The 108,609-nt window shown below is 45.2% G+C and overlaps 1 protein-coding gene across 1 annotated transcript; it reads left to right on the top strand.

The window, feature by feature from the left end:
• Positions 1-16,494: 16,494 nt before the first annotated feature.
• Positions 16,495-100,245, top strand: LOC141092867 (uncharacterized). The gene is made up of 5 exons (XM_073579179.1): positions 16,495-16,571; positions 74,491-74,656; positions 89,306-89,452; positions 95,963-96,697; positions 100,201-100,245. Exons 1-5 carry the CDS (start codon positions 16,495-16,497, stop codon positions 100,243-100,245), a joined length of 1,170 nt encoding a protein of 389 aa, XP_073435280.1.
• The last annotated feature ends 8,364 nt before the right edge of the window (positions 100,246-108,609 follow it).

The following is a 108,609-nucleotide window of genomic DNA, read 5'->3' as shown; positions in this document are numbered from 1 at the left end:
GGGGCTTGTGAAATTATATATCTACGGTACAAGATATCTATCTATTCTATCTAATATATTTCTATTATTTATCTAGCTATATATATTTTTTTGTATATGTATGTGGGTTTAAGTGTTGAACCTGCTTTTGGTAACTTCCTTTTAGCTCTGTTGCCTGTATTTCAACACATGAAAAAATGCAAGTAAACTAAGGTGCAGAAATTCTGCAGCGTCAAAAACTCAACACTGATCGTGGGAACGTACCCTAAGGTACGCCCAAAGCCCCGCCCCCTTCTGTCCGCACGGTAATTCCAGATGTGCTCATTGAACACATTCGGAATCGCTGCAGGGTACCCATAGAGTAGGCAGTCTCCGCAAAATAAACCGATATGCTGCGGTCTAAAAAGACGCGCCGCATGTCCGGTTTAGCCGGTATGTCACCCGCGTAATCGGACACATAGTGGAGACGGGATTTGTCGTTTTAAGCCTATGGCTGGTGTACATGTAGCTTTTTTTGCGTTTTCGCGGCGATTTTAAACGTGCGATTTTGCCGCGAAAACGCAAAAAAAGCATCCCATGCAATCCTATGGGATTCCGCAATGCTGTGCTAATGCTGAGGATTTTCCCATGGCGGAATCGCTTTGCGGTAAAATACGCAGCATGCTCATTAATTTTGCGGAATTGCGGCGATTCCCCCCACATAGGAATGCATTGTTCTGCTTCCTGCATGTGGCTGTGCCCACCATACGATAAGTAAGCAGAACATTTGCGGATGGTCCGGAGGAGAGGAGACTGTCCTCCGGGCTCTGGGTACCGTATCCCTGTAAAAAATAGAATTAAAATGAAAAATATTGTTATTCTCACCTTCCGACGGCCGACGATCTTCTTCCCGCCTCTCTCCACGCTCCCGGCATCTTCCGGTCCCAGTAATCCTTTGCAAGAATGACCGCGATGACGTTGCGGTCTCGCGGGAGTGCGACATCTCGCGGTCATTCGCGTAAAGGATTACTGGGACCGGAAGATGCCGGGAGCGTGGAGAGAGGCGGGACGCCGGAAGGTGAGAATAACAATATTTTTTATTTTTTTTGTTATTTTTTACATCCTATCTTTTACAACTGATGATGCATAGGCAGCCTCAATAGTAAAAAGTTGGTCACACTCGTCAAACACTATGTTTGACGAGTGTGACCAACCTGTCAATCAGTTCTCCAAGCGATGCTCCAGATCGCTTGGAAAACGCTAGCATTCTGCAAGCTAATTACGCTTCCAAATTGCTAGTTTTTCCGCTGGAAAATCGCGGGAATTTAAAATGCGATTTTCCCGCGGAATGGAATTCCGAAATTCTTGCAGTAACTTCTGCCGGAATTCCGCTACATGTGAACTTAGCCTAAGAGTGACTGACTTTTAAATAGTCAATAGCAGTACACAAATTGGCATGGTGGAAGCCATTATGGCAAGGTGTACAGTGTACTGACTTCTTCCGATACTTGTCCTGTGGATGTTTGAGAGCAGAGCAAAGAAAATACCATTTTGATTTTTCTAATGTTATGCTGCACTTTACTATTTTACATATATTGTTTGCACTTTGTACCGTTCTTTTTTCAGTGTTCTTCAGTAACTTCTGAGTTACAGTTTGTATTTGGTACTTGCTGATAATAATTTTCTAGTTATAATGTTAAATTATTTATTTTTTATTAAAGTTATTTTTAAAATGTGTTTCCATTTTTGTTATTAAGAACCTTTTGAATTGATTTTAACTAGATGTTTGCAGGAGGGAGGGCATGGCGTTGTCTGTGGGTGGAGGGCTGCCAAAATCCTCAACTGCCTAGGGCACCAAAATACCTTGCCCCAGCCCTGCTGTTTAGGTGCCAAGTACATTGAATGCTAATATCTCCATAACAGAGAGGAGAAACTTACAAAGAAAAATGTTTTATCTGCTCTGCATCACCTAATACATCGTGTGTCCAGTTCAACATGAAAAATTTAGTGAAAGGTCCTGTTTAAGAACTACATATGTGGACAGCTTGATCATCAATGAAGAATTGTGGATTCCCACCAGTTTGAGATTGTTGCTTTGCAATCTAATATATATATATATTTATTTTTTTTCCTGGCATCTCACCCAAACCTACATAGACATGACATTTTGGAGCAAGTTTATATACAGTATATGGTACGTCCCCTTCATAGACTAGTGCACAAATAATAAAAATGTGAGTGGCCTTTTAAAGGGTTATGTCTCATGTAAAATGTCTTGCTAAGCTAAAGCAGGTGTAGTACTTAATAATATAGCAATAGTATTAAATATGGTGAGTTAAATTTCAAATAGAGTCATAGAAATAAAACAGTAAAAGTTGAACATATCTCCTACTAAGTCATTGAATTTATTGCACTCATTGGCCACCAAAACAGAGATGTTTCTACAGTGAGCCCCCAATAGAGTATTTTGTCCCCAGATTGCCCCCCCACATGTTATGATGTCGTCATCGTGACCACAACACAGTTTAATGTCCCTGCAGTCCCTGAACAGTATGGTACCCATAAAGCTGATGTCCCAATAGTTCCTTCATGGCCCCCACAGCCTCCCCACATAGTATTACGGTGCACACAGTCCCTCACACAGAAGTTGATGCCCTCCACAGTTAAGCCCCTCCAGTCCCTCACATAGTATGATGTCCCTCACAACCTGCACAAACAGTATTATGGCCCTGTAAAGGAGAGAGGTTCGATGGATGCAGTGAAGAGCTGGAGGCAGAGAAGGGGTTAACAGGATTTACTGAACAAGTAATTAAACAAGGAACATTCCTTGCAGGTAGATAAGACTAACAAAGGCAAAAACAGAAATTGCACACAAACACAATGCCCGATTGAAAGAAATACAAAAACCAAGGTAACTTATCGCTTGCAGTTTTTGCAGGGGAAAGGCTGGAAAATCTCCCGACGGCATCGCAAATCATGGACAAAGTCTCTGGCTTTGTTACGGAGGTACGAGAAGCACTGTCTCTGATGCTGATGTGTCCGGTATTGCTTGGCTTGAGTGCACTGGAACAAAGAAACAGCCCTTTGTGTAGATTCCTCAGGGTTGGCACTGAACAAGAACCGTGGGCACGTTCACAGACAGTGGCAGCAGGCGGTCCTCTGGAGTAGTCTCTAGGAACTGAGCAAGTCAGTGTTAGGTGTCGAGTTTCCCCCACTGCACAGGGAGAATCTCGAGCCATGTCCTCTGCGGTCTCCCATTCCTCTGCAGCAGCAGAGATTCCTGCTCAGCAAAGACGTTGGTCCAGGCGTCTTGCCCAGGCTGATGCTAGGCGTCTGGTCGCTTCTTCTGGCTCTGCTATAACTCCATCCTTCAGTCAGCAGCAAGTAGACGCTTCTGGGACTAAGTCCTGTCTTTTGGGTACTGAGCATGCCCGTGGGACGACCTCTCATTGGAAGCCGGAGGTCACATGCACAGGTCCCGTTTCTGCTTGGATTGGTCCACTACTGGGAAGGTCCTGGAAGGACGCCGCTATAAAAGAGCCACATGGCCGCTCAGCCATGCGCTAGTATAGACAGATATGGCTAGTGTTGTGTGTGATGATTGATGCTTGTGAACCGCTGAATGACTCATTAAGAAACCCCTTCCCTTTGATACGTATGGTTTAGGGACTTGAGTCAGCGCCAAGCGGTGACACTGCATAGCGCCGCAGTGCTCCCAGCACCTATTACACGCTCAGCCAGAGAGTGTCCTCTGCACGAGACACCTCTGTACCTCATATGCCGCAGTGACCGTCTCAGCGTTGTCGTGCGCAGTTATTGTGCTTTCCAGTGCTAAGCTTGAGCTGGCTAGTGGCATCCGCCAGGACGGCGCTGTACACACGCAGTGCGGTAACACCACTGTCGGCTGCGCCCTGTGTTTGCTAACAGGGCACAGCGTTTCTCTAGGGTTAATCCCTGGCGCTGCAGTAGCGGTTCCTTTAGCCATAGCCTGTGATGTAACAGGCTTTGGCGTCTCTTTCTGCGGCTCTGTGCTGTAACAGAGTTCGCTCCTGTGCACACCGGGTCTGTGGTCACTCCACCGGTGTTCAGTTGGTGTCCGTCATTACCGAGCAGCAGTTTGTCATCTCTGCACGGTGGGCTCCGGGTTGCGATCGTACTTTATTATATTTTATATTTAGTGTGATCCGCAACCTTAACAGTCAGTTTACCTGCAACTGCAGGCAGGGAAGCGCTGTCCAAAAAGGTAGGGTAAGGAGATAGCTCAGTCGTGACACAGTCAATTTTAGAGCAAATATGCTGGGGATGAATGGCGTGGAGTTAGCAGTCGGAGCAGCGGAGAGGGAGTCAACTTTCTCCTGTCGCTTTCCCGCCAAGTCTGACCCGTTCCCACACTCAGTCCTTTTTATATTCCCCGCACCCCCTGCTGTCCAGCGTGAAGGTCCATCCCTCCCAGAAGAACCGTCCCCTGGCAACAGTGGTGACAGTCCCGATAGTTCGGGCCTCAAAGGGCACTGGAAACCGCTGACTCTGTCTCGGCTCATCTTCTTACAGCCCCCCACATGCAAAATCATGTTTTCCATACACTGTATCATGGCCACCACAATCCCGTACACATAGTATCATGTCTACTTCACAGAGTATCATGGCGCGCCGCACAGTAACACATAACATTATGGCCCCCACTCAGGGTATCATGACACCCACAGTCCCCTACACACACAGTAGCATGTCTCTCACACAGTATCATGGCTGCCACACACAGTATTATTGCATGCACAGTGCCCTTTTATGAATGGGTCACCGAGGAGGAAATAACCTAAACATGCTAAGCCCAGAAAAACCAGAGAGGTTGGTAACTATGCAGATTGCAGATCCCTGATCCTACCACACAACTAGCAGCAGCCGTGGAGCGTGCCTACGATGAACCTAGACGCCTCGTCACGGCCGGAGGACTAAATAAGCCTAAAGCAAGAAAAGGGAAAACTAACTGCCCCAGAGCAGACCCCAAAGGAATAGACAGCCCCCACACATGTATTGACGGTGAAGCAAGATGAAAACACAAACACAGGTAGGAAAATAGGCTGAGCAAACGATGGGGCCCAAACTAACTAGAGAGGATAGGAAAGGAAAGACACTGTCTGCAATCTGCCCAAAACCCTACAAAATAATGTCCAACACTTCTGATAGCAAAATTAACCCTGAAGTCAATAGACTTCTCCCACTATATCAGCACTCTGAAATATTCTGAGACAGAGCAAAAAGAGGCCAATCTAATAAGGGACAAAAAGCAAATTGGCAAATACAGATAAATAAGAGTGGAAATTCAGCACATGGCTGACCACACAAAAAACTGAATAGAACAACAAAATCAAGTGTGAACATTAGCAGAAAAACTTAGCTTTAGATGACTGGAACAGAGCTGAAAACCAAGAGCTGACAAGCCAGAAGGAATCACCAGCAACTGAATAGGGCGTCAGCTGTCTTAAATCCAACCTGAGACTCCTGAGGTCCAATCGTCATCCTTATTCTCAGGTGGCAGATCTCCACCGATCAAATCAGCCTCACTACCTCCTGTTACCACCAGAGGGAGTCTGGAAGGAGAACTCACAACTGGTGAACCAGAGAATGAACTCACAACAGTGCCCCTGCACTCTGCCCTGTTGTGCCTCTCTGCACACGCTCTGTGCTTGTACTGTCTCTTGTCCCGTGTCATGTCTCGTGTTGTCCTTCGTGCCATGTTTGTCCTTGTTATCCTTAGACTTGTAGTACTTCCTCTGTTCTCTGCCTTAGCCTGTTTCGCCATGTCTTGCCTAAGCTCTTCTTTGCCTTGTTGTTCGTCAAATGTTGCATGTCTTGTCTCAAGGCTCTGCATTGACCCGGCTCTGGGCTTCGGCCTATGCTCCACTGCTACACTCTGTCCTATGGTGCTCTCTAGCACACTCCCTGACTAGTCTCAAGGCTCTGCCTTCACCCGGCTCTGGGTTTCGGCTAAGGTTCCGCTGCTAGCTCTGTACTCTGTTTTATGTCTCTGCTATGGTGCTCTCTAGCCCACTTCCTGACTAGTCTCAAGGCTCTGCCTTGACCCGGCTCTGGGCTTTGGCCTACGCTCTGCATCTCTTCTCTTGTACCCGGCTCTGTGCTACTGCCTACGTTCGGCTCTCTGTCCTGAACTCTGCCCCTGGCATGCCCTCTGCATGCGCAGGACCTTGCCTTGAACTCTGTGTCTAGTCTCCGTTTTTCATGCGCTCTTGCGCCTCTCGTACTAGGCCTTGCCGTGCCGTCTCGCACGCGTCTCTGTCCTGTACCTTTGCCTAGCCCTGCCTTGTGGCTGCGTGCCCTCTTGCACGCGCCTGGTCGTCTCGTGCCCGCCTGTTTGTGCCTCAGCTGTGCCACTCTAGTCGTGCCCGCCTGTCTGTGCCTCAGCCGTGTTCGCCGTCCAGTGCTATTGTGGTTTCCGCCTGTCTGTGCCTCAGCCGTGCCGCCTCTAGTCATGCGCGCCTGCCTGTGCCTCCAGCCGGTATCGCCTGCCGGTGCCCCAGTCGTGTTTTCTGTGTTCCCTCGCACTGTGCGTTTTCGTGCTACTCTTGCACAAGTCTTTCACTTTCCTTGCTCTGTCCTGAACATTGTCTCTCTGTCGTGTTCTGAGTTCCATGACCTGTCTTCAATCTTTGTCTTGCTTGTACTTTGCTCTGTGCTCTGCTCTTTGTCTTGAACCCTGATCCTGGCATGCCCCTCTGCACGCGCAGGACATCTTACCTGAACTTCAAAGCCCGACGTGTTCTCTAGCACGTGTGGGACCTGCCGCTAACCATGTACCCTGGCGTGCCTCCTAGCACGGCCTGGACCATTCTTTGTACCGTGCCCCTGGCGTGCCTCTAGCACGCGCAGGACCTTGAATCTTGAATCCTGGCGGCTTCCTTAGCGCACCCAGGACCTTGGACCTTGAACCCTATCGTGTCCCCTATACACGCACCCTGCCTAGTGTGTTGAACCCTGCCTTGCACCTTGCCTTGGATCCTGGCGTGTCCCTAACACGCACCTTGTCTTGAACACTGTCGTGCCTCCTTGCCTGAACCCTGGTTTTCTTGCCGGATGCCCGGGTCCTGCCGATCGCCATCAGAGCTCCGGAACCTGATGACCCTGTTGATCGTTGCCTGCTGTCCAGAGTCCGATGTCATCGTGCCTTAGCCTGTACCCAGGCATGCCGTCTAGCACATACCATGCCATGGACCTTGGCATGCCCTCGCTCGCACCTTGCCATATTTTCCCTGTGTTATCACGTCTTCCACCTGATGTTATCCTGTTATCCTTAATGAAGATACCTTGAACTCACGTCTTGTCTTGTCCTGTTTCCTGCACGTCCCTTGTTGTCAGACACTCACATTGTGTCTTCCTTGAGCCGACTGTCTGGTTCCAGCAGTCGTGGTGTCTCACCCTCTTGGTCTTGCCCCTGACACTCCCTGTATAGGGGGTGGTTCCTCACAAGGTCAGCTTGCCCTCGGTGGGTGGGTGCCACGACCCAGAGGGTCCACTCTAAAGAAAAAGTCGACTCAGCCGAAGCTGACTCGTCACACTCATTACATTATATCATGGCCCACACAGCTCCCACACACGGTATCATAGCACATGCCGCCTCCAAATATAGTATGATGCCCATACAACCCACCAAAAGCAGTGTCATGACTGCCTCACACAGTATTGTGGCTCCCACAGCTCCCCACACACAGTATTATGCTTTCACAGTCCCCACCACTCTGTATGATATCCTACATCACCTGTGTAGATAGGTGTCCGACTGGGGGGTGACCCCTTTCCTCGCCGCGAACAGACTGAGATGGAGACTGAAGTGCATCCAACAGGTCCACTTTATTGGCCTTCCTCTTGACGACCGCAGCAACATACATCAGCAGTTAGACACTCTCCACACACAGGCCCGGGTACCTTCGCTTCCTTGTTACTTCTGTATGACGGCCCTCGTGGCTCTTTCACTGCAGCTGCTCTAGGCCTACCACTACAGCGCTTCGCCTGCCCGAGTCTGTCCGTCTTGTGGTACCCCCAGGCTCTCTCAGTCTGTGGCTTCTCTTGTCTCTCCGTCTGCGGCTTCTCTTGTCAGGGCCACCTCCCCTGAATGTCTCAGATGTCAGTTCCTTCTGGAGCTTCTCCACTGTACTTCTTTTCCTCAGGTCTAATCTTCTCCTCAGCTCCTCTCCCTGGACTGACCGCTTCTCGAACTCTCTACCTGCTTTTTATTCCCCTCCTTGAGGATTCCTCCCAGAGTTCTAGTAACCCCGCCCCCCATGACTGAGCAGTTTCGTAGCCATAAGCTGATGTTCAGATCTTTGCACACTACTCTCTACTCCCATCTTGTGGCCAAACGAGAGTACTACACCCATCTTTCCTTCTCCAGCTGTCTCCCATCTATAAATGTTACAGTCCACCTAAAGCACACTGCACCTTTACCTTCCCACTGCAGACAGGTCCGTACGTCAGTCCACCTCCCCTACACCTGCGTGGACTGAGGCTCTGTGCAGTCATAGTGATCAAGTGATACTATCGAGCCTCTTAGACTGGGGTCACACGTGTGTGTGTATTGCGAGAAACTCACTCGAGTCTCTCGAATCAATACCCAGCACTGCCGCCAGCACTCGGGACCGGAGTGTGCGGCTTATGCAGCCGCACACTTCGGTGGCAGTGCCGGGTATTGATACGAGAGACTTGCGCAAGTTTACAACCCCAACCTTACTATGAAACTCAAACGCCCAAGCTAAAAGATATAAGTGGGAGCCAAAGGCTCCAAAGGATGCCCGTCTTGAAGTTGCAAATAACATTGAAATTGAGAGGTCAGGCAGGGGGAGGACTGGGTGGTATACACCCCTCTTACCCGACTTCTGGACCCCAAAGCAGCCTCATAGTCTACTGCTGTTAGCAGTACACCACTGGTGTGATGACTTGTCTGGTTTATTATGAACTATTTGTCATACAGTGAATTCCTCTGGATCTCCATTGTACATGTATGGTGGAAGTTATAAGGCGTTACAGTGTGGAAGAAAGCATTTAGTCAGCCATAAATTGTGCAAGTTCTCCCACTTAAAAAGATGAGAGAGGCCTGTAATTGACATCATAGGTAGACCACAACTATGAGAGTCAAAATGAGAAAACAAATAAAATCACCTTACCTTGTCTTATTTGGCAAGATTTATTTTGCAAATTATGGTGGAAAATAAGTATTTGGTCACCTAAAAACATACAAGATTTCTGGCTCTCACAGACCTGTAACTTCTTCTTTAAGAGGCTCCTCTGTCCTCCACTCATTACCTGTAGTAATGGCACCTGTTTGAACTTGTTATCAGTATAAAAGACGCCTGTCCACAACCTCAAACAGTCACACTCCAAACTCCACTATTGTGAAGACTGTAAGGTTTACTTTAACACTAGGACTACTGGACTCGTGACCCCGCCTAGAACTACTGAAAGGAGTCATTTTGACTCCTTGCTTGTTTTCGTTTATTTTTAGAGTTTCATTTGTGGTTATTTATTAATAATTATATTTTTTGTAATGTATTATTATTGTGAGATCCAACAGTAATGCTTTTGATTGTTTTTTTTCTGCTTTTCTTATTTTTCTACAGAAAATAACAATAATTATAATAGACGTTTTTCAAACATTTTTTTTTATTCAAGTGCACACATATAAACAACAACTGAAGAACAAAAAGCAGAGAAAATGTAGGTGGAGGAGCATAAAAATGAAAATATGGCACAGAATTCACCTTCTAAACATTTGGTGTTTCGCATTTTAGGCATTGCCTTTGATTTATGGCAGTACATTGCCCACACAAAGACTTACCACAAGTCTTACAATTGCCGACAGATCTATTTTTCTTGCACTTTTCTTTGATCTGGCAAAATTTTGTTTGAACCATCACTTCTGAGCATGTAGAAACTTGGGACGTGGAACCCTTTTCCCTATCTGTGACATAAGGACCACTCAACTCTCTCACAAGCGTTTGCAAAAATGCCTTGCGTGACATTTTTGGGTGGGTAATCTCCTTGAATATTATCCATGCATTTATACCCGCAAAGTCTAAGGCATTTTCAAATGCATGAACAGGCCATCTCCTTGTGCATGTTCGTGTGGTATATTTTCGTGCCATCTGATCCACTACATCTACTCCATATTTTGTTTCATTGTAAAACTTTACCGTTTCTGGAGTTTTTTTAGCGGAATCAGACGCAACAACAACATCTGGATGGACGGAACTCAAAATGACAACATTTTTGTTGGGCTTTCCTTGATATACTGTAAGTGTAAAATTGTCTTCATTTCTAAACACTTTAGTGTTGTACAATTCCTCTTTCATGGATTTTATTTCTTTAGGCACTTCTCGCCTTATCTTGTTCAGTGTTCCCACGATGGTTGTTCCTTTGCTTTTTAGCTGTTTAGCTAATTTTACTGAAGTAAAATAATTATCGGTTGTAACATTGCGACCTTTTTTCAAAAACGGGTCCAATAACTTCATTACCACATGGTCAGCTAAACGGTCCTCAGCACGGCGTGTGTCATCTTTGCCTAGATAAGGGAAGCCATTTGCCAGATATTTGCTCTCCTTATCAACAGCTAGCCAATATTTGTGGCCATATTTATCTGGTTTGGAAGGCATGTACTGCGTGAATGGACACCTAGATTTGCTTGGGAAAAGTTGCTCATCCACCGTTATGTATGGGCCAGGTTTGTAACACGCAATACAATTTTCAATAATACAAGCAGGTAAAACACAAGGAAAATGTGAAAAGTTGACATGTAAATTGAACTACATCTATATGAACATCAGGGTAAATAAGACAGAGTGAAAAAATTATGCACAAAACTTTATAGCAACATTTAGTGACAAAAGGACCTCAAAATATAGTAGGGAGTCAAAATGACTCCCTTCAGTAGTTCTTGGTAAATTTTGAAAAAAACGCGCAAATTTTTCACCAAAATTATTTATTTTCACAAAATCTTTTTTCACATCATATTTGAGGAAAAGTCACCGAGTTTCAAGCCGGAATTCTGAAAAATGTAGTCACAGAAGAGAAATAAAAAACGAAAGGAGTCAAAATGACTCCATCAGTAGTTCTAGTGTTAAATTACTTCCTCATTTCCTCATTCATCAGGAACCGAGGAGCCGTTGCTCCTGATTAATCCCGGGGATCACAGTTTCTCTCCTTCAAAGAGACCCCAAAGCCTATGCATTTTCTCTCCCGGCAGACAATCAGTTGCTTTTGGTCGGTTGAAGAATTTTTTCAGGCACTGGGTCATATATATGAAGACCCGGATCGAGTCTACACTATGTCAGCTTCGGCCAGGAGACTGGCCAGTGAAGGTGTATTGCTCCAAGTTTCAGAGGTGATCCACAGATACTAAGTGGAATGACCCCTCGCTCCGTAGCCAGCTCATGCAAGGGCTATCTGTAAGGTTAATGGAAACCTTAGCTCTGTATGAGACTCCGGTTTCCTTAGAGGCTGCCATGTCTCTGGCTATCTTGGTGGATCGCCGTCTTCACCAGAGACATAAAGAGACACTCCAATTTGCCGGGGACCTGGGGTCAAGGGAACCTAGGTCTGAGTCAGCTGAAGAACCCATGCAGTTGGGTGCGGCGACTTGTTCTTTTGCTCCAACTGTAGTTTGGCGCAATTATGTTTTTTTCTGTGGTGGAAATGGTCACTTTGTGCGTGCTTGTCCTTCCTTATCACACCGTAAACAGCTTCCAGAAAACAAAGGAGCCCGAGATCACTCTGGATGAACTGCAGAGATCTACAGCTGAGGTGGGACAGTCTGTCCATAGGACAACAATCAGTCGTACACTGCACAAATCTGGCCTTTACGGAAGAGTGGCAAGAAGAAAGCCATTTCTCAAAGATATCCATAAAAAGTGTCGTTGGAGGTTGTACAACCCAGGTGTACAGTACATATTTTCTCTGTGGGTAGGTCACAAGTGTTTAAACAAGAAGAGATCCATCTGGTCAAAAATAAGGTGGTTCTTTTAGCCTTTCTGGACAGTGGGGCGCTAGCTTCATCTAAATCCAGGGAGTCCAACCACACAGACTGTCTAGATCAATACCCATAATCGCCATTGACACCCTAAAGCCAGGGTTATTTTACTCAGGTCGCTCAAGTGTTACATCTACAGGTAGGGGCCATGCACTCAGGATTTATTGATTGTCATGTGCTAGAGGGTTTGCCCTCTCCTGTGGTTCGTGGACTATCTTGGATTATGCTACACAATCTGTTGGTAGGCTGGCAGAGTCGGGTGGTGGTTAAATGGAGGGAGTACTGTCAAGGACACTGTTTGGCCACCAGGCTATTGTGGTGCCCCTGAGGGTTTAGTTGCCACAGAGGTACTGCACTTCACCCAGAGGTGTGGTATCCCACTCTCAGGTAAGGGCGGAGCACCACCCAGGACTCTAACACCTGCACCCAACACAAACTATAGCAGCAGGGCACCTTGGACTTACACTAGGAGTAGATGGCCTCATCCCAGGCTGGGTAGTAAAGGGTGTTGGGGGAGTAGGCGGAGAAGGTAGGAAGAGAGGAGGAGCTAACAGAGCAGGAAAGAACAGTGCAGAGAGCGTGAGCCAGATGTGAGAAGAAAGTGAAAGTAAGCAGACCTGCTGTGAGGCAGCTCCCCGTCAGGAGGAGCTGCAGAGAGAAAGTTGAAAGGGAGAGACAGAAGGAAGCTCCCAGAAAAGAGAAGGGGTCCTTGGGACACGGGTAGGCCTGTATCCACGCTGACTGCCATCAGGTGGAGAGACTAGGTCGCAGTGGGGTACCGGCCCCCGGGCCTAGTGGAGAAATCACCGGACTCAACTAGAAAGCCGGAAGCAGAGGCACCTGTAGGTACTTCAGCCACAAGCCACAGTTATCTTCGCCGGAAAGGCAGCCATAAGGGAGCAAGGGACGCAGAGAGGAAGTCACCCGACAAGGTTCGCGACTGCTGGCCTGGGACACTGACTGTGAGTTGTTGGGCAGGAGAGGCGAAAAGCCAGCACAGTGAGACGGCCAGGAGAGGCATATACAGATAGAAGTCCTGGATGGGTGTATCCTGATCTACCTGGGAGTTTGCTGGACCCCTCACCTGGAGGACATGGCACCAAGCGGGCATCTGTGCACAGCAGAACTGTGAGTAAAGCTTTGGAAACTGCACCCAGCCGTGTCCTCTGATCATTCCTGCGTCACCTGCCCTGCACCACATTCACTAACCTCACCTTTAACATCTACATCCAAACTGCCCTGGGATACAGCTCTACCTGTGGAGAGCTAAACCATCCCTGCTGCCCTGTCACCATTCCAGAGGATCTGCATAGCAGTGTCGGTCCCCTCACCGGATACCACAGGTGGCGTCACAAACACTTTATCACAAACTTTATTATAAACATTATTATCCCTTTTTCACTATCCCTTTTATTGGATGCCCAGGGCCATGGACCGCGTCACCGCTGCCGTGACACATCCCCTTTAAATACTGTCCCGGTACCGAGTAACCCCACTGCTCTGGCAGGCGATCCAATAGCTAGGGTGGGTACCCTATTTCTGCCAGAATACCTGTCTGACTTCGGGGATGTGTTTTCAGAACAGGGGTGTCAAGAACTTCCTCCCCATCGAGTATAAGATTGTCCCGTTAATTTTATACCAGTGACCAAGTGTTAGGGACGGCAGAATGCACCTAATATTAAATAATGGAAGGTGCGTTCGCCGCCCGGGGTCCACCGTGCAGTAAGTGTTAAAACCACTGCTAGACAATGGCAGACACGCTATATGGCGGTATAGCACACACGGGTTATAACGTCACCTGATGTGCGCTGGGAGTACTCTGCTGATTCACAGAGTCGCTAAAGGCATGAACATAAATGCCGAGCCTGTTGATCTCAAAGGACTCAGTGGAGAACATGCACGGTATGTGGTCACAGGACTAAGCCCAAGACTCGGGGCGATGTCTGTGCAGACCTACCATGCGTGCGGCGTCACTATCGTGGACGCCGAGTAGTGCTGCTACAGCAGCGCGGCGACTGACCATTGGGAATCCAGAGTCTGCCAATGATGAGTGCATTATACTATATAGAGTCTGCCTATAGGGAGAGCATTATACTATATAGAGTCTGCCTATGGGGAGTGGATTATATTATATAAAGTCTGCCTATTGAGAATGCATTATACTATATCGAGGCCTATGGGACGTGCAGTATACTATAGATGCCTATGAGGGTATTTTATACTTCAGTATATTTAGGCATATGGGAAGTGCATTAGACTATATAGAGGCCTATGAGAGTGCAATATGCTACAAAGAGGCCTATGGGAAGTGCATTATACTAATTTGAGGACTATCAGGGGCATTATACTATATGGAAGTTATTTTAGGGGGCCATTATACAATGTTGGGATTACAGTGTTCGGGCCTTCATAGTGTGTTTGAGACATTAAACAGTTTGCAGGCTACTAAAGAGTCAGTATAATGTGTGGGGCTTACTATGCAGTGGAGGAGAATTATACTATGTATAAGAGAGAGTCATACTATATACAGGGAGCTTTGCAGGGATGAGACTCAGGACATTATTAAATGTTAAGTGAGTACTTATTGTTATAGGGCCACTCAGGTTATTGTGACCCTATGTCAATTTTTTTCTGGGTTCCCTCGGTAAACTAGCCAGTAAAGTCAAATCAAACCGCTGAGAGCTGATATTAATAGTCTGTGAACCTTTATGGCTATTAGTTCCTTCCCAGAATATTAACATCAGCCCTCAGCCGTTGGCTTTCCCTCTGCTGGTTATTAAAATTATGCGGGAGCACACGCCATTTTTTTTTTTCATTTTTTTTCTTTAAAATTAGCAGCTGCTGTCTGCTGCAGCCTATGTACCTTTGTTCTGTTAATGCTCCTACATAGGCTGGTGACAATGTGTGTGTTTTTGTGTGTGTTTGTGTTTATTTATCGGCTTAGTAATGAGGGTGTAGGGCTGATAGCTTTTCATTACTAAAGCTGGAGTCACACATAGCGACTTACCAGCGATACCGACACCGATATCAAGGTGTCAGGATTGCTGGTAAGTCGCTATGTGATCGCTGGTGAGCTGTCACACAGACAGCTTCACCAGCGATCAGCACAGCGATGCCGAGCGCCCGGCATCGCTTGCCATCGCTGTAAAAAATAGAATTTAAATAAAAAATATAGTTATTCTCACCTTCCGACGTCCCGTTCAGCTATCCGGCCTCTCTCCACGCTCCGGTCCCAGTGATCCTTTGCACGAATGACCGCGAGATGTCACGGTCTCGCGGGAGCGCAAAGTCTCGCGGTCATTCGTGCAAAGGATCACTGGGACCGGAGCGTGGAGAGAGGCAGGATGGCTGAACGTGACGTCGAAAGGTGAGAATAACTATATTTTTTATTTTAATTCTATTTTTTACAGCTGATAGCTGGTCTCCCGCCTGTCACACGCAGTGATGCGTGCTGGCCAGCGGAAGACCAGCAACCAAAAATATGTCCAGAGGTTTCTTGCAGCGATCAGCGATACCGGCAGGGGGGCCGCTCGCTGATCGCTGTCACACACAGCGATCTCGCTGGTGTGATCGCTGTTACGTCACAAAAGTTGTGACTCAGCAGCGATGTCGCTAGCGAGATTGCTGTGTGTGACTCCCGCTTAAGCCTAGAGTTAAGGCCCCGTTACACATAACGATGTCCCAGCGATCCCACCAACGATCCGACATGGATGGGATCGCTGGGACATCGTTAGGTTGATCGCTGGTGAGCTGTCACAAAGACTGCCCCTCCAGCGATCAGGACCAGCGAGCAAGCTGGTTTCCAATGTAAACAGCGGCGAGGCGCAATGCAGAGGAACGCTTCAGGAGCCTGTTGTACCTACACTCCACTTGGGCATAGGAATGCCAGAAGCTTGCGTCAGATCCTCCTCGGCTGGGCCCAGCGGCTGAGACGCCGAAGAGACACCGACCACCACTCTGCTGGACGTCAGAGGAGGATAAGTGACATGTTGTAGTTGATAACCTGTAGTTTCCCATAGGACCCGTAGTCGGCCTTACCGCAGCCCCATAGTTACCAGTTTCGACCGGGTAGTCGTTATCGTGTTACCTGTGTATTATTGTTCTGATCCCTGCGAGGATAATTGTTAGCTTGCCGGTTACTCAAGATAGCCCTTATAGATATAAATATATATATAAAAGTTACATTCTAAGTTCACTCCAACTCCCGTCTCATCACTGCATCCTGCGTACCTGCGATTACTACAGAAGTTAAAATCCTGAAGTGCTAGGAACCACCTGGTCACTCGGGTATTGTTCCCTTTTTACTCCCTCATCCACTTCAGTGGTACATGGTCTGACACCAGTCTAAACTTCCGGCCCAAGATCCGGCCCAATATCGTCCAGGTAGGGCTCTGCTAGATGCCGATACAGCTGACCGCATTGATGGGAGAAGGAGCGTTATGCTCCCTCTCCCATCATCCCACTCTCAGCGTCTGACGTCACCAACGCTGACAGGGGTCGCGATGACGTCAGTACTCAGCGCCCGCTGTCAGGAGATGAGCGGACACTCAGAGCTCCGTGGGAACAAGGAGGAAGAGAGGTGAGTATTGGATTTATTTTTTTTTATCGGGGGGTGGGGTGCATTATACTGTACTGGCCGCCTAAGGGGATGCATTATACGTACTATACAGAATGCTTATGGGGGTGCATTATACTATACTGGCTGCCTATGGGAGTGCATTATACTGTACAGGCTGCCTTGTGGGGTGCATTATATTAAACTGGCTACCTGTGGGGGTGCATTATACTGTACTGGCTGCCTATGGGGGGTGCATCATACTGTACTGGCTGCCTATGGGGGTGCATTATACTACACTGGCTGCCTATGGGGATACATTATACTGTACTGAATGCCTATGAGGGTGCATTATACTATACAGGCTGCCTATGGGGGTGCATTATACTATACAGGCTGGCAATGGGCCTTCTTTATACTATACACGCTGCCTAATGGGCTTCATTATACATTACAGGCTGCCTATGTGGCTGCATTATACTATACAGGCTGCCTATGGGGCTGCATCATACTAGACAGGCTGCCTATGGGGCTGCATTATACTATACAGGCTGCCTATGGGGGTTCATTATGCTATACAGGCTGCCTATTGGGGTTCATTATACTATACAGGCTGCCTAAGGGGCTGCATCATACTATACAGGCTGCCTATGGGGGTGCATTATACCATACAGGCTGCCTATGTGGAATGCATTATACTGTGCTGGCTGCCTATGGGGGTGCATTATACTATAGAGGCTGGCTATGGGGAATGGATTATACTATACAGGCTACCTACGGGAGTGCATTATACTATACAGGCTACCTACGGGTGTCCATTATACCAAACTGGCTGCCTATGGGGAATGCATTATACTATATAGACCTAAGGGGAGTGCATTATACTATACAGCCCTATGGGGAATGTATTATACTATACAGGCCTATGGGGAGTGCATTATACTATATTGATGACTATCTGGTGCGCTATACGATATGGAGGCTATCTAGGGGGCCATCATACAGAGTGGGGATTACAGTGAAAGGGCCTTCACACAGTGTTGGGGCCATCAAGCAGTTTGGGGGCTACAAAGGGGTCAGTATACTGTGTGTGGGTATATTACAGTGAGTATGCATCATGTTATCTATAAGAGAGCATCATACTATGTATATGGGAGCTGTACAGGGGTGAGATTTGGGACATTATTCAATGTTAAGTGAGCACTTATTGTTATAGGGGAACTCAGGTTACTGTGACTATCAAAGGGGCACATAGGGCACTATTACTTTCTAGGGGGCAAAATGTGGGCACTGTTTTCTAGGGCATTTGCACCCAGCTTTACTATATTCTAGAGAGTTGCTTTAGAATTTAGAGGTCACAGAGAACCATACAGCAAGTGCAGTAATAGGGACACATACGGCAGCAGCATTGGGGTACCAGTAGGATGAGGAATTTGTGCAGGTTGGGAATAGATTGTGACATGCTGAAAAAATGAGAAGTGAAATGTGTCTTTGTTGTAATCTCTGCAGTCCTGGCTGGAAGAAGTTGTCACGTCGGTCTGGGCCAGATGGAAAATACCAGAAAAGTGAACAACTCCATCAGAGAGAACGTCAGCTGTAAGTCACCAATTGTAACTGTACTTTGCTCTGTTATATGTTCTGCAGGACTGGTATCTACCACTGACCATATGGCGGTAATATCAATATTGATATTTATATATAGATTATTTTCAGCAACAGTGCGGTCATATGCTGAGCTTCTCCTCCACTTTAAGGGTGCGTCACCCAGTTGTAATCGAGGTTACCTGGTTAGGTGCCCACTTAGAAGCTTCGCCCCCCCCCCGAACCAAAGCCCTAGCTACGCCTCTTGATATGGAAAACTATACTAGCAAAGATCCTGTCTTCACAAGTGATTTGAATAAAAAAAATTAAATTAAAATAAGAGTGACAATTAAAAGGTGAATGGAAGATGATAATAGATAGAGGGTATGTATATGGATAGATACAGTATGCTTTGCACATAGACTTGCCTCTGCACCTAGCATTCACATGGTATGCCTTTCAGCTAACCCCAGCTTACCCCAGTGTTATTTATGACCTTGTTTACTCTGGCTTGATAATATGCATCTGGTCCACTCTTAATTGTCTGACCAAGAAGAGCAGAGACCACTCCTCTCTGCTTCACACCTGACTGCACTTAGTTGTACATATATTGCAGAGCACAAGTCTGCATAAAGACTTCAGTCTGCAGTGTGATTCCTATAAGTGTGTTCTAGAAGTGTGAAGATTAATTTAAGAATTAAAACCAGAATTGAACCAGAAGGGAACTGAAGGTAACTGTACACAGTCACTGTAAACAATGTTTCTGTTTATTTTCACTTTCACCCCTATAAATTCTCTTTCTGCTAATTCCCCTAATCCCTACTCCTAGTAAGGAACTGTTCATCTCTTCTTCAATCCTCCCCATCCACCTCCCCTCCGCCTCAAAACTGTTCCTTACCATACAATACTCTGTCTCCAAACACAGACAGCCCCCTCATTCCCTCTCCTGCTCCCACCTGCTAACACTTTCTCTGCTCCTCCTCACTGCTGGTGATATCTCTCCAAATCCTGGTCCTCCTCACCACATTCCCACAGTCATTTCTACCTCCCATCCACGCTCTATCACAACCTTCCGTAACCTCTCCAACCTTATACCCATTCACCCAGCCCCCGCTTCCCCAGTCCCACTAACAGGAGCTCTGTGGAACGCTCGCTCTGTCTGCAACAAGCTTTCCTACATCCATGATCTTTTTGTTACTACCAAACTTTCCTTCCTCGCCATCACCGAAACCTGGCTCACCCCTTCTGACACAGCCTCTCCTGCTGCACTTTCGTATGGCGGCTTCCACCTTTCTCACACCCCCGCCCCAGCAGCAAACATGGCGGAGGAGTTGGTTTTCTCCTGTCAGATACCTGCTCCTTCACCCCAATCCCACTGCCACCCTCTGTTACCCTCCCTTCCTTTGAGGTGCACTCTGTGCGCATCTACTCCCCCTCCAACCTCCAACTGGCTGTCATCTACCGCCGCCCAGGGCCAGCCACCACCTTCTTTGACCACTTCACCATCTGGTTACTTCATTTCCTTTCCGCGGACATCCCTACTATCATCATGGGCGACTTCAACATCCCCATTGACACTTCCCTCTCAGCTGCCACTAAACTCCTATCTCTCACTTCCTCCTTCGGCCTCACTCAATGGTCTTCTACAGCCACCCACAAAGATGGCCACACACTGGACCTCATCTTCACCCGCCTCTGCTCCCTATCTAACCTCTCTAACTCACCTCTTCCTCTCTCTGACCACAACTTTCTCACATTCTCTTCCCTCTTCACTCCATGTCTACAATCCCCACCCCACAAACTTTCACACCCTCGCAGGAATCTTAAACACCTTGACCTACACTCATTCTCTGAATCCCTCCTCCCTCTTACAGATATAAGTTCCTTACACAATGCGGATGATGCTGCCGCTCTATATAACACCACAATAGCTGTAGCTTTGGAATCCACAACGCCACTTACAAATTCCAAAACTCGCAAAATCAACAGACAGCCCTGGCACACCAGCCTGACCAAAGAGCTGAGGCGAGCTTCCAGGGCTGCTGAGCGCAGATGGAAAAGATCCCACTCCAACGAGCACTTCATTGCATTCAAACAGTCCCTCACTACTTTCAAGACCACACTCACCACAGCTAAACAAAACTACTTCTCATCTCTCATATCCTCCCTGTCTCACAACCCTAAACAGTTATTCAACACCTTCAATTCTCTCCTCCGCCCCCCAGCACCTCCTCCCTCCCCACTCATCTCAGCTGAAGACTTTGCCTCATTTTTCAAGCAGAAGATTGACATCATCAGAGACAGTTTTGGTCAACAACCCCCAGAGCCCTTCCTCCCGACTTCCCAGCCCTCCACCTTCAAAACCAACTTCTCGACCACTACAGAAGATCGACTCTCCACTCTACTCTCAAGATCACATCTCACCACCTGTGCACTTGACCCGATCCCATCCCACTTCATACCAAACCTCACCACAGTCTTCATCGCCCCCTATCTGTCGGAGTCCCACAAGGTTCAGTCCTTGGGCCCCTGCTGTTCTCTATTTACACCTTTGGCCTGGGACAGCTCATAGAATCTCATGGCTTTCAGTATCATCTCTACGCTGATGACACACAGATCTACATCTCTGGACCAGATATCACCTCCCTACTAACCAGAATCCCTCAATGTCTGTCCACTATTTCATCCTTCTTCTCCGCTAGATTTCTGAAACTCAACATGGACAAAACAGAATTCATCATCTTTCCCCCATCTCACGTGACCCCCCTACGAACCTATCAATTACAGTAAATGACTGCCTACTCTCCCCAGTCCCACAGGCTCGCTGTCTCGGAGTAATCCTTGACGCTGATCTCTCCTTCAAACCACATATCCAAGCCCTTTCCACTTCCTGCCGACTTCAACTCAAAAATATTTCACGAATCCGTTCATTCCTCACCCAAGAATCTGCAAAAACCCTAGTCCATGCCCTCATCATCTCTCGCCTTGACTACTGCAACCTCCTGCTCTGTGGCCTCCCCTCAAACACTCTCGCACCCCTCCAATCTATTCTAAACTCTACTGCCTGACTAATCCACCTGTCCCCCCGCTATTCCCCAGCTTCTCCCCTCTGTCAAACCCTTCACTGGCTCCCAATTGCCCAAAGACTCCATTACAAAACCCTAACCATGACATACAAAGCCATCCACAACCTGTCTCCTCCATACATCTGTGACCTCGTCTCCCGGTACTTTCCCGCACGCAACCTCCGATCCTCACAAGATCTCCTTCTCTACTCCCCTCTTATCTCCTCTTCTCACAATCGCATACAAGATTTCTCTCGCGCATCACCCCTACTCTGGAACTCTCTACCACAACATATCAGACTCTCACCTACCATTGAAACCTTCAAAAAGAGCCTGAAGACCCACCTCTTCCGACAAGCCTACAACCTGCAGTAACCACCGATCGACCAAACCGCTGCACGACCAGCTCTACCCTCGCCTACTGTATTATCACCCATCCCTTGTAGATTGTGAGCCCTCGCGGGCAGGGTCCTCTCTCCTCCTGTACCAGTTATGACTTATATTTTTTAAGATTATTGTACTTGTTTTTATGTATACCCCTCCTTACATGTAAAGCGCCATGGAATAAATGGCGCTATAACAATAAATAATAATAATAATAATAATAATAATAATAATAATAATAATAACCCTAACCCATCTCTTCAATCTATCACTAACAACTGGTGTTTTCCCCTCAAGCTTTAAACATGCCTCCATCACACCTATCCTCAAAAAGCCCTCTCTTGACCCATCCTCTGTATCTAGCTATCGCCCTATATCACTTCTCCCCTACGCCTCCAAGCTCCTGGAACAACACGTCTACCTTGAACTGTCCTCCTATCTCTCTTCTTGCTCCCTCTTCGACCGCTTACAATCTGGCTTCCGGTCACACCACTCCACTGAAACTGCCCTTACTAAGGTCACCAATGACCTCTTAACCGCCAAGAGCAAGCGACACTACTCTGTCCTCCTCCTCCTGGATCTGTCGGCTGCCTTTGACACAGTGGACCATTCCCTATTATTACAGACTCTCTCATCCCTCGGCATCACAGACTTGGCCCTATCCTGGATCTCATCATACCTAGCAGACCGGACATTCAGCGTCTCCCACTCACACACCACCTCCTCACCTCGCCCCCTATCTGTCGGAGTCCCACAAGGTTCAGTCCTTGGGCCCCTGCTGTTCTCTATTTACACCTTTGGCCTGGGACAGCTCATAGAATCTCATGGCTTTCAGTATCATCTCTACGCTGATGACACACAGATCTACATCTCTGGACCAGATATCACCTCCCTACTAACCAGAATCCCTCAATGTCTGTCCACTATTTCATCCTTCTTCTCCGCTAGATTTCTGAAACTCAACATGGACAAAACAGAATTCATCATCTTTCCCCCATCTCACGTGACCCACCCTATGAACCTATCAATTGCAGTAAATGACTGCCCACTCTCCCCAGTCCCACAAGCTCGCTGCCTCTTAGTAATCCTTGACGGTGATCTCTCCTTCAAACCACATATCCAAGCCCTTTCCATTTCCTGCCGACTTCAACTCAAAAATATTTCACGAATCCGTTCATTCCTCACCCAAGAATCTGCAAAAACCCTAGTCTATGCCCTCATCATCTCTCGCCTTGACTACTGCAACCTCCTGCTCTGTGGCCTCCCCTCAAACACTCTCGCACCCCTCCAATCTATTCTAAACTCTGCTGCCCGACTAATCCACCTGTCCTCCAGCTATTCCCCAGCTTCTCCCCTCTGTCAATCCCGTCATTGGCTCCCAATTGCCCAGAGACTCCATTACAAAACCCTAACCATGACATACAAAGCCATCCACAACCTGTCTCCTCCATACATCTGTGACCTCGTCTCCCGGTACTTTCCCGCACGCAACCTCCGATCCTCACAAGATCTCCTTCTCTTCTCCCCTCTTATCTCCTTTTCCCACAATCGCATACAAGATTTTTCTCGCGCATCACCCCTACTCTGGAACTCTCTACCACAACATATCAGACTCTCACCTACCATCGAAACCTTCAAAAAGAGCCTGAAGACCCACCTCTTCCGACAAGCCTATAACCTGCAGTAACCACCGATCGACCAAACCGCTGCACGACCAGCTCTACCCTCGCCTACTGTATTATCACCCATCCCTTGTAGATTGTGAGCCCTCGCGGGCAGGGTCCTCTCTCCTCCTGTACCAGTTATGACTTGCATTGTTTAAGATTATTGTACTTGTTTTTATTATGTATACCCCTCCTTACATGTAAAGCGCCATGGAATAAATGGCGCTATAACAATAAATAATAATAATAATACAGTATATGTATATAAAAGAGCTAGTCTTTTTTTTCATAGGGTTCAGTATCAATATTCAGGCTCACAGCCATGACGTTTCTGTGTATGCCCAAGTCAGAGAATCTTGTACATTGACCCCTTTAACGCTGAAGCCTAGTTTCCCCTTTCTGACTATACATATTTTTTCAAATCTGACCAGTTTCACTTTATGTGGTAATAACTCTGTAATGCTTCATGATGGCCCAGACTCAGTGATTCTAAAGAAAGTTTTTTTCCATGGCACATTGTTCTTCATATTAATAGTAAAATTTAGGTCAATATAATTTGTGCTCATGTGGCAAAAAATTGGAAATTTGATAAAAAAATTGCAATTTACCACGTCGACTTTAAAGTATCTTTCATTTTCACAAGGGTCACAGGAGAAAGTGGACACCTCAATTTCTTGTACAATTTGTATTGAGTACGCTGATACCCCATATGTGGTCAGAAACTACTGTTTGCATACATGGCAGGGCTCGGAAGGGAAGGGGTACTATTTGAATTCTAGAGCAATTTGGGCTGGACTAGATTACCGATGCCATTTGCAGAGCCCCCAAGGAGTCAAAACAGCAGCATTCCTCCACAAATCACCCCCACTTTGCAAACTACACTGATCAAGGAATTACTCAAGGGATGTGGGGAGCATCTTGAACTCACAGATGCTTCACACTATTTTATAACTTTGGGATGTCAAAATTAAAAATTATTGTTATGCACGCAGGTGGCGCACGTGGTTCGTGAACCCACTGTGCCACAGACCAGACCTTCGCTGGAGTGGTGTAACTAAGTAGCTACATCGGTGTTCACTGGTAAGGTCAGGCTTATGTGACAGGTAGCTGCCAGGTAGCACTCCAGGGCAGCGTCCTGCAGTAGTAGCTAACCCCAAAGATTCCTCGACAGGGCAGGATGTCCACTGGGCAGGTTCAGACTGTGCAGACATAACAGCCACATGGAACAAGTTCAGACTGCAGACAGTGTGGCCACTGGGATAGGTTTAGACTGTGCAGGTAGGATGGCCACTTTGGACAGGTACAGACACACAGTTCTTAGGTAATAGTTCTGGTACAGTCAATGTGGCCACTGGGCACAGATACCGCGGATGTAGTTTCAGGTTACGGACTCTGCCGAAGCGGTCACAGGAAACAAGGGCTAACGGGACACAGAATACAGGAATAGCTTTTACGGACTAGGGACGAGGATCTGGGAACAAACATTTGCACACACCAACACACCTTTCACTAAACTATTGTTATGAGGGGCTTAGGTCAAAGGAGGCTGAAATACCCGGGGCCCCTGCGGAGTCCCTCAAACTAGGGAAAACCCTGTCTGACCCTCAACCCAGGGTTTTTGCTAATGGTGCAAATGCCTGAGCCTCCAACCTTTCCTTATCTCCTGCTCAGCCCTAAGCTGAACCCTCCACCCTCCACCCAGTGAGTTGTCAAACCACCAAAGCCCACACAGTAATGACAGACAGGGAGAACTTAAACCGCACCGCGCCGCATACACACAGGACAATACTGTAATGTGAACAGGGCAAAACAAAGCACAAATATAGGAAGGCGAAAAGGTAACAACGGATCATACGACACCAAATATGAATTTCTCTCTCCAACACCACCTCTCCAGACCGGAACCACTTGGCATAAAACACAAGCTATAATCGGCGACGCCCACAGGCCAGCACGACTATTTAAAGACCGTGGGCGTGACCAAACATCCCACCTGATCTCCAGCTAGATTAACCCCCGATAACCTGAGTAAAATCAAGTCGGGGCCACTGAGGCTATAGTGGACGGAGATGGAACTACCGCTGCCTGCCGGACGCTGTGGTGTGAATAGCGTCCGACATGACAACTATAGGGGTTGCTCAGACACTTCAGATGACTCTCAATAGTTGGAATAGCTGACAGCACTTACAGGATCAAAGGATGCACGCTCTAAGTCCAGGGACCCAGTTGGACAGAAGAAGTCACAAAATGAAGAAGAGCAGCATCCGGTCCGGGTGAAGAAGCTTATAAAATTTATTATGCTATAAAAACATACAATGTTTCGACCATCACATGGTGTTTTTCAAGCATGCTTGAAAAAGACCATGAGATGGTCGAAACGTTGTATGTTTTCATACGATAATAAATTTTATCTAGCAAGTGATTTCCTTAACAAAATGTCTCCCAGTTGTCAGCTGATGGCATTTTGCCATATGCGGTGCTGCGCCTTTAAGGGCAGGGGAGCGTACGCATGTGCGTACTAGGTGTGCCTCCGAGAACTGCGGCACACACAGACCAGGAAATAGAGGCACCCTGGGGAACACGCTGAGGCCTCGGCGGTGAGTAAGCTGGCGTCTCTGCATGGAGGGAGAAGGGGACATCATGCATTTGGAGCTATATTGTAAATGTACAACACAAATTTCTCCTGATTATACCAATGTCCCATATGTGGTCGTAAATTACTGTTCAATCACGCTACTGAGCTACGAAAGGAAAGAGTCATGTTTTGAAGTGCATACTTTGCTTGAATGGTTTGTGGGCATCACGTCACATTTGCAGACCCCATGAGAAGCTAAAAGAGCAAAAACCTCCCACAATTGATGTAGGGATGAATTTGGAATTGATCTAGGGGTTAATTTTACTGGTACAATCCTGTTGATCGTTATTGACCCCATAAAGTTTAAGTACATAATGTGGAATATCTTCTGAAAAAATGAATGAAGGGAAATAGTTTTTTTTGTGCTCTATGAGCACTCATGTTAAATACAAAGAGCAAATGATAAACAATAATTTAAAACAAAAAACAATGGTCGGGAAAAATAGAAAACTCTAAAGCTTGCGGTGGTATTGGCACCTTTTACATTAAATTAGAATGGAAACACATTTTCACTTGTCTGTGGTAAATCACAAGTGAGAATCACCTGTGACTAATTGTTGGTGCCCATGTGGAATGAATTGGCCAATGAATGATGACTTCAGTATTTTAAAAAGCCACATGGTAGGCCCTGTTCCTTTGTCACAATGGTGAAGACAAAGGATAGGTCTGAAGACATCAGAACTGCTATTATTAGCAAACACAAGACTTCCAAAGGGTATAAGGTCATCTTCAAAGACCTTGGTAGCACGGTTTCAACAGTGCGCAATGTTATTAAGAAGTTTCACAAAATAGTAGAAAATGCCGAGCACCACCGAAAGTACATAACAGCCAATGCTGTCTGTGAAGCAGGAATACCGCAGGCATAAAACCTTTGTTCCTTCAGGTGCACACCAAAGCCAGATGAATGATCCAAAAAAAGAGAAAAAAGTGGCACTCACCGGAATGAAGTGCAAATTTTATTAAAAAGATGTTAAAACATCCTAGGCAGGCGGGGGGCTGAGAAGTGTGGAGATGACAGACGTTTCCCGCTGTATTGCGCTTCTAAGGGTCACTTTTTTTCTCTTTATTTTTATTATTAAGAAGTTTGCCCAGCATTGAACCATCAAGAACTTCCCTGGACGTCGGGGAGAGAGTAAAATTGACGAGATATGTCTTTGAAGGTTGGTGCAAATGATGTAAAAAAACATCATGTTAAACATCCAAAAGCCAACCTGGAACAGTTTGAGGTTTGGGGTCATGGTTTCAACAAGTACCATAAGCCGGACACTAAACCAAGCAAAGCTTTGTAGGTGAGGGCCAAGTACGAAACCATTGCTGAAGAAAATACATAAAAGGAATGAATGATCTCTGCCAAAAAGTACCTTGACAAACCACAAACCTGGGAAAATATTCTGTAGACAGATGAAACAAAAATAAAGCTTTTTGGCAATGAACAACAACAGTTTGTTTACAGATGGCGCAATGAAGCTTAAAAGGAAAAGAACACCCTACCAACAGTTAAGCATGGTGGATGATCCATAAAGCTGTTGGGTTGCTTTGCTGCATCTGGTACTGGAGGCCTTGACTGTATCACAGGAATCATGAAATCAGAGAATTATCGAGAGATTTTAGAGCAAAATGTCTCACCCAGTGTAAGAAAACTTGGTTTGAGTCAAAGATCATGGGTCCTCCAGCAAGACAATGACCCAAAGCACACATCCAAAAGTACACAGGAATGAATGAGAAAGAAAAAGTGGACTGTTTTCAAATGGCCATCAATGAATCAATCCCATTAAAAATGGCCATCAATGAATCAATCCCATTGAAAATCTTTGGGGGTGAGATGAAATCTGCCATTGGGAAAAAAGAGCCATACTGTGATGTCACGGGTGACTGGATACTCCGCCTCCAGCAGGGCGAATTTCTATGACACCCGTGACCCTGGATACACCGCCTCCAGAAGGGCGAATTTAAACAATGAAACGTGCAGCCGGATACACTGCCTCCAACAGGCGAATTTCAATAGTTACAAGTGTATCTGGATACACCGCCTCCAGCAGGGCGAATTTACAGAGATAAGGGAAACACCAGGGAAACCGATACAATGGAGGGCCCTGCAATAGGGAACGGGGACGTGGAGACCTTCTGCATTCCCCTGAGTCAGTGTCTCTACACTCCTGACGGTCCCTAGGCAGGTTCCGCACCTGGCAACGAGCAGGATACCTAAAAACCTTAGATCGCCCTGCACCTATCCCTTTCTAATGAATTGGACGGTGCAGAAACTAATCCCACCACTGCACTAAAACATATAAGGAAAGTTACAAACAGGGAAAAAACACTTAGCTTTGATCTGTTGCTATTGCTCCCAGCAACAGAGTCCAGCACCTGAGTGCAGCTTTCCTCCTGAATAGCTGCTGCTTCACCAAAGCTTTGTCAGAGCTGCAAGGAACTCCTCACTGTTGCTCCTTCCACACCAGGACTCTGACTGAGCTGCAAGGAACTCTTCTCTAGCTCCTTCCTCCACCAAGGAAGGTTGGAAATGACCAATATCACCAACAGTGAGTGAGACCACCTGACTCTCCTTTATAGACAAGAGCCAGAGCCATCACACCTGCTAGTGATTCCCGTGTAATAATACTAGCCACCACCGGGGCAAAACTAGAACTAAAGACACCACTGTGTAATGACCTTAATGGCTACCGGGGGCAAAACTAACTTTAAGCAAACAGCTTAAAGGAAAAAAGTTACATGTGCTTTTATCTGTAACAATCCATCATGGATTGTGACACATACAAAACATTAAAGAGCTTGAACAAACATCAAAGGAAGAGTGGGAGAAAATGAGAAGTGCAAGAAGCTTATACATGGCTACAAGAAACGTTTGAAGGCTGTCATCAATGCCAAAGGGTATGCAACCAAGTATTAATTAGGGGTGCCTTTATTGTTGCACATGCTGTTTATTCTGTTTCTTCATCTGAAATTGTAACATGTAAGTTGAAAAACAATGTTTTATTGTTGTATTACTTGGGACCACTAATTAAAAAATCCTGAGGATATAACTTTGGTAAATTTCCATTTATTTCTGAAGATATTGTACAGTTTATGAAAAAAAGAAATGGGTGCCAATAGTGATGAGATGCACTGTATTCGAATTTATAATATGGTGGCATACGTAAAATGTGCAGAGAACGTCAAATGCTCCAATAACAAGATTATACAGAAATAAATTTAGTAATCCATGGATGTGTGGTAAACTTTGAAACAGTTTTTTATGCACAGGCCAATTTTTGAGATTAAGTGGGTTAAGTTGCGTCTTTTCTTATTCTTCTTTTGTAACACACTCTGCACCAATTTTGTTCTTATAGTTTGAGGAACCTCATGTCCCTCAAACTTGTTCATGCTGGAGTCCGACGCTCCTGATTTATGAAGAGGTGGATGACTCTTCATGAATTTGGAGTGTCTAAAGATTGGCGTGTGCCTCTGTGCACTATACCAGACATCTTACTCCAGTCAATGACCTGGCATATGGAATGCTACAGCTGATCATGAATTAGTGGCGTCATGCCCCTGCTGCACTCCTGTCCTGCCCCAGCTCCAAGAAAATGGGCATATTGCTTGAGAAATGTAGGCGTAACTGTTTACAACTTTTCAAAGCTTTTACTCCAGAATTGTGGCATGAAGGTTTTGATCAACCGCCCCAAGAAATGTCATTGGGACAGTAAACGGTAGAAATAGGAAAATTTTATCTTTGGGGAAAAAATGCTCTCTTTTCTTTCATTTCCAGTGAGTGTATTTTTTGGCTGGGGGATAAGATGGGCTGTAATCTGGTGGGTAGAAGATGGTGGCTAATTATTATGAAGTTGTTATAAAACATTGTTGTATTATTGTGTGTGAAATTTTTTTAATTTTTTTTATTTTCAGGCATGTATTGTTAAAAAAAAATTCTCTAATATATATAACAAAAAAATAGCACGAGTGTTGCGAGTCTTCCTTCGCTGCCCTCTTAAATAATAATGTTTTGATTTCTGATTATCAAATAATATTGTCTTAAGTGCCACCATAAAGAGTAATAATGCCACCTGAATCCCCCCTTCCCTGAACAGACAGCCAAGAGCCACACATCACGGGCGCACCAGCCACGTGACTCGTTAGCCACTGGCTGGGGACCCATCTTAGGATATAGCTGATACTTTCACAGAATACTATAATCAGGGAAGCAACAGACAGCAGATTCTTCAATTCCTCAACCTTCAGAATCTGATACAAGTGTTATAACATTTTTCTTCTTTCCTTGTTATAATAATGTTACAATTGCTAAATCAGCCAATTGAACACACAATGATGTCACTTATCACTTCCTTGAAGCAAATCTTCAGGGTCAAATGCATCTGTTAACACATTTCATCCATTCTTTACTAAAAAAAATACAATACATTCTATTCAGCTATTCTTGTAGCAGCAAGGAACACCACAAATCGGTCCTTTGGGGGAATTAAAGAAGCCCTTACATGAAGTTTTTTTTCCCCACTAAATCTCTGCATATGTGAATGTAGTGTAGGGTTGGGGACAAGCAGATTCATTTGAAGGACGCCTGGCTAGTGTACTGGTCAGGGGCACCTGGCGGCTAGATGAAAGGTTTACAAATCTCCTACCTTCTGGCCTGGCGATATGTCAGGGCTTGCAAAACGCCATCTGTGTGTCATGCCACATAGGTGATGTTGTGCTAGGCCTGACTAATCAAAGGCCACGCCAAGGATGCTGGAAGGTAAGAGTTTTGCAGGTCTCCCGTCTAGGTGCCAGGTACCACTGACCTGGATGCTGGACTGGAGTCCTGTGGATTGGTCCTCTCATATCTTGTATGTGTGTTAATATACTCATCTACCGCCATCTACTTCAGCACTGGTTGCACTCGTCACCTGTTCTTCTTAGTGATGTCAACAATCTGCAGACTTTTCAGCTAACTCACTGAGTGAGCCGAAAGTCTCCTTTACAATGTAGATCCGGTACAGAAGGAATATTCGCGCTGCTGTATTGTTGAAAAGACGTCACTCCGAAATGAAGTTTAATAATAAACAGTGGTTTTTCTTCTATGCATGAACTTCTTCAGGAAAAATGAAGGACCACATGGAGAGATACAGAAATGGATTCTTAAGAATTGGATTCTTACATATGCAACTTTTTTTTAAATTTGGGTGCCAAGTGTATCACCTGACAATGCAGGTATTGTCAAAGTTCATTATGATCGAACCTGATACATTTCATCATGACTGTGCTATAAGATACACAACAAAAAATTCACATCAGAATGTAGTCTGCAAGTCCTTTTTAGGATAATTTAAAATATAGTATTACCAATTTAAAATACATTAAAAGATAGAAAATAAAATATGCCAATATTATTGGTCTAGAACCTATGATTTTCTAATAAAGAAAAATGCTGATGTGTAGCATTTGTATGTGTTCAGCTATACTGTCTGTTGCTATACTGTATATGTGACGTCAGTGAAAAGTGTAGAATCATTGCGATCTGATGGTTCCTATTTTCTTGGTTTCTTTTTATTAGTTGATTGTTTCCACAAGATTTCATATTAGTCACATGTTTTATATAAAATTCTAGGGGGGAACAGGGGGAGCACATCCGCAGGTCCTTCAGCACCCGACAGCGCTCCTCAAGGCATCTCCTGCTACTTTACAGGAGCGGGAAGAAGGAAGGTCACGGGCGCCATGACAGACGCGGCGAGCAGAGCACAGCAGGCCCCACCGCTAACCGGAAGTAAGGTGCAGGAGGTGGGAGAACGGTCCAGGGAGACAGAGGACTGCGGGGGGCCCCCTCGGAGAACTGGTGGTGCGACCGCAGGAGCCTCGCGGGTGATGAAGCGCTCTTCCCAGGATAAAACCACCGGGCCCCGGGAGACCCATCTCTCACAGGGGAGCCCCGCAGACGGGCCAGCACAACTACACACCGGTGGGCCGGGTGGGGACCCGGGGGAGATATATATGGAACCCCCCACACCACACTCACAGGGAGGCGGCAGTGTCCCCCCGGGTGCCGATATGGAAACCGCAGGTGATTCTACAGCAATGGGGGGAGCAGTCTCCATGCTGAGAGGACAGGCAGATTACACTGTCTCATCTGCTCCTTAGGCTGGCCTGCCATCTAACACAGCTCCTCCACCTGTTCACCGACCAGATGCATCCCTAACATCACAGTGCGGGACGTCGACCTCTCTTTTGACGGAACACTCCGTGGCACCCTTAGGAGCTGATTTCAATTTACTATATAATAAAATAAAAGATATCCCGACGAAGCAGGACATGGAGCAGTACATTGCCCGTTTGGAATCTTCCTATAAGGCTGAACTTTCCGTACTAAAAGATGATATCCAACAATGTGGTGAGAAAGTAGAATCTCATGACCAGCTTCTGGCTTCTGAACGAAAGAATAGAGGCTCGGGAATCTGTCACAGCCGCTCAAGCTAGACAGTTACAGACCCTGGCAGAAATGCTGGATGATTCTGAGAACAGGGGACGCAGGAATAATATAAGAGTACGAGGATTGCCCGAATCTATACCCCCCCAAGAATTGAATACCACCCTGAGGGGCATTTTTAACTCGGTATTAGATAGGCCCCAGGATACCCCATTGGAACTGGATCGCGCCCATAGGTCCTTGGGCCCACGTCCCGGCGAGCAGGACCCACCAAGAGATGTGATATGCCGGGTACACAAGTACCAACTTAAAGATGCAGTCATGGGAGCAGCCAGGAGAGTAAAGCCCATAAACCACCTGGGATCTCGTATACAGCTCTTTACAGATTTGTCCAGATGGACCTTACAGAGACACAGAGCTCTTCGCCCTCTCTTGGACGAGTTGCGGCAGCATGACCTTCCCTACACCTGGGGATTTCCGTTTTGCCTTTGAGTTCAGAAGAGAGGCAGAGTGCATCGTTTGAGTCACTCTAGTGGTGTTCCGGCATTCTCGGCCGCCTTGGATATACCTGAGGTGGATATTCCTGATTGGCCATCCTTACCATCATTTTACAGAATGGAAGATCCCCGCAGAAGCCAGAACCCTCAACAACAGCGTCGTCGCTGGAGACGGCCCAACGGACCGGGGCGCATACATCTAGCAGAAGGAGAGGCTGACTGATTAACATGTCTTGTCCTGAATTGGAGATTGTTCCGGGGTGTCCTGTTTTGAGGGATAATTCGGTGTCTAAAAGTTTATACTGGTTCAGAACTACAGACTGGGGTATCTATAAATACTGTCAGTGTTGATGATACTGAAACTAGTTACGAAATGGGATATGTTTCATTTGTTTATAGTTAAGATAGGACATACATGGTCTTTATCTGTTAAGCTTTAGATTTAAAGGGTATAAGACTGATAGATCATTACGGGGTTGGGAACCAGGGGAGATGGTGTCTCTGACTCCTTTTTTGCTGTACACTTGACCCCTGGAGGCGCTGTTTTGCCGCTGAGGCACGCAGCTATTAACGTTTACCTCCATTAGGTTAAATTGTCTATTGGAGTGTGTCTATCCACACTCGTATTGTTAAAATTTCCTTTGCCTTTTGTCCTCTTTTAACTTTTTATCTAATTTCTTTGTCTATACCTACCTCCCCCTTTAGCTTTCCCTCCCCTTTCAACAGCGGGCGTTGGACTCCGAAGCTGGTCCATTCCTGTAGCCGAAATTTGCTTCCTCGACCCCGAACTACAAACATAATGCCAGGTAAGACCGCTGCACAAAAGATAATACTAGGCTCCTTGAACACTAGAGGTTTTAACACCCTGCAGAAGCGGTCACATATTTTATATGGCATGCATAAGAAAAGAGTAAATGTGATGATTTTACAAGAGACACATTTTAAAACTGGACATGTTCCTAATATTCATGATCGTTATTACACAACCTGGTTCCATAGTGCCAACCCGAATACAAGATCCCGAGGGGTGTCTATAGCGCTCCACAAATCCCTTCAGCATACCATATTGGACACACTGGTCGATACGGAGGGCAGATACGTGATCTTGAAAATTCAGATTTTTTCAACCACATATACTATAGCGGGTTGGTACGCCCCCAGCTGAGACCAAATACGAGCTACTAGATCTTTCTTGAAGACCGTGGCTGATTTTGCTGTAGGGGTGGTTATATTGGGGGGTGACTTTAATATGACTCTTAACCCGACATTGGACTCCACAGCAGCAAAGTCTTACTTATCTCTTCGTCAGCTGTCCTCTTTGAAAAGGGACCTTCAAGATTTACGGCTCACTGATGTCTGGAGACTCTGTAATCCCAATGAGAAAAATTATACACGTTCTTTTCCACACCACATAACTCATATGGCAGGATAGATTTCTTTCTCCTTAGTCATTGCGCACTGGCCTGGGACCCGAAACCTTCCATTGGGAGTTTTCTGTGGTCAGATCATGCTCCATTTTTTTTGGACATTAGTCCTCCTGACTCAGTGACCCGACAGTGGACATGGAAATTGAACGATAACCTTTTAAAAGATAATACTTGTGTGGCCGACATTAAGACTACTATAGCAGAATTCCTACAAGATCATGCACATGACACTACCGCTATGTCTATTAAATGGGAAGCCCTTAAATGCATCCTTAGAGGGGTACTCATTAAGCATGGATCTCGTTTGAAACAAATGAAAAGTTGAGAAATTATAGACTTGACGGAAAAAATATTATCGTTGGAGACGAAGCATAAAACGAATAAGGAGACAGAAACGTTGACTGACTTGATTAAATGCAGAGACGATCTGAAGTCCCTACTAAATGAGAAGTACCGACATCACAGAAATCGCTTTATATTACAAGGTCAAGCTAATAAATGTGGACGTCTGTTAGCTAGATTTTTACACCCACGTAATCAGACCACATACATTTCATCTATCCAACGGAACGGGGGCCAATCGACATCAAACGCAACAGAAATCCTGGACATAATGCGGCGTTATTATTATACATTATATAACATCAACGGAGATTGCCCCCCACAATTACCCCTGGATCCTCAACCACACATAGAATCCTATATACGAGACACTGCCCTTCCTACATTGGCCACGGACTTGACGACTCCATTAGACTCGGACTTTACGACTTAAGAGATTGACGAAGTCATCCAAAATACCCCGGCTGGTAAAAGCCCGGGACCGGATGGATTTTCCCCTCATTTTTAAAAAGATGTTTCGAGAACAACTTAGCCCCATTATGACACTGGTGTTTAACGCCATCGCAGTTGAATCTCCGTTTGTTCCACAATCTCAAGAGGCTTTTATTACAGTAATACCGAAGCCAGGGAAGGACCCTAAAATAGTAACAAATTACCTCCCAATATCTCTCATTAATGTGGACGTAAAACTATACGCGAAAATCTTAGCGAACCGACTAGCTCCTCTTTTACCTTTAGTAATACATTCGGAACAGGTGGGGTTCGTGCGGGGAAGAGAAGCGAGAGACGGCATAGGTAAGACTCTCATCTTGACTGCATATGCTAAATCAAAATGTAAGCCGTTGGCTTTGATGTCAATAGACGCGGAGAAGGCCTTTGACCGTGTGCATTGGGGCTTCATGTTCTCGGCCCTACGACAGATAGGCCTGGGAAATCGCTTCCTGCATAGGGTTGCGGCCCTATAATCTGGCCCTTCGGCAAAGGTTAAGGTTAACGGAGCAATGTCAGACTCCATGGCCATTGGGAACAGGACCAAGCAGTGGTGCCCTCTGTCGCCCTTTTTATATGCGATAGTTATGGAACATTTGGCGGTGGTGATTAGGAAGAACCCCAGTGTGCACTGTCTATGGGTAGACAGTGTTCATTATAAGGTCTCTCTTTACGCGGAAGATCTACTACTGTATATATCCCAGCCACATATTACCCTCCCATCATTGATGGAAGAGTTTCAAAAATATGGAGCAGTCAGCAATTTTAAAATTAATTTTCAGAAAACTGAAGCCCTTAACATATCCCTAGGACAGACAGAACTCACAAGAATTATGGGAAATTTCCCCTTTCGGTGGAAAACCGGGGCCATTCAATATTTGGTCGTTCAAATTCCTACTGACACGACTGACCTATATAAACTAAATTATATACCCCTGTTAGAGTCGACTTTGAAACAGTTGAGGGAATATGGACGGAAGAATATCTCGTGGTTTGGCAGAATGAATTCATTTAAAATGGATATTCTTCCCAGGTTCTTATACCTGTTGTAGGCGGTTCCGATTGTACCACCGAAGACATTCTTCCAGACCATTATATCTGCGCTAATCCGCTTTATCTGGCAGTCATCTAAACCTCGTCTCAAATACTCTATCCTAACCGCCCTGAAGCCCAGAGGTGGCGCGGATCTTCCCGACCTGGAACTCTATAATAGAGCTTCCATACTTGCACGATTGTTTGACTGGCAATTCGGCCACCATTCTAAATAATGGGTTCAACTGGAACAGACATCTTTTAGTATTCCACTGCGCCATCTTCCATGGATCCGACGCGCCGATTCGGTTGCAAACGACTTTATGGGACCCACAGGTTTCTTGACTCGAGAAGTTTTACAGATTTGGAATCGTTTTAAACATAAAAAGAAATCGATCAGCACTCTGAATCCGTTGACACCAATATTTGGTAACCCGGATTTTCCTCCAGGGTGTCATAGGGACCAATTTTTGGGTTGGCATAGTAGTTCTGACTTACGACTGGGACAGGTACTGGTGGAAGGGAATATTCCGACATGGGATGCCTTACGGGAAAAGTTTCCCAACAGGACACTCTCCTTGATGGAATACAATCAGCTGAGATCGTTTATCCGGGGAAGTTTGGGTGACCGTACTTCTCGCCCCTCCATGACATGGTTTGAAACTTTATTACAACTGCAGGACCCTCCCTCTCACCTGATTTCTCTTTTATATAAGGAATTTCATTCAGGAGACTCGGACGCGGTTCGGAGCTACATCCGTGCATGGGAGGATGAGATGGGATATACATTTTCAGCTGAAAACCTTGACAAAGCATTTCTCTTTACACACAAAATGTCTCCGGCTGGGGTCGCACAGGAGAAAAATTTTAAGATACTGACCAGGTGGTATCTGTCCCCCGTCAGATTAAAGTCCATTTTTCCGACAGTAGACGATACCTGTTGGCGATGTGCAGTTGAGAGAGGCACGCTATTCCACATATGGTGGCAATGCTCTGCTATACGACCCTTCTGGGAAAAGGTGTTTCGGACCTACCAAAAGATTTCTGGAAAATACGTTCCTCCCTCCCCACAAATTGCCATCCTATCATTTCTCCCGGTTTCCATATCCAGAAGAGCCTTCTTCGGTTTTGTATTACCGCGGCACTATGGTGATCCCACGCCACTAGCGTACGACGATATTACCAACTATGGCAGAATGGTTATCAGAATTTGCAGACATTTTGCGTATGGAGGAGTTATTGGCTGAATTGGAGGGAGATAACTCCCGTTTGGTCCGAATATGGCAGTCTTGGATCTTATTCAAGGAAACCCCTGAACTACTTCATTTGGCCGAGGATGCTCCTTAGGGGCCGGCTCGGAGATCTGAGGCCCATTTTCCTTTTTCCTCTCCCCCCTTCCCCTCACCCTCCTCCCTTTCCTCTTTTCCTTCTCTACTCTTTGTGAATCTCCTTACTCTTTCTAATTTTTTTCTTTCTTTGTTAATTGAAATACACCTCCACAGGTTACGTGTAAAGACATTGCTGAATGTGCTCATAATTATTATTTTTAAATATTTAATCATTGATGATGTTAACGTGCGGGAGGGCATGCGGGGGGGAGTGCTGTCTCTTCAGATTGTTTCATTATACGCGAGCAAATATCGCATGAAAAAAGCTTATAAAGCTGAATTTGTCGGTCTGTGGTGGCGGACTCCTGTTTGTTCTCTCGTACGAAGTAGGTCTGATGAATATGCAGCGACTTTTGTACAACTGGGACATTACGAAACTTTGGCCGGAAGACATCTCGCCTTTATAGGATATTGATTATTCTGTATTCTAGTACGGCATGGTGTATAGCTCTTGTTGTCTTGTATGTTATATGTCTAATCGTTTTTCTTTTCAATAAAAATAGATTCAACATAAAATTCTAGGTGTACATTCAAGTATTTATTATTCTAGTCCTGTGTTTTATTGCTATCGGTGTTAAGTCACATTTGGGTATCATTCTAAATCACATTACCGATGTAACAGGCCAGATTAACCCGCCAATTTATACCCCGGGGTATAGTTTGGCCTAGGCCAGAATATACCCGGATATAATCTGGCCAAGCCACTTTAACACTGGGTATATTCTGGGTGGGGGGTAAATCTGGCCTATTTCACCGGGATCATCAGGAGAGATTAGATGCACAACTTCATGGCAAAAGTCCAATGTCCAAATGAATGAGGCCGCCACCCTGAGAAAGGACTGATTTTTGTTATTGAACATTTTGGCTGAAGATAAGCTGTTTTGTTTATTTTGGAAGTTTATGCAAGAGAATAAACTTTATCCTGTTTGACACTAAAAATACATGCCTATGTAGACTCTTGCTGCTATCAGAAAGCTTGAACCCCTGCAATTGTAAAAGCCATTTCCAGGTCACGCAGAGCATAGTGTGATCCAGAGAGTAACTGCCAAGATATACATATTCACATATTTTACATACCCACATACTTATTAATATATACATATGCACATACCTAAACATATATAAAACATATGCAGGTGCATCTCACAAAATTAGAATATCATCAAAAAGTTAGTTTATTTCAGTTCTTCAATACAAAAAGTGAAACTCATATATTATATAGAGTCATTACAAACAGAGTGATATATTTCAAGTGTTTATTTCTGTTAATGTTGATGATTAAGGCTTACAGCCAATGAAAACCCAAACGTCATTATCTCAGTAAATTAGAATACTTTATAACACAACCTTGAAAAAATGATTTTTAAATCCGAAATGTTGGCCTACTGAAATGAACGTTCAGTAAATGCACTCAATACTTGGTTGGAGCTCCTTTTGCATCAATTACTGCATCAATGCGGCGTGGCATGGATGCGATCAGACTGTGGCACTGCTGATGTCACGCTGCTGCAATGCAGGTAGATGCAAGCTCCACCAGATGACAAGAGAGTGGAGGGAGAACTGCACACAGAAATAGCAGACCTGCAGCGCAGCAGCAAGGTTACCAGCAGGTGGCAGCAGAAGAGTCAAACAAGCAGGGTCGATATTAGTCTGTAGCGTAGTACCAAATGAATAAACAAACACAGAGTCAGAAACAAGCCAAATGGGTCCGTACCGGTCAGGAGCAGATATGTGTGACGTCCGTCAGTTGTGAGTCTGAGCTGCACGTAAGACAGCACCCCGAGAGACCCTGAGACCCTTTACCCCTATACAGGGATCTGGAATTACAGCAGAGCCCAAGAGGCAGCTGCCTATGAGAGCAGCAGACCGGAGCAGGACGGTCACCAGGAAGGGACTAAAAACCGGGACCGAAAGCGTAGTCAGTAGTCCAAGTCAAAACCAGGTGGGCGGCAGAGGTACAAAATCAGTAGGCTGAAGCAGAGTCAAAATCCAGGCCAAGGTCAGAGTCACCGGGAGAGTAGCTGAGGTACAAAATCGTCAGGCTGAAGCAGAGTCAAAATCCAGGCCAAGGTCAGAGTCACCGGGAGAGTAGCTGAGGTACAAAATCAGCAGGTTGAAGCAGAGTCAAAATCCAGGCCAAGGTCAGAGTAACGGAATAGCAAATTAAACATTAGCACATTGGGGAAACCAAGACTATATCTGGCGGCCTGCAGGACAGGCCCCAAAGTATTTGAAGGATAGGGCTATCCCTCACAGGCTCACAGTCTGATGACCTCATCTGGACCGCCCCCAGAACCAGGCCAGATGGCAATGCACCAACCCCTTCACCTCTGACAGAGGAGCGAAGCCTGCGCCCACCAGAAGCCTGCACAGGGGCCCCTTCTCTATCACCACCATCACCCACGGGAGAACCACGGCGATGCCCAATGACAGAGGCATGCGTCAAAGGAGCGGACCCACATGAGGACATAGCCCTCCTGTCGTCGGCACCACCAGTCAAAGGAGACCGGCGCCTCCCAGTGGCCGAAGCAGGAACAGCAGCCCCCGAGTCTGATGGTGACGTGACAATATGCCTAAGAAAAGAGACAGATAGCAGGTCAGGGTCCAAGCCAAGTCAAATACCAGAGAGTTCAAAACATGAGGAGGGGGAACACAGAGTTGGGACGGGAAGAAGGGAACAAACAGACACGGGCTAAGTAAGCAATAGCAGAAAGACAAATCAGAGTATTCACAGAGTCAGCACTCACGCTGTAGACAGAAACTATAACTGACACCACCTGCAGGATGCAGTGAAGAGAAATAGCCAGCCTGAAGCCAGAACGAGGCAGAGAAAAGTTAACCCTTGACACGATCAGACCGGGAAAGAAAGAAAGGATGCAAGGTAGACAGCTGCGCTGACTTTGGTCTTGATAAAACACAGTGGACCTACACCATCTGTTAGGGCTGGTGGAACGCACCAAATAATAAAGATGGTAATAAGGTGCATTCGCAGCCCGGGGTCCACCGTGCAGGGGTGGTAACCTGCTGCTCAGTAATGGCGGATGCTATATAGCGGTATACTATAAAAACACACGCGGGTTATCGTCACCCGGTGTGTACGGGGGCGGACTCTGTTGCTTCACAGAGCCGCACTACCGCCGAACATAAACGCCGGAGCCTGTTTGTGCTCACAGAGCTCGGCTAAAAGAGCACACAGTGTACGGCCACAGAACGCTACCCCAAGGACACGGGGTTAGAGTCCCTCTAGGCCCACTGAGCGTGCGGCGTCGCTGCCACGAGCGCCGCTAAAGACGCTGGCAGTTGAGTGTGGAGCATGTGCACTGAGGCGTACTGGATCACTGGTGAGGACCAATGTCTGACTCAAACCCTGAGCTACCTACACCTAAGCCTGGGTGCTAGCAGGCTAGGCTGCACAACACATGCGTACCAAGGGTAGGTGTTTCATAATGAGTCAGTCACCAGATACATTCATACGTGTATACATCTCTCACACCTTATAGTCTGTAAATACAGTCTATCCTAGCGCATGGGCGAGCGGCCATGCAAACCTTTTATAGCCACGGGCATCCGGGACCTTCCTGGCTTCTCGGATGGGCCAATCCGAACACAAGCAGGACCTGAGCATGTGACCCTCGATCTCCAATGGGAGATCACTCCACGGGCATGCTCAGTGGCCCGACATGAGGACTTAGTCCCTGGAGAATCTCGCTGCTGAGCAGCCTGCATTGTCATAGCTGTGCCAGAGGTGGCAGCAGCAAGCAAACCCACGGAGTTGGCCTGGGCAGAGCGCCGGGACCGACAAATCTGCTGAGCAGGCTCCACTGTGGCCGAAGAAGAATGGGAGACTGCTGGGTGCAAGGCTCTGGATTCCAGCTGTGCAGTGGCAGGAACGCGACGCCTAACACCATCATTGATTGTGGATACTTCACACTAGACCTTGGAAATCAAGGTCCCAGAGTCTAGAGGAAGAGTGGAGAGGCACACAATCCAAGCTGCCTGAGGTCTAGTGTGAAATGTCCACAATCAGTGATGGTTTGGGGAGCCATGTCATCATCTGGTGTAGGTCCACTGTGTTTTATCAAGACCAATTTCAGCACAGCCGTCTACCACGAAATTTTAGAGCACTTCATGCTTCCCTCTGCCGACAAGCTTTTTGGAGGTGGAAATTTCATTCTCCTGCAGGACTTAGCACCTGCCAACACTGCCAAAAGTACCAATACCTGGTTTAAAAACAGCAGTATCACTGTGCTTGATTGGCCAGCAAACTCACCTGACATTAACCCCATAGAGAATCTATGGGGTATTGTCAAGAGGAAGATGAGAGACACCAGACCCAACAATGCAGACGAGCTGAAGGCTGCTATCAAAGCAACCTGGGCTTCCATAACACCTCAGCAGTGCTACAGGCTGATCGCTTCCTTTCCACGGTGCATTGATTCAGTAATTGATGCCAAAGGAGCCCAGACCAAGTATTAAGTGCATTTACTGAATATAAGTTTCAGTAGGCCAACATTTCGGATTTTAAAATCATTTTTTCAAGCTGGTGTTATAAAGTATTCTAATTTACAGAGATAATGACTTTTGGGTTTTCATTGGCTGTAAGCCATAATCATCAACAATAACAGAAATAAACACTTGAAATAGATCACTCTGTTTGTAATGACTCTATCTAATATATGAGTTTCACTTTTTGAATTGAAGAACTGATATAAATTAACTTTTTGATGATATTCTAATTTTGTGAGATGCACCTGTAAATATACAGACATGTAAACATAGTTTTACATACTGTATATACAGTATGTATTTAAAGAGCATGTATTTACCTATTGAAATTATGCAGCTAAATAACCTCATATACAGGCTACCAGAGGGAAAAATAGAACATTTGCACTGGATCCATATGACAAAGGATGATTGTGGATAACCTTCATGTTGTTGTGGGGTATACATATAGTGTCATAATTAGAAATTGTTACTGTTGGGAACTTTATAAAATATAGTCAATGACATTTCTTTTAATCCCACCAAGGACAACATCTGCAAGGAGTTTGCATGTTCTCCCCGTGTTTGCTTGGGTTTCCTCCGGGTACTCCGGTTTCCTTCCACACTCCAAAGACATACTGAAAGGGAATTTAGATTGTGAGCCCCATCGGGGACGGTGATGATATTGTCAGTAAAGTGCTGTGGAATTAATGGCGCTATATAAATGAGTAAAATAAATAAATAATAAATTTAATTACACCATAAGACTTGAATTATTGTATTGATAGATCTCTTCCACGATATACAGTATACGTGTGTAAAAATACACTTTCATGCAGTATAGGCTCTTTTTTTTTCATTTTAATCCATGACAGAAATAGGTGTTGCTTATTTGACATGCAAATCTAGATTTTTCCATTATGCTTGCAAATGATGTAACAAGCACCCAAGTACAGTGAAATAATTTACATAACTGACCTATAATCTCTGGCTGTTTACATCCCTCTTACAAAAACTGCTTTTAGTTGTCAGTACTGGGTTTCATACTTTCCATTTCAATAAGTAATATTAATATACAAGAATCTTTCTGGAGATGGATCCACAGCTTGAGATGGAGACCAGCATGGTGTCATACTTGCCAAGTTGTTTTTACCTGTACTGCTAATTGCTGGGGAGAGGCACCATTACTCTAGTAGCAAGACTCCCTCAGATTACTTACATTTTCAGCATAAGGAAGAATTAAAATGACTTGGTGAATGATTTACGAATTAAGGGTTTTAACCCCTTCCCAAATAGGCAATTTTCTATTATTTTTTTTGCTTTCATTTTTCCTCCCACCGTATGAGGGCTTGTCTGTTGTGGAACTATTTGTACTTTTCAATGACACCCATAGCAAAGCCAAGTAGGACTGGGTTAAATTCTAGCACTGCAGGTCTTCATGAGATGCACCTCACTAGCTTTGACTAAGGTGTGTCAGTCTGTTGAATGGAGCAGAGTCAAGTGTACTGAAGCTGGTGAGTGCCCAGCCAAAATGTGAGCTTTAACTGGGAGAGAGAGACAAGACAGAGTCTTTATTTCAATGGAGACTAGATAGGTGAATGAGGAAAGCTGAGCAGCCTATGTGTTCGAACTGCAAAGTTACATGTGGAAGCTGTAGTCCGTTCTGGGTGAATAACTGGCTGGCAATGATTAGAGCATTGCCAGTTGTAGCTTAGCTCAAGTGGTTTATGTCTAATATGTGCTCTGAGTTTTTGTAATCTGATCTTTGTTGCCTGACCTTGGATTTGCCTTTGACCATCCATTTTCCTAACCCCTTTTGTCTTGATCCCCTAATTCTGACCCCGGACTGTGACCTAACTACTCCTTTGTCTCACCCCACTGTTTATGATGTACCCTCCAGGCTTATGACCTCGGACTCTTAGAGTTCTCCGACTTATCACCATGATAAGTGATTCAGTGTCACAGCAGCCTGTTGTGTGATCTGCGCATGGAGTGGAATACTTCTATTTGGTGCTGGAAGCTGTTGGAGCTCAGGCAGAAAGGGATACTGAGACTGTTAGGATTGTACCTTTTATTTGAGTGAAGTTTGCACCAGGAGAAAGGACTGTAATCTGTTTTAGTGAGACGGCACTGACATATACACTCACTGGCCACTTTATTAGGTACACCATGCTAGTAACGGGTTGGACCCCCTTTTGCCTTCAGAACTGCCTCAATTCTTCGTGGCAGAGATTCAACAAGGTGCTGGAAGCATTCCTCAGAGATTTTGGACCATATTGACATGATGGCATCACACAGTTGGCGCAGATTTGTCGGCTGCACATCCCTGATGCGAATCTCCCGTTCCACCACATCCCAAAGATGCTCTATTGGATTGAGATCTGGTGACTGAGGAGGCCATTTGAGTACAGTGAACTCATTGTCATGTTCAAGAAACCAATCTGAGATGATTCGAGCTTTATGACATGGCGCATTATCCTGCTGAAAGTAGCCATCAGATGTTGGGTACATTGTGGTCATAAAGGGATGGACATGGTCAGCAACAATACTCAGGTAGGCTGTGGCGTTGCAACGATGCTCAATTGGTACCAAGGGGCCCAAAGAGTGCCAAGAAAAAATTCCCCACACCATGACACCACCACCACCAGCCTGAACCGTTGATACAAGGCTGGATGGATCCATGCTTTCATGTTGTTTACGCCAAATTCTGACCCTACCATCCGAATGTCGCAGCAGAAATCGAGACTCATCAGACCAGGCAACGTTTTTCCAATCTTCTACTGTCCAATTTCGATGAGCTTGTGCAAATTGTAGCCTCAGTTTCCTGTTCTTAGCTGAGAGGAGTGGTACCCAGTGTGGTCTTCTGCTGCTGTAGCCCATCTGCCTCAAAGTTCGACGCACTGTGCGTTCAGAGATGCTCTTCTGCCTACCTTGGTTGTAACGGGTGGCAATTTGAGTCACTGTTGCCTTTCTATCAGCTCGAACCAGTATGCCCATTCTCCTCTGACCTCTGGCATCAACAAGGCATTTCCGGCCACAGAACTGCCGCTCACTGGATTTTTTTTCTTTTTCGGACCATTCTCTGTAAACCCTAGAGATGGTTGTGCGTGAAAATCCCAGTAGATCAGCAGTTTCTGAAATACTCAGACCAGCCCTTCTGGCACCAACAATCATGCCACGTTCAAAGGCACTCAAATCACCTTTCTTCCCCATACTGATGCTCGGTTTGAACTGCAGGAGATTGTCTTGACCATGTCTACATGCCTAAATGCACTGAGTTGCCGCCATGTGATTGGCTGATTAGAAATTAAGTCTTAACACACAGTTGGACAGGTGTACCTAATAAAGTGGCCAGTGAGTGTATATGTCCTGCTAACTAAACTGTTTATTTGCTGTTATAACTTTGTGCCCAGAAGAGGCTGTTTTTGGTTTCTGAATTACTTGGAGTTTTATGAAAGCAATAAAACTGCACGTTTGGACCAAACCGCATTGCCTGTGTGAACACTACTTAATGCCTAACTGAGAGCGTGAATCTTTATACATCATTAATTTTACCATTTCATGCACTGGAAAAGGAGGGAATACAAATGTGGTTAAATTGCAAACCCACCCCCTCAAAACAATTCAGTGTTCATTGCAAATGTAAAAATTACCTGGCAGTATGACTGTCTAGGTCAGTATGATTACAACAATACTAAACTTGCATATTTTTTGCTATTTATGTTTAAGTAATGTAAAAAAAATATGTATTTTTTTGAACAATAAATTTTTATTGAAAGTTTACATTTTACAAATAAGGTGATAGCAAATCTCAATACAGAGCTGTATTTGCAATATGCATAAGAGAGCATATAAACGGTTGACAAACAAACAGACAAACTAACAACAGGGTAGGAGGCAAGGGAGGGGAGGGGGGAAGCCCAAGGAGGGGGGTATGTTGTGTCCAATTATCGTTAATGATTCAATCAGAATCAGGGGGATCTGGGTTGGTTAGATGAAATACAGGTGTGGCAAAGGGGGTGTGGTCGGCGTACTCCGCCCAGGGAAGCCATATTTTCTCAAACTTACCGACTCTATCTGTAAGTATAGCAGATAATTTTTCGTTGATCATATACCAAGAAAGGCGTGTTTTAACTGCAGATAAATCTAAATTTGTTTTTTTTCCATGCCAAAGCTATGGTTTGTTTGGCTGCCAGGAATATGAATGCAATGAGGGTTTGAGTGTGTTTAGGGATGTTGGGGATGCGTTTGTTGAGTAAAGCCTCCCAAGGTTTTTTTTAAGGTTTATATTTGTTATAGAGGAAACCAAATGGTAGATTCTGATCCAAAATCTACGTACGGTCGGGCATAGCCACCATGTATGGAACATTTCTCCTGTGGAGTTGCACCCTCTAAAGCAATTTGGAGAGTAGTTGGCGACTGCCTTAGCCACTCTGGCTGGGGTCAGGTACCATCGGGTTAACACCTTATAGTTAGTTTCCAGCATAAGGGTATTTAATATTCCTCCAGTAGAGGAGGACCAAATTTGGAACCACTCCGAATCTGTCAAGGTGGAACCAATGTCGGACTCCCAGCGAGAAGTGTATTTTAAGCAGCGCCTATGAGAGGAGGAGTTGATATGTGAGTAGAGGAGAGATATAGTACCCGGAGCATAGGGATTTTGACGGCATTTTTGTTCGAAGGGAGTAAAGGAGTAGGGAGGAGTAGAATTTTTTACTAATGAGTTGACAAAGTTTTTAAGTTGTAGATAGCGAAATACCTCTCCAGGGGAGAAATTATATTTTTCACTCAGGACCGAGAATGGAATAATCCCGTCAACGTTAAAAAGATGGTGGACTCTGGTTATCCCTGCAGCGACCCATAAACGAAAGTTCCTAAGGGATTCCATACCTGGGGGAAACTGGAGATTGCCCCAAAAGGGGGGCGAGGGGTAAAAATGGTGAGATTAGCTGCGAGGAATATTTCAACGAGTCCCAAATCCTAAGAGAGTGCGTTATAATAGGATTCGAGATGTGTTTTCGCTGGGCTGGGAGAATCCATAGTAGTGTGTCAAGGGTACCTGAGTGAAATTCAGGGGCCTCTAGAGATAGCCACAGTGGGGGTTCGGAGTAAGCATGATATAGGGTCAGTTGACCCAATTGGGCTGCATGGTAATATTTAGAAAGATTGGGAACTCCCAAGCCTCCTTTCAAACGGTGAGGGTAAAGGGTAGCTCTTTTAACCCTGGGGAGGCCACCTCTCCAAACAAAAGCATCCACTAATCGTTGGGCTATTTTGAGGTAGTGTGAAGGGACAGGGACTGGCAAAAAAAATATGTATTTTCATTTTCATAGACCTATAACATTTTAATTTTTTCATCAATGGAGTTGTGTAAAGGCTTGATTGTTAGCATGCCAAGTTGACAAGTTTACTGTTCCAAATTTAGGATTGTTAAAATGTTGTGTGTGACGGTGGTGGGTGCGGACCCACTGTGCCAATCACTGGCCATGCTTACCAAAAAGAGGCGTAACTAAATGGCTACCTGGTCTTCACTATAGCCTCTGATGGTGAGGTTAGGCTCGGGCCATTAGGGTAGCCACCAGGTGCTACTTCAGGGTTGTGCCCGGACCTGAAGCAGCTGTCCTAAGGTAAAACTGACCTGGCAATATAATTCTCCAGGTCAGTACGAGTACACAGATACCAAACATGTATAGTATTTTTATTTAATTAATGAAAACAAAACTTAACATTTGCATGAAAACAATATAGCTTTTCTTACTATTTTCCAAGATCCGGAACGTTTTTGTTTTTTGTGATATGGGGCTGGGTCCTCAGGACACACTTTTTGCGCCCTAAGCTGACATTTTTAATGATACCATTTTTGGGTAAAAACATAATTCTGGTGTTCCTATTTTTTGTGTTATGCTGTTTATTAATCGGGTTCATTTTTTTTAAAGATAATGATAGATCAGACATTTATGCAGCAATAACAAATATATATTTTTTAAATTATTTTATTTTCAAAGGTGTCAGAGGAGTGATTTGAACTTTTATTTTTTTTTCCCTTAGGAGACTTGAAGCTGCGATAGTCCGATTGCCTGTGTTATACATACAGGTGCTTCTCACAAAATTAGAACATCATAAAAAAGTTAATTTATTTCTGTTCTTCAATACAAAAAGCAATACAAAAAGTGAAACTCATATACTGTAATATATAGAGTCATTACAAACAGAATGATCAATTTCACGTGTTTATTTCTGTTAATGTTGTTGCTTACAGCCAATGAAATTCAAAAGTCCTGCTCTTGTTAAATCCCGCTGTCAGTAATTGACAGCAGGATTTAACTTGTTAACAGCACCGCTGCAGCCATGACTGTTAAAGGCACAAGATGAATGATTAAATCAGACCCCAACCGATCACACAAAAAACCCTCTTAGTAGTGCACAAATGAGGAAACATATCTTTAATAGTGTTGAGCATTCCGATACTGCAAATATCGGGTATCGGCCGATATTCGCTGTATCGGAATTCCGATACCGAGTACCGATATTTTTACAATATCGGATACCGGAATTGGAAGTTCCCATAATGCAATGAGCCAGTGTTGTGGCTGTGATTGGCTGCTGAAATGATGTCATCATGATGCGCGGTCTGTGCATACAACATACAACATACATACTACATACATACTACATACAATACATTCATACATTCATACAATACATACATATAGACATACAGTACATATAACATAGAGTACATACTCACCATCACTTGTCACTTTGATCCCCGAGCCCAGTGTCATCTCAGTGTAAAAAATATTAAAATAACAAACAAGCAATATACTCCCTGATCTGCAGAAATCCACGAGTGTCCCACGATGATCTCCTGCAGTGCATCACTGAGAGGATACTATAGTTCACTGGTCTCACTTTATGGCAAAAGCTGCGTGGGAACTTTCTCACACAGCAATGCCAAATGTGAGACTAGGGACTATTTTTTTACAGTGGCGGAGGAATACAGTGCGGAAGGATACCTACCTCCCGTCATTGTATTCCTGGGGCCCCTAGAGAGCGGTGGCATCAGCTGATGCTGCTGTTCTCCACAGGAGATCGTCGTGGGACACTCGTGGATTTCTGCGGATCAGGGAGTATATAGGTTGTTTGTTATTTTAATATTTTTTAAAGATGACACTGGCTTCGGGGATCAAAGTGACTAGTGATGGTGAGTATGTACTCTATGTTATATGTACTGTATGTCTGTATGTATGTATTGTATGAATGTATGAATGTATTAAATGTAGTATGTATGTAGTATGTATGTTGTATGTCTGTAGCATGTTTTATGTATGTTGTATGTATGTAGTGTGTATGTAGTATGTATGTTGTATGAATGTAGTATATATGTAGTATGTATGTAGCATGTAGTATGTATGTATGTATGTTGTATGAATGTAGTATATATGTAGTATGTATATAGTATGTATGTATGTTGTATGAATGTAGTATATATGAAGTATGTATGTAGTATGTAGTATGTATGTATGAATGTAGTATATATGAAGTATGTATGAAGTATGTAGTATGTATGCATGAATGTAGTATATATGAAGTATGTATTAGTATGTATGTATGTATGTTGTATGAATGTAGTATATATGTAGTAAGCATGTAGTATGTATGTATGTAGTATGTATGTTTTTTTTGGGTTTTTTTTACATTCAACACATTAGCCGGATGATGGGACTACTACTGTCCCATCATTGGCTAATGTGTCAATCACTGTCATTGTAGCAGGCATAGCCCGATGGGACTAGTAGTCCCATTGGACGATGCCTGCACACACACACACACAACCCCCGGCAGGCCCGCACACACCCCTGGCAGCCTGCACAGACCCCCGGCAGGCCCGTACAGACCTCTGGCAGGCCCGCACAGACCCCCGACAGCCCGCACAGACCCCCGGCAGGCCCGCACAGACCCCCGGCAGGCCCGTACAGACCCCCGGCAGCCCACACAGACCCCGGCAGGCCCGCACAGACCCCCGGCAGCCCGCACAGACCCCCGGCAGGCCCGCACAGACCCCCGAGAGGCCCGTACAGACCCCGCCCGCACACACAGACACGCACAGTGTCCGCCCACGCATCTCCCACACTCTTCCCCCCTCCCGAACTGGATGTACAAGTAAAGAAAGGGGTTTTTTCAATTCCGATATTTCTGTCCCATTGACTTGAATGGGGTTTCCGGTATCGGAATCTGCGATACCCGATACTTTTTGGGTATCGGTCCGATCCAATCCAATCTGATACTTCACGATATTGGATGGTATCGCTCAACACTAATCTTTAACTTTTTACTGTATCCACCCTACACTGGATGTGCGCTTCTGTCTCTTAAAATGCACACTTCTAAGAGGTCTTTTGAACAATTGTTGAGAGTCTTAAGACTGGGTCTCCCAACAATCTGCTCAAAATTAAAGGGCCTATAACATACTGTATAAAAAAAAGCTCCCAAAAGTTTAGTCACTCTCTAAGGTCTGTTTCACACGTCAGTGGCTCAGATACGTGTAGTGACAGTTTTCTTACATACCGGAGACACTGACACATGTAGACCCCTTCAAATGAATGGGTCTATGGAGATGTCAGCGTGTCAGGCCCGTGTATCCAGGTCAAAGCGGACACGTGCAGCACACCTGCACATGGAAAACAGTGCACACTGTCCTCCGTGAGCATGGACGGCCGCTGGGGAAATAGCGCTACTGTAAGCCACTGTTCCCCTGCATGTGGTGCTGAACACGGCTGTCATTCTCCCTGCTCTGCCGGCAACAGCGCGAGCAGGGAAGAATGAATGAGAAAAAAATGACCAACTCAGCAAAACTAACAGGTGTGGGCTGCTATTCTCAGGCTGGTAAGGGGCCATGGATATGGGCCCCCCAGCCTAAAAGGAGCAGCCCGCAGCTGCCCAGAAAAGGTGCATCTATTGGCCTATCTCAACAGGCTGTCAATCACTCAATGCATGAGAAAAACGTCTACTCGTTTGTGAAATTATTTTTAATTATAGTTAAATAACATTGTTCTCGTCCTGTGTAAACATGTGCTGCTGAGAAAATAGCTATTCTGTAGGCACTGAATAATCATGCTAACAATTGTCCTGTGCATATGAAGTGTCGTTAGTTTGTCTAAACAGGCTATTAACCCTTTCACTCCAAATTCTGTTTTCAACTTCCTGACCAGGCCAAATGATTCAATCCTGACCACTGTCACTGTATGAGGTAATAATTCAGGAACGCTTCAACGGATCCCACTGATTCTAAGATTTTTTTGTGACATATTGTGCTTCATGACAGTGGAAAAATTTCTTTGATATGACTTACAGTGGTTATCACTGCAGCCTTGCAGCACTGGAGTCTTGGGTTCAAATCCCACCAAGGACAACATCTGCAGGGAGTTTGTATGTTCTCCCTGTGTTTGCGTGGGTTTCCCCCGGGTTCCTCCCACATTCCAAAGACATACTGATAGGGAATTTAGATTGTAGGTCCCATCGGGGACAGCGATGATAATGTGTGCATACTGTAAAGTGCTGCGGAAAATGAAAAATAAAAAATAAAGATTATTATTATCATTATTTGTGAAAAAATTGGAAATTTGGAGATACAGTACATACAATGCACCATCCAATTTGTTGTGCAAATTCTCCCGAGTATATCCGATACCCAATATGTGGAGGAAAACTACTTTTGAGGCACAGTGCAAAGCTCAGAAGGAAAGAAGCGCCATATTGGAGTTCAGATTTTGCTGGACTGGTTTGAGGTTGCCATATCACATTGGTAAGCCCCTGAGGTGCCAGATAGAGTTGAGCAACTTTGGTCGGATCGGGTTTCATGAAACAAAATTTGAGTCGGATGAAGCTGGTCCGACTAGGGCAAAAAAAGTCGGAGTTTCGTCTGAAACCTGACCCCAATGCAAGTCAATGGGGAATAAAAGTCGGCATTCCCTGATGAATCCATTCACTATAATGAGGAAAAAGAGTTACTCTGGACTTTGTCTGGCCTCTGTTCAGCAGTGTCCTTCTTTTCAGAGGTGCACAAAACTTTTATGCACACCTAAAAAGACGAACATTGCCGGATCACAGGTCCTATGGCGTCCAAAGTGCCTCCATCTGCCTCATTATAGGGAACCTTCTGCTGGGTGTTCTGTCTGAATCATGTATTTCATAGGTTTACACGGAAACCCCGGTGTAAGCGTTCAGTGCAGGATAAATATGAGCTGAGCCTAACTGCGATCTTTGGGAGGCAGAATGAACAAATCAACAACAGGTGAAGAATTGGTTTTAGTTATTTTTTATGCAGTTCCTCATACGATATAAATCATTTCCCCTCTAAAATGTAAATTGCTGTGGAATATGTTGGCGCTATAGCCCCTTAACGACAGCCGATACGCCTTTTAACGGCGGCAGCTAAGGGTATTTAAACCACAGCAGCACTGAGGAAAAAATGTATAGCGCCCACTAGAGACAGAATCTCTCTGGGGTCTCAGCTGCCGGGGTAGCCGAGACCCCAGAGAACATGATTCGGGTCAGTTTTTACAGACCCTGGGGTTGCGATCGCCGTTATCAATGGTATAATGGCGATCGATAAAAAAAGTCCAATTTCCCATTTAATTTCTCTCTCCTCTGATGTAATTGCACATCAAAGGAGGGAGAAATAGGGTTCCTGATCCTCCCGATACCTCCTAGTGTCCTTGGGCCCTCCTGCTTCCCCCCACGGCTGCCAGCGTCTTCTTCCGGTAAGAAAATGACGGGTGAATGTGCAGTGCACCCACTGAGATCTGCTGGCCTGCACCCGGCAATGATAGGAGATTTTTCTTATTGGTTCATTTTGATCACTGTGATAGGGTCTATCACAGTGATCAAAATAAAAAAAATAGTAAATCAAGCCCCCATTTATCACCCCCTTAGATATGGAAAAATAATAAAATAAAAAAAAGTATTTATTTCCATTTTGCCATTAGGGTTAGAGTTGGGACTAACGTGAGATAGGCTAAAGTTAGGGTTAGGATTGTGGCTAAAGGTAGGGTTAGGGTTGGGGCTAAAGTTAGAGTTAGGGTTGGGGCTAAAGTAAGGGTTATGGTTGGGGCTAGCGTTGGGTTACGGTTGGGATTAGGGTTAGGGTTGGGAAGAGGGTTAGAGTTGGGATTAGGGTTAGGATTGTATTAGAGTTAGGTTTGTGGTAAGGTTTTCATACTGAGATCTATATACTGCCCCCCACCATTTTGTCCATTGCACTATCCCTCACTTTGTAAGCCTCACTAACGCCCAGTCTACAGTAAAAGCCCTCTTAACTTAAGTCTACCCACAGTAATAGCTCTCCTTATTCCAGTCTATAGTAAAAGCCCCCCTGAATCTTCAGCTCTATGAGCACTTACCTGCGCCCCCCGATGTCTTCTCCTTCTCTGCTGCAGTCTGCGACATGATGAGGTGATCTCATCGTGTTACAGTGATGTTAGCAGCCTGATCAGGCCGCAGCATGTTGTATCAGGGAGCTGATTGGAGCTTCTCTGACCTTGGAGGTGCCAGTGCAGGTTCATGTGTATTCATGTCATAATGACGCATACTGTATGTAATTGAATGCAACTCACCCGCACACCATCTCCAGCAAAGATTCAGTTTTAATATTGGGTCTGACAGAGGGAAGAGGAGATGTAAAAAAAATATTTATTTTTTTTTATTCTTTATCATGGCGTCGCCTCCAATTACCCCAAAGCCTGGACTTCCTCTTCATGTTTGATTTGTCCAAAGGCGGGGACAGTGATGCCAGTGCTAAATGGGCGCTGGTGTCACGTGTCACAACAACTGCACAACAGCCACCCCGGGAACAGCGCCGGCACAGGAGGTGAGTATAAGCTTTTTTATTTTATGGGGGCCCAAACATTTTGATCAAGAAGGTGTTTTCCTAGTAGTGGACAACACCTTTAATTTTGCCATAGAGTATCAATGAACAATGATAAACGTGGTTTGTTCTTTTATTTTATGATGTAACCGTGTTATGTTGTACAATCTTTAATAAAACAAGTTTAACCCCTTCGCGACATGCAGCGTACCAGTACTGCTCTGCGTGAGGTGCGTTCGCACAAACTGCAGTACTAATATGGTGGCACTCTGAGCGCCACGGCCATTGCATGCGGGTGTTAGCTGTATATGACAGCTGACAACCTGCAGCAACGCCCACGAGTGACATACAGGGGCATCACGCAGGGAGGGGGCTCCCTGTACGCTTCCATTAGGACAATGTTATACGATCGCGTTGTCCTGATCGTCTCCATGGAGACCCCTGGCTCCAAGATGGCCGCGGGGTCCTTCCAGGTCCTGCAGGGAAGCTGGATTGTGAGCTCCTGTTGGGAGCAGGCACTGGCATGCCTCCTTCCCTGCCTGTCAGATCGCTGATCTGATATTCTGCATCTGATATAATGTAGTGATGTCCCATACTGCGACTGTCATGATCCCAGTGCAGGTTTTGACCTGCACGTCAGGGGTTAATGTCTTGAGCCCAATGCAGGCTTTGACCTGCACGCCTGGGGTTAATTATTGTGGCCTCTCTTTGTTTCAAAGAGAGCTTCTTATAGCCCTGGGAAACTCCAATCCCCATCAGTTATACTTTTGCCTTTGGCCGAGTGTGGTGACCCCTGTGTGCCTGTGCCTTCTGATTGTCTTCTAGCTTGCTTATATGGTTCTGACCCGGTTCTGTCCCCTGTTGTGAGTTTGTCTCTTGATTCTGTACTGTATATCTGCTTTGTTGGTTTCTGACTGCAGCTACGTGCTGACTATCCGTTCTGTCTAATCCTTTGGTACTGTCGTGCTATCTCGTGCTTTGACCCCGGCCTGTTCTGTTTACGTCTCTGTCTATGCCCCTTGGTAACTTCATCCCGTAGTTACCTTTCTAGGAGTTTTCCTGCAGCTCCTAGCTCTCTGTAGTTTAGGCCATGCCCCCAGCAGTCACGTGCTTCAGTTCCTGTTGGTCTAGCACGCATCTTCACCGCTGCTGCCCTGCTCCACAGATATCTTAGAGCACAGTTTCTCTTACTCAGAACACATGCACTGGCTCAGTGAGCAAGTGCAGTGCGGTGTTCCTGACAGCGACAATGTAAAAAAGTTTAAAAAAATTTTACAAATTGTAAAAATATGTTTTAAAAAAATCCCAAAGTAAAGAAAAATAAATAAATAATTTTCCAATAAATACATTTATTTATGTAAATAAAAAACAATAAAAGTACACATATTTCTTATCGCTGCATCTGTAGCGATCCACTCTATAAAACTGTCCCACTAGGTAACCCCTTCAATGAACACCATAAAAAAAACAAAAGAAACAATGCTTTATCATCATACCGACGAACGTAAAGTACAATAAAACACGATCAAAAAGACAGATGTAAATAAAAATGGTACAGCTGAAAATGACATCTTGTTCCGCAAAAAACAAGGCACCATACTGCTCCATCAGCAGAAAAATAAAAAAGTTATAGTGATCTGAATAAAGCGATGCAAAAATAAGTATTTTTTCTAAACAATAGTTTTTATTGTGTAAAAGTGCAAAAACATAAAAAAACTATATAAATGAGGTATTGCTGTAATCATGCTGACCCGAAGAATAAAGCAGTCTTACCAATTTTACCACTCACGGAATGGTATAAAAAAATAAAAACAAAAAGCCATTCCTGAATTGCTGATTTTTGTTCATTCTGTCTCCCAAAAATCAGGATAGAAAGCAATCAAAAAATGTCATGTGCCCGAAAATGGTACCAATAAAAACATCAGCTCGTCCCGCAAAAAAACCCAAAACAAATATGAACAAATTATAGCTCTCAAAATATGGTGATGCAAAGCTAGTTTATGCAATAAAAAGCATCTTTTATTGTGTGACAGCAGCCAAACATAAATCTGGTATCGCTGTAATTGCATCGACTCGAAGAATAAAGTAGCCTAATCGCTTACCGCACGAGAAACAGCCTAAAAAATAAATAAAACCAATTCTTCACATGGTGTTGATTTTTTCATTCTGTCTCCTAAAGATTGCAATAAGGCTTGGCGCACATTTATCCTGTGCTCTGTGCTGCGCGCTTTCATCAGGGATTCCATGTAGTATCTCTGAAATACGTGATTCAGACAGAACCCCTGGCAGAACATTCCCTATAATGAGACAGATGGAGGCACTATGGACGCAAAAAGACCTGTGAACCGATGGTGTTCGACTTTTGAGGATTGCATAAAAGTGCCGTTGGCCACAGTTTTGTGCACTTCTGAAAAGGACATGGAGTCCAGAGTAACTGTCATGATCCAGGTCAGGGTTTGCTTTCTGCTTCCCAACCTGGTCAGGCAGGAGTTAACCTTTTCTGCCCCTCTCTGGAGTATGGGTGGCTATTTCCCTGCGCTGTGGCTGGCAACTGATGTCAGTGATAGTGTTAGGCATCGGGTTCCTGACGCTGCGCAGCAGGAATCCCAAGCCTTGCCTTCGGCAGTCTCCCATTCCTCTTCGGCCGCAGAGAAGGCTGCTCAGCAGACTCGTCGATCCCCGCGCTCTGCTCAGACTAGCACTGTGGGTTTGATTGCTGCTGCCACCTCTAGTCCAGCTATAGCAACGCATGCTGGTCAGCAGCGAGCTACTCCAGGGACTAAGTCCTTCTTTCGGTCTACTGAGCATGCCTGTGGGACGATCTCTCATTGGAGATCGGAGGTCACATGCTCAGGTCCTTCTCCAGCTTGGATTGGACCATCAGGAAGGTCCCGGAAGGACGCTGCTATAAAAGGCTCGCATGGCCGCTTGGCCATGCGCTAGTATATACAGTATTTGGTAGAGGTGTGTGTGTTGATGGATGCTTGTGAAACGCTGACTGACTTATTATGAAACCCCTTCCCTTTGATACGCATGTGGTTAGGGTTTGAGTTTACAGTCAGCGCCGAGTTGTGACACTGCCTAGCACCACAGTGCTCCCTGCTCCTCACCCATGCTGGCGCCAGTGGGCGCCAAGCTATAAGGCATCACTGTACCGCCTCAAGTAGCTGCAACCGCCAGTAGCGGCGCCGTGCGCAACTTGTGCATTTTCCTTGCCCTAATCAGGGAGGTTAGTGGCGTCCTCCAGAGCGGTGCATCGCGCACCTAACGTGCTTATATTTCTATTGCTCTCTCCAGCACCGCAGCTGTGGCACCAAGCACTAGTGGTCTGGACTCTAACCCTGTGCCTCTGGGGCAGAGTCCTGTGACTGTACTCTAGCGCTCATCCGACCGAGGCCTGTGAGTTTTAACAGGCTTCGGTAGTTACACTCTGCGGCAAGGTGGTTCTGTGAATCAACAGAACTTGCCACTGTACACACCGGGTGACTTTCACCAGCGTGTGCTTATCTATTACTTTGCCGTATAGTCTCCGCCATTACCGAGCAGCAGTTTGCCATCTCTGCACGGTGGACCCCAGGCTGCGAATGCACCTCATTATCATTTTATTATTTGGTGCGTTCCGCCAGCCTAACAGATAGTTCATGTCTTCGGCGAGAGCAGCTGTACTAGCATACCCTGAGTGTGTCCTTTTCTTCCTGTCTGCCCGTATTTGTATCTCCCCAGTTCCCTACCTCTGAGGCCGGGATCACACATGCGAGGAATATGGCCAAGTCTCGCATGTTAATACCCTGCACTTCCGCCGGCACTTAGGAGCGGAGCGTGCGGCAGCGTAGCTATACATGGAGCCGCCTGCTCCGCTCTTGAGTGCCGGCCGCAGTGCCAGTTATTAACATGCTAGACTCGGCCGTATTCCTTGCATGTGTGATTCCGGCCTGACTTAGTGTTTTCTGTGTGACTGGTCCCCGCAGTGTATGACCCAGCTTGACTTCTGACCTGCCCATTCATCTTCCATTCCTGTTTTTAATTGTTCTGTCTGGCTCTGATCTTTGGTGTGTTTCTGGCTGTGCTTTCGTCTCAACCTCTTGGTACAGTGCTCCCGACTGGCTTTTTGACCTCTGACTTGCTTCAGACCTTGCTCCTGCATCCCTGGCTGTTGCAGACTTGGCTTGTCCGACCTCCCTACTGCCCCCTATCGGAGTTTGCACAGCTCTACAAGTCTTCGCTTGAGGTGAGCTCCTGTTACCTCCCTTCCTCACCCTGTGGTGGTTGTCCCCGTATTGCATGACATTAACTCTGCTGCCTCATTATAGTGAATGGATCCCTCGGGGGTTTCATGTGTCACGTCACTCAGAGATTTAGATGGAAATCCCAAAGTAAGTGCTCAGTGTAGAGCACCAAATAAATGTGATCCCAAACATTATGCAAAATGTTCCCAATTAAAGCTTTAACTCAATCCACAAAAAAAGCAAGCCCTCACTCAGATCTGTCATCTGTTAACGGAAATATAAGGGCATCCACATTACTGGTAGTACAAAGGCTCTAAAGGGCAAAATGGCTATTTCCTCCAAAAAAGAAATTCAGCAAATTCTCCACTCCCAAATCCAAATGCCCCTCCCTTCTGAGCCCCAGTGTGCCTAAACAACATTTAGCGCCCACATGTTTGGCATTTCTGTAGTGATGAAAGCCCATGTAATTTACAGGTGCATGTCTCCAGGAGCACGAGCTGGGCATAATGTACTGGTCACTACAATGTACTGGTCACTGCAAAGGCATTTTGCAATTTTCACTCCACAACATCCACTGCTGCTTGTTTCTGGAAAACACCCATGGAGTAAAAATCGTCACTACATCTGAAGATAAATTCCCAAAGGGTTATAATTTCCAAAATGGGGTCCCTCATGGGGGGGTTCTGCTGTTCTTGCACCTCAGGGGCTCTGCCAATGTAACATGGTACTCTCAAACAAGTGCAGCAAAATCTGCACTGTAATATGGCTCTACTTTCCTTCTGAACTTTGCACTGTGCCTCAGAAGTAGTTTTCAACCACATATGGGGTTTCAGTGAACTCAGAAGAAATTGCACAACAAACATTGGGGTTGATTTTCTCCTCTTGCCCTTTTGAAAATACAAAATTTGTAGCTATAAAAGATTTTTGTGGGAAAAATATGATTTTTTTTTATTTTCACGGCTTAACGTTATAAACTTCTGTGAAGAACCTGGGGTTTCAGGGTGCTCAATACACATCTAGATAAGGTCCCAAAGGGGTCTAGTTTCCAAAATGGTGTCACTTGTTGGGCGTTTTCACTGTTTAGGCACATCAGGGGCTCTTCAAACGTGACATGGCGTCCGCTAATTATTCCATCAAATTTTGCTTTCAAAAAGTCAAATGACGCTCCTTTCCTTCCAAGCCCTACCGTGTGCCCAAACAGTAGTATTCCCCCACATATTGTACTCAGGAGAAATTGTACAACAAATTGTATGGCGCGATTTCTACTGTTACCTTTAGGAAAATGCAAAATATGGAGCTAAAAAAAAATTGTTTGGGAAAAATGTGATTTTTTTTAATTTGCACAGCTCTACATTATAAACTTCTGTTAATGGACCTGTGAGTTCAAGGTGCTCAATACACATCAAGATAATTTCCATAAGGGGTCTAGTTTCCAAAATGGTGCCACTTGTGGGAGGTTTCCACTGTTTAGGCACATCAGAGACTCTCCAAACATTCCAGCATATTTTACATTCAAAAAGTCAAATGGCACTCCTTCCCTTCCAAGCCCTGCCGTGCACCCAAACAGTTATTTTCCACCACATATTGGGCATCTGCGCACTCAGGAGAAATTGCACAACAAAATGTTTGGAGCAATTTCTCTTGTTATCCTTATGAAAATGCAAAATTTGGAGCTAAAAAAGATTTATCTGGGAAAAATGTGTTTTTTTTTATTTTCACAACTTAACGTTATAAACTTCTGTGAAGCACCTGTGAGTTAAAGGTGCTCAATACACATCAAATTAAGTTCCATAAGGGGTCTAGTTTCCAAAAGAAAAGTAAATGTTTATTTTTTTCTTTCACATTCCAAAGCATCTTAAGGGTTAATAAATGTCTTGAATGTGGTTTTGAGTACCTTTAGGGGTGCAGCTTTTAAAATGGTGTCATTTTTGGGTATTTTTGCCATATTGGCCCCCCAAAGTTACTTCAAATGTGAGGTGGTCCCTAAAAAAATGGTTTTGCAAATTTTGTTGTAAAAATGAGAAATCGCTGGTGAACTTTTAACCCTTATAACTTCCTAACAAAAAAAATTATGTTTCCAAAATTGTGCTGATGTAAGGAAGATATATGGGAATTGTTATTTATTAATCATTGTGTGTGATTTGACTCTCTGATTTCAGGGTATAAAAATTAAAAGTTTTAAAATTGCAAAATTTTCAAAATGTTCGCCAAATTTCTGCTTTGTTTCACAAATAAGCGCAAGTCATATCAAATAAATTTTACCGCTATCATAAAGTACAATATGTCATGAGAAAACAATTTCAGAATCACCGGGATCTGTTAAAGCGTTCTAGAGTTATGACCTCATAAAGTGACAGTGGTCAAAATTGTAAAAATTGGCCTGGTCAGGCAGGTTTCAAAAGGCTTTGGGGCGAAGGGGTTAAAAAAAAATTGCAGCCCCAGAGTAACTGAAAATATGTTCCTCCCTTGTTAGCCAAAGTTATGTTGCATACTTTTGCTAATTTTTGGAAATATTTGCATGCATGAAAATCGTTATGTACTAGTAAACGCTGATACAATGAAGTACAATATGTGCTTTTTTGTAACTGATCAATGCTGCTGTACATGACCCAATGTAATAGGAGTAGAGGAAGGCTAGTCTATGAATAGATTCATGCTCTCTTTCTAAAACAATAGATCTATTTAGATATTAAAGGGAAGTATGCAAATTATCTATCCCAGTTTTGTGTATATATAAGACACGTTCTAGGTCTTGGCATTCTTACACAGAAAAGGGAGCTCATCAGGGAATATCAAAAAATGACTCGAAAGGGACATTAGGAAGAACTCCAATGGAACGACCGGTGATGCAGGGTTCAGATGATGCTCTTCCTGACTGGTTTCATGGCATAATGTCAAGAAGGTGAGTACACAGATACAAATGGTAATATTGTATTATTGGCAAAATGAACCACACCCCCCCAAAAAAGAAAAAAAAAGCAAAAAAGCAAAGAGAATGAACACTAAGATGTATAGTATGTGTATATGAATCTGTATGTATGTCTATTGCTTGGAATTGAAAAAGCTTGAATATGTCATACTATTGGAATTTCACTATATTTACATGATTACAGTGAATATTATTTCCAAATGTTGTGCACTTATAGGTGACAATATAGGAAACATATATACACACACGCCTTTATGAAGCAAGGCTTTTCTAGAAACCAAATCCTTCTTGGCTGCATTACTAAAGATAATTCAATGGGGCTGATTCATTAGGATCGGCATTGCACATGCCAATCTTCATGAAGGGCTCACCAGAGTACGAAGCGTCGAAGAGAAGCACAACACCTATGAATTTTACGCATCTTCTCGATGGCGTGCACCTCCATGCACCTTGCCAGGGACTGGAGTAACATTTCTGGCTTAAGAAACACCAACAGTTTTGCTATGTTTGACAGGCAAGTGCAGGCATGCCCTGGCTTCTCCCATATTTTGGCAGAGCTCCTTCAAAGTGACATAAAAATGCCAAATGTAGCACAGTTTTCGTGCAATTCAATGTTGCTCAAAAATGTGCAACTTTTCAAATTGTTTTACACCAGTTTTCTTACTAAAATATTTTGATGAATCTCCCACAATGTGCGTCAATTTATATAACCCATGTATATATGTTAGAAAAAAAAATGTTGTACATGTCTCAATAATACCATAATGTTTTGTAAAAAAAAAAAATAACAAACAAGAGTGTGGACATGGCACTTCCGCGCTTGGTGCTTAAGTAGGATCCTATCTTTTAAATAATCGTAGATAAAACTTAGCGTATAAAAATCTGTATTGATGTAATTTATTAAGTGCAGGCAATCCAAAATATAAATGTGGACGTTTTGGTCAATACATGACCTTCATCAGTAATATGGATGTGGAGTTTTCAGTTCCAAGTTTTATCTGTGGTCTAGGACAACGCATTACCTTATAGAAAAGCTTGGCAAACTGCTGAACTTTTCTGTTTTTCCTCTTGTGTTGTCATGTAAAGATCCTAAAATTGATGCATTTAAATTCTAATTCAACATAACTATTGATGTCCACTGACCTGAACAGCTAAGATCTCTGCTCTAATCCTGGACAAGTGCCCAAATGTTCCTAACAATCAACAATGCACGATCATCTATTACAGTCTCTTCTAGATGATCATTGATGTTAATGTGGCGCCCCTGAGGATTCGGTTGCCACAGAGGTACTGCACCTCCTCCTGAGGTGTGGTACCCCACCATCCAGGTAAGTTGGAGGCTCCTGACCACGCTCCAACACCTGCATCCCACACAACACAGTAGTTCAGCAAAGCCACATTGCGGCTCCCTGCTTGGAGTGTAGCAGAGCACCTTTGGTGGCTCCCTGCTTGGAACACGAAATGTGCTGGGAGGCGGGTGGAGTTAGAATACATAAAAGAGCGAGAAGGTTTAGGATTTGAGGTCAGTTCAGTTCAGAGGAGTGAGGAGAGAAGATCCCTGGGAGAGGGATGGAGGAGGGAGGTGCTGCAGCAGACCTCAGTGATCTGGGTCTGCTGTCATGGGAAAGGAAAGAAGTAGAAAGACATTGAACAGAAACCTGATCTTCCATAAGAAGAAGAGACTAGTACGGAACGAAGGAGTAAAAGGGAACAGAGGACGTGGGTTAGGAGAGAACCCTGCCTAGAAGTTCTAAGTGCAAGGCCGGGGCCCGATCCCCGAGGTTGTATGGATACTAATGGTCCTACAGCAGACACCGGTGGAGTAGTGAGCTGTAAATGCACTACTCCCATCTCAGAGTTGAGGGCACAACAGCAACTTGGATAGTGAGTCGGGACTTAGGAGTAAGGAGTCCCCGAAGCAGTCTACAGCTGTCTGCCGTACAAGTATAGTTCTTGGGAACATCTGTCAGGAGGAACTCCGGTGTAACTCAGTACTAGGAGTACTTCACACCAAAGGCGCTACAGGAGGAGACGTTCAGAAAGGCACATGTTGGCGGAGTGTTGGAAGGGAGCATTCCATCTTGCCTGGAGGTTGACTGGGTCCCTGACCCGGAGGACGCAGCACGGAGGCTGGCACCTGTGTACTACAGACTGTGAGTAAAGCTTTGGAACTACATGCCCTGGTGTCCTCCACTTATTCCCGTGCTAACACACCCTGTACCACTACATCGGGGTACCAGCTTCTACACCGCCTGTGCCTCTCCTCTATCCCTACATCTACTCTGCCCTGGGACTACAGCTCCACCTGTGGGGCGCTTCACCATCTTGGCTGCAACACACCACCAGTCCCAGAGGATCTGCATGCAGCGTCGGCTTAACATCTTCCTTGCCGAATACCACAGGTGGCGTCACAAACTATTCATTCAAACAATTACATTTCACCATTTCAATTCCCCCCCCATTGCTTGGGCGCCCAGGGCCACGGACCGGGTCACTGCTGCTGTGACACATCCCGCTGACACCGGCCCGGTACCGAGTACCCCACAGCCCTGGGAGGGAGACCATTTACTTCAAAAAGGCCAAAAAAACGAGTCACGTGAATGTGTGATATCAAAGGAAATTCCAGAGACAACAAATAGAAAGAGATTTCCTCTGATAATTCCTGGGGTCACTCAGTCACTACAGCATATAAAGCAGGGGAATAGGTGAATTTTGGCCTTAGCAATGAGGGCAATCACAATATCACGATTGAAGATTAGGTATCATATTCCCTTTTATGCTTTGGGGTACTATAGTTTACTATTATGGGACACTGTGGTTGCTGTTTTGGTTTGCAATACCTGCCCTTTTTATGTGGCCACAGAAGATGTCTCCATTAGGGTGGCATTGCCACTGTCACTCTGTGGCTATTTTGCAGGCGATGTTGCAGTCTCTTTTTTATGGAAATAATTTGATTGCCACTATTATGGAGCACTGTGATTGTCTACTGTTGGTTCCTCAGACCAGCTGGGTGCTATGCCAAGATACCGCTTCTTTTTGGGGACTATACCCTGGAACTTTTAAGGCTCTAGCAAAGCCCTTGCATATTGCAGATAGAAATTGGTCAGCACACTCAATCATGGCAAACTGATATAGAGAGTGAGCATCAAAATCAAAAGGTTTACAGTTGGAAAGGTTTTATTATAAAAAAAAAATCCTACATAGATTTTTTTATTGCCACATCCATAATAACCCCAACATTAAAAGAAATGCATTATATATCCTTCACAGTGAACACTGTAAAAACAAAAATTAAAAACTGATTTCTTGCTGATTCTGTTTCCCAGGTAAAAGAAAAATTAGAACTCAAAAAGTGTTCAATATCCAAAAATTAAAAAAAAAAGTTAAAAGTTATCCTGCAAAAAGATATCCCTCATGGCTAATTTACACGTCCTACTTTCAAGTGTGAGCGCTACACATGTTTTTCAGGCATATGACTCGTACCTATGATAGTCTATGAGGCCATCCACAAGTTTTTGATTTTTTGCAGACCGAGAGGTCCATGGAAAGTCTCGGAGACATGTCCAATTTTGATTTGATGGTTAAATCAATAAAAGCAATGCAAGTCAATAGGTCCATGAAAAATTTGGACTGCACTTCGATGACATCGGAGTGTGATTCGCCTTTCCCGGACTGTCATAATGGTGAAAGTGGAGAAACACTCCGACCACACTCTGATCAAATTGTGATCAAACTCTGAATAATCGGTCAGTTTTTCTGATATGTCAAAAAATCGGCTGTCTGAATAAGCCCTTTTACAACTCTGTAGAAAAGTAAAAATGTTATGGGGTTTTGAGTTTAGCGACACAAAAACAATTTATTTTCAAAATGAATGCTTTTTATTGTGCAAAAGTATCACCATAATCCTAATGACCTGCAGGATAAAGTGTTCATGTAATTTACACCAAATTATGAATACTGATACAATAAGCTCTCCATTTTTTGTTTTTTATTTGTTCTTTCAAAGTACATACTAGTCCTAAATGGAGACTTGGACATGCAATCCTTTGATCATGTTGGTGATAAACTGTAGTTTTTATGTGCCTTATCTCCCCTGTCAGTCTTTGACAGATAGCCAATGAGGCCCTGCCCCTGGTGGGATCTGATTGACTGAAGTATAGGGTAGACAGAGTCCATTGACAGGCAGGATCGCAAGGTGCCAACAGGCTGACAAAGGGAGTCCTCTACTTATTTGATATTGTGTTGCTGTAATTATTAAGTTCTATTGTTTATGACAATTACATGGTGTGCGTATTTTGACATCACGGTGTTCTATTCTATAAATGTACATTTTTATATTGAATAACTAAATGTACTATATCAATATGTTTGAACGTATTTAGTGTGAACACGCTGAATTTCATTTCAGAGACTGTGAAGAACTTCTGAAAAACAAGGAGCTGGGACATTTCATTATCAGATTAAGCCAGAGAACATTTGGATACATTCTCTCATACAAGTGAGTTTATTATGAAAAACATTAAAAAATGGTTTGGACATACTCGATCAATTTTAGTCAATGCAATATTCACAAGATAAATCTGGTAGATATGAGGAGGATAATGGGGTATTAGTTTTTGGTGCAGTTAAAGGTGTTGTCCAGGAGCCATCTTATTTTTTTAAAATCTAACAAGCAGATTCTAACAGAGACAAATCTACCTGCCTGTTCAACCCTGAGCTGGCTCAGAATGGTCGCCGACCGCTACGGCCGGTGATTAGAGTTGAGCGACTTTAGTCGGATCGGGTTTCATGATACAAAATTTGTTTCAGATGAAACTGGTCCGACTAGGGCAAGAAAAGACGGAGTTTCGTCCGAAACCCGACCCTAATGCAAGTCAATGGGGAATAAAAGTCGGCATTGAGCCGATGACATTGAGTCATCTTTAACATTGAGTATGCAGGGACATGCTTTGTATGTGGATGCGTCATTTTGACGTGCCCGCCGACCGCGGGCACATCAAAACAACGCATGCTGTTGCGTTCGTCGAGCACGTCAAAATGACGCATGCAGATGCATCCGCCTACAACGTATGTATCTGTGTACCAAATGTTAAAGATAAGTACGTAGGATGCATGCAGAAGTAGGCGGCGCTTAAGGGAGGAAGTACGCAGCCCTACACACTCTAATCAAATGCAAGTGTGAACCTGGCCTTAGGCAGCGAGGAGCCAGCTGTCAATCAGCATGACATCAGCAGTTATGCCTCGTCAACAGAGCAGAGCAAATGAGAAGCTGTTGGTCTGTTGATGCCGCAAGGCACAACAAGCAGGTAGTTAGAAACTACCTGGCTGTTGGTTCTTCGGCCCATAGTGGAAAAATGTAACTGGGATAACCCTTTTAAATCTTTTTAAAAGATAACTTGTTTGAGAAAATCATCCGCTTATCCAGACCAGATGTCATGTTATAGATTTTCATTTCCACTATGTGTTATACATACTGGCCATCTTCCCTTCCCAGCTTAGAACAAAGATATATTTTTCTTGTTAAATCCCTGGAAAGCATTTCAGTAAATGCTCCAACTTTAACACGTTTGAAATTGATGTTATATTTAATTTCATTTATGTGCAATTTTCCTGCTTGTTTTTTTTTCTTGCAAACTTCCTGCTCTCTCGGGATTACCCTAATATAATTCTAGTCTCAGTTGCTAATGGTTTGGAGAATGATAATATCAATGACAGAGGAGACACTCAGGCTGTCATGAGCATAGGATAACTTACCGTATATGAGAACTGCTTCCTCATCTATGCCTCAGCAACTAGCTGGCACCTCACTGGTGAGGCCACCTTAACAGAAGGACTACTAATACAATAGTAACCCCTATACAGTGGGGAAAAAAAGTATTTAGTCAGTCAGCAATAGTGCAAGTTCCACCACTTAAAAAGATGAGAGGCGTCTGTAATTTACATCATAGGTAGACCTCAACTATGGGAGACAAACTGAGAAAAAAAAATCCAGAAAATCACATTGCAATCAAGATTTCTGTCTCTCACAGACCTGTAACTTCTTCTTTAAGAGTCTCCTCTTTCCTCCACTCATTACCTGTAGTAATGGCACCTGCTTAAACTTGTTATCAGTATAAAAAGACACCTGTGCACACCCTCAAACAGTCTGACTCCAAACTCCACTATGGTGAAGACCAAAGAGCTGTCAAAGGACACCAGAAACAAAATTGTAGCCCTGCACCAGGCTGGGAAGACTGAATCTGCAATAGCCAACCAGCTTGGAGTGAAGAAATCAACTGTGGGAGCAATAATTAGAAAATGGAAGACATACAAGACCACTGATAATCTCCCTCGATCTGGTGCTCCACGCAAAATCTCACCCCGTGGGGTCAGAATGATCACAAGAACGGTGAGCAAAAATCCCAGAACCACGCGGGGGGACCTAGTGAATGAACTGCAGAGACCTGGGACCAATCTAACAAGGCCTACCATAAGTAACACACTACGCCACCATGGACTCAGATCCTGCAGTGCCAGACGTGTCCCACTGCTTAAGCCTGTACATGTCCGGGCCCGTCTGAAGTTTGCTAGAGAGCATTTGGATGATCCAGAGGAGTTTTGGGAGAATGTCCTATGGTCTGATGAAACCAAACTGGAACTGATTGGTAGAAACACAACTTGTCGTGTTTGGAGGAAAAAGAATACTGAGTTGCATCCATCAAACACCATACCTACTGTAAAGCATGGTGGTGGAAACATCATGCTTTGGGGCTGTTTCTCTGCAAAGGGGCCAGGACGACTGATCCGGGTACATGAAAGAATGAATGGGGCCATGTATCGTGAGATTTTGAGTGCAAACCTCCTTCCATCAGCAAGGGCATTGAAGATAAAACGTGGCTGGGTCTTTCAACATGACAATGATCCAAAGCACACCGCCAGGGCAACGAAGGAGTGGCTTCGTAAGAAGCATTTCAAGGTCCTGGAGTGGCCTAGCCAGTCTCCAGATCTCAACCCTATAGAAAACCTTTGGAGGGAGTTGAAAGTCCGTGTTGCCAAGCGAAAAGCCAAAAACATCACTGCTCTAGAGGAGATCTGCATGGAGGAATGGGCCAACATACCAACAACAGTGTGTGGCAACCTTGTGAAGACTTACAGAAAACGTTTGACCTCTGTCATTGCCAACAAAGGATATATCACAAAGTATTGAGATGAAATTTTGTTTCTGACCAAATAATTATTTTCCACCATAATATGCAAATAAAATGAAAAAAAAACAGACAATGTGATTTTCTGGATTTTTTTTTCTCAGTTTGTCTCCCATAGTTGAGGTCTACCTATGATGTAAATTACAGACGCCTCTCATCTTTTTAAGTGGTGGAACTTGCACTATTGCTGACTGACTAAATACTTTTTTTCCCCACTGTGTATATATATATATATATATATACAATGTGTGTTTGTGGTATTAAAATATATATATACAGTATGGACACACCTTCTCATTCAAGGAGTTTTCTTTATTTTCATGACTGTAGAAATTGTAGATTCACTCTGGGGGCATCAAAACTATGAACTGACACATGTGGAATTATATAATTAACAAAAAAGTGTGAAACAACTGAAAATACTGTATGTCTTATATTCTAGGTTCTTCAAAAGTAGCCACCTTTTGCTTTGATTACTGCTTTGCACACTCTTGGCATTCTCTTGATGAGCTTCAAGAGGTAGTCACCGGAAATGGTTTTCACTTCATAGGTGTGCCCTGTCAGGTTTAATAAGTGGGATTTCTTGCCTTGTAAATGGGGTTGGGACCATCAGTTGCGTTGTGCAGAAGTCTGGTGAATGCACAGCTGATAGTCCTACTGAATAGACTGTTAGAATTTGTATCATGGCAAGAAAAAAGCAGCTAAGTAAAGAAAAACGAGTGGCCATCATTACTTTAAGAAATGAAGGTCAGTCAGTTCAAAAAATTGGGAAAACTTTGAAAGTGTCCCCAAGTGTAGTGGCAAAAACCATCAAGCACTACAAAGAAACTGGTTCACATGAGGACCGCCCCAGGAAAGGAAGACCAAGAGTCACCTCTGCTGCGGAGGATAAGTTCATCCGAGTCACCAGCCTCAGAAATCGCAGGTTAACAGCAGCTCAGATTAGAAACCAGGTCAATGCCACACAGAGTTCTAGCAGCAGACACATCTCTACAATAAATGTTAAGAGGAGACTTTGTGCAGCAGGCCTTCATGGTAAAATAGCTGCTAGGAAACCACTGCTAAGGACAGGCAACAAGCAGAAGAGACTTGCTTGGGCTAAAGAAAACAAGGAATGGACATTAGACCAGTAGAATTCTGTGCTTTGGTCTGATGAGTCCAAATTTGAGATCTTTGGTTCTAACCACCGTGTCTTTGTGTGACGCAGAAAAGTTGAACGGATGGACTCTACATGTCTGGTTCCCACCGTGGAGCATGGAGGAGGAGGTGTGATGGTGTGGGGGTGCTTTGCTGGTGACACTGTTGGGGATTTATTAAAAATTGAAGGCATACTGAACCAGCATGGCTACCACAGCATCTTGCAGCGGCATGCTATTCCATCCGGTTTGCGTTTAGTTGGACCATCGTTTATTTTTCAACAGGACAATGACCCCAAACACACCTCCAGGCTGTGTAAGGGCTATTTGACCAAGAGGGAGAGTGATGGGGTGCTACGCCAGATGACCTGGCCTTGACAGTCACCAGACCTGAACCCAATCAAATGGTTTGGGGTGAGCTGGACCGCAGAGTGAAGGCAAAAGGGCCAACAAGTGCTAAGCATCTCTGTGAACTCCTTCAAGACTGTTTTGTATACCATTTCCGGTGACTACGTCTTGAAGCTCATCAAGAGAATGCCAAGAGTGTGCAAAGCAGTAATCAAAGCAAAAGGTGTCTACTTTGAAGAACCTAGAATATAAGACATATTTTAAGTTGTTTCACACTTTTTTGCTAATTATATAATTCCACATGTGTTAATTCATAGTTTTGATGCCTTCAGAGTGAATCTACAATTTTCATAGTCATGAAAATAAAGAAAACTCTTTCAATGAGCAGGTGTGTCCAAACTTTTGTTCTGTACTGTATATACAGTATATATATATATATATATATATATATATATACAGTGGGTGCGAAATTTTCACTCTTTGTTTCATTACAGCCATTTGGTAAATGCAAAAAAGAGTTCATCTTTTTCTCATTAATGTACACTCTGCACCCCATCTTGGCTGAAAAAAACAGGAAATGTAGAAATTTTTGCAAATTTTTTAGAAAAGAAAAACTTAAATATCACATGGGCATAAGTATTCAGACCCTTGCTCAGACACTCATATTTAAGTCACATGCTGTCCATTTCCTTGTGATCCTACTTGAGATGGTTCTACTCCTTCATTGGAGTCCAGATGTGTTTAATTAAACTGATAGGACTTAATTTGTAACGGCATATGCTTGACAGCTCACAGTGCATGTCAGACCAAATGAGAATTATGCAGTCAAAGGAACTGGCCAAGGAGCTCAGAGACAGAATTGTTGCAAGACACAGATCTGGCCAAGGCTCCGAAAGAATTTCTGCAGTACTCAAGGTTCCTAAGAGCACAGTGGCTTCCATAATCCTTAAATGGAAGAAGTTTGGGACCACCAGAAGTCTTCCTAGACCTGGCCGTCCAGTCAAACTGAGCAATCGTGGGAGAAGAACCTTGGTGAGAGAGGTAAAGGAGAACTCCAAGATCACTGTGGCTGAGCTGCAGTAGGGAGAGGGGAGAAAGTTCCACAAAGTCAACTCTCACTACAGCCCTCCACCAGTCGGGCCTTTATGGCAGTGTGGCCCGACGGAAGCCTCTCCTCAATGCAAGACATATGAAAGCCTCCATACAGTTTGCTAAAAAACACATGAAGGACTCCCAGACTATGAGAAATAAGAATATCTAGTCTGATGAGATGCAGATAGACCTTTTTGGTGATAATTGTAAGCAGTATGTGTGGAGAAAACCAAGCACTGCTCATCTCCTGCCCAATACAATCCTAACAGTGAAACATGGTGGTGGCAGCATCATGCTATGTGGGTGTTTTTCAGCTGCAGGGACAGGAGGACTAGCTTCAAATGAAGGAAACATGAATGCGGCCAAGTTCAGAGATATCCTGGATGAAAACCTCTTCCAGAGTGCTCTGGACCTCAGACTTGGCCAAAGGTTCACCTTCCAACAAGACAATGACCCTAAGCACACAGCTAAAATAACAAAGGAGTGGCTTCAAAACAACTCTGTGCTCATTCTTGACTGGCCCAGCCAGAGCCCTGACCTAAGCCGAATTACGCTTCTCTGGAGAGACCGGAAAATGGCTGTCCACCAACGTTCACCATCCAACCTGACTGAACTGGAGAGGATCTGCAAGGAAGAATGGCAGAGGATCCCCAAATCCAGGTGTGAAAAACTTGTTGCATCATTCCCAAGAAGACTCATGGCTGTACTAGCTCAAAAGGGTGCTTCTACTCAATACTGAGCACAGGGTCTGAATACTTATGACCATGTGATATTTCAGTTTTTCTTTTTTAATAAATTTGCAAAAATTTCTACATTTCTGTTTTGTTTTTTTCAGTCAATATGGGGTGCAGAGTGTACATTAATGAAAAAAAGAACTTTTTTGAATTTACCAAATGGCTGCAATGAAACAAAGAGTGAAAAATTTAAAGGGGTCTGAATACTTTCCGTTTCCACTGTATATATACATATATATATATATATATATACACTCACTGGCCACTTTATTAGGTACACCTGTCCAACTGTGTGTTAAGACTTAATTTCTAATCTGCCAATCACATGGCGGCAACTCAGTGCATTTAGGCATGTAGACATGGTCAAGACAATCTCCTGCAGTTCAAACCGAGCATCAGTATGGGGAAGAAAGGTGATTTGAGTGCCTTTGAACGTGGCATGATTGTTGGTGCCAGAAGGGCTGGTCTGAGTATTTCAGAAACTGCTGATCTACTGGGATTTTCACGCACAACCATCTCTAGGGTTTACAGAGAATGGTCCGAAAAAGAAAAAAAATCCAGTGAGCGGCAGTTCTGTGGCTGGAAATGCCATGTTGATGCCAGAGGTCAGAGGAGAATGGGCAGACTGGTTCGAGCTGATAGAAAGGCAACAGTGACTCAAATTGCCACCCGTTACAACCAAGGTAGGCAGAAGAGCATCTCTGAACGCACAGTGCGTCGAACTTTGAGGCAGATGGGCTACAGCAGCAGAAGACCACACCGGGTACCACTCCTCTCAGCTAAGAACAGGAAACTGAGGCTACAATTTGCACAAGCTCATCGAAATTGGACAGTAGAAGATTGGAAAAACGTTGCCTGGTCTGATGAGTCTCGATTTCTGCTGCGACATTCGGGTCAGAATTTGGCGTAAACAACATGAAAGCATGGATCCATCCTGCCTTGTATCAACGGTTCAGGCTGGTGGTGGTGGTGTCATGGTGTGGGGAATTTTTTCTTGGCACTCTTTGGGCCCCTTGGTACCAATTGAGCATCGTTGCAACGCCACAGCCTACCTGAGTATTGTTGCTGACCATGTCCATCCCTTTATGACCACAATGTACCCAACATCTGATGGCTACTTTCAGCAGGATAATGCGCCATGTCATAAAGCTCGAATCATCTCAGATTGGTTTCTTGAACATGACAATGAGTTCACTGTACTCAAATGGCCTCCTCAGTCACCAGATCTCAATCCAATAGAGCATCTTTGGGATGTGGTGGAACGGGAGATTCGCATCAGGGATGTGCAGCCGACAAATCTGCGCCAACTGTGTGATGCCATCATGTCAATATGGTCCAAAATCTCTGAGGAATGCTTCCAGCACCTTGTTGAATCTCTGCCACGAAGAATTGAGGCAGTTCTGAAGGCAAAAGGGGGTCCAACCCGTTACTAGCATGGTGTACCTAATAAAGTGGCCAGTGAGTGTATATATATACATATATATACATATATATATAAACACAATTTTGCAAGTTTTCCCACCTACAAAGAATGTAGTGGTCTGTAATTTTGTATCGTACATACACTTCATCTGTGAGAGACAGAATCTTAAATAAAAAACAGAAAATTATTGTATGATTTTTAAATAATTAAATTGCAGTTAAGCCCCCGTCTCACATAGCGAGATCGCTAGCAAGATCGCTGAAGCATCACCGATTGTGAAGCAACAGCGACCTCGCTACATGTGACACGTAGCGGCGACCGGCCCCCCGCTGGATGTCGCTGATCGTGCTGGAATGTCCTGGGCCATTTTTCATCATCGACATCCCGCTGGCCAGCATGCATCGTTGTGTTTGACGCCGAAGAGCGACCTCGTTGGCGACGCAGAACTCAGGGACGCAGGATGGAATCGTTCAGAATAGCTGCTGTGTGACAAGGTACCAACGACCGCCAAGGTCGTTATATGGATTGCTGGATCGTTGCTGCATTGCTGAAGAGATCTGCCTGTTTGGCATCTTACTAGCGACCATTTAGCGACGCACCAGCGATCCCTACCAGGTCGTATCATTGTTGGGATCGCTGGTGCATCGCTATGTGAAACGGGACCCTTAGTTTTTCTTTAAGAAGCCCTCCTATTTTGCACTCATTACCTGCATTAATTGCTCCTGTTTGAACTCATTATCTGTATAAAAGACACCTGTCCACACACTCAATCATTAACACTCACTCCAACCTCTCCACCATGTTCAAGACCAAAGAGCTGTCCAAGGACACCAGGGACAAAATTGTAGACCTGCACGAGGCTGGGATGGGCTATAGGACAATTGGCAAGCAGTTTGGTGTGAAGGCAACAACTGTTGGCACAATTATTGGAAAATGGAAGAAACACAAGATGACGTCAATCTTCCTCAGTCTGTGGCTCCATGCAAAATCTCGCCTCCTGGGGTAAGAATGCTTCTGAGAAGGGTCAGGAATCAGCCCAGAACTACACAGGAGGACCTGGTCAATGACCTGGGACCACAGTCTCAAACACTACCTTTAGTAACACTCTACGCTGCCATGGATTAAAATCCTGTAGCGCACCCAAAGTCCTCCTGCTCACACCAGCACATGTCCAGCCCCATTTGAAGTTCACAAATGACTATCTGAATGATCCAGAGAAGTTTTTGGTATCAACTCCACTCGCCATGTTTGAAGGAAGAAGAAGGATGAGTAGAACCCCAAGAACACGTCCCAACCATGAAGCATGCTGGGGGAAACATTATGCTTTGGGACAGCATTTCTGCAAAGGGGACAGGATGATTGCACCATATTGAAGGGAGGATGGATAGGGTCATTTATCGCAAGATTTTGGCCAACCTCCTTCCTTCAGTAAGAGCATTAAAGATGGGTCATGGCTGAGTCTTCCAGCATGACAATGACTAGAAACACACAGCCAGGTGATATTCTATTGTTATAGACAAGCTGGAAAAACTCCTATGGGAAATATATGCAAATAAGGATTTACACTTTAAAAATATATTACAATGATTTTTTTCTTTTTCTTACAGAGGGAGAGACAGATGCCGACATTTTGTTATAAACCAGTTGTCAGATGGAGAATTGGTAATAGCAGGAGATAGTTATTCCCATGAAAGTTTGCCTGCTCTGATATCATATTACCAAAATACACCTATCGAGCCTTTTGGAGAGAAGTTGTCACAATTTTTTATTAAGGTATGCTAGAATCAAGAACAGTATAAAACCCTTTTCCATATTACTACTCAATACTGATTTGAAATGGTGTTTTCAGTTAAAGAAGCACTCCTCCTCCCAACAAAATGTGTATTCCCTTAATATGTTGCAGTCACCATATTATATAGCACTGTGTACTTACAATTGCTCATTTTGTATTTCTACTCAGCTAATTTTCCTCTTTTCTCTGCTCTGTGTAGAAACAGGAAGTCTATTTTCCCGGCATGAATCATTTCCCTCTTCAACTCATGACTCAGCTCCTCTGCTCCTCCCCCTGCCAGCGACTTTTGCAGTGACTCGTGACTCATGCAGGGAAAATTTACCTCCTGTTTCAAAACAGAGCTTAGAATGATTCAACTAGTCATTTTTTAATCATGTGATATCATAGACCTAATGGAAAAGAGAATAATTTTCTGAGTAGAAAGGCAAAACAATCAATTGTAAGTACAGAATGGTAAATAATATGATGACTGACACATTTTAAGAGGAAAAAACTTTGATGAGAGTGTTCTTTAAGTTGGCTGTATAATTAGTATAGATGTCACCTGATAGCCATTTCTCACTCCCTCCTTACAGCTCCACAGGAGTAGATAGGCCAAAAAACATTTTGAAATCCACCATCCCTTCTTTCCTTTGACATCGTATCAGGATCCTGTCAGCGCCGGCGGACTGCCGCGGCTGAGCAAGGTAACTCACCCAGACTACAGGAGGGCCCGGGGTCCGATACTGCAGGGAAAGTTCCGAGAACAGGACCTGCGACACTAAAGGTAGTAAAGAGTACAAGGACCTACGATCATGTGACCACAGGGGGTGTGGCTTAGCGTCCTGCTGCAGGAGATGACTGTAAGATTCTATTACAGGAATCCTGGAGTAGAGACTAGGGAAACTCAGGTCAGAAAAACGGGGGGTCATACACAGAGAGGGCGGCGCGGTACCAGAGGGGCAAGCAGAGAAGAGTCAGAATGTATGCCAAGAGTCATACACAGAGATAGTAACGCAGTACAAAAGGAACAGGCAGAACTCGTAACAGGGACAGAACCGGATCAAAACCAAACAAGCATAAAGAATCACAGTCACAAAGCTCACCAGGGTCACAAACACTCGGCCAAGGGTCTGAGTATAAGCAACGAGGAGTGATCCCCCAATGAGGCTATAAAAAGCCTCCCAGAATCTCAGAGTGAGGCTGTCCAGATTATCCTCTGAACTATCTGATCCCACAAACTCAGCAGATCATGACAGTACCCTCCTCTCAATGGGGGGCCTCTGGACCCCAGGCTTTCGAGGATGCCGGGCATGGAATGCACGAATCAGACGGTCAGAGTGTACTGACCTGGCTGGTACCCACGACCGATCCTCCGGACCATCCCCCCTCCAATGCACCAAATACTGCAAAGACCCCCGAACCCGCCTGGAATCCATAATATGTTGTACCTCAAACTCCATATGTCCCTCAACCAAGACTGGTGGAGGTGTAGTATCAGTATCCTCCCCCACTGCCCCCAAGGGTTTAAGCAAAGGCCTATGAAAAACATTGTGGAGTTTTAAGGAGGGAGGAAGACGAAGGCGGTAGGTTACAGGGTTCACTACTTCAATGACCTCATAGGGGCCAATAAATTTAGGCCCCAGTTTGGCGGAGGGAAATCGAAGATTTATATTTCGTGTGAACAGCCACACCTTATCCCCACAAAGCAGTGCCTGAGCAGAGTCCCTCTTCCTATCTGCAAAATGTTTATATTTCTCCTGAGCCTTAGAAATATTTAAACGAACCTTTGTCCAAAGATCCTTGAGACGATTGATTCCGTCCTCTGTCCCCGGACATCCAGAATCTATCCGAGAAAATTCGCCAAAATGAGGGTTGATTCCATAATTAATAAAAAATGGTGACCTACCGGTAGATTGGTTTACCCGGTTGTTGAAGGCAAATTCTGCTAGTGGTAAGGCATCAGACCAGTCGCTCTGCAGGGTAGAAGTCAGGCACCGAATATTTGTTCTAGCGACTGCTTGATGCGTTCAGTTTGTCCGTTGGTTTCTGGGTGATACGCTGAGGAAAAAGACAGAGACATCCCCAATTTTTTGCAGAAGGCCCGCCAGAATTTAGACACAAACTGAGTGCCTCTGTCTGATACAATATTAGTGGGGACCCCGTGTAAGCGTACCACCTGGGACAGGAAATGTCTAGAGAGTGTTTCTGCTGACGGTAAACTTGTCATGGGTACAAAATGTGCCAACGTAGAAAACCTGTCCACCACTACCCAAATTACAGTATAACCACGGGAAGATTGGCGATGAAGTCCATGAACAAGTGTGTCAATGGCCTTCCTGGGACTGGCAAAGGCACCAATTCCCCGGCCGGCAACTAGAGCTCTTAGAACGGGCACAAATCCCACATGCTGCGACATATTTCTTGATATCTGAAGCCATTAAAGGCCACCAAAAGACCCTTGCCACTGCTTCCAGTGTGGCGGCTATACCAGGATGTGCACTCAACTTTGAATCATGTAATTCCCCCAGGAGTTTGTTGCGCAAATGCTGCGGGACAATTTGTCTACAGGTTTGGAGCTTGGAGCCACAGATTGAGCCCCCACAATCTCCAGCTCCAATTCTAAGGACACCTCGACAACCACAAGACTGGGTTGAAGAATGGGGGACGGCGGATCGGGGGCAGATAACGGCTCAAAACTCCGTGATAAGGCATCGGCCTTTACATTCTTAGACCCTGGCCGAAAGGTAATTGAAAACTGAAATCTGGAAAAAAAAAGTGACTGCCTTGGAGTCAGTCTTTTAGCTGATTTGATGTACTCTAAATTTTTATGGTCAGTGACAACTGAAATAGGGAAAGCTGCCCCCTGCAAAAAGTGCCTCCATTCTTTGAACGCCAATTTAATAGCCAGAAGCTCTCTGTTGCCTACGTCATAATTTTTCTCCGCCGGAGAAAATTTCTTAGAAAAATAGGCACAAGGCATGAGATTCGTCAGAGAAGCTGGTCCTTGTGACAAAACTGCCCCCACCCCCACCTCATAAGCATCCACCTCAACCACGAATGGTTTGGAAGGATCCGGTTGGACCAGGATAGGAGCAGATGAGAAACAGTTTTTTAACGTCAGAAAGGATTGTTTAGCTGATGCGGACCAGTTTCTGACATCTGCCCCCTTACAAGTGAGGTCTGTGAGAGGTTTAGTTACCTGAGAAAAATCTTTAATAAACTTGCGATAATAATTCGCAAATCCCAAGAAGCGCTGGAGTCCCCTAAGGTCCCGGGGCTGGACCCACTCCACAATAGCTTGCACCTTCTTGGGATCCATGCGAAACCCCTGAGGTGAAATTATCAGACCTAGAAACGACAATTCCTGAACAAAAAAGGAACATTTCTCAAGTTTGACATACAATTGGTTTTCTCTGAGCCGCTGCAGCACTGTTTTAACATGCAACAAATGGGAAACTTTGTCAACAGAATATATCAGGATATCATCTAGGTACACCACTACAAAACGACCAATGAGATCTGAAAACACCACATTGATAAAATTTTGAAACGCTGCGGGTGCGTTGGTGAGCCCAAACGGCATTACTAAATTCTCAAACAACCCCTCAGAAGTAAGGAAAGCCGTTTTCCACTCATCCCCCTCTCGTATTCTTATAAGGTTGTAAGCCCCCCTCAGATCCAGTTTAGAGAACCATTTGGAGCCAGAGAGCTGGTTACAGAGATCAGGAATCAACGGTAGGGGATATGTGTTCCTGACAGTAATTTTATTTAGTTCTTGAAAGTCGAGGCAGGGACGTAGGCCGCCATCTTTTTTCTTAACAAAGAAAACCCCGCTGCTACCGGGGAAACTGAGAGTCTTATGTGCCCCTTATGGAGACTTTCAGAAATGTATTGTTTCATAGCTAGGCGCTCAGGGCCTGATAAATTGAACAGGCGAGCTTTGGGCAATTTGTCTCCAGGAATCAGATCGATGGCACAATCAAATGGCCTATGAGGGGGTAACGCCTCAGTCTCGCTCTCAGAAAACGCATCCTCAAAGTCTCTCAGGTACTCCGGAAGACCCAGAGACAGGTTTAGCAATTTTCACACAACAAATTGATTTATGGTAACAGTCAGCACACTTGGACCCCATTTAACAATCTCCCCAGAGTCCCAGTCAATCACCGGGTTATGGCACCGAAGCCACGGCATGCCCAGCACCAGCCCTGCGGGCAATTTGTCCATGACAAAACATTCAATTTCTTCCGCATGGGAAGAACCAATTTTCATCGTAAATTTTTCAGAAACAGAAATTATCCCAGTTCGGGTAAGAGGAGATGAGTCAATAGCCACGACTTTAAGTGGTGTAGGAAGCCTGACTGTCCCTATCTGGAATTGGGAAACATCAGTGTTGACCAGGTTGAGTGATGAGCCACTGTCCACCAGTGCTGTAGAAAAAAAAATGGACATTGTCTACCAACAGTTCAACCCTTAGAAAAACTTTATAACACGAGGAAGAAAGTACCTGAAGGTCTGGGCAGCCTCCTTGACTACTACCCAGACCTAGTCGTTTCCCGTCGCTTTGGAGGATGATGGGCACGAGAGGCAATCCTTTATCCAATGACCAGATTCCCCGCAGTAAAAACAGAGCCGCTTCTCCCGACGGCGCTTCCTCTCCTTCTCCTTGACTGAAGTGGTGCCAATCTCCATGGGTTCAGGAGCGACACAGGTCTCTTTGCTGCCGGAGAATAGGGATGTCTCGGAATGCATGACACCCCTAGCCCGCAGCCTGCGGTCCATACGCACGGCCTGTGTAATGGCATCCTCTGCAGAATAAGCGCCGAAGGGCAGCATCATCCCATGAGACCTCTGCAGCCCAGCGTTGGAGCTCCCCACAAAACCACTCAGCTGAGCGTTTACCCTGACGCACACTCATGAGCATATCTTCAGCCACACGTACTCTGTCAGGCTCATCATATATGCGGCCCAGGGCATCAAAGAAGGCATCCACTGTCATTCTCTCGGGGGCACTGGGAGACAGAGAGAAAGCCCAAGCTTGGGGGGCCCCCCCAGCAGAGAAATAACAACCCCCACCATCTGGAATTCATCCCCAGAGGAACGGGGCCTTAAAGAAAAAAGCTTACATCCCTCCCTGAAGGACCTAAACTCCTTTTTATCCCCTGAAAAGGGGTCAGGCAATTTGACCGGAGACTCAGGGGATACCACAGATACGTCCCTATTCCCGGGACAAGGAGACCCTGCCGCTATGGGTCCCTGCATGGTGTCCATCAACTGCTGTTGTGTATGGGCAATCGTGCGTTGTTACACATTAAGCTTTTGGAACATTTGGGTTAGCTGTTTGACCTGATCGGCCAAAGCCTGCAGGGGATCCATAGTGCTAATTTGGCCAGAAAATAAGCACAACTTTCCCCACCCCTAATAAATGTGCGGTCGCTTATAATATCAGGATCCTGTCAGCGCCGCGGACTGCCGCGGCTGAGCAAGATAACTCACCCAGACTACGGGAGGGCCCGGGGTCCGATACTGCAAGGAAAGTTCCGAGAACAGGACCTGCGACACTAAAGGTAGTAAAGAGTACAAGGACCTACGATCATGTGACTACAGGGGGCGTTGGTTAGCGTCCTGCTGCAGGAGATGACTGTAAGATTCTATTACAGGAATCCTGGAGTAGAGACTAGGGAAACTGAGGTCAGACAAACGGGGAGGGGTCATACACAGAGAGGGCGGCGCGCTACCAGAGGGGCAAGCAGAGAATAGTCAGAACGTAAGTCAAGAGTCATACACAGAGATGGTAACGCAGTACAAAAGGAACAGGCAGAACTCGTAACAGGGACAGAACCGGATCAAAACCAAACAAGCATAAAGTATCACAGTCACAAAGCACGCCACGGTCACAAACACTCGGCCAAGGGTCTGAGTATAAGTGACGAGGAGTGAACCCACAATGAGGCTATAAAAAGCTTCCCAGAATCTCAGATTGAGGCTGTCCAGATTAACCTCTGAACTACCTGATCCCACAAACTCAGCAGATCATGACACATCGGTTAATCTGGAAGAGTCAGGAGACCACAACACAGATTGTCACCTAGCTCTTTTGAAATGGGTAGGTTTTGTGAAAGTTCATCTATTGTGCCTGGCCATCGCTTTCTTGAAGTTTGTTTTGACATTTAATTGACATAGTGCTTTGTCTTTATCTAAACTCTATTCATTTGCAGACACTACACATATAAAAGTGTTGTGGTGTCTTGTAAAAGCTGAAGGAGCTACTGTTACACCCAAGAACAGTTACACCATAGTTGTCGAGTTCATGAAGGGCTCAGTGGTGGAACCTACAGGCTCATATACTAAGTAATATCATTAGTTTTTTTTTGTTTTTCAATAGCAATGGTCTTGTCAGGAACACCGCACTGCACTTGCTCACTGTGCCAGTGCGGGTGTCCTGAGTACAAAGACAGTACTCACAGATACCTGTGGAGCAGGGCAGCAGCGGTGACGATGCGTGCTTCAGAGTATCAGGACCTGAAGCACATGACTGCTGGGGGCGTGGCCTAAGCTCCACAGATCTAGGAGCTGCAGGGAAACTCCTAGAAAGGTAACTACGGGGCAATGTTACCAAGGGGCATAGACAGAGACAGAAACCAGACGAAGCCAGGGTCAAAGCACCAGATAGCAATACAGTACCACGGGGTTTAGACAGAAAGGATAGTCAGGACGTAGCAATAGGTCAGAAAACCAGAACGGGCAATAGACGGTACAATAGGGACAAACTGTAACGGAGTAACGATAGCCAAGCCAGGAGGTCAGAACCGGAGAAGACAGTAGTACCAAAGCGAGAGACGGAGTACAGAGTGAGGGAACAGGCCGGGTCATACACGGGAATCAAACAAGCAACGCAGAATACACGCACACCAGGGGTCAGACACACCAGAACAACAGTATAGCTGACAGAGAACCCTGGTGAAGAGTGAGTATAAATACCCCTCCCAGATCCAGAAAGAGGCCACGAACACATAACCCTGTGAGTGCAGGGCAAGAACCCTGTTCAAACCATGACAGTACCCCCCTCTTAATGGGGGGCCACTGGACCCCCAGGCTTGTCTGGGTATCTGGCGTGGAAAGCCCGCACCAGACGATCGGCATGCACCGAACTGGCCGGAACCCATGACCGATCCTCCAGAGAGTACCCCTTCCAGTGTATCAGATACTGGAGTCTCCGGCGCACCCACCGGGAGTCAACAATGCGCCCTACTTCATACTCCAGCTGCCCCTCTACCAGCACTGGTGGAGCATTTGATGAGGGATCCTCTCTCACCGTCCCCACAGGATTTAACAGGGACCTGTGGAAGACATTAGAAATTTTAAAGGAGGTGGGCAGCTGCAGTCGGTAGGCTACTGGGTTAACAACCTCCACAACTTTGTATGGGCCAATAAACTTGGGGCCCAGCTTTATAGAAGGTATCTTAAGCTTGATATTGCGGGTGGATAGCCACACCTTCTCCCCTACTGCAAATGCTGGACCTGGCCCCCTCCTCCTGTCAGCAAACCGCTTATAGTTTTCCTGGGCCTTGGAAATATTCCTCTGAACCTCCCTCCAAAGAATTCTAAGACGTTGTGTCACATCCTCAGCACCAGGACAACCTGAATCCATACGGGAAAACTCTCCAAAATGTGGGTTAAAGCCATAGTTGACCTGAAAAGGAGACTTCCCAGTAGACTGACTCACACGACCGTTGAATGCAAACTCTGCCATGGGCAATACCTCACACCAGTCCTCCTGCCTGGAAGAGGCCAAGCATCTCAGAATCTGCTCCAACGATTAGTTCGTGCGCTCCGTCTGTCCATTAGACTCTGGGTGGTAGGCAGAGGAGAAGGACAACGAAATCCCCAGCTTTTTGCAAAAAGCCCTCCAGAACCTGGCTACAAACTGTACTCCTCTGTCTGACACCACATTCATAGGCACTCCATGTAACCTAATTATATGCTGCATAAATAAGCGGGCCAGGGTTTCAGCAGATGGTAACGCGGGGAGAGGTACAAAGTGAGCTTGTTTTGAAAACCTATCCACCACCACCCATATCACCGAGTTGCCCCTGGAAGGGGGAAGATTTGTGATAAAATCCATGGACAAATGTGTCCATGGTCTATCCGGAATTGGCAAAGGCACCAATTCCCCGGCCGGCCGGACCTGAGAACTTTTAGAACGAGCGCACACCCCACATGCAGTCACAAACTTTTTAATATCTGTTACCATAGAGGGCCACCAGAAATCCCTTGCAATTGCCCCCCGGGTAGCTGCAATCCCAGGATGAGCACTCAACACAGAATCATGAAATTCCTGCATAAGTCCGAGCCGGAAACGTTCCGGTACAAACAATTTACCCGGGGGTTTACCACCAGGAGCCCGAGCCTGGGCCTCCAAAATCCCTCTCTGTAACTCAGATGAGATTTCGGCCACCACTACTCCTGGCTGAAGAATGGAGGAGGGAGGTTCTGGAGGGGACACCGAATCAAAGCTTCGGGATAAGGCATCAGCCTTGATGTTTTTAGATCCCGGGCGGAATGTGTTGGTAAACTGAAAACGAGAAAAAAAAAGTGCCCACCGAGCCTGTCTGGGGGTCAATCTCTTGGCAGACTCCATATAGGCCAAATTTTTGTGATCAGTGATGACTGTAATGGGTTGAACAGACCCTTCCAGGAAATGCCTCCATTCTTCAAAAGCCAGCTTTACCGCCAACAACTCTCTATTGCCGACATCGTAATTTCTCTCAGCAGAGGAAAATTTTTTAGAGAAGAAGGCGCAAGGCCTCAGGTTAGTAAGGGTAGGAGGGCCCTGAGACAAAACTGACCCCACCCCCACTTCCGAGGCGTCAACCTCCACGACAAAAGGTCTTGACGGGTCGGGTTGTACCAATACAGGGGCTGAAGAAAAGCACTTTTTTAATGTCATGAAAGAGTTTTTTGCAGCTACAGACCAATTTTTTACATCAGCTCCCTTGAGAGTGAGGTCCATTAGAGGCTTTACCACCTGCGAAAAGCCCTTAATAAATTTCCTATAAAAGTTGGCAAAGCCCAAAAATCGTTGCAACCCTTTCAAGTCATGAGGTTGCACCCACTCTGTAACAGCCTGGACTTTCTTAGGATCCATGCGGAACCCCTCTCCTGACACAATCAACCCCAGAAAGGATACTTCTTGCATGAAAAATGAGCATTTTTCCAGCTTGGCATACAAATGATTCTCCCTCAGTCTCATGAGAACCATCCGCAAATGGTGCAAGTGAGATTGACTGTCCACCGAGTACACCAGAATGTCATCCAAATAGATAACCACAAAACGACCGATTAAATCAGAGAAAATTACATTAATAAAATTCTGAAAAACAGCAGGAGCGTTGGTGAGACCAAAGGTCATAACCAAGTTTTCGAACAGCCCTTCAGTCGTCAGGAATGCTGTTTTCCATTCGTCCCCTTCACGGACTCTTATAAGGTTATATGCCCCACGTAAATCCAGTTTAGAGAACCACTTGGCCCCGGTGAGTTGATTACATAAATCAGGAATTAGGGGGAGAGGGTATGTATTTTTCACAGTAATTTTGTTTAATTCCCAAAAGTCGAGGCACAGCCGCAAACCACCATCTTTTTTCTTAACAAAAAAGAAGCCTGCTGCCACAGGTGAAACAGAAGGCCTAATATGCCCTTTGCGGAGACTCTCAGTAATGTACTCCTTCATGGCTAGACGTTCGGGCCCGGACAAATTGAACAGGCGAGCCTTGGGTAACTTGGCTCCAGGGACTAGATTAATGGCACAATCAAAGGGTCTATGTGGTGGTAGCGCCTCAGCCTCACTTTCAGAAAATACATCTTGAAAATCTTTCAGGCACTCCGGAATACCTTCCAGATCGACAGACGACACTGACACAGATTTTATTGGGGTGACAAGGGTTGTCAAGTTACAACATAGACCATTAGCCATACAACCCCACTGAATGATCTCCCCTGTGACCCAGTCAATAGTAGGATTGTGACGTTGAAGCCAAGGCATACCCAGTATCAGTCCAGCCGGCAGATTATTTATGACAAAACATCTTAATTTTTCCACGTGAGTGGAACCCACTTTCAGAGAAAAGGTATTAGTCATGAAACAAATTCCCTCCTGGGTGATAGGAGAAGAATCATTTGCCACGATTTTAACAGGATCTTTTAACCTGACTGTCCCTATCTTATGAAAAGTCACAACTTTGGCATCGATCAGATTAATAGAAGAACCACAGTCAACAAAGGCGGTAGTCCCAACCGGGCCGCCTGTAAGTTCCAGTTCCACCGGAAGCAGAATTTTAGTAAGCGAGTAAAAGGGTACCTGGGAGTCTGGGCAACCTCCTCGATTGTTACCCAGACTCAGTCGTTTTCCTGACGGCTTCACTGAAGAAGGGCAAGAAGGACAGTTCCTTCTCCAATGTCCAGCGGATCCACAGTAAAAGCACAATTGGTTGTTTCTTCGGTGTCTCCTCTCTTTTTCCTCCAATGACGTGGCACCAACCTCCATGGGCTCAGGACTAGATGCAGAGTCTCTCAGATTGGAGAATAAAGGGGTCTCCTGCAGCATGACCCCTCTTGCCTGCAGCCTACGGTCCATGCGGACAGCCTGGATCATAGCGTCCTCCAAAGAATCCGGTGGAGGATGAAGGGCTAGGGCATCTTTCAAACGTTCGGACAGGCCTCTACAGAACAAACCCCGGAGGGCAGCGTCATCCCAAGAGACCTCCGCTGCCCAGCGTCTGAACTCAGAGCAGAACCATCCAGCAGAGTTCCTTCCCTGTGTCACACTCATCACCATATCCTCTGCCAGACGCACTCTATCAGGCTCATCATAAATGTGCCCCAGAGCCTCAAAGAACAAATTCACAGACATGCGTTCAGGAGCAGAGGAAGAGAGAGAGAAAGCCCATGCCTGTGGAGCCCCCCGAAGTAGGGAAATGACGACCCCCACCCTCTGGAACTCATCCCCGGAAGAGCGGGGCCTCAGAGAAAAAAAAAGCTTGCATCCTTCTCTGAAAGACCTGAACTCCTTTTTATCCCCTGAGAAAAGGTCTGGCAATTTGACCGGAGATTCTGGGAATGCCAATGATACATCTCTATCCCCAGCACAAGAATCCCCTGTAGAGGCAGCCCCCTGTACCGTATCCACCAACTGTTGCTGGGTCTGGGCCATCATGCGCTGTTCCACATTAAGTTTGTGGAACATTTGGGTCAGGTGCTTGACCTGATCAGCCAAGGCATGTATGGGATCCATGAGGATAACACACTTTTTTTTTTTTTTTTTCTCAGAGGGGGGAAAAAAAAAACCTGAAATGGTCAGCTATAATGTCAGGAACACCGCACTGCACTTGCTCACTGTGCCAGTGCGGGTGTCCTGAGTACAAAGACAGTACTCACAGATACCTGTGGAGCAGGGCAGCAGCGGTGACGATGCATGCTTCAGAGTATCAGGACCTGAAGCACATGACTGCTGGGGGCGTGGCCTAAGCTCCACAGATCTAGGAGCTGCAGGGAAACTCCTAGAAAGGTAACTACGGGGCAATGTTACCAAGGGGCATAGACAGAGACAGAAACCAGACGATGCCAGGGTCAAAGCACCAGATAGCAATACAGTACCACGGGGTTTAGACAGAAAGGATAGTCAGGACGTAGCAATAGGTCAGAAAACCAGAACGGGCAATAGACGGTACAATAGGGACAAACTGTAACGGAGTAACGATAGCCAAGCCAGGAGGTCAGAACCGGAGAAGACAGTAGTACCAAAGCGAGAGACGGAGTACAGAGTGAGGGAACAGGCCGGGTCATACACGGGAATCAAACAAGCAACGCAGAATACACGCACACCAGGGGTCAGACACACCAGAACAACAGTATAGCTGACAGAGAACCCTGGTGAAGAGTGAGTATAAATACCCCTCCCAGATCCAGAAAGAGGCCACGAACACTTAACCCTGTGAGTGCAGGGCAAGAACCCTGTTCAAACCATGACAGGTCTTGTGTTAGAGAAAGCCAACTTCAAAGTAACAGATGGGGAACGCAATTTTTTAGGAGTTAGGTCAGACAACTGTTCTTAATTAATTTTTGGATGCTGAATCCAGAAATGATCTCAGTTTTTCTCTATCACGTCAAGTTTTTGAACTATAGGATTTTTGTCTTCTCAAAAATATGTAAACTACTGTACCTAAAAAGTTTTTTTTTTTTTTAAATAGTACAAATATGAACAAAAAATGAAATATATAAGAAATAGGCATGACAAATATGTTTTTTAACACTATCATGTTTTTTACAAAGGATATATATATATATATATGCAAGTATTTAAGGTAAAAATGTACATTTATAGCTTTTTCTGGAGTGTTTAACTTGAGGACAATCACGTTTGATGCTCCAGCAATAGTCAGCCATCATATGTACATCCCATCTACCCTGGTAACGGTCTTCCATAACCTTCAAATCTTGGTGAAATCGTTCACCTTGCTCATCGCTAACAGCACCAAGATTTTCCGGAAAGTTGGCAAGATGGCAATGCAGAAAATGTAGTTTAATACTCATGTTGCAACCAAGCGCTTTGTAGCTCTCCAATAGTTTCTGAACAATTTCTTGGTAATTACTTGCACGTGTATTTCCAAGAAAGTTCTTGACGACGTCTTTGAATGATAACCAAGCATTCTTCTCAAGATCTGACATAGTCCCGGTGAAATGTTCATCTTTGATGAGCTGTCGAATTTGTGGACCATCAAACACACCAGCCTTGATTTTTTCAATGGACAGTCCAGGAAGTGCCAACATGATGTACTTAAAACAGTCGCCGTCAGTTGGCAATGCTTTTACAAATTGCTTCATGAGACCTAGTTTTATGTGCAGAGGTGGGAATAGTATATTTTTCCTGTCAACAAGTGGCTGATGTAGAATGTTAGGATCTCCAGGTTTAAGACCAGATCTTGGAGGCCAATTCGACTCAACCCAATGCTTTTCTCGAGCTCTGCTATCCCACATACAGAGAAAGCAGGGATACTTTGTGTACCCACGTTGCTGACCAAGAAGGAAGCAAACCATTATAAGGTCAACACAGATGATCCAATTGTGTGTGTCATATTTCAATAACTCAATAACTCTCTTTACATCTCCATGTTCTTCACGAAGAGAGACAGAATGCCCAATAGGGACTGCACCAAATAAATTGCCATTGTGTAGAAGGACACACTTAAGACTCCGCTTTGAGCTATCAATAAACAGTCGCCATTCATTTGGATTGTACATTGAAAGCCCTAATTCTTGTAGTAAACCAGGAATATTATGGCAAAACACAAAACCGCTGTCACACCGAAAGTACTGCAAAAATGTACTTTCTCTAGAACGAAAGTATGATACCTTCGCTCCTTGTTCAAGTAACTGTTTCTCATTCAGCCTTGATGCTAGTAATTCTGAAGCTTTTTTTGATAAGCCCAATTCACGTGCTAAATCATTTAACTCGTGCTGATCAAATCCCTTACGAACTGAATCCTTGTGACTTTCAAATTCTGCATCATTGCTGTCACTGTGTTCGTCAACATCACTCAGAACTTCTAGAGATGGTAGCTGTTCGAAAACTGGCACTGGAATTTCAGCTGAATGAGGCATTGGTCTGATAGCTGATGGTAGATTTGGATATTCTATTTTACTTTTATTTTTCCTGTTAAATCCTGATGTTTTCACTAAACAGAAGTAACAGTCTGTGGAATGACTTTTTTGCTCTCTCCACACCATGGGGATACCAAATGCCAACTTTTCACGTGTTCCTTTGGTCCACATCCGTAAACTCTTGACACACTGCTTGCACACTATGTGAGGGGCCCATGGCTTATCTTGATCACCGAGTTTTACTTTAAAATATGCAAAATATGCTTGTTTGACAAATGCACTGATGTTTGCCCTTTGAACTGGAATGGTGAAAACACCACAGATATAGCAGAAGGAGTCAGGGTTGTTTAGGCATTTACGACGAGAGGAAGAAGGAGCAGACATGATCTGAAACAAAGGAAATATGTACATAAGCAAATAAAACACTGAGATGGAAAGTTACAAGCTTTGAAAACTAACAAAGAAAAAAATCATAAAAGATATATAAATTACAACTAAGCGCCCAATGTAAAGAGAAAAGCTATCACAAATCCTATTTATTCCTACTATGATACATTTTTTGTGTAAAGATATTGATAATTATGATGTATTGGGAGCTGTACACACCTCTCACCACACTGTCTCAGTTGTGACTACTCTTACAAGTTGCCACGTAGCTCTATATGAGTCGAATTGTACTCAGATAACAAGTCTTATTACAGAAATCAGTGCAATTGTGCTTCTATGGCAGGTAAGTTGAGGAGGAAAAACTTGACGTGATAGAAAAAAACTGACTACATTTTTGGAATCAGCATGCCAATTTTAGTATAAATCAGCTCAAAAACCTAACTCAACAGAAAATTTTTTTCAAATTGTTCCCCAGTGTTATGTATGATTTTATTCCTCACCAATTTGTGGTTAGAGATCAAACATTTTATTTTCAGATTATTTAAGTTCATTTGTTAACAATTTTACTTATCAAACTTATAAAATTAACAATAATATTTATTCTACAGTTTTCGGAAAATAACAAGTACGACAACATTCAGGGACCAAATTCAATGAGAGAAAAAACAGTTTCTCAGCATAAAACAGGCCTTCCTAAAAATAATGGTGGCAATAACCCAAATGGACAAAAGAAGAAAACTGACGACTGTGCACAGGTACATTTCATATATACCATAATAATAATCACATAGACTTTCCAATGACAACCTTCTATTTAACTTTAAAGTGAACCTGTCAGCAGGATTGTGCTCAGTAAACTACAGACACTGTCAGGTTGGTGCCGTTATACTGATTAAAATGATACCTTGGTTGTTGCTTAATCTTTATTTGCAGTTTTCAGTTAATGAGATTCTTGTGCTTTGGGGCGGCCTGTGGGGGGGTCTTCATGTGGTGCTCTGCTTAGATAATCATCTGTATGGCATATGACAGGTCACTCATCCCTCAGTGACCTGCCCCCTTATTTTACATACTGCATATCTGTAACAACCCTGCTGGCATCACTGCATGGCCTCCAATCTCCCGCACACCAACTTACTCACTGCTCCAGGTCATGGTGTGATTTCTCTCTGCCGCCAGCTCCTTGCCTTGTCTCCTGTCTGCTATGTTCATGTTTCCTGACTGTGTGTATAGGGGGGCGGTGCCTGAACTCTCTGCTCCTTATGGAGTCAGGGTGCACCTGGCTAATGTGTCCCTGACCAATTACCTAGAGCCCTCTACTATTTAGGACTGCCCCACCAACTGGATCATTGCCTATGCAATGTCTAAACTCAGTGTTTTGCTGCTGAGCAAGCCAGGCCCTGTTCTGTGTTTCTCCTTCTTTGGAGGCTACACTCCTAGCTTTGTCTTGTGCTTGTCTGTCTGCCCTCCAGGAGGCTGAATATCCTGGTCTCTGTGCTTTAGCTCCTGACCTTGTCTTGCCTAGTACCTCTGTCCGCCTTCCAGGAGGCAGTATATCCTGGTCCTTGAGTCTTTGTCACTGTACCTTGTCTGTACTCTGTCCTTCCCCTGCCTCCTTGTCTTTGGCTTCTTTCCCTGCTGAGTCTTTCCCTGTGTCCTCCCTGTCTGTGCTCTGCAGCCTTGCAGCTCTGCCTGCTTTGCACCCTTGCAGCTCTGCCTGCTCTGCACCCTTGCGGCTCTGCCTGCTTTGCACCCTTGCGGCTCCGTCTGCTCCTCACTCCTGTGGCTCCGCCTACTCCGCACTCCTGCAGCTCTGCCTACTCCGCACTCCTGAGGCTCCGCCTACTCTGCACTCCTGCGTGTATCCATACCTGCTCCTCCCGTGTGAACAGGTTCAAACCATTCCCGCCATATTCCACTCCTTCCTATCAGTACCAGTACCTGCACCTCCTGTGTGAATAGGACCCTACCTGTTCCTCCATATTCCATTCCTTCCGGCCAGTACCCGTTCCTGCTGTGTGAACAGGTTCCTACCTATTCCTTCGCATACCACACCTGCCTGCCCTGTGTCTCAGGCTGTGCCTGCCTGCCCTGTGTCTCAAGCCGTGCCTGCCTGCCCTGTCTCCAAGTCATGCCTGCCTGCCAGTGTATCAAGCCGTGCCTGCTTGCCCTGTGTCTCAGCCGTGCCTGCTTGCCCTGTGTCTGAGCCGTGCCTGTTTGCCCTGTGTCTCAACTGTGCCCGCTTGCCCTGTGTTTCAGTCGTGCCTGCTTGCCCTGTGTCTCAGCCGTGCCTGCTTGCCCTGTGTCTCAGCCGTGCCTGCCTGGGTACCAGCCGCGCCTTCCATGCCTACCTGCCTGCCTGTCTGTAGCACCTGTTCAAGTGACTTGTCCCCGAGTGGGATCAGCAGCCACAGCCAGACACCACCCTGGAGTGACACCCGGTAGCTACCTGCCGCACAAGCCTGACCTCACCATCAGAGGCTCCAGCGAAGACCGAGGTAGCTGTCATAGTCACGCCCCTTCCAGGTTAGTCTGGCTTGTGGCACAGTGGGGGCCACAACCCCCCCGACTCGCGCCAATCAGCCAAGGCGCGAGAGTATAATATTTTATTACTTTTTAAAAAAAAATTACATTCATCATACAGGCACCGACATTCCGAATTCTACTACTGCACAGGCGCGGCCGGCAAATTTTGGAAGTAATCCCATTTTGGAAACTACACCTCTTGAGGAATTCATCTAAGGGTGTAGTGAACATTTTAAACATCAGGCGATTCACAGAATTGTTTAACATTGGGCTGAATCAATGGTAATTTTTTTCCACTAAAATGTTACTTTAGCCTCAAGTTTTTAATTTTCAAAAAGGATATGAGAAATTGAATGGCACAATTTGTTACTCCATTTCTCATGAGTATGCCAATATCCCATATGTGGTCAAAATCCACTTTTGAGGCACAGTACAAAGCTCTGAATGGAAGAAGCACCATATTGGAGTTCAGATGTTGCTGGAATGGTTTGATGGTGATATGTCATATTGGCAGAGCCACTGAGGTGTCAGAACAGCAGAACCCCCCATAAGTGACACTATTTTACAAACTACACCTCCCAATGAATTCATCTAGGGGTGCAGTGAGCATATTGACATCACATGTGCCTCACAGAATTTTTTGCCATTGAGTGATAAAGAAAGAATAATTACATTTTTATCACTACAATGTTTTTAGCCCCAAATTTTTAATTTTTATAAAGGGCTAACAGGAAAAAAATGGACCTCACAGTTTATTGTGAAATTTCTCCTGAGTTCGCCAATACCCCACATGTAATTGGGAAATACTTTTCAGGCACAGTGCAAAGCTCAGGAGTGAAAGAGCACCATATTATAATGCAGATTTTATTGTCATTGTTCACAGGTGCAATGACCCACTGGAAGAGCCACTTGAGGTCCAAGAACATCAGAAATACCCCATAAGAAATACCCCATAAGTGATCACATTGACAAAATGGGTGTGTCACAGAATTTTATACCATTGGGCAGTGAAAAATAATAATTACACTTTTACCAATAAAATTTTGCCTCTTGCAGCCAGGTTTTACAATTTCACACTAGAAAATGGCTAAAAATGGCACCAAGATTTGTCCCACAATTTCTGCTGAATGTGGAAATACCCCATATGTGGCTGTACAGTACTACTTAACCATACGACTGTGATGAGTTAGCTGCAGCTGAGTCGACTTTTTCTTTAGAGTGGACCTTCTGGGTCGTGGCACCCACCCACCAAGGGTGAGCTGACCTTGTGAGGAACCACCCCCTATACAGGGAGTGTCAGGGGCAAGACCAAGGAGGTGAGCCACCACGACTGCTGGGACCAGACGGTCGGCTCAAGGAAGACACAATGTGAGTGTCTGACGACCAGGGACATGCAGGAAACAAGACAAGACGTAAGTTCAAGATATCTTCATTAAGGAAAACTTCAGGGTAACATCAGGTGCAAGACGTGATAACACAGGGAAAACACAGCAAGGTGCGTGCAAGGGCACGCTGAGGTCCATGGCATGGTACGTGCTAGATGGCATGGCTGAGTACAGGCAAAGGCACGATGACGTCGGACTCCGGACAGCAGGCAGCGATCAACAGGGTCATCAGGTTCTGGACTTCTGATGGAGATCGGCAGGATCCGGACATCCGGCAAGCAAACCAGGGTTCAACACACTAGGCATGGTGCGTGTATAGGAGACACGCCAGGGTTCAAGGTCTAAGGTCCTGGGCACGCTAAGGAAGCCGCCAAGGTTCAAGATTCAAGGTCCTGTGCGTGCTAAGTGCACACCAGGGACGCGGTACAAAGAATGGTCCTGGCCATGGTACAAGGTTAGCGGCTGGTCCCACATGAGCTAGAGAACACGTAGGGCTTTGAAGTTTAGGACAGATGTCCTGCACGTGCAGAAGGGCATGCCAGGGTCAGGGTTCAAGACAAAGAGTAGGGCACAGAGCAAGGTACAAGCAAGACAAAGATTCAAGACAGGTCATAGAACTCAGAACACGACAGAGAGACAAGGTTCAGGACAGAGCAAGGAAAGCAAAAGACTTGTGCAAGAGTAGCACGAAAATGCACAGTGCGAGAAACAGCGTGAGTGCAAGGGAGCACGGAAACCACGACTGGAGCACCGGCAGGCGGTACCGGCTGGAGGCACACAGGCGGGCACGGCTAGAGGCGGCACGGCTGAGGCACAACAGGCGTGCACGGGGCAACCAAGCGCGTGCAAGACGCCACGCACCCACAAGGCAGGGCTAGGCAAAGCTACAGGACAGAGACGCGTGCGAGACAGCACGGCAAAGCCTGGTATGAGAGGTGCAGGAGCGCATGAAAAACGGAGACTAGGCACAGAGTTCAAGACATGGTCCTGAGCATGCAGAGGGCATGCCAGGGGCAGAGTTCAAGGCAAGGTCCTGCGCGTGCAGAGGGCACGCCAGGGTCAGGTTTCAGGACAGAGAGCGGAACGTAGGCAGTACACAGAGCCGGGTACAAGAGAAGAGAAGCGGAGCGTATGCTAGAGCCCAGAGCCGGGTACAGAGACATAGAACTTGCAGCGGAGCGTAGGCCGAAGCCCAGAGCTGGGTCAAGGCGGAGCCTGGGGACTAGTCAGGGAGTGTGCTAGAGAGCACCATAGGACAGTCTAGCAGTGGAGCGTAGGCCGAAGCCCAGAGCCGGGTCAAGGACGAACAACAAGGCAAGGAAGAACTTAGGCAAGACATAGCAAAACAGGCTAAGGCAGAGAACAGAGGAAGTACTACAAGGCAAAGAATGGCAAGGACAAACATGGCACGAGACAACACAAGACATGGCACGAGACAAGAAACAGAGTACAAGCACAGAGCATGTGCAGAGGGAGCGACCGAGCAGACCAAGCAGCCATGCAGGGAAGCAACACGATACTCAGGCCCCGACCATAGGAAGGGGCGGTTTGATATAGCACCATAGCACCTAAACTTCTGGGTCAGAACCAGGGAAGGACTTCTGGTTCAAATCCTCCTGGGTCATAGAGAGCATTGCTAGATCAGACTGGCTGGACCATAGAGAAGGTCACATGACCAGGAGCTCCAGGAATACAGAGAGGATTGCAGAATCAGAGCAGAGACGGATGGTTACCCAGCAACGGCGTGCAGCCATGAGGTAAGACGCGCGTGCACACTGCTCCAGGCATCTTGCAGCACAACAGTCATGAGGTGCGTGTGCACACTGCTTCCAGAGATCTTGCAGCATAACAGTCAGGAGGTGCGTGTGCACACTGTTACAGAGATCTTGCAGCATAACAGTCAGGAGGTGCGTGTGCACACTGCGAGACCCGCGGGGTGCCCGCAGGGACCCGGCCCTGGGGACAATGAGGCATGACAATGGGGATCATGCAGCGCAAGCAGCATGGCCGGCATGATGGGCATGACAACAGCTAGACTTGGGAGGGACAGAGCACTATTTGCCTCCTGGAGCACAGATTTTCCTAGAATATTTTGCAGACTCTACAAACAGAACCCCCAAGTGCTAGAAGAGCAGAATCACAGTCACCCCATTTTGGAAATTATAACCCTTTGGGAATTTATCTACAAGTGTGGTGACAATTTGACTCCATGGGTGTTTTGCAAAAACAAGCAGCAGTGGATTTTGCTGAGTGAAAACTGCAAATATGCCATTGAAGTGCCCATACATTATAGTGCCCAGTACATTGTAATGCCCAAAGATTGTAGTGCCCATAGATTGTAGTGCCCATACATTATGCCCAGCTCATGTTTCTGGAGACATGCACCCGTAAATTAAATTGGCTCTCATCACTACAGGAATGCCAACATGTGGATGCTCAGAAGGGAAGAAGGCATTCAGATTTGGTAGTAAAGAATTTGTAGAATTTCTTTTGGGGGGTGAGGAGCCATTTCACTTTTTCAAAGCCTTTGTGTTACCAGTAGCATGTAAATCCCCTATAATACCAGTAACAGATGATGGACCTGAGTGGGGATTGCTTTCTTTATGGATTGAGTTCAAGCTATGGAGAACGTATAGGACTTTTAATAAGAATCAAATTGCAAAATTGCTTGTTTTTGTAATTTTAACTATTTATGAACATGGGACAATTCCTCTCAACATTAACACACAAAATCAAGACTATTGGCAAAAGTTCATTATATCATATTTCTACTAAGACTAAGAAAGCTTATTGGTTGTAAAATGTTTAGTTTAACATATGGTAACTTATTATTGCTTTACTATACAATTCTCCAGGCATTGCAAAGTTATGAATTATTATAATATACTTAATTTCCTTATTTTGCTTCCTCCTCTCCAAAACACTATGCTGTAGTGCTGTTTGAATGCTTCTTTAAAAGCTCTGTTTATCTGCTGCCCAGCAAGATCTGTACACTATGATCAAAAAGTCTGTGTATGAAACTTTCCCTGTATGGGATGGGAGCAAAGAGGCTTTCTCATGAAAAATGTTATGCACAAACTGTTTGGAGACTGAAAAAAATGGATGGATCTTGCTGAGCAGCAATTCAAAGGAGCTTGTAAAGGAGCATGAACATGAAAAAGATAATGCGTTATATTACAAAAATTCATAACTTTGCAATGTGTGGCGTATTGAATAAAAAAGTTTAGTTACTGATCTCTGTAACAAACAAAAATAATGTTAGTTTGCAAAAAAGTTGTTTTTTTTCTGTAACAAGTACTATTTTTTTTATAACTAGGACTATAACTAACGACAAGTGTATTGTTTAAATTGTTTTAGGACACTGCACCACCATTGCCAGAGAGAAATAGTTATATAGATGAAGACGATTCTGATGAGCAAATCTATGCAAATACTAAAAAAGAGACAAACGGAAATCCATATTCTCCAAATACTAACAAAGATGTTCATTATTCTCATGTAAAAGAAAAACAAATCAATAAGAAGAATGTGGTGACAACCAATCCGCAAAATGTGCTTTATTCTGAAGTTAAATTAGATCATAGCTTGCCATCAGCCCTAGCGCATTTACATGGCTCACCTCAGGCCTTAAACCAAGAAGCACTAAGATTATCAGCAGATAGAAGAAAACCCAAACTCATTTCAAGCTTAAATGAACTTTCTGAATGTGAAGTTCTGGAAATGAGGTTTGCAACATCTGTTCAGACAGTTAACAGTAAAACCTCATTCTTACAAGCTAGACCCGAATGTGCTGATAGCTCATTTTTATTCCCCACTGCTATATCCAACTGTGAGGCTGAGGAAACCTATGCACAAATACCCTTTAGGGACCCCCACTACATGAATGAATACCATGCAATGGACAAGATGTCAAATTTCTCTATGTGCACTACAAACACATTTGATCATGTTTCCACTCGGACATCAAAAGAAATTACTTCTAGAGAAATTAGCAAGAAAGTGGCCAGTGCAAGTATTGCACAAGACAACGCATATGAAACTATTTCAAGAGATATCACACATCCAGCTGTAAGAAAACAAAATGCTGCAAAGGTATGTTTATTCTACTTTTGTTCCTAAAAATGACATGTTATGCTTATAACATTAGTTTAGTATACATGGGAAGCTTGACCGTTGCTGTCCAAACTGGTGTATATCTTATACTGCCATGTATCTTTATATTATATAAATATTTGCTAAGCTCATATGGTGACTGGATCACTGTCTGTTGTGCACAGTCACAATATTGTTTCGCCTTAAAGAAGTTGTCACTACTTGGACAACTTCTTCTCATAACCCTCGCTTGGCCGCCATAAAATAATAAAGCTTATACTCACCTCCCGTGCCAGCTCCATTCCTGCGGGGTCGGTACTCGCTCTCCACAGGGCTCCGATGCTGCTGTTGTTACACATGATACCGGTGCTCAGTCACCGCTGGCGTCACTGTCCTCGCCTCCTGCCACATTGAGCATGAAGAGGAAGTGAGAGATCGGCTGCAGCTCGGACTTCCTCTTTGTGTTCAATTTGTCCGAAGGTGGGGACAGTGACGCCAGCGCTGATTGGGCGCCGGCATCACGTGTAACAACTACAGCACCTGTGCCCCTGGAGAGTTAATGCCGACATCAAGGGAATGGCACCAGGGTGAGAGGTGAGTATAAGCTTTATTGGGGCCAAACATTTTGATGAAGAAGGGGTTGTCCTATTAGTAAAAACCCTGTTATTACCCAGCCTCTCCTCTCTGCAAATCCCTTCAATGGCTCCCCATTTCCCAGAGACTCCAGTTCAAAACCTTAACCCTGGCATACAAAACCATCCACAACCTGTCTCCTTCATATATCTGAATTTATCTGCACGCAACCTCCAATCCTTACAAGATCTCCTCTACTCACCTCTTATCTCCTCTTCCCAAAATCGCATACAAGATTTCTCCTGTGCATCCCCCTTATTCCTGAACTCTATACCCCAACATATCAGACTCTCACCTACCATGAAAACCTTCAAAAGGAAATATACCAAAATTAGTCCATATAAATTTATAACCTGGCACTTCACAGCATGAGTCAAAAAACAATTTTTGGACTTATATCATGAAGTTAGCCGAAAATGAAGAGATCCAGTTAACTAGTTTAAAATATCATATTTTCTTGATATACATTAAAAATGTAATTTAAATATAACAATAATGCCCAGTAGGAGGCTATTTAAAACGCCACATAAATATAGAGTCACCAAACAATAAAGCTGTCCATAAACTTAATGAACAGACGCCCCCGGAAGAAACTAGTTTTACTTTTCTTCCTAAAACGGCATAACAAGTGACTTTCCTAATTCTTCCAGAAAGAGTCTTTGTTTATGCAGTTTATTCTCGTTCCAATCGAGGTTTATTTTTCCCCATAATACAAATGCAATGTAGGCATTTGCTTGTGTACAAAGCTACTAGTTGATCTCATGTATCAACTGCGCCTATGGTGGAATTATAGTCTAATATCATCTGCGGCTTTTTGTCATCTCAACTACTTACTGCATTGTCACGGTGCATCGTGCTCATCAGAATGACCCGCTTGTTTTTTTGGGAATGTAAAGCCCCCTTTACATTTAGCGATGCACCAGCGATCCAACCCGGTCAGGATCGCTGGTGCATCGCTAAATGATCGCTAGTGAGCTGTCACACAGGCAGATCTCACAGCGATGCAGCAGCAACGCAGCGCACGATATTCACCTTTCACACACAGCGATCCTGACGTCCTCCCGCCCGCCTCCACGCGTCGCTCGTCGGCGCCAGCAGGAAGCCCAGCAGGAAGCAGACAACGAGAAATGGAGCCGGACATTCTCGCGCGATCAGCGATGGACAGCAGGGGAGCCGGTCGGAGGTAAGTATCACACATAGCGATATCGCTATAACGTCACAAAATCGGTGACGTTATAGCGATATCGCTAGCGATATCGCTATGTGTAAGACCCCCTTAAGAAACCACTGTCATATCTCCAGTAAAGTAAAACAGTGAACTATGAACATCTATTACCTAGGATACCTTGTGACCGCTCAGGCTTGCTTTTTCTTACAGTGCCCAGTATCGTGTTTTAGCATTAGCTGTCCCAGTTGGTGCAATGTAAAAAAGATGTCATATGTCACATTTTGTCCTTTGTCCATATGTCAAATCTGAAACAACTCGCATTCCCTGATTCTTTTCAGGTTTTTCTCCAGGATTTTTTCCTGTATATACCTGAGCATATGAACTGCTGCTTTCACAAAGTATCCATATCTTGATGCCGTACTGAATGCCACCAGTTGTTCATCCACAGTGACATTTTCACCAGTATTGTGTAATTTTGTAAAAATCTCTTCATTTATTCCATATGTCTCTTATAGCGGCTAGTTATTAGAGAATTATCTGATGTTAGCACAGGACAATTTTCCTGCCTGGGCAGAAGGCTGCAAGATCCATATTACATTTTTGTTTTTTGACTGAATTGTCTTGGACAAGTTGTCTGGGTATCCTGTGCTTCATCAGATCCAACTTCAGGATCAGAATTCTCATATTCACTTTCCCACCGCTTATGTGGTCCTCATCTTCGGACACTTTGTCCAGTTGGATATCTTCTTCAGAATCTGAGGCATTGGCAAGCTTTTACAATTCAGCTTCACTCAATGGACGTCTTCACCACATTTTTATCAAACATTCCATATAATGGACACTCACAACTTTCATGGGGTAAAATCATATGCAAATTGCCTCTTCAGAGAAAAAGAGGACTTGAACTCTATAGCGCCACCTGTTGGTAGTAGCGATCCTACAAGTCATCAACCCTTTAACGAGTCTTGTAATATGACTTAGGAAAAAAGCCAAATCAGAATCTCAATTTGCAGACACAGTGTTTCGGGCTATTGGCCCTCGTCAGTGTAAAGTATGAGAACTGATTTGGCTAGGTGAGAGGCTCTGGACTGAGGTCTAAGGGGTAAGATTTCTCCTTGTGGAGAATGACATGCCAGCTCTGGCTTGTCAAGGAAAGGAGGCTTTTTCGCCGTGCAATGCAGTGGGGTAAAATCAGAATTGTGGAATATAATAGCAATATATAATGAATAAACAGACCTGTACTCAAAGCCCAACCATCTGCAATAACTTGCAAACATACTGTATGTCGAAGGCACGGACCTGCAGGATCTGGAGAAATTGATATACAACAGTAGATGCAATAGATCCACAATGATATTACAAATCATTTATGTGGCTGAAAACATGTTTGGAGATCTGCTTAAAACACTACATATGTAACAATCATTATTTCATACAAAAAATGTTAAAATAAAAAAGAAAACACTCATAATAACACCTACCCATAAACAAGCTCACCTAATCACGATTTGCAGAGCCTCATAATAAATAATCTGCAGCTTCAAAAACTTTTTTCGTGGTGAAATAGAAAAATTTGGGGAGAGGTTCTAGTTAGTAAGACAGGGAGACTCAATAGGATAATACTGGATAAAGCACAATAATGTGAGGAAAACATAGACATACTAATTACTAATCTAATCTTATTTTTCTTTTTTCTGTACAGGTTGAAAAACCTAAAAGATTCTTTTTTGGGGACAAGAAGAAATAACCTTGTCATCTGAAGAAGAATTATTTGTCATTTGGCTTTGGAAATATTTGTGACAAATGACTAAAATGTCTGTGATACATGCACACCCCGAAAGCGCTCCTTACAATGGCAATACACGGACATGCATCTTGGCTGCTTCTCTGATTCTTATTGGTTTATTCCCAGTGTATAGCGATGTAACTGCTAGACAGGATTTCCACAATTATTGTTTAAAAAGGGATCTGTCACCAAATCAAAATTGTCCAGTTTTGCTCATATTTTTGGTCCCTTGACTAATCCACTTTTTGATTTTTATATAATTTGGCACAGGGTTGCAGAGACATGGGAATTTTTAGTAAATGCAAATTTTTATGATCTTAACAAATGGGGTGATGCTTGTAGGATTCTCTGGGGGTTTGTCTTTAGGCTGTTCAGCATAATTACCCTGCAAGCACCGCCCCCTTGTTAAACACCATAAAAAGTAGCACTACATAGAAAGGTCCATATATCTGGAACAGTATGGTGGATTTAAAAAAAAAAAATCCTCAGGGTGACTAAAATAAGAGCATACATCTGGCAACTTCACAAGTATTCCTTAAAGTAGAACTCACTATTGCATGAACAGAGAACTAGATGAGGTGTAAGGTGGCTGTGGACTGTGGATAATGGACATTCTTCATAATTATCTTATCATATCACACATAAGACAAACAAAATTGAAGGACCACAGTATAAAGCTGGAGTCACACATAGCGACTTACCAGCGATCCCGACAACGATATCAACGTGTCAGGATCGCTGGTAAGTCGCTATGTGATCGCTGGTGAGCTGTCACACAGACAGCTTCACCAGCGATCAGCACAGCAATGCCGAGCGCCCGGCATCGCTGTGTTCGTTAGCGCTGATGCCATATCCCTGTAAAAAAATAGAATTAAAATAAAAAATATTGTTATTCTCACCTTCCAACGTCCCGCGCAGCCATCCTGCCTCTCTCCACGCTCCGGTCCCAGTAATCCTTTGCGAGAATGACCGCGAGAATGTCACGGTCTCGCAGCAGCGCGACGTCTCCCGGTCATTCGTGCAAAGGATCACTGGGACCGGGAGCGTGGAGAGAGGTGGGATGGCTGTGCGGGACGTCGGAAGGTGAGAATAACAATATTTTTTATTTTTTTTATTATTTTTTACAGCTGATCGCTGGTCTCCCGCTGTCACACACAGCGATGTGTGCTGGCCAGCGGGAGACCAGCGACGAAAAATATGTCCAGAGGTTTCTTGCAGCGATCAGCGATACCGGCAGGGGGGCTGGTCGCTGATCGGTGTCACACACAGCGATCTCGCTGGTGAGATCGCTGTTGTGTCACAAAAGTTGTGACTCAGCAGCGATATCGCTACCGAGATTGCTATGTGTGACTCCTGCTTAAGGCTAGGTTTACACCGAGAGAATCAGATCACACTATCCTGACACTCTGATCAAACTGTGATCAGTACTTATAAATTACACTGGTCAACAGCATTTTTGGTGCCAAAGATATTTCATCGAATTTAGGGTATTTTTGGGGTGCTGATTCTGAATATGTCATCAGTTTTGCCAGATTGGCTCAAGTTTTTGAGATTTTTGGTATCTTATTTATAGCACTTGTTGGTAAATGCGACGCATCATCTCATTAATTTCTTTGGATTAGTACTTGAACTGAGCAGTTCTCAATATAGTTTTGTGTTAATTAGTGTTCTAAAAGTTTGTTCATAGCTTGATTTTTGCACTAACTTTATGTTGTTGTCTGTTTTCCAGTGAAAAGCATGAACTCATCATGAAGAAGTTGTCTTAACGATCCAGACTCATTCTGTTACATTTGTGGTGAATATACACTGCCAAAACATAGAAGAAACATAACAGACTTCGTAAAAAAAGTGTATTTTGCCTATTTTGGGGTTATGCTTGGGGACCAAGACAAGTTTTGGGCACCACACATAGTGTGCAAAGCATGTATCGAATTATTACGAAAATGGAGCAAAGGACAAAGAAAAAGCTTCAAATTTGGTGTTCCAATGGTGTGGAGAGAGCCAAAAAATCATCATGATGACTGTTATTTATGGTAAACACAGGTACAGGCACATCTTCACAATGAGGGACAGGCCTTCTTGCAGATTCCATGTTACTCCCATTTTCGTTTCTTATGCTTATTGAATCCTTGCACTTGCACTGCACAGAAATAACAGTCATCATGATGATTTTTTGGCTCTCTCCACACCATTGGAACACCAAATTTGAAGCTTTTTCTTTGTCCTTTGCTCCATTTTCGTAATAATTCGATACATGCTTTGCACACTATGTGTGGTGCCCAAAACTTGTCTTGGTCCCCAAGCATAACCCCAAAATAGGCAAAATACACTTTTTTTACGAAGTCTGTTATGTTTCTTCTATGTTTTGGCAGTGTATATTCACCACAAATGTAACAGAATGAGTCTGGATCGTTAAGACAACTTCTTCATGATGAGTTCATGCTTTTCACTGGAAAACAGACAACAACATAAAGTTAGTGCAAAAATCAAGCTATGAACAAACTTTTAGAACACTAATTAACACAAAACTATATTGAGAACTGCTCAGTTCAAGTACTAATCCAAAGAAATTAATGAGATGATGCGTCGCATTTACCAACAAGTGCTATAAATAAGATACCAAAAATCTCAAAAACTTGAGCCAATCTGGCAAAACTGATGACATATTCAGAATCAGCACCCCAAAAATACCCCAAATTCATTAAAATATTTTGGACACCAGAAAAAAAAATTTTTTTCGTTGACCTGTGTTATATATGTTCTGAAGCCATAATTGCACAAACTTTTCAAAAAACTAGGTTTTGCTTTGCATACTTCTGTAGTAGTGAGTGCATGTTTTACAGTGCAGGTTGTATATATACAGGCAATAGTAACTGCATCTGCCATATTACCAGAACATTACCATTCTGCCCAAGCATTTACACTGCTGTGTTGTTAGAGCATATCCAGAATGTAACTTACAGGTTCTAAAGTAAATATGTCAGGTGCATCGTATCTTGGCTTTGTTGGGCTTTTCTATTATGCTTTGAAAAAGTTTATTTTTTTTTCCGTTTATTGGAAAATTACTACATGCAGGTTACCCTGGCTTTGTTTAATGCATTCACGTTTATTCATTCAAGTCATCTTAAAGGGTGGTTCTCAAAATTTCTCCATCTTCTCTATTGTGCGATTCCACAGAACCCGGACTTCTGATGATATCCATGCACGTATTGACTTGCATGGGCGAGTTTTTCTTATTAACCGGTTCCCGACCTGTGACACAGCGTATGCGTCATGAAAGTCGGTGCCAATCCGACCTATGACGCATACCCTGTGTCATGAATTCAAAGCCCCCCAGTGGGTCGGGTGACCGGGGTCAATGAAAGGTCACCCGACCCGCAGATACAGGGGGCTTTGTAATTCACCACAGGGGGCGTGGCTTCGCCCCCACGTGGCTACGATCGCTCTGATTGGCTGTTAAAAGTGAAACAGCCAATCAGAGCGATAGTAATATTTCATCAATGAAAATTGATGAAATACTACAATCCAGCCATGGCCGATGCTGCAGTAGCATCGGACATGGCTGGAGACACCGATTCGACCCCCCCACCGGCGATCGCCCCCCCGCAACTGAATGACAGCGGCGATCTGCCGCCGCTGTCATCATCTGCCCCCCCCATTCCCTCCGCTCCCCGCCAGCTTCCGATAGCCCCCTCACCCACTCTCACCTCCCCCGGCACCTTCTAAGTCCCCCCGTCGCTCCCGGTGTCCGGCGCGTCCGGTTCATGGGCGCCGCCATCTTAGAAAATGGCGGGCGCATGCGCAGTGCGCCCGCCCGAATCTGCCGGCTGCAGATTCCATTATTTCATTTTGATCACTCTCACAGTGATCAAAATGAAATAAAAAGTAAATGAACCCCCCGATTATCACCCCCATAGGTAGGCATAACTAATAAAATAAAGAAAAAATATATATTTTTTTTCCATTAGGGTTAGGGTTAGGGTTGGAAAGAGGGTTAGGGTTAGGGTTGGAAAGAGGGTTAGGGTTGGAATTAGGGTTAGGGTAGGAATTAGGGTTAGGGTTGGAATTAGGGTTAGGGTGGAATTAGGGTTAGGGTTGGAATTAGGGTTAGAATTTGGGTTAGGCTTCTGGTTAGTGTTATGGTTAGTGTTGGGGTTAGGGTTTTGTTGGGGTTAGGGTTATGGATAGGGTTGGGATTGGGGTCAGGGATGTGTTGGGGTTAGGACTGTGGTTAGGGATGTGTTGGGGTTAGGGCTGGAGTTAGAATTGAGGTGTTTCCACTGTTTAGGCACATCAGGGGGTCTCCAAACGCGACATGGTGCAACCATTGATTCCAGCCAATTTTGCGTTCAAAAAGTCAAACGGTGATCCCTCCCTTCCAAGCCCCGACGTGTGCCCAAACAGTGGTTTACCCCCACATATGGGGTATCAGCGTACTCAGGAAAAATTGCACAACAACTTTTGAGGACTAATTTCTCCTATTACCCTTGGGAAAATAAAAAAATTGGGGGCTAAAAAATTATTTTTGTGGAAAAAAAATGTTTTTTTCATTTTCACGTCTCTGCATTATAAACTTCTGTGAAGCACTTGGGGGTTGAAAGTGCTCACCATACATCTACATAAGTTCCTTGGAAGGTCTAGTTTCCAAAATGGGGTCACTTGTGGGGGGTTTCTACTGTTTAGGCACATCAGGGGCTCTGCAAACGTAATGACGACCGCAGACTATTCCATCAAAGTCTGCATTTCAAAACGTCACTACTTCCATTCCGAGCCCTGACGTGTGCCCAAACAATGGTCCCTCCCCACATATTGGGTACCAGCGTACTCAGGACAAACTGGACAACAACTTTTGGGGTCCAATTTCTCCTGTTACCATTGTGAAAATAAAAAATTGCGGGCTAAAAAATCATTTTTTGAGGAAAAAAAAGATTTTTTATTTTCACGGTTCTGCGTTATAAATTTCTGTGAAGCACTTGGGGGTTCAAAGTGCTGCTCACCACACATCTAGATAAATTCCTTGGGTGGTCTAGTTTCCAAAATGGGGTCACTTGTGGGGGGTTTCCACTGTTTAGGCACATCAGAGGCTCTGCAAACGTAACTGTAAGGTACACCTGGGGTGGACCCGCTAGACCGTGGCAACGAACCTCCCGGGGGCGAGCTGACCAGGTGGACCACCCCCTATACAGGGAGCGTTTGGGGCAAGCCCGCGGGTAACTATTACCACGGCAGATGGTACCCTGGAGAGTAACGACAGACAGACAACTAGAGCCGGGTTGGGGGTACAGGACTGACGGTACCGGCTTGGAGACACAGGACAGGCGGGCACGGCTGGGAGACACAGGACAGGCGTGCACGGCTGGGAGACACAGGACAGGCGGGCACGGCTGGGAGACACAGGACAGGCGGGCACGGCTGGGAGACACAGGACAGGCGGGCACGGCTGGGAGACACAGGACAGGCGGGCACGGCTGGGAGACACAGGACAGGCGGGCACGGCTTGGAGACACAGGACCTAGGAAAGAGGAAAAATCGAGAGGTGAACGAGCCACGGATGGACAGGACGCGATAGCGTGCATAGAGGGCGGCCAGAATCACTAGGGAAAAGCAGTGATACTCAGGCACCGCAGGCAGGAAGAGGCGGCCAGATATAGGGGCTAGTAGGAGGACTTCCGGGTCGTGTCCTAAGGTGGAGGAGGAGCAGGCGCGCGTCCTCAGGAGGAGGAGGAGGAGCGCGCGTGCCCAGGCACAGTATGTGCGCGCGCCCGCCGAGCAGGAGGGGCGGGAGCGTGCACCCGGCGCGGTCCGGAAGACCGGACGAAGGGGACCGCCGGACAGAGAAGAGGAGCCAGGGAGGACCGAGGACGGCGGCGCAGAGGGAAGCAGGATGCCGGAGGAAGGGTAAGCTGCGGCCGGGAGGAGGCAGAGAGGGGAGCGCGCGGCAGCCGCCGCGTGACAGTACCCCCCTCCTTACGCGCCCCCCCTCCGCAGTCCGGAAAAGAATTTGGCCAAGATTCGAGGGGCCTGGATGTTCTCTTGGGGCTCCCAGGACCTCTCCTCGGGACCAAAGCCCTTCCAATCAACCAAGAAAAAGGTTCTCCCCTTTTGCTTCCTCATGGCCAAAATATCTTTAACCTCAAATACATCGTCTGCGGAGACAGGCGGAGGTGAGTGAGGAGCTTTAGAAAGGAAACGATTGAAGACGACTGGTTTTAGTAAGGACACATGAAAGGCATTAGGGATACGGAGAGAGGCAGGAAGCCGTAGTTTATAGGAGACATCGTTAATACGGGACAAGATCTCAAAAGGTCCAATATAACGGGGACCCAGTTTATGGGAAGGGACCTTGAGGCGAATAAACTTGGAGGCCAGCCAAACTTTATCACCAGGGTGATATGGCGGAGCATCCAGGCGTCTTTTGTCGGCGTGTCTCTTAACTCTGTTACGTACCAACTCGAGAGCGGCCTTGGTCTCCTGCCAGATCCTGGAGAATTCCCCGGTCAGAAGGTCGGCCGCCGGTACACCCGAGGCAGGAGGAACCGGTAGAGGTACACCAGGATGTTGCCCATAGACGATAAAGAAAGGGGACTTGCCTGAAGACTCGCTGGCGTGGTTATTATAGGCGAACTCAGCCCACGGGAGAAGTTCAGCCCAGTCGTTCTGGTGGACATTGGAAAAATGCCGAAGGTAGTTCACCAAGCACTGATTTGTCCGTTCAGCCTGACCGTTGGACTGGGGGTGGTAAGATGAGGAGAAGTCGAGAGTGACATCCATTGATCTGCATAGGGCTCTCCAGAAGCGAGAGGTAAATTGGACTCCTCTGTCAGAAACAATATGTTGGGGCAGTCCATGAAGACGGAAGATGTGCTGAACAAAGATCTTCGCCAAGGCTGGAGCTGATGGTAAGCCGGAAAGGGGAACGAAGTGTGCCATCTTAGAAAACCTATCAACCACCACTAGGACGACTGTACAGTTGGCAGGGTGGGGTAGGTCCGTAATAAAGTCCATGGCAATGTGTTGCCAGGGGGACGAGGGTATAGGAAGCGGGTGTAGAAGCCCAGAAGGTAACTGCCTAGGCACCTTGATCTTGGCACAGGAGAGACAGGAGGCGACGAAATCCCGGACATCCTGGGGAAGAGTCGGCCACCAGTAGTAGCGGGATACCAGGTGAAGTGTCTTCTTAATCCCGAGATGGCCAGCCAGCTTGGAAGCATGTCCCCAGTGAAGGATTCGTCCTCGGTCCTTCTCCGGCACAAAAGTCTTGCCAGGTGGAGGTGAGAGAAGAGAAAGTGGTGCCACCGTGATGAACCGGGATGGATCCAAGATATGCGTGGGTTCTTCTTCGACATCTGAGGGAAGGAAGGATCTGGACAAGGCGTCAGCTTTGAGGTTCTTGTTGCCTGGGCGAAAATGTAGATCAAAATCGAATCGAGCGAAGAACAGAGACCACCTGGCCTGGCGTGGGTTGAGTCTCTGCGCAGACCGAAGATAAGCTAGATTCTTATGATCTGTGAAGATTGTGAAGGGATGTGCGGCGCCCTCCAATAAGTATCTCCACTCTTCTAGAGCTAACTTGATGGCCAGCAGTTCTCGGTCCCCTATGGAATAATTCCGCTCTGGGGTGGAAAAGGACTTGGAAAAGAAGCCGCATGTGACGAGTTTACCGGAAGAAGATTTTTGAGACAAAACCGCTCCGGCTCCAGTTGCTGATGCATCCACTTCGAGGACGAACGGTTTGTTGGCCTCAGGACGATGGAGTACGGAAGCCGTGGTAAAAGCTCGTTTTAGAGATAGGAAGGCCTCCTCTGCTTCAGGGGTCCAGACGTGCGGGTTGGCTCCTTTACGAATCAAAGATGAGATAGAGCCGGCCAATGAGGAAAAATGAGGGATGAACTGCCGATAATAATTTGCGAAGCCGAGAAATCGCTGAACGGCTTTCACCCCTTGGGGACGTGGCCAGTTGAGCACGGCAGACACCTTCGCCGGATCCATACGCAGGCCGAAGTCGGAGATGATATATCCCAAAAATGGAAGGGAGGACTGTTCAAAGATGCACTTCTCCAATTTGGCGTACAGGCGATTCTCCCTCAATCGGAACAGCACTCGGCGGACATCTCTTCTGTGGGTGGACAGATCGGGAGAGAAGATCAGGATATCGTCAAGGTATACAACCACACTGGAGTACAGAAGGTCTCGGAAGATGTCGTTCACGAATTCTTGAAAAACTGCGGGAGCGTTGCACAACCCGAAGGGCATGACGAGGTACTCGTAGTGTCCATCCCTGGTGTTGAAGGCGGTCTTCCATTCATCTCCGGAGCGAATACGGAT

The sequence above is a fragment of the Dendrobates tinctorius genome, unplaced genomic scaffold, assembly GCF_039654945.1.
Source record: "Dendrobates tinctorius isolate UK_male_01 unplaced genomic scaffold, ASM3965494v1 ptg000062l, whole genome shotgun sequence".
Classification (NCBI taxonomy): domain Eukaryota; kingdom Metazoa; phylum Chordata; class Amphibia; order Anura; family Dendrobatidae; genus Dendrobates; species Dendrobates tinctorius.
This window is presented reverse-complemented; position numbering and strand designations above follow the sequence as displayed.

Excerpts from the sequence above, each read along its gene's own strand:
- LOC141092867 (XM_073579179.1), top strand. The coding sequence starts at position 16,495 with ATGACGTCAGTACTCAGCGCCCGCTGTCAGGAGATGAGCGGACACTCA. Across the intron at positions 16,572-74,490 it reads GGGAACAAGGAGGAAGAGAG|AGGGAGAGACAGATGCCGAC; the intron begins GTGAGTATTGGA and ends TTTTTCTTACAG. Across the intron at positions 74,657-89,305 it reads TGTCACAATTTTTTATTAAG|TTTTCGGAAAATAACAAGTA; the intron begins GTATGCTAGAAT and ends TTTATTCTACAG.